The sequence below is a fragment of the Lithobates pipiens genome, unplaced genomic scaffold, assembly GCF_037356315.1.
Source record: "Lithobates pipiens isolate NorthernLeopardFrog02 unplaced genomic scaffold, aLitPip1_a1.2 Scaffold_25, whole genome shotgun sequence".
Classification (NCBI taxonomy): domain Eukaryota; kingdom Metazoa; phylum Chordata; class Amphibia; order Anura; family Ranidae; genus Lithobates; species Lithobates pipiens.
In genome coordinates, this window is record NW_027507787.1 from 28,982,497 (window position 1) to 29,126,675 (window position 144,179).

General features: G+C 43.4%; 1 protein-coding gene across 2 annotated transcripts; it reads right to left on the reverse strand.

Moving 5' to 3' along the window:
- Positions 1–4,917: 4,917 nt before the first annotated feature.
- On the reverse strand, positions 4,918–85,211 carry PANK1 (pantothenate kinase 1). Of its 2 annotated transcripts, none has more exons than XM_077454197.1 (7): positions 84,963–85,211; positions 48,355–48,707; positions 36,554–36,807; positions 29,134–29,310; positions 19,023–19,146; positions 10,583–10,708; positions 4,918–8,050 (listed from the first exon to the last, which is right to left on the reverse strand). In XM_077454197.1, exons 1-7 carry the CDS (start codon positions 85,153–85,155, stop codon positions 7,991–7,993), a joined length of 1,287 nt encoding a protein of 428 aa, XP_077310323.1. In that variant the 5' UTR covers positions 85,156–85,211; the 3' UTR covers positions 4,918–7,990. The 2 variants fall into 2 exon arrangements, with proteins under 2 accessions (XP_077310323.1, XP_077310324.1); XM_077454198.1 differs by lacking the exon at positions 84,963–85,211 and adding an exon at positions 76,313–76,532.
- Between the last annotated feature and the right edge of the window lie 58,968 nt (positions 85,212–144,179).

Below are 144,179 nucleotides of genomic sequence, written 5' to 3' on the forward strand. Positions count from 1 at the left end.
CATTATCTGTGGAGAATGAGCATTATAGCCCATTTTCCCTGCCACCTTACATGTGCAGTTGGCATGCGGCCAACATTTTACACACAGATCCTAGCATAGAAATTCCTGGCGATGGAAGGCACTGGACCAGTGGAAGATTTGGGCAGGCACTTAAGAACTGGTTGGCCACATGTACACTGGTGTATCTGAAAAACACAACTAAACCATATATTTATTGTACAACATAAAAGTTATCTGTACCTGCTAAAATCTGGTTCAAATTTTGTTGCAGCCCATTAGTACATTTATAAACTGTTGCCCACTGCATTAAACACATCAAAAGGATAGCTCTGTTGAAGTAGTGGCCAGACTGACGTAAGTCACAGTCAAGTTGTAAGACCCCAAACCAGGGTTTCATGGAACACTAGGGTTCCTGCAGACGTTGCTAGGGGTTCCATGAGCAATGAACAATTTCTGCCTCCCAGATAAGTTCCCACTGACACCATTGATCTTTTTAGCTATCTGTAGGGGAGTAATTCTTCCCAATGTTCACAATGTTCCCACTGACCATCACGCTAATGTATCATGCGTTGTAGCTATATGAATTTTTAGAAGGGGTTCCTTGAGACTGGAAAGTTATTTCAAGGGTTCCTCTGTGTTGAAAAGGTTCAGAAAGGCTGCCCTAAACCATCATAATATAAATCAATTTTTATTGTTTTTCTCAATTTACTAGAACATATAGAAAATGGAAAATCGGCACAGAACAGGCTTGATGTCTTAGTGTACATTAAGAAGGGAATTTCTGAAAACCACAAGAAAAGCCATACAAAATCCTCATCTTGATACTATGAATATTCGAGACATTGGGGGTTATTTACTAAAGGGAAATCCACTTTGCACTGCAAGTGCACTTGGAAGCTAAGTCACTGTAGATCTGAGGGGGGCATGCAAGGAAAATAAAAAACAGCATTTTTGTTTGTATATGATTGGATGATAGAAATCAGCAGAGCTTCCCCTAATTTCAGATCTCCCCCCCCCCCAGATCTACTTCCAAGTGCGCCTGCAGGGATGATGTGTGTGTCATGCTGGCAAGATCTGTGGGGGGAAAATGAGAATAAAAAGGCAAAAGACATGGTGAAAATGGGAGGGGTAAGAAGAAAAGCAGACCCAGAGGGGAGTAACGCTCCAAAATGGTGCAATAAGACACACACTTTGCAGCATTACAGATATGAAGAAAAATCTGTGGAGGACCCATTAGAACCATGCTAACTGATAAGGTTCAAGGCCTTTTCACCTGCCAAAAGACCATTTTTCAATGGCTTCAATCTCTTTCATTTCACACACCTAATCTGCTGCAATAGGGACGGCTGCAGGTCAAGGGCATGCAAGCTGCTGAAGGAATATAATATAATGTAGATCTTTGATTTAAAAGATCCCAGGATAGATAACATTTAATTGCAAGTGTCATTTTTGATGTTAGTATCCATGATCTTGTTACAGATTACTTTCAGGAAAAAATAAAAAAATAAAAAAACAAACAATCGTAATCAAGTGAAACCCACCCACCTGGGTGGAAAGTGCTGCTAGCCCAAAATATAATTATGTGAAAAATTGCTCCCAAGGGCCTATAGGCAGCTAGAAAAAGTTAGACTGAATAGAATATATTAAAAAAAGGTCTTTATTGCGTACAGTTATATGAAAAATAAAAACAAAAAAAAATACAAAATTAAAATGTACATGAACTCAGTTATGCATGGTATCCAAACATGAGATGGCAATATTACAAATGTAGATAGCAAAAAAAAAAAAAAGGAGTTGAACACTAAATGCTATTGCTCAGAGAAAAGCACCAACGTGTTTCGATCGTATAGTGTTATGATCTTCCTCAGGGGGATGAAGACATCCTCAAAATTGAAATATCGTGCATGACCAAGGTTGATTAAAAACATATAGGAAGGGGTAGTTTCAAGGTGGAAATCTATCCAAGGAGTATGGAACGACCCAAACGATCCCATGGAAAGTCACACAGACTGAATGTGAGACATAAGGGAAAGGGAGCACAGACATACTCATAAGTGGCCTTAGATAGTAAATAACATTCAAAAGCACAACTGACACTGATGGGCACTCTTTCGGCAGTATATATATCTCCCCTACTTGATTGTATAATAAATTCAATGTAGTTTGTCTCTACAGGTCCTCTGTATGCAGGGGCATAGAATAACCAAGTTTAAAGAATCAGGGATTTATGTGAGGAATGCTGAGAATTCCTACATATCCAGGTAGGTGCAAGTATTATTGTCTAGCAGCCATTCACATCCTGCAACCGATCACTTGCTATCAGTGTAGTGTCAGTGTAGAGATCTGCATTTGTAACATTGACATCTCATGTTTGGATACCATGCATACTAGAGTTCACGTAGTAATGAGGGGGATCTTCCCCCAGATATACCGTAAGCGATAATGCCATTTTCTTTAAGACACCACAAACATATATGCTTTAGGACCAAATATATGAAGAAGATCATCCAGGCATTTATATCACCTAGTAATTTTATTATTACGTTCATGAGGTCTTGCAAAATTGACAGTTTGAGCCAGTATTAAGGCTTTATCCCAGTTTGATAGGATTTGGGTAAGCCCAATTTTTTACCTACTTGGCTACAAAAAAAGCACCAGGGAACAATTTTTTTAAAGAGTCATTTATAAATAATAGACAACATGGGAAGGCCTCTGCTCTTTAGGTAAGTATTGTTCAAAGTCAGTAAGGGGCCTGCTAATGAAGGAGAGTGGTTTGAAAGAGTTAATGAAATTTAAAACTATTAATCTGTTCTAACAAAATGGAAATGCCAGACTCCTGTGGTGGGAGAAGCGCCGCCAGGTAGTACGTCAAAGGATCTGAGCTACACTTGCGTCCTTGTGCCATGACAAAAAAAAATTAAGAAAAATGGGAGGACTGGTAGGAAGCTTTTGAGATTGAGAATAGAAGGGACAGACACTCTTTTTTCAATACATACCTCTTGGGTACCTACCAATATAGGTATGTTTACTAGTTTAGGTTGCAAGTGAGGTGGTATTCAGGGAAGGGAGGGAAGTTTCAATAAGAGGATATTTTCCTCTATTGTGTTTGGGATATGTAAAGAATGGTCTTTTATAATCTAGAAGTTTGTCTGACTTTGGGAAAATGGAGATTGGCTAGTATACATGTATGAACTCAGCTCTGAAACACATTGCACATGAAAAGATCAAACATGAAATATCACAATAAAAAGCAATGGGAGATAATGTCTACAGTCACTGGATTTAACATCAATAACGCCTTTGGTCTGTGAACACATTTCAAAATGAATTTAAAAATTACAGTGTGCCTCTCTACAACATCACAAAGCACGTGAAATCAATTTATAAGCAGGCGGCATATTTATAAGTCACACCTTGTAGAAGATGCCAATGGCACATCCTGAACATGACTGTTCTGTATAAACAGTTTATACGGGTTTCATAGAGCTAGCACTTTAGCTGCTTATTATTGCTTTACTGTCCAATTAAACTTTATCCACGGCTAGCAAACATTTGTTAAACTGGCATTCAGAGGATGTCTTTAGGTCTGTGCATATGTCAGCTATAGGAATATCATTTGAAGCCTATAGTTTAAAGATAAAACTCCAGGTGTGGATATTATTGCATAGTTACATTGGTCATGCTTGCACCAATATTTGTATGCATATGCCGTGTCTGTGGTACTGCTTTGGAGGCCAAGATTCATGGTTGTAGTATCCCCTAATACAATGATCACTGCTGTCTGCTGGGTCCTGTGTCAAGCGAATGACTTCCTGTGGTTACTATGCAATAGGGCAGCCACTCACCAACTACCAATGATTCTCCACTTCGAAAGTGGTCCAACAGGTATGGCATAATCTATACTTCCATTGTTCCAAGCTGAACCAATTTAATTATGCAATAAAATCTATACCTGGAGTTCAGCTTTAGGTTTTTACATTGCCCAATGCCCCTTATGCATACTTGCTGCCTATAGCCTCATGACCTAGGATCAACTGCTTGAATCTTAATATAGGGCCTGCTTGAATCCTCATGGCCTAGGACAGTGATGGCGAATCTTGGCACCTCAGATGTTTTGGAACTACATTTCGCATGATGCTCTGGCACTCTGCAGTGTAGTTGAGCATCATGGGAAATGTAGTTCCAAAACATCTGGAGTGCCAAGGTTCGCCATCACTGGCCTAGGATCACCTGCTTGAATCCCAATATAGGGCATGAGCCTATACCAATGAATAATAGCAGTAGTGCCCTAATTAGTTATACTATAGGATAGCAAAAAAATTGTTTATTATGGAGAAGGTGCTCATTCTGCTTACTGGCACAGATCATGCTCCGTGTAATACAGAAATTCATTCTGACCAAAGCTACAGTATCCCAGCATGTGCTATGGTTTCCTGACTGCCTCCAAATGGCCACACAGGTCGTCTCTCACCAGAAGATAATTTACAAAACCAAATGGCATTAACAACACATCAATTTTTATGAATTGGCGGTAAAGCACTAACTATACACAGAACTGCAGTTTCTATCTACATAGACTGTAGTGTAAAAGAGTAAGTAAACCCATTAGAGATTTCTCAATGAGGTCTGCTGCCATCCCACACCAGGTCTTTGCTAATCTCTACAAATACAAGGAAACAATGCTCAACCATGGGGACTTGCTGAGGTTGGAATCACTGGTGCTTAGACGAGTACCTCCACACTTCCAAGTAATCCATTCAACAAGATATGGATGACACAGAGTGGCTGCCCTAGACAACAAATATTCAATTTCTAACATTTACACAAGGTTACATAAACTACAAGTTGTTACACATTTTACTTTAGTGCTGATCATACAAAAATATACACAACATATCAATATGAGCATATAATGTCTTAGTGTTTAATCACGGTTTTATTTTGCTTTAAAAATAAAGATAATATTAACCGGCTGCGATAACAGCCTTTGAATATCCTTTTTAAACAGTGCAGTGAATTTTGAGCTTCAGCATATGAAAACGTTAAAAAATAAAATAAAATTCTAAAACAAGGTCACAGTCATTAAACATCAATTCAAGTGTTTTCACATGAGAGGGCATTAATATTACCAATCAATATCAATAAAATCATACAGAGGACTGAATTTTATTCTACATAGATTTTTTTTTTCCCATTCTTATAACCCTGCAAAATGTATTAAAAAGGAGAACTGAAGCTGTCCTGGTCAAAATCTAACGGTATAGCGGTGACTTGCATTGGTGTCCATGTGTCACGCAAGAATGCCCAGTCTGGGAAGTACACCGGGCCTTGACATCTGCCCACTAATAAAGGCCCTCCACTCTTGACATCAGATCCCATCTCTCTTCTTCAGCTGTCAAATGCCAGAGCTTTACTGGTAGCAAAGGCTCTTGGCGTTTGACAGGTAAATGACAGGAGCAGGGTTTGGTGGTGTGAGGAGGCAGGAAGTGAAGGTCCCATGTACAGCCTAGACCTAGGAACCAAGGGGCTCAGATGGGGCATGGGGGTTGAGTTGAAACTTTTTTTACTATAGATCGTATACGTATTAGGCTGGGTCAGCTTCATTTTAAAAAGACTTTGTAACGGGATTACAAAAATTTTTTTTAAATGCAAGTATAAAGCAGAGGCACCTCGTGCACATACCTGAAGGAGACGTCTAAACTCTGACATGGCAGAATCCTTGGCCGTTTTAACAGGTAAAGGTCTGACTTTTCTAGGTAGTGTCAATTTACTACTAAATTATTATTATCCTTATTATGAGGGGGTAGCCTCACTGGCCAATATGCAGGAGGTAGAAAGACAAGCCAGCTCAAGTACTGTCAGAAAAAGCTGAAGCTTTGCCTTACAGAATGGTCCAGCACGTTGCCATGATTGGAGGGTTTGGAAGGTTGCAGCAGGTATATGCAGGAACCTATAGTTGCCTTTTTGTTTTGAGGCGGCATAACAAGTAAAGCATCATGTAAAGTATCATGTGCTTAAAACTGTAAGGAGCTGCCTTGTGCCAGCTGCACACTGGAGAGCTGGCCTGTTGCTCTTAGATGCAACTAATCTGTCCAGGTCTCATGCAGCTCAACACAGCCCCTACATAGTGCTCCCTCCAACAATGCTGCTCCGGGAGCATGAGTGCTATTGATTCTAGTACTGTGCAAGGGCAGTGTTGGTCTGCTGTAGACTCCGACCCCTACACTAAGAGCAATAATAATAATAATAATAATAATAAATGCCTTTTTACTTGTTATGCTGCTTGACTATATATCAATAATAAAAAGCTAAACTTCTGTTCACAGGGTACATTGGAAGGAAAATCAACTCTCATTTGTCTTGTTAAAATTAATAAAAATTTTACTTTCCCTTTGCTGACAGACAGCATCCACTGAAAAAAATAAAATAAAATAAAAAATAAAAAACCAACAGGACAAGTTCCCCATTTGGGAAAAACTAATAAATGCACATATTTTTGCAGAGAAAAAAAAAATATGCATTTATTATTTTTTCCCACAGGTCCGTAGATCATGAGTTCAGTATCAGGCTCCAGCAGACAAGCCCTACAGCTTTCAGCCTGGACCTCTGTACGGATGCTCCGTTTGATAACTGCAGGCCTCGTGAATGAACTAGGACAGCGCTCATCCATGCCTTCGCAGTTCATTGAGAACCGTGGTGGAAGATGTCATTTCTTCATTCACAGATTCCTGTGAATGAATGACGCGGCTCTGTGGGTGGAACCCCGCACAGCCTAGCTGGTTTGCCTGCTGTCACAAGCGGTACATGTTACACCACAAATATGGGTGTAACATATTCCAAAAGGGTAAACTAAGCCTTTAAAAGTCCTTTCACTTTTTCATAAGTGAAAAAAAAAAAAAATACCCTTGAGACTGCATAACATTCAAACCAATGGCAGAAGTGCCTTTAATGGATTAGGGGAATGTATAGTGTTTTTGTACATATTTTTTATTTATTATGCAGAATTAAATATATAAAAAGCTTCTTTTTTGACAGAAAGAAATATTATCCATAAACATTTCCTATTTACTTATTGCAGCAGGTGGCATGTTAGGAGGAAGAAATGTAGGTTTGCTACCAAGAGTTTTACTTTTATGTTGTGAATAGCCTGGGGAGTTTGATATCCTACTATTCAGGTCTATTCAAAACTCACAAAAATCAGAGGAGTGTAAGAACCCCTTCCAAGTCTGCTTGCTCATACAGATATGTGAATTTTTTACTGTTTTCAGTGAACAAGGGCAACCTAAAATGTTGGAAGCACCTTGTATGACAAATGTATTTAAAAATAAAAAATGGTATACAAGTAAAGATGCCCTATAAACGTGGCATTTAATAAAAATGAAATAAAATTGATACCGTGTCATTCAACAGAGACAGGTAAGGAAAGCTAAACGTTTTTCACTACTCTGCAAATATATTGTTTCCACAAATAACGTACTATAAAATGGGTCCAAATGTGAATGATGGGTTTTTCTATTAACTGGCTCTCATTAGAAGGGTGTGAGTTACCCAACAAGTAGTTCTAGGATTTCATAGGTCCAATCTCCACAAAAATTTGCAAAGCCGCCCTCAGAGCCCCAAACAGTATTATGAAGGTTTAGCATTAAAAGTTCAACTAACAGAGATATTATGACAAAAAAAAAAAAAAACAGAGATCTCTATTTTAAAACAGCAGCAGCCCTGCACAACCAGCAGGGTAAAATACTATTTACATAAAAAAGAAATATAAATATGAATAATTACTGCATAAAAATTAGTTCTAAAATCACTACAGTACATTTGGCCATGTTGCAAAGTTGGTTTATACAATAAAATATACAAATATATACAGGATTTCAGTGTCTATTGAAAGGAATCTGACATGACATACAGGTGGTGAAATGGCTTTGTATGCATCTCTTGGAAGCTTAGGAAGGAAGAAGCCTCTCAGTCAGCTTGAGGTGTGCAATTCCTAGTGTTCGTCATTCATCTTCAGTAGCTCCAGAAGGGCCCCGACAGCTCCGAAATAACCCTAAAAACACATTTTGTTATTCAGAAAGGCCATGGAAATTATTTGTGTGATCAAACATGCATGTTTGTTTAAAGCTGGACTCCAGGAATCCAGCTACTTTGTAATATGTGCAGGCATACTAGGAGTTAAGCCCAACCAGGAGTATGCCACCTTATGGACCTAAGGACCAAGCCTTTTCTGCCACTTTTTGTTCACAAGTAAAAATCTGTATTCCGGTGCTAGAAAATTACTTAGAACCTCTCAATATTATTATAATGTATGTATGTATGTATGTATGTATGTATGTATGTATGTATGTATGTGTATATATATATATATATATATATATATATATATATATATATATATATATATATATATATTAGCAGAGAAGACCCTAGAGCAGTGGTTCTCAACTCAGGACCCACTAACAAGTCAGGTTATTATCTGCCTTGGGGAGATGCAGACTAGAATACTTCAATCACTGAGCAGCAAATGAGATCACCTGTGATGTATTTCAGTTATCTTGCAAACCTGACCTGTTAGTGGGTCCTGAGGACAAGAGAACCACTGATTGACCGATTGCTTCTGTGGCCAGATGTCTTTTATACAGGTAACAAGCTGTGACTAGGAGAACTCCCTTTAATACCCCTTTCACACCGAGGGCATTTTGCAGGCGCTATAGCGTTAGAAATAGCGCCTGCAATCCTCCCTCAAACTGCTGCTCCTTTGTCTCCAGTGTGAAAACCCAGAGGGCTTTCCCACCGGAGAAGTGCGCTGGCAGGACATCAGGAAAAGTTCTGCCAGCAGCTTCTTTGGAGCAGTGAAGGAGCGGCGTGTTTACCGCTCCTCCACTGCTGCTCCCCATTGAAATCAATGGGGTAGCGCTGTATTGCCCCTGGCAAAACACCGCTATTGCGGTGTAATGCAAATCAGGCGTTTTACCGCCGACGCTATAGGCTCTGCGTTGTGAAAGGAGCCTAAGAGAGTGCTCTTAATCTCAGCTAGTTACCTGTACAGGAGACACCCGGGAGCCAGAAATCTTGCTGATAGGGAATCAAATAAATATTTATTTCACTCATTGGTTCCTTCCTGTCCTTCCCCCACTATGTCCTTATTGCGGTCTTGATGTGGTTAATTTACATCTGACAGTTTTATGGAGCTCCAGGAGGATAGCTTTTGCTACATTTCTGGAGCTTCAACACTGAACCTTTTGATCTCATGGTCTCAGCTCCTTAAGCTGCAGAGGTGCAAGCAGCTGCTGTGCCCATCCCTACCCTCCTCCTGCCCAATCACAGACCGCTTTTTATGTGAACTCATTCACAAAATAGAAAGGCTTCAGGGAATGGGTAGCGGGGGGGAAAGGGGGAGTTGCATGTGACAAGTCCGTGTCTCTTCTCTCAAAGCCCTAAGTGTAGCTATAACTAATCACGCAGCGCTCCATAAAACTGTAAGATGTAAATAAAAGAGATATGCATCTCATTTAACTTAACTTCTAGTATGCCAGCATATTTCACAAACTTGCTGTATTCCTCGAGTTCAGCTTTAAGAATATTTCCAGATTATGTAAGAAGAAATGCATACGATTTGCAAGGGAACAGCTATTTGTAAGTGCCAAAAGGCTGAATTATACTTGGGCTCCTAGAGCTACGAGTTCCAATGCTAGTGGTATGTGGTGGCACTATGGTTATCCCTGCTCCACAAACAGATAACAGTGTACCTTAAATTCAGTCACTAACTGGGGATCTCAGTCAATGCAGAACACCAGCAGATTAGCATAGATGCTATGAGTCGTATTCTTCTATCACACTGCCTTCTTAGGCCAACCATATTTTTTCTGTGCTACTAGTATTAATATCAGGAGAATGACCATCATGTCATACTGTCGGCTTTTACACAATTCATTATTTTTTTTTTTTTTAAACAGCTGGTTGAACGAAACACAACTAACAGACATTTTATGTGGACAGAGGAACCACGCCTGCTGAGCCTTTGTATTCTCCTGGCAAGGAGCCTTCCCCATTGGCAGAATAAAAGGATTTGTGTTGCTGTCTATAGCCAGCAACACTGATAGTTTGGGAATAACCCAACAGGCTGATTAGATCAACTTGTGTACAACCAGCTAGCCCATACATTGTTCGAAATTCAGCCTGTCCTAGCTGAACCGGTCGATTTTTCATCCATATATGGCCCACTGGTTGAACAAAAAAAAAATTATGTATGGCTGGCTTAAGGCTGACTATACTTTTTCATTTTTTTTTGTTCAAATGGTGGGTTAAAAAAAAAAAAAAAAAAAAAAAAAGAAGAAAAAATGATCCAAATGATCACTTCCACGGTGCTATTGTATTCTGACAGCGAGGAGACTTCCCTGCCATTAGATTACAATGATCAGTGTTCCCGGCTATGGCACTGACCTTTCAGGAAAACCTGACAGGCTGGTTGTACACAAGTTGATTGAACCGGACATATTTCCATCCATGAATGGCCACCCCAAGTAAACATCAGGACTTCAAAATTATCCATGATTAAATACAGTGTTAAAATGCCTCTTACCTCGTGCTCAAGAAAAAGGGCTTTGAGCTGTCCTTTTGACCAGTAATCCATGGCATAAGATAGCAGCTTCATTGAAACCATGTTAATTCGTAGAAAGTTCCCCACAAATAATACTCTGTCAATGTTCTACAAGTGCAGAGCAACACAGACACTAATTACACACAACTTATTAATTCCAAATAACCTTAAAGAACACTTAACATAGGCATGCTTGTTATCATGGATGACTACAAAACACTCATACGGGAAAAATATATAGACTTTATAATGAGAAAAAACACAGAACAGGGATGATGCAACGATGGATGAGATTAATGTTTTTAAAGACTCCACTCCAATTAAAGTAAAAAAAATCATCCCTGCAGTGGGGCTGCCCATGCACTGCAGGGGCCACCGGCTTGTTTAAGTCTAAGGGACTGGAAAAAGCCCCTTTACTTAACCAATCTTGTGCGCCCGCAAGCTCCCTCCATGCTGACAGACTGGTCCCTACAGTCTTCTACCCAATGCTCTGGTGGTTGCAGGTCCTCCGACATCAAGTACATTAGGCAGGGCCCATCGTCTTGCATTTACCGTGAGGACCCCGAGGTAGGGTTCACCAACAAAGCATACAGGTGTAGAGCAAAGCAACGATTTCCAGGGAAGCAGAGGGTCAAGTAAAATATTGCTTTTCCTGGTCCTATAGGCCTAAATATGCTTGTTGTCCTTGCAGTGTGGGGGCAGCCCCACCACAAGGGAAGATTTTTTCATTTGCCCAAAGATAGACTTTAAATCAATCTTCCAATTTCAGGAGGCAAACAATAGGGTAGTGATAAGATAAAAAAAAACAAAAAAAAAACAAAAAAAAAACAGTTTGTAATAATGCATGAGGGCAAGATGACACTAAAGATCTATGAGCCAGAAAGAACAACTTCTCTTTTTGTCTTTTTCAGATCCTCTCTCAGCCTAGTACTAAAATCTAAACACTGAATACTCTCCAGGAAATTACTCAGGAAAGCTTCTCACAGAAAAAATGACTTCTGGGTAAATGTCCTCATTTCACAGCAGAGCTTCTGTGAATTTCCCCACTTAGTGCAGTATTGTCAACCAACAGTATTTTCCTGGCAGCCAGTAAAAATTGGACGCTTTTCTCCTGCCAGTGACAGCAAAAGGTTACCAGTAAAAAATATGGCTGTGATGCTCAGCTCAGAACTGCTCATGAGCTATTCCAGTCCTGAGCCAGCTAAGACCATCCAAGTGCCGGCTACAGTGTGTTTAGGGGAACTGGCGGGGGGTAGCGCCTCCACCAGACATGTGATGTCATGGTGCAAGGAAGTCGAGCAGAGCAGCCGGAACCTTGTGTGCTGGTCTGGAGGATGGCAGCAAGGCAAGCCGGGAGAGGGACTGTCAGTGCAGTTTGGACTGGAGTGGACTGAAGGGACCACCTGGCATGGAGAGAGACTGTCACTGTGAATCAGGAGGGGACGTGTCGTGTCGGTGGCGCGGCTGCACACGGCTGTCAGCAACACTATGAATGTCCATTTCGTGTGTGTGCCCATTCTATTTTCTTGCTGTCCCTGAGCTACTTACTTACTATATTGAAAATAAAATGAGAAATATGATTTTTGCCTAATATATACCTTAAATGACATTGCTAATTGCATATTGTACCTGTTTGCAGCCTAAATACTGAAATTTACACTTACAACTGTAATTTTGTAATTTTTGGAAATGCCAGTAAATTTCAATCTGGTAGGTTGGCACCAGTGAGTTTTTAAAAGAAGTACGGCTAAATCCTTTTCGGCCCTATTTAATTTCTGTTACACCGGAGTTAACTTACTTTTGCTCTCCTGTGTCCCAGAATCAGTCAACAGCAGATTAAAAGGTAAAAACAAGCGGCTGAGCAGCAGATTTACTGTCCCTTGGCAGCCCACCCAAATTATAACAATAGAGATGGACAGGGTGCATTACTTTGTGGTCGCTGCATTTTTATCTCTGGATGCTTGCTAGTCAAACTCCAACAAGCTAAATACAAAAACTCAAGGGGGTAAAGTATAGGGAATTCAGGCAATGCCTCCTGGAGAAAAAAAAATGTTAAACATAATAAGATTCTGAATTCCTGAAGAGTTGTCTTCGACACAGGAAAATAAATCTTATCTAAAAACTAAAATGAATGGATGTGTAGACCTACAGTAGATCATTTATAATCAAAGTTATGAAGATATATTGTACTGTTCAAAATTATGAAGTAATAAGGGGATCATTTTGTCCTAGAAAACCCTTGTTCAATTTCTATTTCAATGACAACATGCAAAAAATTTAATAAAAATGAAACTCATGGGGTATTTGAGATAAATGATTAACATCCATTACTAAAAGAAACCCAATACATGTCCTGTTCTAAAAAAATTTTTTAGTCCAAACTATTCATCTGGCATATAAGCAGATTGGTGATATTAGAAAGTAGGGAAATGTGCATAGGTGGTCAATAAGTCTCTTGCCTCCACAGGTGTTTGAAGCTGCATCAGCCATATTGGTTATGGTCAGAGTTCATACACTTCCCACTTATGTGGTACAGGTTAAGTCTGTACTAGACTGTCTCCCCTCCAAACAGCAGAATGGCATCCATCTTCGATTGGCCCTCCCCTCTGCCATCTTAGGTTAAGTAGAAAGGATAAGACTAGGAAACTGGTCAACTGGTGCCAACTAGTGTTCCGAGGTGGGGAGGGTTGTCGTAACAAAGAGAGGCAGATAAATCTTCGTTACACCAACTGTTGCTCTGGCGTTTTGTACAGCGGTATGTACGTACAAGCCACAGCATGTTTCTTGGGGGTACTAGGAAGCTACAATCCCAAACTCCCAGCATGTCTTGGAGGAATGAAGAGTTACAAGTTCTAGCTACTAGTCTACATTTGTGGTAAAATTAGTTACACCTTCCCAATGCCTCCTGTGTCAAAATTGGCACACTTCTGCCAGTGTTTCTAACTGAGGTATTCTGAATCAACGGCACAAGTTGGGGAGTGAATAAGAAAAAAAAAAAATGTTGTTGATATTGACAAACCACTTTTCATTTTTTCCCACTTGTATAAAATAAAATATCATTATAGCATTTACTTAAAAAAAAAAAATTAAAACCGGGAAAAAAAAAAAAATAAAAAAAAAAAATAAAAAAAAAAAAAAAAAACACCAAAATCTCCAGTCCAGTGAAAAAGACAGATGCTGAATATTGCCTTTTACTTGAAGTAAAGGCTTCAGTGAAGGGGACTCCAGTATGCCTAAACTGCACTGACAATGAATTATCAGCATTCTACGAAATTAGTCTTCAAGGAATAAAACCGTTACAACAACAACAAAAAAGTAAAATGCCACAACACCAAGCAAAAAGACAGGAGTTCTCTCGCAGGATTCTGCTGCAGCTCTTCATGCTTTGATAGCCCTGTACAATGCTGCTTGAACTCCATGCCACAAGGCAACACTGTAAAGAAGCTGAAAGCAGGAAGAGGACATCATATTGCTGGTGGTTTACACCAAAAATGTTCCTCAGTGGATGAAAATATGTACCTTCTAAACTGAAACAAAAATATCTGTGTACAAAAAGATATTAAATTACACATTTAATTTCACATTAATCTCATAAAAAAGGTCATACATGGTTATTTTGTAAAAACTATCAGTGTGCAATCTATTTTAGGATCCATCAAAGTCCCTGTGTGTGTAGCATAAACTGAATTGTACAATCCCATCACCATGATGTCCGCCATCAATGCCCTTGTGCGAAAAACGGGGCTCCACACTTTACAGTCTTTCCACCACGATGTTCTCCATCAATGTCCTTGTGCATGTACTACAAACTCGGATCCTTAAGCTGGCCATAGATGGGTACAATTTCAAACTAATATTCTTAAGAAACAAAATGTTCTAAGAAATGTTGTTTATTTTTCTAATCATTAATGGGTTGGCATTTGCTTCCAATCACATTCGCAAGAAAATGAAAAAAGGAGCAGGATGGAAAGTCTTTCGGTTGAATACACGCAGTGGTTTTTTTTTTTTTTTTTTTTGCTGCTGCATAGAGCACATAACACACCTTTATATGGGTGGGGAATGGATGATAAATGCCCAAGATGTAGGGACCCAGAAGGAGATCTAGTTCATATGATGTGGAGGTGCCCCAAGCTAAATAGTTACTGGAGTGTAGTTATTGGAAAAATAAATAAGGTATTTGGAATAACTCTTGACCTAGACCCCAAGATATGCCTACTGGGTTGTATGGAAAAAGATAATAATGTGGGGGAGACAAACGGCAATAGTTGGATGCCTTTTCTTTGCATGGAAATTGATAGCCAGGAGTTGGCTGGCGTTAATGCCACCAACCCACATAGAATGGGAGGATGAGGTTAATACAACAATAACAAAGGAAAGATTTGTGTATAACAAAAAGGGAAATGCCAAAATGGTTAAAAAAAAAAAAAAATATGGGAATGCTGGATTAGCAGATAAGGAAGGGGTGCGATGCAGAATTAAGGATAATGGGGTCCTCTCTCTCGCTCTCGTGGATTCCAGAAAAAAAACAAAAACGTTCATCTTCTTTTCTGCCCTTTGGAATTATGTATAGTGAATAGAAAAAAAACTTTATTATTTTTGATAGGGCATTATATAAATAAAAGGTATGTATGCTAAATGTTGAGGTAGCAGGTTAAAAGAGTAAGTGAAGGATGTACAAAAATGTGTATTGGAGTATCTTTTTATACGAATAAAAAATTCAGCGGGTGGGGCCGAGGATCCCCCTCTGACATCATTCAGGAGGGGAGGAGAAGAGAGGCGACCCTGCCCGCTGCATCTGTCATGGGAGAGAAGAGATTGGCGGCATGTCACGTGATCACCGATCTGCGTTCAGTAAACAAAGTATATATAATAAAGTACAGTCACAGGGGGACATTAGATGAAGCAACAAAGAGGATAATGTAACGTTAACCCTAATTTGAGCAGCAGGACAAGAGGAGGCGGTGTGGACACAAATCAGACAGTCTGAGAGGGAAGGGAGGAGGACACAGGAGACAAATATTGTGGTCAAAATACATAGGGATGGGCAGAAACTGGCAGGATCAGCCAGGTATTTCAGGTAATGGGGGGGGGGGTGGGACAAATTCCACAGCACAAGCACTGTGCCTTATAGAATGCTTTAAAGGAACATGATCTTTATTTTTATTTTTTGGGTTAACAAACTAAGGATTTTTGTACACATTTCTGATGAGGCTTTTCTTAAAAACTGTTGTTCAAAATTCTACATATCTATGGCCAGCTTTACTGTACACTCTTTACCCCACTATGTCTTCCATCAAAGTCCCTGTATGTGTACAACAAACTGGCATCCTCCTTGTACAGCCCTTACCCCACTATGTCCTCCATCAAAGTCCCTGTATATATACACAACACATTGGGATCCTCACTCTACAGTCCTTACCCTACTATGTCCTCCACCAAGGTCTCTCTATATGTACAACAAACTGGGATCCTCACTGTACAGTACTACATCCTATGTCCTCCATCAAGGTCCCTGTATGTGTACAACAAACTAGGATCCTCAGTGTACAGTCCTTCCCCCACTATGTCCTCCATCAGTGTTCCTATATGTGTAGGACAAATCTGGATTCTTACTGTATATTTCTTCCCCCATTGTGTCCACCATCAAAGTCTCATGCATGTATCTGTCTAGGGTCTCCAATGTACAGTGTGCCCTCCATCAAAGTCCCTGTATGTGAGCAGCAAACCGGGTTCCTCACAGTACATTTCTTCCCCCATGATATCCTCCAACAAAGACCCCGTATGTTTACAGCAAACTGGGGTCCTTACTGTAGAGTCCTTACCCTGCTAAACCCTCCAAGTGCAGTGAGCAGCTAAGCTACACAGATGCATGTACAAGCATATTTAAAGCTGAACTCCAGCCTTGCCTTCAGTCTTTCTAGTTGTGCAGGCACCCCTTCTGTACTAAAATTGCTTACTCTGATTTCACAACATACTGTGAGCTTCTCAGAGTACATCAGAAGATGCAACAAATCAAACAAAAAATCCCAGCATCATAACACCCCTTCCTCCCCAGCCTTAGGCTCGGTTCACACAGGGGGCGATGCGAGGCGACACGACTTGCCGTGCCGCGACCTGACAAGTCGCCCCCGTTCTGTACTACGGAACCGTTCTAAGAGGAGCGACTCGAGGTTCCTGTACTACTTTTGGGCGACCTCGGGCGACTTGCATTGACTTCTATACAGAAGTCATTTGCAAGTCGCCGCTGAGGTCACGGCAGGTCGCGGCACGGCAAGTCGTGTCGCCTCGCATCGCCCCCTGTGTGAACCGAGCCTTACTGGCTTGCCCCTTTCATTTATTCAGTTTCAGTTCTTCCAATCAGGGAGGCTCAGCATCGCATTTGGGTGCTACTTTGCACAGTCTTCGTGTAAATACAGTCTGCCTAGGAATGCCCAAGTCATCAGACTGGCATACGTCCATTAAGGAATTCTGGTGGCTTGCACTGCTGAGTTAAATGCCAGAAGACCTACTCAGCAAGGCAATGCAAAGGATAGCAGTGACACGTGTACACCATAGCAACCAATCAGTAATCATCAACTTATCTGACTACAAAAAAAATAGCTAATCTGAAATCTGACTGGCCGCTATACAGTCCTGCACATCTTCAATGTACTCTTTACTGCCTTAAAGTAAGGCCCCTTTCACACTGGGGCGGTGGGTGCGTCGGCGGTAAATCTCCGCTATTTTTAGCAGCTCTTTACTGTCAATTTTGCAACGCTGTTCGGCCACTAGCGGCGTGCTTTTACCCCGCTAATGGTCAAGAAAGGGTTAAAACCAGCCGAGAAAGGGTTAAACCACCCGCAAAACGCTGCAGCAGCAGCGTAGCCGTGCTGCCCACTGATTTCAATGGGCAGGAGCAGTGGAGGAGTGGTATATACACATTGCTCGAAAGATGCTGCTAGCAGGACTTTTTTTAGCGTCCTGCCAGCGCACCGCTCCAGTGTGGAAGCCCTCGGGGCTTTCTCATTGGAGAGACAGGAGCGGCTCTTTCAGGGCGCTTTGCAGGCACTATTTTTAGCGCTGTATTGCCTGAAAAGCGCCCCAGTGTGAAAGGGATCCAAGTCAGCTAATGTTTTAATATATGCTGTGCCATTGGCCGGTATGAAAAATATAGGCATTTTGCTTTATATACAGATGTTAAGCATTGAAAAAAACTCCTTCAACAAAAACACACCTTTCCACTAAAAACGAATTTCCCATCTGATTTCAGCATACACAGAGTTGATGCTAGCATGTAAAGGAGAGCTGGCGTTAATGTCATTTTATTTACAATAAAGCAATTTTAGCTTATTTTTGTACATGAATGCAAAGGAAAGTGAAACCGATCAGATACAACCTAGCAATTTTCACATATAGTTTACATAGTATAAACAAATATCTGATTGGTTGCAACGCACAAATTGCATTCTTGAGTCACTATTGTGTTGTCTGGTATGTAATTGTGACAGAGGCAATATACACTCACCGGCCACTTTATTAGGTACACCTGTTCAATTGCTTCGTAACACAAATTGCTAATCAGCCAATCACATGGCAGCAACTCAAAGCACTGAGGCATCTAGACATGGTGAAGACAACTTGCTGAAGTTCAAACCAAGCATTAAAAAGAGGATTTAAGTGACTTTGAACGTGGCATGGTTATTGGTGCCAAACAGGCTGGTCTGAGTATTTTCAAAAACTGCAGATTTTCTGGGATTTTCACATACAACCATCTCTAGGGTTTACAGAGAATGATCCGAAAGAGAGAAAATATCCAGTGAGCGGCAGTTGTGTGGATGAAAATGCCTTGTTGATGTCATGGACAGACTGGTACGAGATGATAGAAAGGCAACAGTAACTCAAATAACCACTCGTTACAACCAAGGTATGCAGAAGACCATCTCTGAACACACAACACATCGAACCTTGAAGCAGATGGGCTACAGCAGAAGACCATACCGTGTGTCACTCCTGTCAGCTAAGAACAGGTAACTGAGGCTGCAATTCACACAAGCTCACCAAAATTGGACAATAGAAGATAGGAAAAACGTTCCCTGGTCTGACGAGTGGTGGAATGGGAGAATCACATCATGGATGTGCAGCCAACAAATCTGCAACAACTGTGTGACGCTGTCATGACAATATGAACCAAAATCTCTGAGGAAGGTTTTAAACACCTTGTTGAATCTAGGCCATGAATAATTAAAGGCAGTTCTGAAGGCAAAAGGGGGTCCAACCCAGAACTAGCAAGGTGTACCTAATAAAGTGGCCGGTGAGTGTATACGCTTGCATAGCAATAGTTGTTACTTGAGCATGGCATAAACTTAAAATTGCTATGTGCAATCAACATTAGTTAACCTTTTAAATGTCACTTAAATTGATCATTGCAAGATCTAATTCTTACCTCATTAAGGGCACACATACGGGCAATTGACCCGATGTTATTTGTAATGGTAACCAGTGTCGCTCTTGCCAAGTCCTCCTTACTGATGGTATCTCTTTTTTCTTTGCTCATCATATGGCCAAAACTTTGAGGAGGAAAATTAGAGACAATAAAAAAAACATGAAACCATCAGAAGCACCATGGTTGTCCACTTATGATTTTATCCACCAAGGCATAGGATGTATACAGTTTATGTGGCTAATAAATGAGGGTTAGGTACTGACTACATATAATTGATGAGAATATAACATGAAAATACAACCTTCATGCTACTCCTTTAAAATAATAATTGCTTATAAAGTAGGGTTGCACTGATACTGAGCACCCATGCAAATGCTCCGATACCTGAAACAGATACCTTTGTGGTGCGAATTTAGGCCCATACAAAAATGAATCCAAAAGAACCGCATGGGATTTGAACAGGAATGAAGTGCGATTCCTGTCCGAATCAAATGTTTTCAGCACCACTCCTGTGTGAACCCAGGCTGGTTATAGTGGCTTCAGCCTGGGAACACACAGGAGCGGTGCAGGAAACCGCACGTGATTCCAAGAGGAATCGCACCTCATTCCTGTTTAAATTACATGTGATCATTTAAAATGTGACGGTTTGAGCCCATTCATTTTCTGCGGACTTGGTATTAGCAAGTACTTGACCGAAAGTATTGGTACTAATACTCGCTAGTAAAGAACCAGTATCATTGCATCTTTACTTATAAGACGGCTTTCTGGTATTAATCCCTTCGCTAAATTCAAGCAACCAAGTGCCTAGACATATGATCATGTGCCCGAGAGTCCAAAGCACCACTCTGTACAGCACTGGTAAGTTTTTCTTTTTTACCATTCATTGTTGGATGGCAGGGAAGTGTTCCAAAGTCCCTTTCATATATTGCTTGATAGTGACACAATGGGGTTGATTTACTGAAGCTGAAGAGTGCAAAATCTGGCGCAGCTCTGCATAGAAACCAGCTTCCAGGATTTTTGTTAAAGCTTAAAGTGGAGCTTCCGCTCATTGGAACCCTCCACCCCTCCGGCACCACAATTGGCACCTTTCAGGGGGGAGGGGGGTGCAGGCATCTGTACAGTACAGGTATCTGCACCCACTTCCTGCATAGATATCTGCAGAAGCTACGCCCCTTTCCGCAGAATCTACGCCCCTTTGCGAAGGTCCCCCTCTGTCTGCTGGGAAACACACAGATCCCAGAGACAGCGGGGACCATCCTTATTGCGCAGCACGACTCGCGCATGCGCAGTAGGGAACCGGGAAATGAAGCCGAAAGGCTCCACTTCCTGATTCCCATACCAAAGATGGCGGCAGCAGCACCCGAGAGACAATCGAGAGATCGGCTTCTGGTGCCGACATCGCGGGCGCGCTGGGCGGGTAAGTGTCATTATTTTAAAAGTCAGCAGCTGCAGTATTTGTAGCTGCTGGCTTTTTAAAAAAATAAAAAATAAAAAACGGCGGACTCCCGCTTTAATTGAACAAACTGAAGTTAGAATCTGATTGGCTACCATACACTTCTGCACCAGATTTAGCACTCTCCAGTTTTAGTAAATCAACCCTAGCGCTTCACCAAAATATCAGACTAAAGGAGTTGAAAATCTTTACTCAAAAGCCTCTTTCACACGGATCTAGAATGCAGCCCATTGTTTACAATGTGCCTGTACACACAGGCGCATAAACAAGTGCTGCGGATTCTTAGATTAAATCTGCATTCCCAGTCATTTTTTTGCATGGAGGCATGCAAATATGTGCATATGAGCTCAGGTATGAGTTTTCCCTAGAAATATATTGTGAGCCCAAACACGCATAAACGCCCCTAAATATGCGCAAATTCCTGCAAAACAAACGCCTTAAATTATGACCAAAAAATCAGAAGCTCAAACATCAGTACCATGTATAAAAGGCCTTAGGCTACTTTCACATTGGGAGTTGCGGGCGCTGGCGGTAAAGCGGTGCTATACCGTCATTTTAGCGGTGCTATTTGGCCACTAGCAGGGCAGTTTTAACCCCCGCTAGTGGGTGAAAAAGGGTTAAGCATCGCTGCCCCATTGTTTTCTATGGGAAAGGGCGCTTTAGGAGCGGTAAATACACCGCTCTTACAGTGCTCCAATGATGTGGCTTGCAGGATTGTTTTTGACCGTCCTGCAAGCGCACCGCTCCAGTGTGAAAGCCTTGGCATGGAGAGACAGCAGCGGCTGTTTCAGGGCGTTTTGCAGGCACTATTTTTAGCGCTGTAAAAGGGGCCTTATTGCGCGGATATTCACTCAATCATGTGAAATGCACATTCGGGTTTACCTACTTCAGCTGCACATAATTGGGTTTACAAAAGTGACAAGGAATTTGCCTACCACATGACTAAACAACTGAATGTGAATATTCACGCAGTTTGTTGAGTGACGAGTCTCAACTCTATTAATGAGGCCTTTACTAATCATTTTTTTAATCAATAAAGAAATTGCGGATTTCTCCCATTCACACAAGCGAGGTGGATAGAGGACTACTCCCCGTAGTATTTTGATAACGGGACTCTCTGCTGTCAGAACACACTGATCGGCGCCTGAAGCCACTGATTGACAAAGGTTTTCCAACATTCCTATTGGACAAAAGCCTATCATCAGATTGAATTCTGTTCAGTAGTGGAAACGGCCATACATGGATCGAAATTCAGCCCGGTGCCTGCGGCGGTCGGTATTCGTTCGGGAGCGATCCCGGACGAGGGGACGGCCATTCATTCATGGCCACCCCCTCGCGATCGCTCCCGACGAATGAAAATGTCCCGTGACATCACTTCCTCTCCTGTAATGTAAACACAGGAGAGGAAGTGATGTATTCTCTCCTCCGTGTCGGTATTTTTCGTTCCGGCACCGAGGAGAGAGCATCGGTGAGTTGCACAAGCACTACACTACACAGTAGAACATGCCAGGCACTCACACCCCCCCTTTACCCCCCGATCACCCCCCAATTACCCCTGCCCCCCCAGTCACAGTGACACCAATTGCTTTTTTTTTTTTTTTTTTTTTTTTGCATTGGTGTCATTTGTGACTGTAATAACTGTTAGGGCAGTTAGGGTTAGCCCCCTTTAGTTCTAATGTGCCCCCCTAACCCCCCCAATAAAGGTTTAACCCCGTGATCACCCCCCGTCGCCAGTGTCACTAAGGCTGGGTTCACATTGCAGCGGTTTATGAGAACGGATGTGATTCGCACCGCACTGCAGTGCAAATCACATCCGATCTCTGTGCGATTCGAGTTCAGCCATACAGATAGTATGGCTGAATTCGTGTCGCACCCTCCGCAAACTCGCATGGGACCCTTTTTTTGGTCCGCAGCAGAATCGGATCGCATGGGTGTTCACACCATGCGATCCGAGTTTGCAGATCGCACTGCGATATGCGAACTGATCTGGGGGTGTCATTAACATTTCACTGACACTCCCAGCAGTTCACATAGGGCAGTGTGAACTGCCGCCGGGAGGCATGTGATGCGGGAACCCGCCGCGGATTCGTGGCGTTCCCACATCGCTCCAGTGTGAACCCAGCCTAATAAGCGATCGTTTTTCTGATCACTGTATTAGTGTCACAGGTGACGCTAGTTAGGCAGGTAGGTATTTAGGTTCGCCGCAGCTTTTTATAGCGCCAGGGACCCCCATATACTACCGCATAAAGCCCCCTGATTGCCCCCTAGTTAACCCTTTCACCAGTGATCACCATATAACTGTTACAGGTGACGCTGGTTGGTTAGTTATTTTTTTTATAGTTTCAGGGCACCCGCCATTTATTACCTAGTCTCACTAGTGTACCCCTAAATTTAGGGGTGTCTACTTTCCAAAATGGGGTCATTTGGGGGGGGTTTGTGCCATCTTGGCATTTTATGGCCTTCAAAACTGTAACGCCCTTAGAAAGCCTGAAGGCGGTTCTTGGTTTTCGGGGCCCCGTACGTGGCTAGGCTCCCAAAAAGTCCCACATATGTGGTATCCCCGTACTCAGGAGAAGCAGCAGAATTTATTTTGGGGTGTCATTTCACATATGCCCATAGCATGTGTGAGCAATATATCATTTAGTGACAACTTTGTGTAAAAAAAAAAAAAAAAAAAAAAATTTTTTTGTCATTATTCAATCGCTTGAGGCAAAAAAATAAAATATTCAATGGGCTCAACATGCCACTTATCAATTTCCTTAGGGTGTCTACTTTCCAAAATGGGGTCATTTGGGGGGGGGTTTGTACTGCCCTGCCATTTTAGCACCTCAAGAAATGAGATAGGCAGTCGTAAACTAAAAGCTGCGTAAATTCCAGAAAACGTACCTTAGTTTGTAGATGTGACAACTTTTGCGCAAACCAATAAATATACAATTATTGACTTTTTTTTTTACCAAAGACATGTGGCTGAATACATTTTGGCCTAAATGTATGACTAAAATTGAGTTTATTGGATTTTTCTAATAACAAAAAGTAGAAAATATCATTTTTTTTCAAAATTTGCGGTCTTTTTACGTTTATATCGCAAAAAATAAAAATCGCAGAGGCAATCAAATACCATCAAAAGAAAGCTCTATTTGTGGGAAGAAAAGGACGCAAATTTTGTTTGGGTACAACATTGCATGACCGCGCAATTACCAGTTAAAGCAGCGCAGTGCCAAATTGTAAAAAGACCTCTGGTCATTTACCAGCAAAATGGTCCGGTCTGAAGGTGGTTAACTTATCCTTTCATTGATTGGTTAAACAGAAATCTTCTAAAGGGTGAGGTTAGATTTCCTTAATAGATCTGCTATAATCATGGAACCTGAATAATTTAGATAAGTCCGTAATAAAAGGGAAGAGTGGGAAATTCTGACGAATAAACACGTTTGTGTGTATTCTTAGGAATAGTGACATTTGTTGTAAACAGTTGATAAGTCAAATACACTTCTTGGGCTGTTATTTATAGGCGAGACGTGACGGGCTGCATTGCAAAAGCATGATGGGGTCAGAAGTTTAGGGACAATGCTTGTTAGCTATTGTGCATGGTTGGATGGTTAGTAATTATTTGGACACCTGGCTGCTTGTTTCATGGATGGGAAGAACTCTGGCTGTCATTTATATATGTGAAGGTCATGTGACCCTGAACATATTGGTTCAGCACTTATTATATTCACTCTGTTTACATTAGGTCGATTTGGTTTCCAAATCGCAGCAAAACAGGCAATGTAAATTTGGGTGCCATTTTTTCTTAACGGCACCTGAAATAAGGTGCAGTTCTGCTGTGGTTGTCGTATGACATAATCATGTGGCAATCATGGCAAAATATGTGTTAAAAAATTGTGCTAAGCTTGTCAGTCAAAAAAGGAGCAGGAGCTTCCTTTGGACAAAAAAAAAAAAAACACACATAGGGAAACCCATTAAGGTCGCTGGACTGCCCTATGCACAACACACAGAAGCGCAAGTAAATTGAGCTTTTAAAATTTGCAAGTGGGAACACTCGTTCCCACAAGCCAATATCTGAGTGGGGCCCAAGACATCTTTCCATTGAAATAGTGCCTACCCCTTTTTGTGTTCTGAAATTTGTCAGTTTAACCACTTGACCACTGGGCACTTAAACACCCTTAATAACCAGACCAATTTTCAGCTTTCGGTGCTCTCACAATTTGAATGACAATTACTCGGTCATGCAACACTGTACCCATCTGAAATTTTCGTCCTTTTTTTCCCACAAATAGAGCTTTCTTTTGGTGGTATTTGATCACCTCTGCGTTTTTTTATTTTTTGTGCTATTAATGAAAAAATACCGAAAATTTTGTAAAAAAAAGCATTTTTCTTCATTTCTATTAAAATTTTTTGCAAATAAGTAATTTTTCTTCATAAATTTGGCCAAAAATGTATACTGCTAAATGTCTTTAGTAAAAATAACCCAAATTAGTGGATATTATTTATTCTGCGTGAAAGTTATAGGGTCTACAAGCTATGGTGCCAATCACTGAAAATGTATCAATTTGATCACAGCTGATGTACTGACAGTCTATCTCATTTCTGGAGACCCTAACAAGCCAGTAATGTACAAAAACCCCCCAAATGACCCCTTTTTGGAAAGTAGACATTCCAAGGTATTTAGTACGTGGCACGGTTCGTTTTTTGAAGTTGTAATTTTTTCCCACAATTCTTTGCAAAATAAAGATTTTTTTTATTTTAATTTTTTTTCACACCAAATTGTCATTTTACCAGGCTATTTCTCTCACACGGCATATACATTCCACAAATGAAACCCCAAAATACATTCTGCTGCTCCTCCTGAGTACGGTGATACCACATGTGTTAGACTTTTACACAGCCTGGCCACATACACAAGTCCAACATTGAAGTAGCAACTTCAGGCGTTCTAGGAGCATAAATTACACATCTAATACCTCAACCACCCATTACACTTATGAAGGCCCTGGAGCACCAGGACAATGGAAACGCCCACAAAGTGACCCCATTTTGGAAAGCTAACACCCCGACGTATAATCTATGAGGCATAATGAGTCTTTGGAATGGTTCATTTTTTTCCCAAAGTTTTTGGAAATTGTGGAAAAAAATGAAAATGCATTTTTTTTTACTAAAAGTTGTCCATTTATAAGATATTTCCAACACATAGCATGTACATAGCAAAAATGACACCCCAAAATATATTCTGCTACTCCTCCTGAGTATGGCGATACCACATGTGTTAGACTTTTACACAGCCTGGCCACATACACAAGTCCAACATTGAAGTAGCAACTTCAGGCGTTCTAGGAGCATAAATTACACATCTAATACCTCAACCACCCATTACACTTATGGCACTGCTCTCGGGGTGGGCGGCACTGCTCTCGGGGTGGGCGGCACTGCTCTCGAGGTGGACGGCTCTGCTCTCGAGGTGGACGGCTCTGCTCTCGAGGTGGACGGCTCTGCTCTCGAGGTGGACGGCTCTGCTCTCGAGGTGGACGGCTCTGCTCTCGAGGTGGACGGCTCTGCTCTCGAGGTGGACGGCTCTGCTCTCGAGGTGGACGGCTCTGCTCTCGAGGTGGACGGCTCTGCTCTCGAGGTGGACGGCTCTGCTCTCGAGGTGGACGGCTCTGCTCTGCCGTCCATGGTAGTAGGCTGCGGCTCCACACCAGAACGCCTTCTTTTCACTGGCACACATTCCTCTTCTGATTCTGTATCAGACCCGCTGCTTGTAACGGGTTCATAGGCCGAATCCGTATCAGACTGAGACTCAGAGAGCTCCCCGCTGCTCTCGCTGGTCATACTTAGAAGCTTGTAGGCTTCCTCACTAGTAAAATATTTTTTTGCCATTCTTGTGGCTGGTGAGGCTGCACTGCAGAGCACTGTCGCGGCACAGGTGGGCACTGATGGACACAGGCGGCACAGGTGGGCACTGATGGACACAGGCGCCACTGATGGACACAGGCGCCACTGATGGACACAGGCGCCACTGATGGACACAGGCGGCACTGATGGACACAGGCGGCACTGATGGACACAGGCGGCACTGATGGACACAGGCGGCACTGATGGGGCACTGCAGTGGCACAGGTGGCACTGATGGGCGCAGGTGGCACTGATGGGCGCAGGTGGCACTGATGGGCACTATAGTGACTTTGGTGGCACTGGTGTGGCTCTGGTGGCACTGATTAGCACACAGATGGCACTGGTGGGCACAGGCGGCACTGGTGGGCACAGGCGGCACTGGTGGGCACAGGCGGCACTGATGTGGCACTGCAGTGGCGCAGATGAGCACTGATGGGCACAGGTGGCACTGATGGGCACAGGTGGCACTGATGGGCACAGGTGGCACTGGGGTGGCTCTGCTGGCACAGAGGTGGCACAGGTGATAGATGGCACTGGTCTGGCACTGTTCTGGCACTGTTGTGGCACTATTTGGGCACTGATGGGCACTCACAGTTATTTTTTAGTTTCACTGGAATGTTCTCCTCTCCTCTCACGCTGCATCGGTGTGAGGAGAGGAGACTGATGACCTTAGCTTGACCCGGCAAGCCGAATTGTTTACATTTGTGATCGCTCCGTCATTGGACGGAGCGATCACGTGGTAAAGGACCGCTGCCATTGGTCCTTTACCGCGATCCGTGTTGCGCCGGGTCCCGTGAACTCGGCGAGCACGGATGTTCCGGCGTGCGCGCCCCAGGGGGCGCGCACGAACGATTCTCCGGGAGGCCGTTAATTAACAGCCTCTCAGAGATAGCAAACCGACCTGTAGCCGTTAATCGGCTATAGGCCGGTTATTAAGTGGTTAAATGCGAAATATTGGAATTGTTTATTTTTATTTTTTTAAGAAATCATACTTACCTAGGTGGATGCAGCATTGGTTCGATGCTGCATTCCCAGCCCCCATCCCACCCCCCCCCCCCCCCAATGGGTTCAAGGCTGAGAACTAAGCGATTAAAGACTGCTGATCGCTCAGTTCTCAGTGTTCCATGAGCAGAGAGTAGTGACTGTCAGTCACCGCTGTCTGCACTGCAATCCCCCCCCCCCCCCCCGATCTTTCAGCCCGACCATATGATCGTGATCTTTCCCCAGCCTGAAACAGCTCTGTGAGATCAGCTGACAGCGGGCTTTAGCCCGCTGTTGGCTGCAAACAGGTCACAGAGTGCAGAAAAAAAAATTTGCCTGTACATCTTTAATTCCTTGTTCCAGCACAATAGGAGAAGACAAATTGCTTTGTTCCTGTTTAGACATAAGCAAATGTAGTCTGGCAGTGGCTAAGTGACTGTTGGACCACACCTACCCTGAGGTCATTGTGACAAACATATGTGTTTGGTTAACCGTGTTTCTTACGAAACCTGCCATTATCATATTACTTAATCTTACGGGGCGTTTGAAGAAACAAACTGAGCAGGTTGTCCCAGGACACCTTTTTCCCAGCTACAGACTCTAGCATCCTCTTGGGTATTTCAAGATCAAAAGACTTTTCTGGATCTGCCCCAGGACCTCCTCCCACTTGTAAGGACCCCATAATTCCAAAATTCCAATTCTTCCTAGCTACCCCTCTGAAAATACATTTGCTGTGGATAGCTTTTCAGAGGCATCTGACAGGCAGTGAGTAAGCGATATGTTGCCTCCTCATCACCTGTTTTACCCTGGAATACCAGCACCACTGTGCCATAACCAAAGGCACTGAATGCTGTTGAGGCATGGCCCTATTCTTTTGAATGGGTTGTGTTCAGTAACAGTACTGCCCAATGAACACAACAGGTTGTATCATTTTTGACAATCCTGCAGCATTTGTACAACACTGTCGAGCTGCCTGTGCAGCTTAAGGAGGGGCAGTAAAACTGTGGCTCAACTGCCTATTGTCTGACTGCAAGGGTAAACAAGCCCTTACAAACATTTTTTTTTTTTTAAAGTTATCAGCTCTTTTAGACCTAGTTTGCCCAGGCATTTGTAAACAGCAAGCTTTTATGAAACTTTTGGCAAGCTTCGAGCAGCCACATGGCACTATAAGTGACACTCATGTTTAGGTCCCTATGCATTCAGGGACATATGCCCAGAACATAGAATATCTTTGTTCCAGGCAAACATCCTTGAACGCATAGGGGCCTTAAGCACGAGCACCACTTAGTACAGTGTCAGCATTTCAGCTGGTCACAGACCTTGAAAGGCTAGATGCTGTACCTGTGCCTCCCTTTTGCACAAAAGCACCGGGATTATAAACACAGTGGCTAAACACCCCACGTATAAGGGGCCTAAAAGTACACTTCAGCTCCTGTTTGGAAATGTTATTCACAGATCTAAATGGGAGTGCTGACTGTCACTTTAAACAAGCTGCTAGCAGGCTTCAACAGGCTTTCAACAAGTCTCAAGTAGTACTAAAGTCTGCTAGATAGCTCGTTTAAAGTGAAAGTACTCCTAGAAATCTGTATTTAACACTTCAAAATGGGAGCTGAATGATACATTTTAAAGCTTCAACAAAACTTTCTGAAAACTCTGCAAATGCTTTGAAAAAGCTTACTGTTCACACCATGGAGAGATTTTCAGAGAGTGAGCAAGTGTCAACTTAGCCTTAAAATGTTTCAACACATTTCTTGCATCAACAACTAAATGTTACTGTATAATTATTACCTAGAGGCAACAGCAGAGCCCTGAAGACTGAAGCGTTCATAGTCCCCACCATAGATGTCTTTCACAAGTTTATCGACATTTGTGCTGTCTCCTTTAGTCGCCATTTCCAAAGCCTCTTCGAATGTTTCACAACCCGTCAGCAAGCAGCATAGGCCAAGGAATGTTCCTCCTCCCAGACTGAAATGATTAGGAAACAAAACTGTGTAAAGGATAACAGAATGCTAGTAAAATAAATAAATAAGAAAAAAAAAAAAAAAATGTGTAGGTCTCAGTTGATTTTGAAGAAATAAATGGACACAGCATTTCAAGGTTATGGGGACCTCAAAATACAAACACACAAAGAGCAGTGCAGGTGCAAACAATGCATTACAACAGGGGTCTCCAAACATTCTAAACAAAGGGCCAGTTTAAGGTCCTTGAGACTTTAAAGGGACCCGACTGTGGACAGTGGGAGTAGATAATTCCTCAGGCCTGAGGGTCAGTGAGAGTAAAAATATCACATGGCACTGCTGTGGTTAGGTGGAGGAGGAACAGTGCCCCGCTGTGGTTAGGTGGAGGAGGAACAGTGCCCCACTGTTGGCGTCGGTGGAGGAGGAACAGTGCCCCACTGTTGGCGTCAGTGGGAAGGAACAGTGCCCAACTGTTGGCGTCAGTGGGAAGGAACAGTGCCCAACTGTTGGCGTCAGTGGGAAGGAACAGTGCCCAACTGTTGGCGTCAGTGGGAAGGAACAGTGCCCAACTGTTGGCGTCAGTGGGAAGGAACAGTGCCCAACTGTTGGCGTCAGTGGGAAGGAACAGTGCCCAACTGTTGGCGTCAGTGGGAAGGAACAGTGCCCAACTGTTGGCGTCAGTGGGAAGGAACAGTGCCCAACTGTTGGCGTCAGTGGGAAGGAACAGTGCCCAACTGTTGGCGTCAGTGGGAAGGAACAGTGCCCAACTGTTGGCGTCAGTGGGAAGGAACAGTGCCCAACTGTTGGCGTCAGTGGGAAGGAACAGTGCCCAACTGTTGGCGTCAGTGGGAAGGAACAGTGCCCAACTGTTGGCGTCAGTGGGAAGGAACAGTGCCCAACTGTTGGCGTCAGTGGGAAGGAACAGTGCCCAACTGTTGGCGTCAGTGGGAAGGATAGTGCCCAACTGTTGGCATCAGTGGGAAGGATAGTGCCCAACTGTTGGCATCAGTGGGAAGGATAGTGCCCAACTGTTGGCATCAGTGGGAAGGATAGTGCCCAACTGTTGGCATCAGTGGGAAGGATAGTGCATTACTGTTTGTGTCAGTGGGAAGAATAGCGCCCCAATCATTGGTATCAATGGGAGGAATAGTGCACCATCATTGGTGTCAGTGAGCGGAACAGGGCCCAATCGGTGTCAGTGGAAGGAATAGTGCCACACTGTTGATGTCAGAAGGGAGGAAGAGAGTCCTTAGGGGTGGATAAAAGAAAAGCAAGGGCATCAGTTTGGAGACCAATGCATTAGGAGAAGAAGCAGGGAAGCAACTATGCATGGCTGGGCCTCATGGCAAAAGCAGGTTTTTAAAGTAAATCACATAGAGGGGATATATTTTCTAACACACACACACACACACACACACTTCATACAACTTTATTATGGTTATAGTTACTTGGAATAAACACCTATATAAATCAGTGCTTGTGCTGGTCATTCAAATAATCACATAAGATCACAGCCAACATCATGGGCTTCTGCCTAGGTGCATTATATTGGGTAATATAAAGACAGCAAAAGAAATCATGACCATGTGAATCTGTGACGGAAAACTATTCTGGCCATAAGCCTCCTAATGTTAAGGCAATTTTGGAATTGTTCGCCTCAGTAGTTCACTAGTGTTAATTTGTACATCAAATTTCGATTTAGTTTTAGTTATAGTCTTTTTGGCTAAAATTGCATTTTAGTTTTATTCCTATTTTAGTCATCTGAATTGTTTTTTAGTGAACTAAAAATACTATGGACTAAAACATAGTATTAAATTTAGTGCACTAAAATATTTTAGTCTACGAAATTAACACTATAGTTCACAGCCACCCCTTCACTGTTTGAAGTGACTTGCTGGCCAACAACTGAGGTGGATATTTATTTACAAATTGCCTTTGACTAGATTACAGCGGTAGTGATCACTTTATTCTGTGTTCTTGATCATCTGAATGCTCAAAGTCTGAAACAATGGGTGGCAGATTGCCATGCACTATTTTATTCAACTTCAACAAAAAGCTAAAGGGAAAATGTGCTACAAACTTCCCACGTGTATAGTCAGCATAAGGCCCCTTTCACACAGGTTACGTTTGTCCGTTTTTCATCCATCCATTGATCGAAAAAAAATGTAAAAAAATGGACATCAATGCATCTCTATGGAAAAACAGGTGATCATCACTTACAACCGCTTCCATAAACATCCGTTTTTTGAAACGGAGCAAAGCCCTATTTCTGTTCTGCTAAAAAAAAATTACGGGGGAAAAATGGATAAAAAGGACAAACGGTCCATTTTTGCATTGGTAGTGGATGTAAAAAAACTGGTGTAAAAACTGATGAAATACTGATGTAAACTTAATCCGTTTTTTCTTAGAAAAAAACACGACTGATGTGATGAAACAAACAATGTCCGTGTGAAAGGAGCCTTATGCCGCGTACATACGACCAGACTTTTCAACATCAAAAGTCTGACGGAATGATTCCGGCAGACTATTCGAACGTGTGTGGGCTGCAGCGGACTTTTGATTTGCAAAAGTCTGACAGACTTTACAAATGGAACATGTTTCAAATTTTTCCGACAGAACTCTGCCGGACCCAGAAATCCGCTCGTGTGTGTGCTAGTCTGACGGACTAAAACCGACGCTAGGGCAGCTATTGGCTACTGGCTATGAACTTCCTTATTCTAGTCCAGTCATATGTCATCACGTTCGAATCCGTCGGACTTTGGTGTGATTGTGTGTGGCCAAGTCCGTTCATTCGGAAAGTCCGTCAGAACTCCGGCGAAAGTCTGCCGGACTTAAGCCCTGTCGTGTGTACGCGGCATTAGAGGGACTGGAACTGAGAGATCTACATTATAATAATAGGGTGGGCCTTAAAGCATTAGGAAATACACCATATTTTTCAGACCATGAGACGCACTTTTTTCCCCCAGAAATATGTGGGAAAACGTCTCTGTGTCTTATGGTGCGAATATATGTCTGCCCCCCCCCCCCCCGACGCCGCTGGCAATGCCCCCGCTATCACTGCCCCAGCGCTGGAAGAGACAGGAGAGCGGGGGACAGACATCCAAACCCCCTGTGGGCACCAGGCGATCTCCCAGCTGGGCAGCCTGACACTGCTCCCGACAGGATTGGATAACATCAGGTAAGTCTGCATTATGGGCAATGGTCAAGCTGCGTTTATGGGCACTACAAAATATTTTAGTACACCATTTGGTTCAGAATATTTTTTATTCGTTTTCCTCCTCTAAAACCTCGGTGCGTCTTATGGAGCAAAAAATAAGGTAGCTATATCTGACCATGTACAGCAAGTCTACCCACAATAATGAATAGAAGTGGGAGCATGTCATGATTGTTTCTATTAGCTTGCATTTTTTCAGTATTTATTCAGGGTGTTACTAACAGCCACGAAAACGGTTTAAAAAAATAAAAAAATATGAGGCACAAGATACAGGTTTTCAATGGGTCAATCAAAATATCACTGGGAATACTAGCTCTGGTTCAGCGCCACTTCACAAAATGGGGACATTCCTTGAAAAACTCAGAGCGGAGAATTTTATATTATATACACAAACACATAAATATTTATATTAGATAGATACACAGTGGGTATAGAAAAGAATCCCCCCCCCCCCCTTTAAAAACTGCCCAAACGGAGGATAGGCAGTTTTTGTTTTATTCAGCTGTATTTACTCAGTGCAACTTATAACATCCAATTGAAAGATATAACACAATGTAAAAAATAAAATTTAATAACAGAATCACTGAGTTGGAAAAAGGATCACACCCCTTGTTTCAGTATTTTGTTTAACCACCTTTTGCTTTAATTACAGCCTTTACATCTGTTTGTTGGGATATGTCTCTACTGACTAAAGGCTGTAATTAAAGCAAAAGGTGATTAACCACTTTCAGACCGGACCATTTTGCTGGTCAAAGACCAGACCACTTTTTGCGATTCGGCACTGCGTTGCTTTAACTGACAATTGCTCAGTCGTGCGACGTGGCTCCCAAACAAAATTGACGTCCTTTTTTTTTCCCCCACAAATAGAGCTTTCTTTTGGTGGTATATGATCACCCCTGTGGTTTTTATTTTTTGCGCTATAAACAAAAAGAGCGTCAATTTTGAAAAAAACGCATTATTTTTTACTTTTTGTTATAATAAATATCCCCCAAAAATATATAAAAAAACATTTTCCCCTCAGTTTAGGCCAATACGTATTCTACATATTTTTGGTAAAAAAAAAAAAAAAAAAAAATCGCAATAAGCGATTATTGATTGGTTTGCGCAAAAGTTATAGCGTTTACAAAATAGGGATAGTTTTATAGCATTTTTATTAATAATTTTTTATTATTTTTTTTACTAGTAATGGCGGCGATCAGCGATTTTTATTGTGACTGCGACATTGTGGGGGACCCATCGGACATTTTTGACACATTTTTGGGACCATTGTCATTTATACAGTAATCACTGCTATATAAATGCAGTGATTCCTGTGTAAATGACACTGGCAGTGAAAGGGTTAACCAGTGGGTGGCAGTGTAGGGGTTAAGTGTCCCTAGGGGTGTGTTACTAACTGTGGGGGGGTTGGGCTTTCATTTAGTGAACACTGATCTCTGCTCCAATCACATGGAGCAGAGATCAGCGTCACTAGTTGCTAGGCAGAATGAAGAAATGCTGTTTACACGGCATTTCCTCCATTCAGCCGTCCCGTGAGACGATCGCGGGTATGCCCGCAGTGATCGAGTCCGCGGCTCCCGCGAGCGAACTCACGGGGGTCCCGACCAGCGCAGGAGTGCGCCGCCGGCGGCGCGCTCCCGATGGCAGGGCGGCATTGAAGATTGGACGTACATGTATGCCAATATGCCTGCCCGTGCCATTCTGTCGACGTACATCGTCGTGCGCTGGTCGGGAAGTGGTTAAGCAAAATACTGAAACAAGGGGGGGGGTGATCCTTTTTCCAACTCAGTGATTGTTTTTTAATTAAAGCAGAAGTAAACCCTGATGGATTTTACTCTCTTTTTTCTCCAGCAAAGTAAAAGCATAATGGGCTAGTATGCATTGCATACTAGCCTATTATGTTGCACTTACCTGCAAACAAAGCCCGCAATGTCCCCACAGGTGGCCGCATCCATCTGCACCCCTCTTCCTTCCGGGGCCATGGACTCTGGCTCTGTTTCTGGCTGGAGGCACAGGTCACGGCGCGGGCCCTTTAGAAATGGTACGATCGTGCCCTTTCTTCAGGGCACATGTGTATATGGTAAATATTTCCTAAACCGGTTTAGGATATGATATTTCCACTACCTACAGGTAAGCCTTATGTAGGTAAAAGTGGTGTAACTAGGTGTACAAGCACTTTAAGAAAAAAATTTTGGCAAGTTGGCGTTATATCTTTCACTTGGATGTTATAAGTTGCGCCAAGTAACCACAGCTGGATAGAAAAAAAACAGTGTCAGTCTTCATTTCAGTGCGATTATTTTAATTTCTATTTTATTTTCGATTCATTTCTATGCCCATTGTATGGTCCAATGAGAATGCTAAACAAATGTCTAAGGGTCCAACATTTTTAATAATAAAATGGTAGCAGAACAAAAAAGGACCCTTGCTGCACTTATTAATGCATAAACTTGCCTATTGAAACTGTTCCAAGCAGAAAACCACAGTACAGTCTATTTGGTATCTGCTTATTTGAGTCTATTTATTTAGGCACAGTCAAAATTCCTCAGCCCTGATAAACTGAGGAGTCTGGTTGGCCCCCAAAACCTGTTGGATTTTTTTTCTTCTTTGAAACAACATTATGATTAAAAATTTTGGACTTTAAGGCTCGGTTCACACCAGCTTCGGATCGCACAGGATCGCTGTGCGTCCCTGTTCCCCATTTCAGGGATGAATCCGGGCCAAATCTATGCCCGAATTCATCCCTGAAACTGAGCCAAAAGACGCACAGCGTTTCTTTGCAGTGCGCTCCGCAGCCACAACGGAGATCTGTGAACCGGCTCCATAGCTGAGAGTCGCACCAAAAACCCTATTAAAGTCATTTGACCAGAATCATTAACTGGTTCCCGACCACTCACGTACTTATACTGTGGCACAATGGCTTTGCTGGGCGAAACCCCGTATGGGTATGTCCTTCCCTTTAAGAGCCGCTAGCGGTGGACCTCATGCACGTGGCCAACGGCCATGAGAGCCAGCACAGGGATTTGGGTGTGTAAACACCCAAATCCCTGTTCTGTCAGGGGAGAGGAGACATATTGTTTGTTCCTACAAAGTAGGAACAACAATATGTCTCCTCCCCCAGTCAGTCCCATCCCCATACAGTTAGAAAACATCTAGGAAATACACATTTAACCACTTGATCGCCCCCTATGGTTAACCCCTTTCCCTACCAGTGACATTTACACAGTAATCAGTGCATATTTATAGCACTGATTGTTGTATAAATGTCAATGGTCTCAAAAATGTGTCAAAGGTGTCCGATGCAATGTTGCAGTACCACTAAAAATCGCAGATCACCGGCATTACTAGTAAAAAAAAATAAAGAAATAATAAAAATGCCATAAATATATTTCCCATAGTTTGTAGACGCTATATATAACGCTTATTGCAATTTGTTTACCAAAAATATGTAGAAGAATAATATATATATATATATATATATATATATATATATATATATATATATATATATATATATATATATATATATATATATATATATATATATATATATATATACATATACACACACACACACACACACACACACACACACCTAAACTGATGAAGAAATTCGTTTTTTTTTTGTTTTGTTTTTTATTTGGGGGTTATTTATTATAGCAAAAAGTAAAAAATAGTTTTTTTTTTTTTTTTAATTGTCGATCTTTTATTTATAGGGCAAAAAACAAAAAACTACAGAAGTGATGAAATACCACCAAAAGAAAGCTCTATTTGTGGGAAAAAGGGACACAAATTTCATTTGGGTACAGCGTTGCATGACCGTGCAATTCTCAGTTAAAGTGACGCAATGCCAAATTGTAAAATGTGCTCTGCTCAGGAAGGGGGTAAAATCTTCCGGGGCTGAAGTGCTTTAAGTCACAAGGCACAACATTCTCCTTGTGATAAAGTAAGTGTTGTGTGCAATGATGTGTGCGGCATTATTTCTACTAATACTTTGATATATTTCTATAAAGTTATAGCTCGGAAAATATTAGATAGATACCTGGTCCCAGTTACTCTTTTATAGTTGTCTTTAGAATACACTGCAAGGATGCTGACTCCTGACCCTATATTAACCAGCAACATAGGATAAGGATTATCAAGGCAATATGGCTTCTTCAGACACTGCTCTGGATCTGTTGGGTTTTCAAAATAATAACACTCTGGCCGTCCATTAAATCCCACTGAATCCATGTAGAGAAGGCCCTGGATCAGGCAGTCCAGTTCATCCAGTTTATGGAGCTGAAGGTCAGCTATCTAGACAGAGAGAGAAACATAAAGTTAATGAATAAGCAGGTGTAAGTAGAGCACAGGAGACAATTTCTCCAAATACAAGGGCAAAGAGCTATCTGACAGCACTTTGATCTCCTCTACATGTTCCATATTGCATAACACATATAAACAGTACATGCCTGCTCTGCACTTTGGGATTTATCACTTATTGGCAAATCCTTCGATGCTAAATATTGATAAATATAAAAGATTCTGTATCACCAAGCAAAATATTGTGCAAAGACTGACTGTAGTGCCAAATAAAGGGTTAGTAGACCTAATAAACGCTCTGGGTAAGCACTATTGTATCTCTCCTTCCCCCAGTCTTTGGACTTCAGGTGAAAGTTCTCTGCACCTCAATATTGTCTCCCCAGCCACATTCATCCTTAGAGGGCCTCATTCTTCTGTTAAATGACAGACAATGCTATACAGCAGTGGTCTCCAAACTGCGGCCCAGGGGCCAAATGTGGCACTTTCCTTACCTTTATCCGGCCCTTGGACACAAAAAAAATATGGGCACCATTTTCTCCACTGACGCCAATGAAGGGGCAATATTCCTTCCCCTTTTATCAACAATTGGCACTATTCCACCTCCTAATACATGGGACTATTCATCAGACTGACACCAACCATGGAGCACCATTCCTTCCACTGACACCAATGATAGAGCACTATTCCTTCCCTTGATACCAACAATTGGCACTATTCCTCCCACTAATACCAATGATGTGGCACTGTATACTCCCATTGACGCCAAAGCGTTTTCTACTCACATTGGCCACATTCTGGCCCCCAGAGAGTCTGATGGACAGTAAACTTGCCCTTTGTTTAGAAAGTTCGGAGATCCTTGCTACACAGGCTCCTTGTGGGTGGTGCAAGGCTTTGAAATTTGACACATCAAGTGTATTCGAGCTTTTGATGCTTATAAAAGAAAAAAGTAAAAATGGTTGGATTTGGTAATAATTTAGGGAATTTGGGATTGGATTAGGGAAGCTGGAGATGTCTTCCCAATAGGTGCCTTTAGTACATTAAAATACATTCACATCGCACCTGATGGGTACCCCCGTGCTACATTCTTTTGCCAAGTGCAGGAGAAACCATGAGAGCGGGATATGTGCCCACTTTCTACTATATTTGACCAGTCAAGCATGAATGAATACTTTGGGACAAGACCTGTTGGATCCACTGGACCCTGGCAGTGAGTGGGGTTTGCCCTATACTTGTACAGTTGGCAGCAGATACAGTGAGGGGAAAAGTATTTGATCCCCTGCTGATTTTGTACGTTTGCCCACTGACAAAAAAAAAGATCAGTCTATAAATTTTAACAGTGAGAGACAGAACAACAACAAAAAATCCAGAAAAACCCATTTCAAAAAAGTTAGAAATTATTTCGCATTTTAATGAGTAAAAGAAGTATTTGACCCCTTCACAAAACATGACTTAGTACTTGGTGGCAAAACCCTTGTTGGCAATCAGAGATCAGACATTTCTTGTAGTTGGGCACCAGGTTTGCACACATCTCAGGAGGGATTTGGTCTCACTCCTCTTTGCAGATCCTCTCTAAGTCATTAAGGTTTCAAGGCTTACATTTGGTAACTTCCTCCACATGTTTTCTATGGGATTAAGGTCTGAAGACTGGCTAGGCCACTCGAGGACCTTAATGTGCTTCTTCTTGAGCCACTCCTTTGGCTGAGGGAAGGGGGGGGCCTCCCTTTAGTCCACCTGCCCTCCATCTATCCATCAGAATGCCTGTGCTTCCATTGCGGAGTCACTCATAAGCTAGCGATAGGACCACGGATACCAGGGTGCCTTGACGGCACTCGATGGCTTACGCATGTATTTGCAAATGTGTACAGACTAAACCCCTTTAAAATGCACACTGTTGGATAGGTTGTTTTCATTGTCAGCGGGCTGGTCGGTGAGTAAGCTTGGATTTTTCATTGGTCTTGTTTATATCACTGTTAAAATAAACCTACCATTAAAATTATAGACTGATCATTTCTTTGTTAGTGGGCAAACGTACAAAATCAGCAGGGGAGCAAATACTTTTACTGTTGGGCAGTCAGCAAAAGCCAATATACACGTTGGGGTCTTTTTATGTTGTCATACAAGTTTCATAAAATTTTCACACAGAATTCACACATTTATCCAACTGAATCCAATTATAAAAATGTGAGAATCTTAGGTGAAAGCTGTGTGAACCTTGTGAACAAAAAGAGTCCCTTAGTGTGAGAAATATCTTTATTACATTTAGGTCTCTATGCAAAGCAAATTAAATACTTAAAGTGTTACTAAACCCAGGACCCTGCATTCACTATATCTGGTCCCCCCACAGTACACAGAACATGGAAATGCAATTATTTTAGTAAATATAAAGTGCTAAATACCTTTTCTCATCAACAGTATATAGCAGTGTTAGGACTTCTATCAGTGTTTGGTTAAGGTGGTTGTAAAGGCAGAAGTTTTTTTTTTATCTTAAAAAACCTTCTCTGTGCAGCAGCCCCCTACTACTTACCTGAGCCCTATCTCTATCAAACTATGTGCACGAGTGCCTCGGTCGTCCAGGACTCTCCCTCCGGATTGGCTGAGACAGAGCAGCAGTGCCATTGGTGCCTGTTGCTGTCATTCAAAGTCAGTTAGCCAATCAGGAGAGAGACTTTGCGGCTCAGCTTGGGTGCCCCTATAGCAAGCTGCTTGCTCTGGGGGCACCCAGCAGGAGGGAGGGTCCAGGAGCATCCAAGAAGGACTTGAGAAGAGTAGGATCCAGGCTGCTCTGTGCAAAACCACTGCACAGGGCAGGTAAGTATAACACATTTGTTATTTTTAAAGAAAAAAGACTTAAAGACTTTAGTATCAATTTAAAACTTGGAGGAGTTCTCATTTCCCCCTGACTGTCCTATGAGGCTGTAGGACCACGAACCTCTGTCTGGACAGTGCTGATTGTCCCTGTGCCGGTCACATGCACCCTCCCAAGAATATCTAGCAACACACACAGAGCTTGTGCAGGTTCCCCCAAGACTCTGTAATATCAGGAAATGGATTGGGGACAGTGGAAGGGGAGGATCAGAGAAGACAGGATCAAACAGCCTTTTTACACAATGCAGGAGATTAATCCCTTAGGTTCCACAGTGAGTATAACAAGCATGCTTTACTGCATATACAGACTGATTTTATTGTTGTAGGTTTAGCAACACTTGATAGCCGTGGTCTCCAATCTGCGGCCCTTTGTGTGCCTTTACTTGGCCCTTGAGGCACTATCCCTCCCACTGACACAAAACACTATTCTGCCATCTGACACCAACAATGGAGCACCATTTCTCCCACTGACACCACACTTTTTCTCCCTATAATATCAATAAACGGGGTACTATTCTTCCCCCAATACCAGACAATGCCAGGAAAATTTCCACTCCCGCTGGCCAAAGTCAGGCTCTAGGAGGGCCGGAAGGACAATAATCCAGCCCTTTGTTTAGAATGTTTGGAGACCCTTGCTTTAAAGTAATGGACAAGATCAAGTTATATTGGGTTTGTACATTTTTCATGCCTTCCTTGCTTCACACCCATTGTGAGATCAGTGGGTGGAGCAAGCAGGCAACTTGGGCTACCTTGCAGATGTCACAGTAGAAAGTTCATATGCTCTGGTCGTGGCCGCACTTGGCCGATTGGTGCTGTTGTGGTCACAGGTTTTAAAGAGAAAAAATAGGATTTTTAATACAGCTTACCTGTAAAATCCTTTTCTTGGAGTACATCACAGGACACAGAGCAGCCATAGTAATTACTATGTGGGCTATAGGTGAATGGACACTGGCACCGCTAAAGACAGGAAGTCCCCTCTATATAACCCCTCCCATACAGGAAGTACCTCAGTTTTGTAGCAAAGCAGTGTATATCCCAGCAAGAGGGGAGGGAACTTTGTGTCCCGTGATGTACTCCAAGAAAATGGTAAGCTGAATTAAAGTGGTTGTAAAGCCTCCAATACAACTTTATCTCCTTGTAATCTAGATAGCACAGGCAGCTGATCGCTGCCTGTGAAAGTGTACTCACTGTGTTCATTTCCATAGAAATCGCCCTGCAAGTTTGAGTGACGTCATGCGCGATTGCACACTAGGTTAAGGGCACACTATGTGTGCCGTTTCTATCTTCCCTGCATGCAGGGACATTAGTATTGACGAGCTTCCTTTCTGAACGGCGAACGAGGGAAGTCTCACATTGCTGCTGTGATCATCTCCTGCTTCTCTCCCTTGTAACGGCACTACAGCGCATGCACGAGATTTCCAAGGGGTAAGGGCAGAAGTGACACCCGGAATAGATTCACTAAACAGTACAAGTAATGGCGCAGCCGATAACCGGAAATGGAGATATAATAAACGACAATAAATAAGGTATTTCCCCGACCTCATTTTATGCCGATTTAAATGTATTAACATTTGTAATTAGCTATAGTATTTATATGTTGGGGAAAAAAAAAAAAAAAAAATAAAAAAAATCGCCTGGGGTTGACTTCCTCTTTAAAACCCTATTTTCTTTATCGTACATCACAGGACACGGAGCAGCCATAGTAATTACTATGTGGGATGTCCCAAAGCAATGCCCTTGAGGGGAGGGAGACACATATCAAAGCAGGCCGCCATCAGACGCTGCTTGCGGTACACCTTAAAGACACTGGCGAAAAAAAACCGAGGTACTTCCTGTATAGGAGGGGTTATATAGAGGGGGGCTTCCTGTCTTTGGGTGTGCCAGTGTCCATTCACCTATAGGTGGCGTATAACCCACATAGTAATTACTGCTCTGTGTCCTGTGATGTACGATAAAGAAATACATTTTTATTTCAGATATTTTATGTAATATATAGTGATCAGTAACTGCTGCTATGTTCACATAAAAAAAATGGCAGGGCGGCTCATGGAGGAGCTGCAGTCAGTCTCCCTCAAGCTGCTGAAGAAAGTCACAATGGGAAGAATAATAATCTGTGGGCAGGGAGAAAAGACGACATGTAACAGCTTTCTCAATGGGGGTAACCTGAGCATGCACACTGATAGTGGCAATGCAGGAGACAGAAGATCCGATGCATCGAAGGAGGAAGACCAGGGAAATGGCAGATAAACTGGTACTTACTAGCTGCTTAAATAAGGGTGGAATGTTTATGTATACAGACAGACATATGCAATGACAACAGAAACATTTCTGGGCTTCCTGACATTTAACAAATCAGCACAAGGAACACTGACCTACTGACATCCCCACCTAGCAGGGTTCACCTTCTTCGGAGCGGCCCGTCAATGAAAGAGAATTGCTAATGAGCTACATTATTAATGAAGGCGATTGGCGTCACTTTGAAGATCAAGCTTTTTCCACCCAATATAAAAAAGGTGTTAAAGTATTTGGTGGATTCCACGTCTCTTGGTCTAGTAGCCACTGTAGGCAATGTGACTGCGTTTTATTTTAGATTCTGATACTTCGCCGTGCTGCCTGTTAGATCTCTTCCAACCCGTTCCTTTGTCATTCTTGAGAAAAATACAAATCAACCAGCTAGGCCGGTTTCGCTCGCCCTTCATGCTCTTTTTGTTGCTATGCAACAAGCTTCTGTGAGAACTGCTGTTCTGTCTGTCTTCAATAAGAAGCAAAAGGATTATTCTAATGAATGTAGACAACACCCCGACATTGTGAATGCGTCATTCTCAATAGAAACGCACAGCGACAATCAACACTATTCTTTCTCCCCTGGTATGGACAGCCAATCATCAGTCGTTCCATGTTTACTAAATATTAGGGGTTCCCTTGTCTTCGGTGACAATGACAACTGTAAACAAGAACCTTAGGCAAGTTAATGAAGGTGGTGAAGGTGAACTTATCCTTTAAGCCCTTGTACACACGGTCGGAGATTCCGACGGAATGTGTCCTATCGGACCGTTTTGTCAGATATTCCGACTGTGTGTGGTCTGCATCGGACTGTTTCCGTCGGAATATCCGACGGACCAAGTTTTCCAACTTGCCGGTAAAATTTTCAAACAAAATGCTCTTATCGGACATACTCCGATCATGTGTAGCCTACTCCGAGGGACAAAGTGCCACGCATGCTCAGATCAAATTCCTAGGCCAAAGCTATTGGCTACTAGCCTGAACGTAGTCCCGTCGTAACGAAATAACGTCATCACGTTATGTACAATCTGATTTTCCGACAACTTAGTCCGACCGTGTGTATGTAACATCACTTCCGGACCTCTTTCGGAATTAATCCATCGGAATTACTCCGACGGATTTGGTTGTCGGAATCTCCGACCGTGTGTACAAGGGATAAGGATTTCCTTTTACAGAAAAATCTGCAAGTTGAACTTAGGCTTGATTCACACCTATGCATTTTTAGTGCATTTCGCAGATTTGCTCTACAGAACGTGTTCCATAGGAAACCATATCAGGTGGTACCTATAAAAGCATTCTAATTGGTCGGCGCTGTCACATGGGCAGGGCCGACCAATTAGAACCCGCGTAGCCAATCCTGTCACCGCAGGCTAAGACGAGAGAAAGGCATGGCGATTTCAAATCCCCGGACTGGTAAAGCGGCTATAAGATCTGTCAGAACATGTGATCACTGGACTCCAGGTTAGCGGGACCGAATGCGATGGGAAGGGGGTTCAGTGTAAGGTCACCTTACAGATTTTCTGTAGGAGCACTTTAAGGCTGCTTTCACACTGATCTGCACCAAAAACATATATGCACTTTTGCCGCGTTTGCGTTTTTTTAACATGCTCCAAAAATGCAGCAAGCAGGAGTTTTTTTCACTGCAACGGGAGCGCACCACCCCGGTGTGAACACATTCATTGAATTTAAAAAGGGAAAAAATTTTCTTGAGCTTCTCAGGCACTTTTTTAAACGCAAAAGTGCTTGAAAAATTCATAAGTTTTAAAGCAGCCCAAGGCTGCATTCACACCTGGGAGTTTTGACTCGTGTGCAGATTTTCTGCAATTCTGCCTGTGATTTCAAAACGCCCAGGTGTGAATGTCAAATCGCACAATGCACATTTCAGATGCCATTAATTTGAATGGCACCTAAAAATTAGGAGAGGGAGAGAGAGGGAGAGCGAGAGAGACCGCAGCTCCATGTCTGAATGGACAGAGCATTGACTCGGCTTGGGTGCCCCATAGCAAGTTGCTTGCTGTGGGGGCACTCAGCAGGAAAGGGGAGCCAGGAGCACTGAAGAGGAACCCGAGAAGAGGAGGCTCTGGGTTGCTCTGTGCAAAACCATTTCACAGAGCAGGCAAGCATGACATTTTTGTTACTTTTAAAGAAAAAAAAAATGAAACTTTAGTATCACTTTAATGCATTTCCTGCACACCCAACTAACCCCCCAAAAAACTCTTACCTGACTCCTCTATCAATCCAGCACTGTGTCCAGCTGCAAGTCTTCTCTCCCCTCTGCTGGACTCAATGTCAATGGCTCCTGCTGCTGTCAGTCAAATCCTGTGAGGAGGACTGTGGTGAGGCCATGTCACGCTGTGTGTGTCTTTAGATGCACACAGCCTGGCTCGGGGGCGCAACCACATGTGTGCCCCAACAGCAGACATCTTATTATGGGGGCAAACAATGAAACAGTTAAGAAATTGACAGCCCTGGCAGGGGACCCCAGACGAGGTAAGGGATTGCTCTATGCAATATCCCTGCATAGAGCAAGTAAAAATCCTGTTTGATTTGCATTTTTTTTTTTTTTTTACATAGCATTGTAAAAGCGAGTTTTCTTTTAGTAGTGGTTGGCAGTATGGAAGACTAGGATAATTTTGGTGATCGTGTGTGCATGCCATTTTTCAGTTGCCACCTTTAAAATTTGAGTTTTCTGGAAAATGTACCAGTGTGCTGGTCAAATACCAGGGGTGAACGTTTTTAATGGGTCATTTCTTTCATTCTTTATTTGTTACGCAGTAAAGCTTTTGGAATTAGGTTAGTTAGCCATCATGGCACAATAAACGAGTTATATACAATTTATTTTTGCAGGGATTTTAATGGAGTGTTTTTCCATCTATATTAGGTTGTAAATCCCATATGAACACCTGATTATTATATTTCATATTTCTGTACATTCATAGTGTTGGCACCTTCACATACTAGGTTTTATGTAAATAAGGGACAGCAATAAACCAAGAAGGCTCCTACATTATGCCTGTGCTGCTATAAGAGAAAGTCGGATACACTACACAGACATGGCAGCCCATCTATTGACAGGCTTGATGTGAGAGTTCCAGTCAGACCAGCCGACAAAGCAATTTTCTAATTTGAAGCCGATTATCCTAACTTTATGTTTTTGGATTGAGGGCGATATGTAGACTGTATGTAGATAGTGTCCCAGTACATACTGATTATAAACGACTATTTTAATCAGTAATGTCTCATTCACAATGAACTGGAAGCATGGGGAGAAAAAAAAAAAAAAAAGATCTTACACTTAAAGGGGTTGTAAAGGTTCCCGTTTTTTCACCTTAATGCATCCTATACGGCGGCCGAGCGAATCAGTGAGTGGCTATAGCCGCCGGCCATATCACGGAAGCGCGCCCGCAAGAACTAACCACCATGCGAGAGAGCTTGCATGAAGGTGGTTAGTTCTTGCGGGGAGGAGCTGAGACAGCTGCCGAGGGACCCAGAAGACCAGGTTTGGGGCCACTCTGTGCAAAACGAGCTGCACAGTGGAGGCAAGTATAACATGTTTGTTATTAAAAAAAAAAAAAAAAAAAAATTCTTTACAACCCCTTTAACCAGTATTAATGAGCCCTGCTCATACCAGAAGTATTGTGCTTCCAAGTGTTAGAAGCCACAAAGGCCATAAACTTATGAAATTATAAAATTTTCTACTTTTAGAACCAAGTTCTCTCTGTCTAAGGACTTCTCCCTTACAACCACTTAAAGTAGTTGTAAGGCCTAAACTTTAAAGCGGTTTGCTATGAGGGCACTCGGGGAAGAGGAGCCTAGAGTGCTGTTGGGGGACCCTAGAAGAGGATGATTGGGGATGCTCTGTGCAACTCCACAGAGCAGGTAAGTAGAACATGCTTGTTATTTAAAAAACAAAAAAAGCATTTACAATCACTTTAAGCCTACACTGATAAGCCATAACATTATGACCTCCCACCTAATATTCAGTAGGGCCCCTTTTTCTGCAAAAAACCGTCCTGACCCGTTGAGGCATAAACTCCACTGACCTCTGAAAGTGTGCCGTGGTATATGGCAACAAGCTGTCAGTAGCAGATCCTTTAAAACCAGGGCTCTTCAAACTACGGCCCTCCAGCTGTTTCGGAACTACGCATCCCATGGAGGCATTGTAAAACCCTGACATTCACAGACATGACTAGGCATGATGAGAACTGTAGTTCCTGAACAACTGGAGAGCCATAGTTTCAGATACCATTGTAATAGCATAATCAATATTATTCACTATATCGGTCAGGGGTTGTAATGTATATGCTGTACCTGTTATTTCTAAACCTACATAAACATATTTCAATACCCATTAATGTTTAAAAGTATTGAGGTCAAACACCTTTGTAATGCTTATCTGCAAGTGTGATATTTTACATGCACTTGTGATTTATAGCTATGTACTTGATAAACAAACTCATTAGTCGTGTGCTAACCTTTCTGCCGCTCTCTTATGTCACCTAGCCATACCCATTACCTATATATCCATTACAAAACAATAACCTCCTTAATATCACACATATGCTCTGCCAATAGGAGACATACTCAGGTTATGGTCTTGTAAAGGGATTATCACTATTAAAAACGGAAACCTGAGTAGTAGAATTAACCGTGTGAATAAGAAAAAGAACAATGGAAACCTCCACGGTGGTGAGCTTTGTTATCCAATCTAGTAACCGGTTTACACAAAACTAGGAAATACTCAATATTAGGAACATACTAAAGTGAGCATCAACTAAAACCTCAGCTAAAGTTCTACCTTTAAAAAGGTGACAAACCTGCTCTGTGGATCGGATTATTCACATCTTGTTTCAGGCCCCATTAGTAGGGTTGATTTACAGCAGGAGTCTCCAAACAATTCACTATGAGGGCCATATCATTATATTTTAAAAATATTCTTGGGCCAAGAAAATAAAATAATATAATTATTATAATAATATAATTTTCAGTTACGTACCCCCCCCAGAGTCTCCCCTTACATCCTCCAGCACCCATCAGAGTCCTTCCTTAAGTCACATGCAGGAATGCCCATCACAGGGTCATGCCTGGCTGGCAGTGGATGCACCAGTTTGGATGCACCAGTGTCCGTATTATGATACACAGAACGGTGCCTCCACTGCCAGCCAGCTGAGGTACTTTCTCAGACAGTGGCTGTGGGCTGGATAACATCTTTAAGCGGGCCATAGCTTGGAGACCCATGATGTACAGCAGTGGTCTCCAAACTGCAGCCCTTTGCCCGCCCTTAGCCAGCCTTTGGGGACACTATTTGTGTCATTGATACAAGGCATGATTCCTTCTACTGCCACAAACAATGAGGTACCACTATGTTCACCGAGACTGACAGTGGTTTCCTTTTGCTTCTACTGAAACCAACAATAGGGTAAACTTCCTTCCATCGATATAAATTTTGGAACACTTTTCCTCCCACTGATACCAACAATGAGGCACCATCCCTTCCACTGAGGGCATTTTTCCTCTCACTGTCACCAAGGTTGAGCACCATTTCTTCCGCTAAAACCAACAATGGGGCACAATTTCTTCCACTGGCATCAATGATGGGGCACCATTTCTTTCACCGACACCAAACATGGGGCACTATCACTCCCACTGACACCAAACTATTCCTTCCACTGACACTAATGATGGGACACGATTCTTCCCACTGACAACAATGGGGAACTATTCCTTCCACTAACACCAATGATAGGGAACTTTTCCTCCTACTAATACCAACAATGGGGAACTACTCCTCCCAGTAACACCAATGATGGGGAACTATTCCTCCCACTAATACCAATGATGGGGAACTATTCCTCCCAGTAACACCAATGATGGGGTACTATTCCTCCCAATAATACCAATGATGGAACACTATTCCTCCCAATAATACCAATGATGGAACACTATTCCTCCTTCTATTGACCACAGGCACTATGTAATTTTTTTTTACCTTTATCTCCATCAAAGAAAAAAAAATTAGAAAAAAAATCAAAGATGGGAGGCATAGACTTTGACCAGGCCCATGGCCACCCAATTAGATGTTGGAATATCTACCCTGTGCTATAAATTCTAAAGATATGAGGAGGTTGGCGGCCATATAAATGCATGATGCAGCCTTAATTTAATGCCGAAATTTTATAACACACCCCTAAAATAAATGATTAAGACAGTCGTTCTATGAAACACTAAAACTAACACTAACAAAAACAAAGACACAGTGAAGGACATGCAATGATAGACACTGCTTGAAAAGAACTATAAAGGATGTGTAAAAACTAACAGCTGTAGCCTATGATGGACAAAGACTGAAAGACACTACGACAAAAAACAAACTGTGCCCTTTCCCCTACATACCGTCCTAAAGTCTTCTTCAAACTTGTACGCCCCACCTCCTGTGGCACATAGTGTAGTGTGTAAGCTGGAGAAGTTCTTCTCGCTTCCCATCTGAATGAACCTATGCATAGCACAGGTGGGAAAGCGGATAAAGTGCAAATTGCCTTTACGGTCACACATGGTCAGGTTTTTCAGTTCCAAATGGACATCTCTGATTCCAGTTTTACCATAGGCTGTATTTGAAGTCAAGTATTTTCTTATGCTTTTCAGGTTTTCAACCTCTTCTTGTTCTTCCTCTGCTGTGATATCTTTAGGCTCAAAGTAGACAAGTTTAACCAGAGTGCCACCAATATCCATACCAAACCACGGGAAGGCTGTAAAAAAAAAAAATAAATAAATAAATAAATAAATAAATAAATATAAATGAAACCCTTGACAAACATACACATTAACATAAACACGTACTTTCAGCCTAAAGATATAGCTTGTGTTCCCCTCTGACATTGATCCAGTCCAGCTATGGATCACTCTCACTTCTTGCTACTTTATTTTTTTTTTTCAACATATTTATGGTTGCGTTTCAGGGGAAAGGTACCAAACCCTGCGGCATCTAAACCGCATGAGTCTGACAGACATTTTCTAAGAGCCCCTACTGACATGTTACTCAGCGAAGCAAGGTGGACCATTCTTTGCAGATGCTAGGAAAGTTGTTCATTGCCAGTATGGAACCCTCATCTTTCAGCATAAGAGATAGTAGCTTAAGGCCAGGGGCTAAGGGTTAATTTTAGAGTATTTTGTAAGGCTGGCCATGAATTAAGAAATTGAAGGAATTGAAGGAAAGAAAATTGCTCGATTCTCTCCCCCCCCCCCATCAACACTGAATGTGTGCGAAGCCCTTCCACTGAGTTATTGTATTCTGACAGCGGGAGCGGTGTGGCTATAGCCATCGGAAGCGATCGCATGAAAAAAAATAAAAAAATCCAAACAGGGTAGTTGTACTAAAGTCAAAATCGACGGATCAACTTTAATACAACCAGCCTGCCCATTCCCATAGACACACACCTAAACCTTGTGGACAGCCTTCCCAGAAGAGTTTAAGCTGCAAAGGGTGGGCCAGCTCGATATTGAACCCTACAGACTGAGACTGGGATGCCATTAAAAGGTCTTGTGTGCATAAAGGCTGGAGTCCCAATACTTTTGGTAATATAGTGTATAGAGTTGGAGCCTCTTCAGTTAGCCATTCATTAGCATGTTGATTTTCCACAAAAATATGTTCACGAAAATATAAGCCCTCTGGCACTGCAAGTGCAGTTATATCCTTCCTTGCACAATGCCACACCAGAGTTTAAAACAACCTGGGAAAACATTCTAACTCAATGTAGTATCGAATTGATGAAGCTACTTATTACACAATATCAGTCTGAACTCAACAGTCTTGATCAAGACATCTGGTTACAATGTTACAATCGACTAACAATGCTATTAAAAATCATACCCATTATGTAAAACGTTGGCAGGAAGTGAAGAATTAAGCAACAAGAACCAAAAGATATTATCTTTAAAAAGCAAAACAAAACAAAAAAAAAAAAAAAAAAAAAAAAAAACTGCCCAAGAGCAGATTGGCTTTCCAAGAAAGCTTTGCCTACCGTTGGCAGAATCCCCCTCCCAACCCAACCCCCGGGCAGAGGCCCTATGAATAATTATAGAACACAACGTACTCATGTAAATTAAATTTTTTTATGACTGATGATATAGAACTGATTCTTCCACTTTTTCTTCAAAGCCACGACCTAGGAATAGAAATAATACACTTTCAAACAGCAACCAGGGTGCACGCAAGCGGAATCATGGTGGTGGGTCTTTCACACCTTAGTCTAAAAAATGTCCTCCTAATTATGATAAGACACCAATGCATCAGAATCAACAACCAGGTATCACTTTTGTTAGTGGTGTTGGGAATCAGTTACAGACCAAACACATGGCTGTTACAGCCATGTAGGCCCTACCACCCAACACTTAATCCTTCACAACCTCCTCTCACCCAAAATACTACACTGGCACTTTACAATCCACCTGTCCCTGCACTTCCCATGCCTTTAGACAACCCTCAAATATCTTCACACAATATACAATCCAATTTATTACCAACTACAGATGTTCAAGAAACAAAAAAAAAAAAAAAAAAAAAAAAAAAAAAAAAAAACTTGATCCCCATATCAGGAACCCCGCATGCAAAATTTTCAGGTACCAGTGATCAATCAACCACAAAACGTAGGATTGGATGTACTTCATCTTACTCCATACCAGTTTACTCAACGGGAGTTGGACGTCCTTAAATTTGGGCTGAGCTTCTGTCCCTCTATGAAAATTGATAAAATGTGAGGCGATTAAATAGGTTTACGAGGAACCTCAATTACAAATTTATGTTTAATCAGGACCACCTTCGAACTAAACAGGAAAGGGAATTATCTGAGAGGATCGAGCATTTTACCATGAAAGACTCTCGTTCAAAAATTGTATTTTATGTTAAAATAAATTACATGTACAGAATATAAGACAAATTATGTGATACCAGAAATAAAAAAGTAGACATATTGAAGTACGGATGATACAAAGCAAAGAAGAATTTCAACATATTCTCGTGGGAATGACAATAAATGGCCTTATATATTTTAGAATTTGAAAACATTCCAAGACCCCTTTCACACTGGGGCGTTTTTCATGCACTTTAGCTTTAAAAAAAGCGCCTGAAAGAAGCTGCAACTGCAATCCCAATGTAAAAGCCTGAGTGCTTTCACACCGAGATCCCTTTCACACTGGGGCGTTTTTCAGGCGCTTTAGCATTAAAAAAAGCGCCTGAAAGAAGCTGCAACTGCAATCCCAATGTAAAAGCCCGAGTGCTTTCACACTGAGGCGCTGCGCTGGCAGAGCGTCAAAAAAAGTCCTGCAAGCAGCTTCTTTGCAGCGCTTTTGGAGCGGTGAATACAACGCTCCTAAAGCGCCCCTTCCCATTGAAATCAATGGGAAGCGCCTGTAAAACGCCTGAAAAACGCTATTGGCAGCAGCGTTTTGTGGGCGCTTTTAACCCTTTATTTGGCCACTAGCAGGGGTTAAAAGCGCCCCAATAACCCTCGAAAAACGCTGGTAAAGCGCTGCTGGTTTAAGCGGCGCTTTACGAGCGTTTTTCGGGCGCTGACATTGTGAAAGGGCTCTTAAAGCACTTGGGCTTTCACATTGGGACTGCAGATGAGGCTTCTTTCAAGCGCTTTTTTTTAACGCTAAAGCGCTTGAAAAACGCCCCAGTGTGAAAGGGGTCTTATAGCTGAGTTTTAAACATTTTGATCCCAAGAAAATATATGATTTTAAAGTTTTGACCATAACTTCTAAAGTATGGTTATAGTAAGTATTATATAGTAAGGGAAGAACATAAAAGGTATATAGGAGGGGAAGGGGAGGGAATAATTCTCCGGAGGAGGTTTTACATATCATCTAATGTTGTACCATGAAAGACTTTTAAGCCCTCCGTGATCTGAAACAGCAATGTAGACAATACTACAAACACCAACACTGAATTATCAACATTAGAAACCTCAACATCGGTACCCATTAATAAATGTAAACTGAAATCCCAAAGATTTCCTGATCTTATGAAAAATATCAGTGTATGGTCTTTCCTATTTAGCACCGTTAGTGAGATTAAGCGTATGACAATTGACAATTGCTCCAAAACATTACAACCCAATACGTCTGCAACAACTGAAGAAGCACTGGGTGCGCAACATGTAGCGCAATCCAGGATACATTATGCCACAATTCATAGAGCACTCTGGAATCAACCCTATTGTACAGAACGTTCTTTTTATGTAGTGTAACGATTGATGTATGAGTGGTGGATACTTTATTATACAGGCAGTATATATTAGTGTTTTATATGATGTATTAAAGATAAGGTGGAAAAAGCCCTTATCGGGGAATGTATGGGACTTTCTGGGTTCTATTCATATATTAATCAACAGTTATTATTCAGGATTTATATAGCGCCAGCAATTTACGCAGCGCTTAATTAGTTGTGATTAAATTTATTTTTACACATTTACATGAAAGAAAGAGGGTATAAAATGATACATTTCTTCCATACAAAAATACCACATGTGTGTACTATATTTTTTGTATGGACGAAATTTATCATTGTAGACCTTCTTTCATGTAAAATAAGAGATATATATTTTTTTATCACAACTGTTGTTGACGAATATATGAAAAGTCCCATACATTCCCGGAAGGGACTTTTTCCTCCTTTTTATTACAAAGGGATGGTTGATTGATTAACTTTTGGAAATGGTCACGCTAAACATTCTATTTCCATGTATTAAAGGTAATTTAATGTTAACATGTGTACTGGTGTGCCTAAAAAGTCACAATTCTATGTTCTTTCATTACATTTCTGGCAGTATAATAGTCATGGTCTGAGCTCCACAGTTTGTAAAGGAGCCAACCGGCACAAGAAATGTTTAAGGATCCCACCCTGCCGCTCAATGCCCAGCTAACTTGGCAACTGCAACAAAACAGCCAAGTGTTTTGATGTGCTCCTAAATATAGCCTGACAGTATAATCACCACATGGAGCCCTTCTCTCTCTAAGCTCATGATGAATTTATGTCCGACAATCAGAGCAATGCACAATAATAAAGGCACTCCGAGCAAATCTAAAAGGTGGCCATACATGTCCCCATATGTGAATTGCCATAAATACATTTATTTAAAATCTAAAACGACAAATGGATAACTCAAATGCTGATATAAAATTCAAGCAACACTGATACACTCCAGCTGGATGCAGTGAAACTTGTCCCAGGACCACACGGTTGAAAAACTGACGTGTTTTGAGGATCTGAGCTTTGAGGAAAGGGGCATGACCCCTGAAATGCATCGGCTTTCCAAACGTTTGGTCCTGGACAAGTTTCACTGCATCCAGATGGAGTGCATCAGTGTTGCTTGAAGTTTTATATCAGCATGTGTGCATCCATTTGTCGTTCTGGTTTTAAATAAAATGCATTTATGGTAATGCATGAGGTGTTTAGACGTATTCCCGGTCTGTGAAGGGCTGCACCCTTGAGTGGCATTGTGAATAGAAGCGATGGAAGAATACCCCTGGTTTTATGGAGCAAAGTTAAAGGAAATCTCTCTACCCAAGCCCCAGAAAGCAATAAAACCTGACAGGGGATCTATCACATCCACCCCCCCCCCCCCCAATAAAACATAAATAAACCTTTGGGTATAGCTCTTCTTTCTTCACAACAGTTTTCCTGCTTTCTTTCCCAACCCCCAGATTTTGTTTTTTAAATGAATTTTACTTTAAAATAACTTTTCCAGGGAACACATCCCCACATTTCCTGGATTCTCACCTAGGAAAGAATGACGTGCCTGTTGTGCGCAGCTTTCTGAGATACCTACATCCTGCGGGAGGCCTCAGGGTAGGTACTCTATGGCACATCATTAGGGGTGCAACTGTCTTTCTGGTATGTACAGCTGGCCTTCTGATGATGCCCCATGGCACAGGGTTGGCTGGAGGAACCTTGAAAGCGGCAGTTAGCCCCCGAAGATGCCCCCAAAGAATACGGACCTGCAGGACCAGGTGTGCAGTGGATCCCTACAGAACACTGCAGGGTGTGGGAGCTTTATGTGTGTGTATAACCCAGTGCAAAAATTAAGGTGGGGGGATAGCAAAGTTCCAATAATGGACATTTGTCGCCAATTTCACAGAAAAAAAAATACAATTTTTTTATTTTTTTTACAGACAGTTAAGTAATTTGTCCTTTTCTACAGAGAAAATCTGAAACTGCATGCAAAATACACATGAAGGCTGGATTCATACCTTCACACCGCACAGCAGGGGCCCGGTGCTTACCGGTTTATCATTTCAGGTGCGATTTCAGTCTGAAATTCGGATCCTTAAGGGACCAGAAGACGCACAGAACCCCTGTGCAATTCGCACCGGAGCCGCTCGGAGAGGTGAGAGCCAGTCACAATCTCCTGACATGCCAATTGGATGCGGAGAAACCTGCATAGCGTGAGCCCAGCCGAAGACCTGTGCTCTTCTAGTCATCGGCACTGTACACACTTCTGCAGCTCAAGTATCACTTCACTATAACAGCCCAGAGCCCAGCATGTGTTTTGCAAGCAGTTTCACGAGATTGTAAAAATAAATAAAAATACAGGTACTTATATAGCGGTGTCAATTTATAAGCCTCAAGGAGCTTACAATCTAAGGTCCCCAACTCACATTCATACATACACATACTAGAGCCAAATTTAGAGAGGAGCCCAACTAAACGGGCTGTGCTATATGTGGCTTATGGGACATGTTGGCGTTTTGTGGGTTGCGTGTTTTTGCTGCATTTGCCATTTGTTTTTTCACATGCCAAAATGCGTGTTTTGCTGTGTTGTTAACAACTAATGGTGCTGAAAGCGCAACTAGTAATTTTAGGTGTATACAGGTGGCCATACACAATACAATCTGATTGTACAATCTCCTTTAGATTCACCAAGTTTACATAATAGGAGGAAACACCTATCTAGCCAATCTCTCTATATCCAATCAGGCAGGCCCTTGCCCTACATAATTGATGGCAGATCTAAAACTGAAGGTTTACATATCCTTTAACTTCTGATGAGGGCAGGGGACCTTCAGCAGGCCTCTATGCACCATGCTACAAACTGGGATTATAAATGGTCTCCCTATATGTAGGAGAGAGCTTCAAATGCCAGTGCTGCTTTTGTGTAATGCCCAACATGCTTGGTATGATCAGTCACAGTCCAGCTGCAATAACATCATCATCATCATCCGCTAGGCTCAATGTACACGGGACATTTTACAGCCTCTCCTAAACTATTTAACTTGACAGATAGTAACTGACATTTAAAAAAAGATTTAAAAGCGTCCGTTTTGCTGCGCTTACAATCGCTTTCTTTTTTTTTTTTAAATAGTCAAAAATTTTAAACGCGTTACAACATTTACAAGCCTTACATTTTGTTGCTTTCCAAATAAGCTTCTAAACGCAACTGCCTAGAAACGACTATAAAACGACCCTGTGTACATGTACTGATAATATAACAGAGGAGAGTTCAGGGGCAGCAGGAAAAAAAAGAAAAAAAAAACAACAACAAAAAAACAAAACAAAAAATAAAAACACGCCCAACTGCTCCTAAACGTCCGTTCACCATGTACAAGAGGCCTTAGAAGGACTGAACAAAAGGTTACACTGAAAATAGTAACGTTTAGAGCCTATTTTATTGGGCTCAGCCCTAAAAAAATAGGTCAACATTCAGCCATTCCACAACAGAAAATTAAATAAAAACAAAACAAAAAAAAAAAAAAAAAAAAAAAAAGGAGAAAAAACAAGCCTCCTTTTCTATCAACCAAACTTTGTTCTACATACCTCACTTCGCTTGCACTCCGCAATCACATGGCCATGTCAGCAGGTGCCATCTGAAAGGGTGAAATTTGATCTCCGCTTTAGCTGATAACTATCTAGGGGAAAGGTCTCAAGTATATCAGACAAGGGCCCAGAGACATAATATCAGGTACAGCCTAATAATTAAACTATTATCAGCAGTGCTACAAGACACATAATCTAAAATGTCAACACAAGAAGTACAGTAAAAAAAAATTATCAAGTGTAAAACTAAAGAAAAAAAAAAAAGAAAAAAAAATACAGCTTACAACCTCTTAAAACTAAACCACAAGCTGCCCTGCCTTAGAATTTATATTTAAAAGCATTTGCTCCCTCCCTCCTTCCTATATTCACGTTTTACATGAAGGGGCCTCTAATGCCCCGTACACAGGACCCGCAAATTGGAAGAAAGATCCTCCGACTTTTTTCACTTACTAGCCGCAAGTAGAAATTGAATAGGTTACTAAAGTCACAAAAGTTTTCATACAACAGGAAAAAAAAAAAAAAATCGGAAGTGATGTCATGTGTTGTAGTGTACTTATACTGTATTTTCAGAAGACAACTGTACTACAATCTGGTATCATATGATTAAAATTTTCATGCTCGTCCGATCTAATAATATGTGAGGCACTACTGTGATTGGCTCTCGAAAACTCTGTACCAATGATCCGATTATCGTACGTTTGCGTCAAAAGCGGTATTTTATCATACGATTTACAGATCGTGTGTATTATAATTTATTATTATTTCAGGTACTTATATAGCGCCGTCAATTTATGCAGCGCTTTACATATACATTATACATTCACATCAGTCCCTACCCTCAAGGAGCTTACAATCTAAGGTCCCGAACTCGCATTCATACATACTAGGGACAAGTGTGTATGGGCCATTAGGCAGGGGAGGGACTTTCTGCAGTGTCTTCCAATGAATTTATTAGACAGTAACCATGCATGCTAATCAACCTTTCACCACACTTATCTCAATTCTGATAATGTCTTTACAATATACTTATTAATAGAAAAGTACTTTTGTATATTTGCAATCCATCTTTTCGAAAGAAAAGAAAAAAAAAAAAAATATATATATATATATATATATATATATATATATATATATATATATATATATATATATATATATATATATATATATATATATATATATATATTATATAGAATTTATTATTATTAATATATTTATTTCCATCAAAAATGTCACCATAAGACACCATATACACCTATGCGTGTTATACAGCATATACCACAACGTCTTTCTTGATGCATCAACGTGCATTGTGGTAAGTTCTCATCCACCAACTATGGGTCCTCAACACCAAAAAGATGCACATTATCCCTCTTTGCATGTCAACGAAAGAGTCTACTGGTGTATACATTACTTAGCGGGTCATCGGCAGAAGCACTGGGGTCCCACTTATTGAATGGGCAAAAAAGCATGCCCGTCACAAGTGAGCCATGCATGCCATTGTGAACTGGACCTAAAACTGTTCACAAAAATTGCAACTAGTATAAACTGCCCATTTGTAGTAAGAGTAAATACAATCTAAAATGGCAACTAGTATATTTACTGATAATCGACAAAATAGTATATCCATAATCTACAAATCCAACACAAAGTAATGAAATCCAAAAAGAACAACCCTGCCCATGACATTCACTGATCACCTGGTGAACAGGTATACTACTTGTCATATGAATAAAGAATACACTGATGACTGCATGGTGTGACCAATAATCTGCTATTGGTGGCCTAGAAAGATGTAATAATCATGTCCAATGCTGATCATCTGTCACGGATCCCTCTGATCTATACAGCAAAACCCACATTCAGCAGATTTTGCGTTAAATTATTCAGCAGTGGTGATTTTGGCAATTAAGCAGACTATACATATACAAATATGGTTACTCGTCCAAACCAATGGATGCTGTCAGATCTTTGTTAGCATTAGTCATCCAACTACTGTATTTATCGGTGTGTAACACACACCCCAAGTTTAGGAGGGAAGTTTAAGGGAAAAAAAAAAACGTACATTTAAATGCTCATCAATACAGCCTTATCAGTGTCCATCTGCAGCCTTATCAGTGTCCATCTGCAGCCCTGCATTGCAGCCTTGTCAGTTATTTGCAGCTTTGCCGTTTAAAAATGGCGCCGCTGAGATACAGAGCGGATGTCCTGTGTATCTTGGCGGCGCTTGGTAGCTCTCGGCGGGGGATCACCGCATAACACGCACCCATGATTTTCCCCTGATTTTAAAAGTGCGTGTTATGCGCCGATAAATATATGGACACATTTCAAAGACTGGACTGCTATTCAGTGCCATTCAGATCATGCCAGATCACTGCACCTGCATAGCATACATACGGTATCTGATTGCTTGAGACAAGTCATGGCATTTCAGCCTAGAGGTAAAGTTCAGCCTGTTTTCAACAGAATGTTTTGTACGGATCGTCTATAGGAGAGACAAACAAGTTAGACAGATAAGTAACAATTGCTGTAGGCTGCTACTAGGAAAGTCTAACAAATCACAAGTTTGGAACATACTGTACAGTACTATCGCTGCATATGGCCATTGTATCAAATATATTTTAAAGCTGGTCATGCAGTAATCTTATTTTTTTTTAGTTCAAGCAGTCGGTTAAATAGAAAAAAAAAAAAATTCCCGATTCTCCCATCCAAACATCTGAAGTATCACTCCCGGCCGCATGGATGTGAAGGCGGCGTCCCTGCGCTCTGCATTACGAGCCGCCACTGGTCAGAACACTGATCATTGTTGCTGACTATAGCCGGCAGCACTTTTATTCAGGAAAAAACAAAGAGACAGGCTGCTTCTACACAAGTCGAAAGGTAGATCAGCTGCTGTACAACCAGCCTGCCCATACCTGGATCGAAAATCAGCTGATCCCTGCTGAACCGGCCGAATTGCAATAGCATCTCCATGCACATGACACAATTAACTTAAAGTGATATTAAAAAGGTCCTTTTTTTCTTTAAATAACAAACATGTATACTTACTCTGTGCAGCTAGTACTGATCCTCCTCTTCTCAGGTTCCCACCTGCACTCCAGGCCCTTCCCTCCTGCCTAGTGTCCCCATAGCCAGAAGTTTGCTATGGGGGCACCTGAGCAGGCTCACTCCCATGCCGCTGCTCTGTGTATCCAGTCACACACAGAGAACTGCTTGGTCCCACCCCTGCTCTCTCCTCATTGGCTCACTGGCGGTGAGTGACAGTAATGGGAGCCAATGGCAACCTCTGCTGTCTCAGCCAATAAGGAGGGAAAGAACTGGGAGAGCTGAGGCTCTTGTGCACATTACTGTATCAAGATGGGGCTCAGGTATTATGGGCCGCAGGGGAGGACGCTGCGCATAGGTGCATGAAGGTTAAAACACAAAAAAACACAACCTTGAGCCTTTACAACTACTTTAAATAAGGTCTTAGTGAAATCCATGTACTTGGGGTGCCCTTACATCTCCCTAAAGATCTGAACTCTTTCAGCCAGTACTCCTGTTCCGACTGGCTGCAGCTGCAAACCACCCCCTTCATCCCCACAATGATCTGTATACAATTATTTTTTTTCCTTCTTTTTGCTACACCAATTTGTGGTGGTTACAGAAACAACTGTACACGTCTAGGAGGTCTGAAAGGAGAACTAAACTCTCAATCAAAATTGACTATGTTTAATCTTTATGATGATAGTATTGGTAAATGGATAGGAAGGTATATTAGATTTACTTTTTTTAACATCTTTCTTCAGTTGCTTTCTGGCCTAGGCCAAAATGTCATCATACATCTTTAGAGTCATCATTGGATTTTTTTTTCATCTGGAGGAGGGGGTTAACCCTCCTACCTGCATGCCTGTGCTAAGGGCAAATGGAATCCAGGAAGTGAATGTTACATGAATCATTTTCTGCCCTTAAAGGGGTTGTAAAGGTTTGTGTTTTTTCACCTTAAAGCAGCCTATGCATTAAAGTAAAAAAAAAACACCTGTCAGCGACCGCCCTCCCTCCCCCTCCCCGTTTTACCCGACCCCTCAAACTTGACCAACGGGGGAGCTCCCTGTCTCTGCCCAGGGTTCTCGGCTCTTGATTGGATAGATTGATAGCAGCACAACCATTGGCTCCCACTGCTGTCAATCAAATCCAATGATGCAAACGCTGGGGGGAAGGGCCGAGTCCTGCATTCAGCCTCTATGGACGCCGATTGCTGGACTTGGGAGCGCACCCGCAAGGTAACCCCCTCAGGGCAATGGGATTATCAGATGTGGCGAGAGCCGTCGAGGGACCCCAGAAGACCAGGTTCAGGGCCACTCTGTGCAAAATGAGCTGCACAGTGGAGGCAAGTATGATAGGTTTGTTTTTTTATTTTTATTTTATCTCTACAAATCACTTTAAACTGGCCATAGGTGGATAGGTCCCTGTTGAACTGGCCTGAATTTCAATCCATGTAGGGCTGCCCTTAATTTTACTTATGTCCCAATAACTTTAGGAAATCATAATGGTTCTTGGGGAGGATATGCATTATCTAGGGAAGGCACCCTGAACTTCCACCTTTCTTTTTTAGGTTGGAATAACCCACTCCTCAGGGCTATGCAGAATATACATGCACATACAGTGTATTATAAGATGGGAAAGACAGCCAGCCTCCTTATGACATCTGAAAAGAAGATGGTGGTGCAGGACTTGGCATGCGGTGGCATTTTGTTGATTCCTGGAGAGCAAAGCTAGACTTTCTGGGCAGTGAAATATGTTATTTGTGCTCAAAACATCAGATCAGGTAAGAGGGGGTTATGTGGGTGGGGTACCTCTTTACCTAAACTCTAGTGAATAGTCTACACATCTGTGATATGCAGTGATTGTGCCTTGATCTGCACACAACCCGCTCACATGTCAGAGCGGCATACAGCCAAGCTTTCCCATCAGACAAATATAAATTTAGATGCCAAACTAGAAGGTGACTCGGGTCACCCAGTTGTGAAGAATGCCAAGTAGGCAAAGGTCAAAATCTAAAATTAATTTGAATTTTTTAAACTTGTTTTAGGCAATATGCTATGCAGCAACTGTAAAAATACCATGTCTGGAAAACGTTGGCAGTATATTCATACATTATATTTGGCAACTTGTGAGGGCTCATTCACACATGTTGATAATGAAGAATGAAGTAATGCCCGTAATGTACTGCACAGGCAAAGAGACGTTCCTGTACATCACTGCCTGCTTCCGGGTTTTAGGGCTTGCACATCCCCACCCCTGTCGGTACCCGCTGTGATTGTATACAGCGGGAACGCATTAGCAAGTCCCAGCCAATGATTCATGGCTGGGACCTGCTGATCAGATGTGTACAATCAACACAGAACTCTGTACAAAAGAGAATGATCTGTTTCTCATCCGTACAAAACAGGGATGAGAAACTTAGAGATCTTAGTAAAAGCAGCACACTTTACACATATTACACATAGTTAGGCACACATTTAACCCCTTGATCGCCCTAGATGGTAACCCCTTCCCAGCCAGTGTCATTAGTACACGGACAGTGAATATTATTAACACTGATCACCGTATTAATGTCACTGGTAATGTCAGTGACCGTTAGTTCCCCCACCCCAGCGCCAGTTATTTCCAGATTGTCCACCGCACTATGGCAGTCCCATTATAAGTCTCTGATCACCGTAGTAGTATAAAAAAAAAAAAAAAAAAATACAAAATTCCAGAGTCTATACCATAGCTTCAGGGCACTATAACTAACATAAGCCAATCAATATACACTTATTGGGATTTTTTCCAAAGACATGTAGCAGAATACATTTTGGCCAAAACTTTTGAAGAAATGCGATAAAAAAAAATTTATTGGATGTTTTTTTTAGCATAAAGTTAAAAATATTGATATATTCAAAATATTTAAAAGTAAGCTGTCTGGATGCACAGGTGCTGGAGAGCTCATCATATTTATAGCTGACTTGGTGGTTGACTACGGGCCTTACTATGTGGCAGCCCTAATGTGACATGAGGGCCGAGATTTCCCCACCATTGAACTCCTACTGGTACACAGTGTAATCTACATCTTGAAATACCAAGATAACTCTTGGCAGTTGATTACTATTGACTACAATACTTACTTCAAGCTCTTGAAGAAGCGCATCAGTGCAAGACATGTAGAGCTCCAAGTTATTCTACACGCCACATCATATTATACCAGGCCTACTGCAATACTGATGACTGCATCTGTATAAATCTTATGCCAAGTTACAGTTTGGCCTATGGTTATGGTAATGTCTAGGTAAGCCTTTCTCAACCGTTTCAACACAGTGGAACCCTTGAAATATCTTTCCAGTCTCAGGAAAACCCTGCTAAAAAGAAGGACTATATCAACTCATGATACATTAGTGTGATGGTCAGTGGGAAGAATGTTCCTTACATTTGTGGTCAATGGGAAGAATTACCTCCTTACAGATAGCGAAAAAAAGATCACCGAGATCAGAGGGAAGTTATCTGAGGGGCAGAAATTGGTCATTGCTCAAGGAGCCCCTGGCAACCTCTGGTTGGGAAACCCTGGTCTATGTGTTAGTTTTACTAACTTTTGATGCTAGGGATTTTTAACTTCACCTTGTTTGTCCTTTTAAACCTTTTTTTATATAAATAAAAAATATATACTTTTAGGTGACCATGTGTGTTGTGGTGCCTATAAAGTCCATTTTGAGTCCACTGGTTAAAAATTGTGTCCAAATTTTTTAAACAGTGGTTAAGAAGCATTGAAAGAACTTCAAAAATGCTTGATAAATGAACAAATGAATGATTGATTGATTTGTATAGCGCTGCAAATGCGAACGGAATCGCCTCAAGGCGCTTGGTGCGTCCTATGTAAGTTCTGACTCAGCCAACCAGAGAAAGCTTTGTATTCACTAATAAAATACACTACTTTCTGTGAATGGCTGAGCGCAGCCGTGTTAGACTCTACTGTGGTCCAGGTACAAGTCTGGAAGTCTCGCCTCGAACCCGCAACACAGTGCAATATGCTGTATGTAGCTGCTTCAGTTCAATAGAGTTTATACAGCACATCCAGCAGCTTCACATAGTTTGCTTGGGCCAAGCTGGCTCAAATGAACTAAATGTAAAAGTACGTGAAAAGATGGGAGTTCAGCTTTAAAGTGATATTAACCACTTCAGCCCCAGAAGAATTCACCTGACCAGGCCATTTTTTGCTCTACGGCACTGCGTCGTTTTAACTGACAATTGAGCTGTCGAACTCAAACTAAATTTACGAACTTTTTTCCCCACAAATAGAGCTTTCTTTTAGTGGTATTTGATCAGCTCTGCAGTTATCTTTTGCGCTATAAAAACAAAAGGAGCGACAATTTAAAAAAAAAAAAAAATAAACACACACACACACACACACACACATTTTTACCTTGGTTTAGGCCAATATGTATTCGCCTACATATTTTTGGAAAAAAATAAATAAAATCTCAATAAGCGTATATCGATTGGTTTGTGCAAAAGTTATAGCATCTACAAAATAGGGGATAGATTTATGACATTTTTATTTTTATTTTTTTTACTAGTAATGGCAGCTATTTTTATCAAGACTTCAATATTGCGGTGGACAAATCGGACACTTAATATATTTTTGGGACCAGTGACATGTATACAGCGATCAGTGCTATAAAAATGCACCGAGTACTGTATAAAGGTCACTGGCAGGGAAGGAGTTAACTATGTTCCCTGGGTGTGTTCTAACTGTGGAGGGGGATGGTGTTCCTACTCCTCTCCCCTGACAGAACCGGGATTTGTGTGGTTACACACAGATCCTGATTCTCGCTCTGTCATGAGAGATCGCACTCGCATCGGCGACACGCTATGGGTGCACACCTCCTACAGCTATGACGGCTCACCCAGGGGAGCCATCCTGCCGCAGTATGACTGCGGCGGCTGGTCGGGAACAGGGTAAAGTCTTGTTGTTGTTTTTTTGTAAACATATTACACTTGCCTGCTCTGTGTAGTGGTTTTTGCACAGAGCAGCCCCAATTCTCCTGTATCTGGGTCCCTCTTTGGCGCTTCTAGCCTCTCCCTCCTGCCCCCACAGCAAGCAGCTTGTTATAGGGGCACCGGAGCCAAACTTTTCCTGTGTGTATTCATTTAGACATGAAGTCGCCACTCAGCCCCACTCCATCTCCTCACTGGCTCACTGACTTTAATTGACAGCAGCGGGAGCCAATGGTGCTTCTCTGCTGTGTCTCAGCCATCAGGAGGGATAGTCCCGGACAGCCGAGCCTTTCGTGCATCATCGCTGGATTTAGATGGGGCTCAGTTAGGTCTTAGGGGGGCTGTACACAGAAGGTTTTTTTTATCTTTATGCATTTCTGCCTTTAGAACCACTTTAAGGCTTCTGGGCACCTAGCATTAACATGCGTTTAAGTGCGTCAACTATTTTTTATGCCAAAACGCTGCTGTTCCTGGGTGTGCTGGCAGCAGTGAGTTTTTTTTTTTTTGCCTCCAAAAGCCCGGGTGCGCATGGACACAGACAAACATGCAGGGCTTTAAAAAGCATGTAAGAAAAAACTCCCGACACCCCTAACAGCAGCGTTAAACATGTCCAGTGTGCATGAGGCCTCAAGCAGAGAATAGCGATTCTTAAAATGCACGCCTGTACTGAAGTAGTCAGCAAATGCTGTAATTAAAGCGGGGTTCCACCCAAATATGGAACTTCCACTTATACACTTCCTCCCCCCTCTGGTGTCACATTTGGCACCTTTGGGGGGGTGAACGGGGGGACCTGTTTTTGGACAGGTCCCCTTCCCCACTTCGGGAGATGGGGCCACAGCCCCGTTTCAGGAATGTTCGACCCCCCTCCCCCTTCCCTCACCGCCAGCCCAATTAGAAAGCGCAGCGCGCATGTGCCGTAGCGAACCAGCTGTGAAGCCAAAAAGGCTTCACTTCCGGGTTTCCTTACCAGGAATGGCTGGGGCAGCACCCGGGAGTCGATCTAAAGATCGTCTGGGGTGCCGACAAAAGTCAGCAGCTACAGTATTTGTAGTTGCTGACTTCATTTTTTTCACCCAGGCTGGACCTCCTCTTTAAGGAGGGTAAGGGAAAAAGACACGGTGCTTAGTTCTTCAAATAATAAAAGGTGTTAATGTATTCTGAAAAGTATCTCCTCTGTGTACTTACTGTTCTCAGTGATGCTATATAAATCACAAGCATCATTTATAGGCACTTTTCCATGACAAAGTTATTTCCATGGGAAAGGTATTTAAAGTTAGTTACTGTTATTGAGTACTAGTAAACATTACTATATGCACGAGCAACGTTCCTTGTACCACTGACTTTAAACAGGAACGTTTAGGCTCACTTATAACTCTGGGTCTTGGTTTACTTAATAGGATCGGTCTATATATTCCCCTAGGTTAATCACATTAGGACACTAAAAGTTACTAAGTAATTTAGTAACAAGTGGTTTCACATATCCTTCTGGCCTCAACATTCAGCACTGTGATGGAGTGGTTGCCAAGGAAGGCGAAGTGCAGCTCCTAAGGGTACATGAGTACATCATATGAAAATGTGTACAGGGAAATCCATCAAAACCTTCTCCCTATCCATAAGATAACCTGGGAAAGGTTCAGACCTTTATTTTTATTTATTTTTTTACAATATCCCTATTATGGAGGATTTTTCAGAGGCAGTGGAAAGAAAGTGAAGGCATAGGTACCTAGGGAGCAATAACCACCAACAGAGATTCTAACCCTTCGTCACGCTATCTAATGCAGGCCACACACATATTAATATCAATGATTTAGTGAGCTCACAAGAGATTTAGGCTGGGTTCACATACGAACCCGCATGCGGGTCACAGCAGGGGTCCGGTGCATCCTGGTTCACCATTTCAGGTCCGATTTCAGCACAAATTTTGGGCTGAATTCAGATCTGAAAAACAAACCAAAAGACACAGTATTTTTGTGAAAAACGCACCAGACCCGCTGCGGAGATATGTGAATCGGCTCCATAGAGAACCGGTCAAAATCTCCTGCCATTGCGAATTGGATGCGGCAAACTCGTATCCAATTCGCAACGGTGTGAACCCAGCCTTAAACTCTAAATTGATCGGTGGTGTTGGAACTCTGTCTGTAGTTTCTGATCATTTGAGCAAAATATCTGTGCAATTCAGATCGAATAAACATATATATTTAATAGCTTGTTTACATTTCTACCTGATTAATCGTGTTTTCAATTGATACTTTCAGCCAAGTGTGGAACAAGATTGTGCATGTTGCAACCTTAAAATGGAAGTAAACCCTTCCAAACAACTTTGACCTACAGGTAAGCCTAGATTAAGGCTTACCTGTAGGTCCAAGTAATATCTCCTAAACCTATATGGTTTAGGAGATATTTGCCCGAAAATGGGCACCGCTGTCTACGGCGCATGCGCCGTAGACAGCGGCGCGCAGGCGCACTAAATGCGGCAAGTCCAAGAATGGATTTGCCAAATTTGTCTACTCCCGTGCGCATGCGCGGGAGTGACGTCATCGCGGCTCCGGCGAATGGCAGCGTCGGAGCTCCGAGACGCGACTCCCGTGCGCATGCGCGGGAGTGACGTCATCGCGGCTTCTCCGCTGTCATTCGTCGGAGCTGCGAGAGACGCCACAACCAAGATGGATGCGGCGGACTACAGGTGACAGCGGCGACTTCGCTGGCTCCTGTGTCAGGTAAGTGACACATAATGAGCTACTATGCGATGCATAGTAGTCCATTATGCTTTACCTTTGCAGGGAAAAAAAGAGGAAGTAAACCCATCAGGGTTTACTTCCTCTTTAAGTATTTTATATCAATGATGAATCGCTTGTTTGCGATTGTACGTACCTAAATAGATCAGAAATGTTATGTGTATGGCCGACTTTAAACGTTTAAAAGTTTGCTTTACGTTACACTTGTCTATCAAGGTCCATTCATAAATGTCCTGGTATTCAAAAGGGACAAAGCAAGTTCACACCTGCATATCAGGATTTACCAGTAGATCGTGGTCTGGGCTTGCTGACCCGCCATTCCAGAGCATCAAACAGAGTGCAATGCAGAGGGACTACTTGGAGCTGTAGTAGGGAGCAAGAGCCGCATAAGCCGATTCCTCCATAGTATCGGCTCATGTGCCACGTGGAGTGGCCCAATTTACTTGAATGGGTTGTGATTGGCAGGCGCTAGCATGCACCAAAAGCAACAGGGGGCTTAATTCCTGTTGCAGCACGTGTATACCTTTGGCTGCTGCCTCAACAGCTAAAGGGGGTAGGGATTGGGAGCGGTAAAACCACAACTCAAACACAAGGTTTTATGTGTGAACGTGCCCCAAGTGTGCTGCTGCCGAAATGCAACTAAGGGCTCATTCACAAGTGCAATGGGCACTGCTGCTCCTCTAAAAAGTGATCTGAGTGTAGTTGACAGATGGTGAGGAGGTGATGCGTTGGCTCCTCACCACTTGATTTAAACCCAAGATTGCTGTGCAATGCACGTGATTGCGACACGGCAGTAAGGCAATTACAGGTTTAAAACTGGTGTGAGGAGGCGGCACTGTGCCCAGTGATTTTTGACTTCCCATGTTGTTCAGTTAGATCTCCAACACTTTAAGGTTGCCTACCCCTGGTGTGGACTATTATCCCACATGAGGCATAGACCCAAAGATCATGAAATTATCTATTTTGATTGGAATCGCATGGCTGATTATTATAAGTCATTGTTAAAAGAGAGAGAGAGAGAGAGAGAAAGACGTTGCGAGTGGTAGCTGGAGTTATGGATAAAATGGTGGCTTTTCAATATTTTATCAGGAGAAAAATACGCAAGAATTTCCAGATGCAATCAATTGATTTGGCTGTCATCAAGCAAAGTGATGGTATCACCAGCCCCTCAGAATTAGGACTTTGGCAGAAGAGACATACTACAGGAAATCCTGCATATGGACGTGCTGAGAATTTGAAGTGATGTAACTAAATGATGCTTCCTCAAACCTAAGGTTGGCTAGACAGTTCACAACTTGGCTGGTTCAGCAGGAACTGGCTGATATTTGAACCATGTATGGGCAGGCTAAATGTACCCAAGTTGATTGATCATAATCAGCCTGCCGGATTTTACATACAATTATCGCTAGCGGTTGGTATAGCTGCTAGCAATAATCGCTCCATGTATAGCCTGCCTAAAATGTCAGCCCACCATTAGATAGGCAGATATCACCTTAGACCCCTTTCACACTGGGGCATTTTTCAGGCGCTTTAGCATTAAAAAAAAAAGCGCCTGTAAAGCGCTTGAAAGAAGCTTCATCTGCAATCCCAATGTAAAAGCCCGAGTGCTTTCACACTGAGGCGCTGCGCTGGCAGGGCGTCAAAAAAGTCCCGCAAGCAGCTTCTTTGCAGCGCTTTTGGAGCGGTGAGTACACCGCTCCTAAAGCGCCCCTTCCCATTGAAATCAAAGGGAAGCCCCTGCAAAACGTCTGAAAATCGATTTTAGCAGCAGCGTTTTGCAGGTGCCTTTAACCCTTTATTTGGCCACTAGCAGGGGTTAAAAGCGCCCACTAGCGCTTGAAAAACGCTGGTAAAGTGCTGCTAGTTTAAGTGGCGCTTTATGAGCGTTTTTCTGGCGCTGACATTGCGAAAGGGCTCTTAAAGCACTCGGGCTTTCACATTGGGATTGCAGATGAGGCTTTCAAGCGCTTCACAAAAACACCCCAGTGTGAAAGGGGTCTTAAAGCGGAGATATCTCATTCAACTCTGCAATGCGCTGGAGTTCCCCACCGGCCACTGACATCTTCAACCCCAGGGCTTTCAGATATTAGTCCACAGCCATTTCCATTGGCTGGGGCGAGATGATGTCACTCCTGCACAGGAGTTCAGTCATCTCAGCATTGCCAAAATCCTACACATTAAAGATACAATTCCACATTAAGATTTATGGGGGTAGTCATCTTAATACAAGTCACTGGAGCCCTGTATCCCATATCATTGCCAAATGATGAAAGATGTGCCATGCTAGGAACATGGTTTCTACTCCACTCAACCGTAAAGGACTTGGCTTTACTCACAAAATTCCAAAATCTTTGTAAGCATACCTTTACTAGAGCTGCATGATTCTGGCTAAAATGTAAATCTTTTTTTAGCTTAAAGATAGATCACGATTTTCTCACGATTCTCGCGGTATAACATCATCTTTCACATAAAAAAAAAAAGTGCTAACTTTACTGTTTTTTTTTTTTCAAATTGCATTTGAAAGACCGCTGGGCAAATACAGTGCTGACATAAAATATTGCAGCACTTGCCATTTTATTCCCTAGGTTCTCTGCTAAAAAAAAAAAAAAAAAAAAAAAATAATATATATATATATATATATATATATATATATATATATATATATATATATATATATATATATATATATATATATATATATATTTGGGGGTTCCAAGTAAATTTCTAGCAAAAAAACATTTTAACTTAAGAAACAAAATGTCAGAAAAAGATTTAGACTTTAAGTGGTTAACTTCCTGCATTTACATGTTAAGAACTTGGAAGACTGCCTGGATTATTATTATTTTTTTTTTTTTAACACACAAAATTGCATCACTTTGATCTAAGAAGGAAGCGTTAGTTACAATGTTTCATGTTAAAAAGACTCCCAGGATGTTGACAGCTGAGTGAGCAGATAAGTCTCTCCACTTGTTATATGAAAGAATCGGCAAACTCTTCAATAGAGATCGCTGGGGGGGGGTTGAACTGAGATGACGATTTTTTTAACGATTAATTGTGCAGCTCTAACCTTTACCTGACAGAATTTCTTCAAAAAAAAAAAAGGCCAGAACATTGCAAATCATAAAAATTATTATTCAGAATTATGTGCCCATATACATAAGTTTACAGGTGATAAAATGTTTTTAGAAACTGTTTTAACCGTTAGTATTCAGATACCCCAACAGTAAAGCTGGCCACTATTAGGGTTTTCTTCCAAAACTGTCATTTGAAGAGAACATTTATTTGATTTTCTAACTTATCGAGGTCAAATTGACATTAGTTTGCAACCGCAGTGATTTAGAACACTGTGACCTTTGGAACGCCCTATACTTGATAACATGCAGAAATCACTGATCAGTACCGATCAAGCCAGATTAAAATTTTTTTTTTTTTTTTTACACAATCAAGGAAAAAAAAAAAGGAAGGAGGAGATTGGGCACCAATGCCTCTGGTGGTACAATGCTCTCCATTTTGTGTTTTATAAGACCCCCATTCCATAGACAGCGGTTGACTTCTGCTTACAGCAGCAGTTTGATGTCCAGAAGTCCCAGTATTGTCCAAGCTTCTGGATTTTTTGGTTTGCTTCCAAGGTTTTCTACAACCATTTAGAAAAAGACTGTGTTGAGGCATGTTTATTTCCTGTATATAATAGGATTATAATTAAAAGAGGAATGAGATTGTTCATGGTATTTGGGTCTTAGCAGTCACATCATGGTTATTAAAGGAACAACATTCAACGAATATCTTACTAGTGACGTGTATTTAACAACACAGCAAGCATCTTGTATATAAATGTAGACTACACCAACAATTAACTCTCCAAAATTGTCCAAGTAGGCATTGCAAGCTCTGTACAGACATTAGATGACTGCTGTGCAATCCCGCTGATTCTGGATAAATTAAAAGGCAGGACAGCTAGGGGTACCCCGCATTTAGAATTCTGTCCGCGAACTTCAAAACGCTCTGCTAAAATGACATATCGCACAATGCAAATTTCAGATGCTATTCAGTTAAGGCCCCGTTCACACCTGGGCGTTTTTGCGATCTCGGGAAGAATCTCAGCGTTTCTGCCCACAATCCCAAAAAGGCTCTACAACACTGACCAATTGCACCATGCCTGCTCAGGTGCCATTAATGTTCAATAGCATCTAAAATGCTGGTGCGATTCTGCCACGAGCGTATATCGATAAATTGTGTTGCAATTGCGGCAACCCACATCACGCAAACCTTGTAGTTCAAAAAGGACAGGAGCTCAGTATCAAACCCGTATTTAGGTGCCACTGAAAATAAATGGCACCTGAACAAGTGTGGTGTGATTTGTGAGTTTTACAAAGCGGTTGGGAATGCAACCGCCCAGATGTGAAAGGAGCCTTAATGACACCTAAAAATGTGGTGCGGTCATTTGTCGCCAGAAAGAAGCTCCTGACCCTTTTTTGGGCGACAAACTTCACATGATGCAGTTTGCCGCGATTTATCATGAGACAACCACCGCAGCACACTTTTAGGTGCCATTAAAATGAATGGCATCTGAAATTCGCAATGTGCATTTTGAAATCGTGGGCAGAATCGCAGTGGGTTGAAAAATAAAAATAAGGGACTCATTTATGGGCTGCCTTAGACTTCCGTAGATACCTTCAGATGCAAAACACTTATTAGCCTGAGGATTATTTCTTACAAACGACTGTTTCCCTGCTCATAGAAGTAAACCCTGTGTTCATCTGTACAAAAAAGAACAAAGAAAAATATGTGACAAAGAATGATATTAAAAGGAAAAGATCACAGAGAAAAAAAAAGTCTATGCAGCTTTTGTACTGGAAAGTTGAATTTTCCACCACTGATTACTCTGCAAGGGCAGCATGACTTTAAAAAGAAATCTCTATTGTGTTTAAATCGGTTGTATGCCCAGAAAAAAAATAAAAAATAAAAAAAAATAAAAATTAAAAAAAGAAGAAAAAAAATAAAAATTAAACACACCTGTAAGGCAAAAAGAATAATGAGCTAGTATGCACCACATACTAGCTCATTATGAAACACTTACCTTATAACGAAGCTCCCACAGGGCCGCCCGGTCCAACATCTCTACACATACGACAATGGCGGTCCAACATCTCTACACATACGACAGTAGACATCCAATATTTCTACACATACAATAGTGATCTAACATCTCTACGCATGAACTCAAAACCCTAGGTGACATTGTGTCTGACGGAAGGCTGCTCAGCTTTGATGACCTTAAAAGACTCTGGTCCTTACCTAACCTTATGTTCTTTAGATATCTGCAGTTATGCCATGCTTTCCAGGCCCAATTCCCAAGAGCTATAAGTCTGGAAGTTCATGCCATCGCGGCCTCGCTGAGGGCCCCGGGAACTGGGGGGGGGGGGGGGTATACTACTCCCTGGAGAGACTTGCCAGGATCTACCCTGACAGGCAGCCAACATGCCATAGATGCGATACTGGGGTTGGATCCTTCTTCCATGTAGTGTGGTCGTGTGCGCAGATCAGGCCTTTCTGGGCAGGCATAGAGGGGGGTGATAAAATCTATTGGCAAACTCAGGGTCCCTTGTGACCCACTGCCACTAGGTGTATGTGATGCGTTGGAAGGCCCACAATCTAAACTCCTTGTATTTTATGAGGCCTTCCACGCCAGGAAAATGATCATACTGCATTGGAACAAGCCCCTTCCTCGCACAGTACAACAATGGAAAACGCTGATAGACTTGGCGCTGCCATTATACAAACGGACATACTTGGGACGCAACTGTCCTAAAAAAAATTGACAAACTGTAGGCAGCATGGGTACGCGAGCAACAGTCGCCACTGGAATAGGAAATGGATGGTAGCAATGGGTTAGATATGAGCAGGAAGAGATACAATGCAGGTACAGTTTTGATAAGGTAGTGGAGGAACCTCCTGGTATCCTACGGACCCTCCCTTTGCCCCCCCCTCTTTTTTTCCTCTTTTTCTCCCTGCCCCCCCTCTATCCGCCCCTGCTCAGATGTCTAGAACTCCTTCTCCCCCTACCTCCTGTGCCCCCGGCTTCACCATGATATGCCCCGCGGATGGATTCCTCTCTCTTGCTCTGCTACCACTAATCTGCTCTAATGTTATAGACTTTATTGTATTATATCCAAGTGCTTAATGTATGGTCTATGGAATTGTATCACTGCTTAACTTTGTTTATCTTGAAATCTAAAACTTTTTCTGTTAAAAAAAAACCAAAAAATAAAAATAAACACACATCTCTACGCATATGACAATAGTGAGCAAAGATCTCTATAAATACAATAGTCGTCCAAGATTTCTATGCATGTGACAACAGTAATCTAATATCTCTACATTTATGACAATGGCTATTGTCTTATACCTAGAGATAATTGATAGCTATCTAACATCTCTGTGTACATGTCAACAGTAACACACCTTTCCATGATCACTCATCGTTTAGCCTTTAGCGACACCGGTACAATGTGATCACCACTATTTAGATCCAAACAGCCAAATGTAACAGAACCAACTGTCCCTTCAATCTTCACATTCTACCTGCAGACAAACTGTACTTTAAGCCTTTGGGGCATCTGAAAAGTCAAATCACCACCAGTTCAACAAACAGACCTTATTTTTCTACAACCTCCCCAACGCAGGTCAAGGCCTACAGTGACAAGTACCCAACTAAACCAGAAAAACACAATTTGCACTAAATGGTCACTTAGCACAAAGGATTGGCTCATCCCTGTAAGGTCCGGTTCACACTGAGGCAGCACGACTTACAGCGCGACTACCTCAGGCGACCACTGCGGCGACTTGCAAAACGACTTCTGTATAGAAGTCAATGCAAGTCGCCTCAAAAGTCGTACAGGAACCTTTTTCTAAGTCGGAGCGACTTGAGTCGCTCCAATTAGAACGGTTCCATTGCACAGAGCGGGACGCGACTTGTCAGGTGGCTAAGTCGCCTGACAAGTTGCCCCTGTGTGAACCGGCTCTAAGTGTATTTCAGTTATCAACTAAAAACATAAAATATAAAACCTCCTCTGAGTTTGTTTATTAAGTTTTATCAACCAATCACATTTTCCCCTTCTAAGCCCATATACCTTTTAGGGCACTTTCACGCTGCTCCACTGAGAAAACCCCGTACAAACGCCTGCGTTTTTTTATGCATTTTCTGGTAATAAACTCAAATCATGCACCTGTGAAACATGGACAAGTGACTCGAAAAAGCGCAACCGTTTTTCATTAATTTCAAAGAAAGGGTGCATTTTTTGGTGCGCATTTTAATAATGCGTCAAAAATGCAGAACTTTTCAAAAACGCACCCGCAGCACATTGGTGTAAAGAGTTCCATAGGATTTAAAGGGATACATTTTTCATGCATTTTTGTTATGCTTTTTAAAGCGGACCTTCAGCCTGCTTAAAAACAATCCCACCTCTCCACCCCTCCTCCTCTGCAGGAATAGGGCTTTTTTTTTTTTTATAAATATAAAGTCTGCCCGCCTCCCCATGCATGTCACACGCCTTAGGCGAATGACACGCACACTGCCCGCTGTGCCTCCCAGAATATGTATGTCACATAGCCCAGAAGACAGGCTTTCATTGGAGAAAGGAGGAAGGGGCGGGCCTGTCTGTGCATCTTCAGGAAGCGCGCTGGCTGAACCTGTAACAGCTGACAGCCTAGAGATGATGTCATGGGGAAGCATGGTGATGCGGGATCGAGCGCTGCCAGAAGAGAAGAGTCTTTTAGCTGGAAAACGCTAGATCTGCTGGGTTGGTGGGTATTAAAATTTAGCAGAACTCACCACCAGGTAGGTAAGACTTAGAAGAAAAAATAAAATAAAATTGGGAGGTGGGGGGAAGAGGGTAAAGTTCTGTTTACACCAAACCCACATCAAAAACTGATCAGCGTGAAAGGGCCCTTGTTTGTGGTCATGTAACCAAATATAAGAGTGAATATTCCGCTCACATTGCTGTCCTAATTCAGGTGCATTGGAAATCCACTTCATACATCACAGAGGCTACAACGCTCTAATCTAAGGCTAGGATCACACTTGCCTGTGCAGTACAATGCTGCATTTTACCACGCAGGCTACAGTGCTGACACCAGTTAAGAGCGGTGTGATGTGCATCTCTGCGCACTGCTTGTTTTTTTTTTTTCCAACTTTATTTGAACAGTCCTGTAGTGACAGTTCACATGTCACTGGACTGCAGAATGTTGTGTTGCTGTTTGGTGACATGTGGCGCTGAAAAGTGTAGACATGCTGCATTTTTCCTGCAGTGCAATACAAATCACACCAGCGCTGTGGTGTGAACAGGGCACATAGAAAACAATTATTTCCTATGCCCCCTAGTGGTGACCCAACCAGTGTGGGAAAATGTAGGTCACTGCGTATCGTGTGACAGAGCCCTTACCTCTGGTGCCAGGAGAACAGAAAGCAGAGAGTACTCTGTCACATCTGCCCATTCTCTCTCCAGGTGATATGGCTAATGCTATGCTTTCTATCACAATGCCAAGGTAGAAGACAGACATGACCAATGCTATAGCTTTGCATGGCAGGGTTTTCATCAGTGACAATGCTGGGATCCCCCCTCTACTTGTGTGGGGGAGACAACGCTGGGATCTCCCCCCTCCTCTACCTGTGTGGGGGGTGACCACGCTGGGATCTTTGCCCTCCTCTACTTGTGAGTGAGTAAGTGACAACGCTGGGATCTTTGCCCTCCTCTACTTGTGTGGGGGTGACAACGCTGGGATCTCCCACCTCCTCTACTTGTGTGGGGGTGACAACGCTGGGATCTCCCCCCTCCTCTACTTGTGTGGGGGTGACAACGCTGGGATCTCCCCCCTCCTCTACTTGTGTGGGGGTGACAACGCTGGGATCTCCCCCCTCCTCTACTTGTGTGGGGGTGACAACGCTGGGATCTCCCCCCTCCTCTACTTGTGTGGGGGAGACAACGCTGGGATCCCCCCTCTTCTACTTGTGTGGGGGTGACAACGCTGGGATCTCCCCCCTCCTCTACTTGTGTGGGGGTGACAACGCTGGGATCTCCCCCCTCCTCTACTTGTGTGGGGGTGACAACGCTGGGATCCCCCCCCTCCTCTACTTGTGTGGGGGAGACAACGCTGGGATCCCCCCTCTTCTACTTGTGTGGAGGTGACAACACTGGGATCCCCCCCTCCTCTACTTGTGAGGAGGTGACAGCACTAGACAGGGTGACCATGCTGCGTTGATTTCACTGCAGGGGAATCTGTTGTCACCCAAGCATTTGGTATTTTTACAGAGATAAAGGCAAATGTCAGGAATGCAGTATGTCTTGTGTCATTTTTTTTTTTAATAAAAAGGACTATAAAATTCTAGTAAGAAACAATACCATCTGCCAAAATGTACAATCTGAGTGACTGCTTATTACAGCGGATATATATAGTCCTGGGTGCAAATGTGTGAGCGGATTATTATTACAGTAATAATTATATAAAAACAAAGTGTAATGAGGAATAAAAGGAAGACTATGGTACACATAAGATGGATCAGTGCATGTATAGACAGACATATGTACACACACACACACACACACACACACACACACACGTTACAAGTGTCAGCTGACCATAAAAATCCCCGGTGTTGTCATGCACATTCTAATGCCACCGCCTTGGCTTGTTCTTTTCCCATACATCATTACAGACACACATACATAGGCAGCGGCTTGCAAATCCCACATCTCATCACCAATGGGCAATCCTCGCCTGCATTCACATCTCTACTTACAATGTTTCTTGCCATCAATGAGCTTCATTGTTGTATGTATGATGTAGCAGCTTTTCTGTTCCAACCCTTCAGTGACAGAATGACAATCCGGAGAGATGTGACCAGCACCTTCGCATTTCAAGACTGTCTGCTGTGAAATCACTAGGAACAAGGTCACACTTTGTGTTTTTTTTTTTCCTGCATAGAAATTGTGAAACGCCCGGTGAACTGTGCCTTCTCTACATGGTATTTACAATGCAGCCACAAAAGCCATGCTTCCTGCCTGCTCATTGGCTGATTAGCAGCCCGGCCTCCCATGGTGTCAGTAGGTGTGTTCGGCTTTCTGCTCGCCTCATTGGCTGATCCAGTCTGGCATTTAACAGCACATTGATTTTAAGCAGTCTACTGACTGTGTTCTCACCAATCCACCCCCGACTTGTATGGCTGCTGATGGGAAGGAAGGCTGGAAAGCCCTATACACAGGGAAAGGGGGGAGCGCTACCAGCCTAGATGATGTGCTCCTATCCCAGCCCCCTGTACACAGCTAGCACACTGGATACATATCATGTCATCTGCATTGCACTGCTAGTATTCTATATTCTACTACATCACTCTGCTTTTTAATAAATATGACATTTTTGGCTAAAAACAAAGGGCACATTTACACCAGATGCAGAATGAACATATATGCATAAATAAAAAATAAAATAAAAAAAAAGTAGTTTGCACATAATAAAAGTACATGAACACACTGCAAACCAAAGTAACTCAGTAAAAAAAAAAAAATAAATAAAAATAAAAATTATAATATTATATTTTTTGTCACCAAGCCAAGATCACAATTTTCTTAGCAATAAATCGCTGTGACCCATGTGTCATCGGCCTATAGCCAGTCACTGGAAAGCAGAGATTTACTGACATTTTATTGTCGCACCCAGAACCATCTTTCACCTGATCGCCCCCTCCGTTTAAGGAACAAGCTTTCAGTTGAATGGTAAAACTGTCATCCATATCATACAGTCTAATCAAAACTTCCCTTACCAACATGACCCCCTTGAGAACCATGCGCAGTACAGACTATGGGGCTCATTCACATGGCCGATTAGTTCCATACGCCACCCAGATCAGCGTATTTCTGTGGTGGATGCAATCATTTGTGGCGAATCACCCTGAACAGATTAATGATAGACATCATCCACATGTAATTGCCCAAGGAGCAATTACAGGCAGTTAAGGAAACAGAGGCGTACGCAAACTGTTTTGGGTGGATTTGCTAAAACTGGAGCACACAGAATCTGGCGAGGCTGTCCATAGTAACCAATCAACTTCTAGCGTCAGCTTATTCAATTAAGCTTGGACAATAAAACCTGGAAGCTAATTGGTTACTATGCAGAGCTGCACCAGATTCTGAGATCAGCAGTTTTAAGCTACTTTCACACTGAGGCGCTTTAAGGCGTTTTAGAGAGAAAAAATAGTGCCTGTAAAGTTCCTCTCATGCCTCCCAACTGTGAAAGCTCGGGTGCTTTCACACTGGAGCGGTGCGCTTGCAGGACGGGAAAAAAAAAAGTCCTGCGAGTAGCATCTTTGGGGCGGTACGGGAGCAGGGGTTAAAAGTGCCCCGCTAGCGGCCAAAAAGCGCCGCTAGAACAGTGGTTAAAGCACCTCTAAAACTAGTGGCGCTTTACTGCTAACGCTGGGCGCTAGGCAGTGCGAAAGTATCCTTAGAAAATCTCCCCCTTTGTGTCCAGGGACGCTACCCACCAGGTAATGCTCCATGTGCCCATACACAGGACAGCCAAGGAGCCTCTCAGCCTGTCATTGACCTGCCCAGGTGGAGCAACTTCAGCTAATCAGAAATACCTGGCCATACCATCCGCAGAGGGCCGATTGTACAGTCGCATCATATAGTGTGTATAGCCAACTTTTGTCTCCTATGAAACCGACACCAGCACAGTGTAAGGCCCCATTCACACCACTGAGCTGTGTCAACTTGTGTTAAAACGCTTGTTGTGCTGTGTTAAGTGGTTGTACACCCTAACTAACATATACCCAGGGAAGTGACTGGCCTCAGGTTAAACACAGAGATGAAATAAACCCTCATACATAAATTGTACCATCTTATCTGCAGTCTTCTCTTTTCTACATCCGTTCAAAGTCCAGAATTTATACAGCTTGTTCGTTTTCAGAAAGTAGGGGGCGGGAGCTGGCACTGCACTCTGCAGAGCTCAGTGAGAGCCGATTGGAGGAAAGGGACACCCCCCTCCCACAATACCCAGGAACAGAGCCGAGGCTGTCAATCAGCTGGAGATCCCGCCCCTGCCACCATTTTGTTGTTGGTGTCAGGAAAACTTATCAGAATTGATTCATGCTGATAGAGGAATGCAAAAACTTAGTTGCTTCTGCCACCTATAAAAGTTATCAAATTAAAGTGGAAGTAAATTCCCCTATCGTTTTCAGCCAAGGAAGCTGCCATCTTTGCCTGCGTTTAATCTTCAACTGCTATGGTGCTACACATGTGATTCGTTATGACACCAGCCATTGGATGGTTTGATAGTTTAAATCCATGGGTTTACTTCCACTTTAAAGAGCTGATAACATGTAACACAGTGGGTGTCATGTATATGTTAGAATGCGAGTGTGGCCTACAGTACCAGACCCTTACGTGTGAGGATTTGAGAACACATGAACAATATTAAAAAAGGTCTTAAAATGCATGTTTCCAAACATTTTTGTTTGTTTCACAATTGTAGCCCTGCAGGGTTGAAATTTTGGAGAGTAGAGAAAGTGACCAATCACTGGAGGGGATGCAATTTTATTTGGCAATTGAGTTGCCGCAAATCATTTTGGGTATATGAAACGAAGGTAGGGGTCCCCACAGGGTTGAACATGGAGTTCGATCTGAACTGTTTTATCTCTGATCGGTAAGGGATAAGGATAGAGTTCTGTGGTTATATATAAGGATTGTAGGATTTTCGAAATGTAATTTTAAATGTGTTGTTGTTTTAAATAAATGTTTATTAATATGCATATATTTTGTATTCAGGAAAAGGTGGTGGTTGACGTTTTTAATTAAATTTTATAAAATGATGTATGTTTGCTTCCAGGAATATGGAAGTGGTGATTATTCATCAGATTATGGTTATGATTTTAAAAGTGTTTTGTTCCATTCATTGACGTGGTTGAAGAGGGGTCATATGTACTCTGTTACGTGCTGTCTATCTCTGGTGTCCAGAACCGGGGCGAGCATATGGATCATGTTCTGTAGCCACATGACCTATTGGGCTTCTGTTTAACTATGGGAACATACACTATTGAGAGGAGAAGTCCGAAGGTCAATTGTGCCTCCCATGTGTCTTTGCTTCTGTGGCAATGTACGGGGAAGAAGGAAGATCTACGGACATCCATTACGCCCCTTAGCGGGGTTGGTTCCAGATACCTACCACGACTTTTGAATGTTGCTGAGGCAATGTGCGCCAGGGAGGGCGGGCTTCCAGATGCTAAACACATCCTATGGGTGTTCGTGATGGTTCGGCAATGTATTGTGTAGGGGCGGGCTCTGGATACCAACCACGCCCCTTGAATTTTGCTGTGGCAGTGTACATGGAGGAGGGCGGGTTTCTGGAAGACAACCACGCCCCACAATCCTCCATGACGTTTTGGTAGTGCACACTGTAGGGGCAGGTTTTCACATACCAGTTAAGCAAGGTGGAATATATATAAAGAGAAGCCGACTCACGAGCCCCCGTAATTTGCTGAAGAAGTCCCACCCACGGGGACGATACGCGTGTGGGAGGGTCTGTGACTATCTTCTATGCTTTTCAGCCTAGCACTGTGGTTTCAGTTCTATGTTTGTAAGTAGCATTTCTATTTTAATAAAAAGGCAGTTTTAATTAAAACGGAGAGCACTATATATGTCTCATTAATTTTACATGAACCATGAGAGAGTACTATACTGTTGCTGCACTACTGAGGCTGGATTTCATTCACTGGATGAGCTAAGAGGCATTTAGTCATCCTACGATTGCCCCGGTGGGGACTGCTTGAATGACCTTTCAGTTAATTCAGAGGTCCAGAGATTAAGGTGAGTGGCCTTATCTCCGGTGGTGGAAGCACATCAATTATACAAATCTTGAGCAACCTGATCACTATCGAGGAGTGTACTCTTATCTGCTGGTGCCTTCGTTTGTGTCATCCTTGGTTTTCAAACTTCACAACTTGGGTCTCTCTATGTGTTTTATAGCGGCTAGTTATTATCTCTATGTATTTTTAGTATATTTTAGCGCTGCACTATTTTGTGTTTGATAGAGGAACAAGGCAGCAGACAGAAATGACATTTATAGTGCTCTGGGTTGAGAGAAGTACACTATAGAGGGATTTTTTTTGTTCATATTTCATGTCTGGAACACAGCATACTGCAATGCAATGTATCGTGTTAACAAGTTGTGGTGCATTTTTTGGCCAGGTGAAGAACACCACAATGTACCATCAGATCACACCAATGTGTGTTACATGCATTCCATTGCATTGTGCAGCACTGGAATAAATGGGCCCTTTCACATCTGGCTGGTATGCTGTGCACTCATTTGCATTGTCTTAAGGCGGCCCATTTATTTTAGAGAGGCAGCCAAAGAACAAGAGTATTCATCAAAAACACCTTCAGTGTTAATAACATGATTGTTGTGAAATTCAAAAATATCCATAGTGATTAGATTAATAGGGAAGCAGAAATCGTATCTAGACCATATAAAACCTAAAAAGAAGAAAAAAAAAAACCCTCTTATTTGATTTTTTGATTAGTGCTGCACTTTGCTTTTGGAGAAAGCACAAGAGTAGGCAGATAAATGTAGCGCCACCTTCTCCCCTGACACAGCGCGCCCCGATGCACACACCCTGATTACTATGTGCGGTCACCCAGGACCCGTCACACCTTCTAGTTACAGAAGCATGCACACCAAGGGCCCATTCACAGCTTGTTTGTTGTTTTCTGACATGCGTCACCCTTCCATGTGCTCCTTGCTGCAAAGGCCAGTTATAGGATGTGGTGGTTGCCATTTGTTTGTACTGTTGGTGATTTAGTTAGGGTGCGCACTGGATATCTTCGCTGTCATTGTGCTATTGCTGGGTGTCCATTGCTGCCGTATACCTTTAGGGAGGGATAGGCTCCCTCCAGGCATAGCTGCCCTCAATCTATCCATTATTATATATGTGCTCCTATTATGGAGGCTCTCAAAATGAGAGTTAAGACTGCAGTACACTGGGGTGCTGTGATGTGGCTGCTCTAGCTTAAGCCCCATATACACAATCAGTTTTTCTGCCGAGTTTTTACTTCAGATTTACCAAATCCATGTAGTGCAAGGGCCTGCCTGATTGCATACACATTCAAACTCCTAAGGTTTGACCTCATATTATATGGTTTTGGTAAATCTGAAGGAAAAACTCATAGTGTGTATGGGGCTTTACATATGTATTTGCAAATGTGTGCAAACTTAACCCCTGGTTTTAAAGTGAACTGTCAGACAGGAGAATTCAGTTTGTTGCAGGCTGACTGGTAAATGAGCTGGGAATCTTTGTTTGCTATTTTTTTGACATGCGTTGTCCTATGTGCTCCTTGCTGTTAAGGTCAGTTATAGGTTTGGGTTGTTGCCATTTTTTTTCCCCATTCACGCCTAGGTCTCTGCCATTTTTCTGCATTTTTATTTGTATTTTTTGATGTAAAGTAGCACACAGATAAAAATCTGACAGCTCGTATTTTCCTAAACAGTGCAGTGATGTGCCCACCGTCTATGTATAACAACAGAACTACGTGCATGCAAGGTTAAGCGCGTTACAGGGTGAACGGACTCTATATGCATCAGTGCAATGCAGTGCCATTCATCCTGAACAGCGCCCAGTGACCCAGCCAATGGACATGCTTTGCAGGACAATGACAAGAGGGGTGAGGTGCCAGAAAGGGTTACACACAGAACCATCTTTTGGCTGCACATATTCATGGGCGGGTAGATGGGGGTTGTGGTCGAGAATGAATGGCAGCACATCACTCCACCACAATGAACACAATGGCATGATGAGAATGAATGACACAACAATGCATTGAGCCAAGTGTGGCCTTTAGATGCCCCTATGACGACATGAGAATAAATGATACCACAATGTACCTTAGATGGTCCTATGATGAACCGAGAATGAATGACACCACAATGCACTGAGGTGAGTGCGGCCATCAGATGCTCCTATGATGACATGATAATAAATGATACCACAATGCATAATCAGATGGCCCTAGGTTGACACGAGGATGAATGACACCACAATGCACCATCAGATGATGACAGGGGAATGAATGACACCACAATGAACCATCAGATGACGACATGGGAATGAATGAAACCACAGTGAACCATCAGATGATGACATGGGAATGAATGAAACCACAATGAACCATCAGCTGATGACATGGGAATGAATGACACCACAATGAACCATCAGATTATGACATGGGAATGAATGACACCACAATGAACCATCAGCTGATGACATGGGAATGAATGACACCACAATGAACCATCAGATGATGACATGGGAATGAACGACACCTCAATGCAGCATCAGATGATGACATGGGAATGAACGACACCTCAATGCAGCATCAGATGATGACATGGGAATGAACGACACCTCAATGCAGCATCAGATGATGACATGGGAATGAACGACACCTCAATGCAGCATCAGATGATGACATGGGAATGAACGACACCTCAATGCACCATCAGATGATGACATGGGAATGAACGACACCTCAATGCACCATCAGATGATGACATGGGAATGAACGACACCTCAATGCACCATCAGATGATGACATGGGAATGAACGACACCTCAATGCAGCATCAGATGATGACATGGGAATGAACGACACCTCAATGCAGCATCAGATGATGACATGGGAATGAACGACACCTCAATGCAGCATCAGATGATGACATGGGAATGAACGACACCTCAATGCAGCATCAGATGATGACATGGGAATGACACCACAATGCAGCATCAGATGATGACATGGGAATGAATGACACCACAATGCAGCATCAGATTATGACATGGGAATGAATGACACCACAATGCACCATCAGATGACATGGGAATGAACGACACCTCAATGCACCATCAGATGACATGGGAATGAACGACACCTCAATGCAGCATCATATGATGACATGGGAATGAACGACACCTCAATGCACCATCAGATGATGACATGGGAATGACACCACAATGCAGCATCAGATGATGACATGGGAATGAATGACACCTCAATGCACCATCAGATGATGACATGGGAATGAATGACACCTCAATGCACCATCAGATGATGACATGGGAATGAATGACACCTCAATGCAGCATCAGATGATGACATGGGAATGAACGACACCTCAATGCACCATCAGATGATGACATGGGAATGACACCACAATGCAGCATCAGATGATGACATGGGAATGAATGACACCTCAATGCACCATCAGATGATGACATGGGAATGAATGACACCTCAATGCACCATCAGATGATGACATGGGAATGAATGACACCTCAATGCACCATCAGATGATGACATGGGAATGACACCACAATGCAGCATCAGATGATGACATGGGAATGAATGATACCACAATGCACCATCAGATGATGACACGGGAATGAATGATACCACAATGCACCATCAGATGATGACACGGAAATTAATTCAGGAAATTTTGTCCGCTGAAGCATATAAGCCGAAAATTGCCTTTTCAGCAATTTGCCGAAAGAGAAAAACGGCCGATAATGGAGCCGAAAAGGGGGCGGGGGCTCCGCCCACGACCCTGGTGCCGCCCGTCATCAGGGTGTCCTATAACGCAGCAGAGCCGCTGCCTGATTAAAGCGCCGTTAACATCACAGCTTTCATTTCAATAGCTGTGTGTTCCTAGCCGCGTGCCGTCACATACAGCCCCTCCCCCTTGACCGGGGAACTTTGATAGACAGATCACCGTCCCAGGATTGGATGGGTGATCTGTCTATCAAAGTGCCTGCACATAGAGGAGGGGCTGTATGTGACGGCACGCGGTGGGAAACACACAGCTATTGAAATTAAAGCTGTGATGTTCCCGGCACTCTAATCAACAAGGCGGCAGTAGCAGTGGCTCTCCTCTCTCTTCACTGGCTGTCTGCATCTGATGTTCACTGGTGAGGCTGAATTGATCAGAGGAATGAATGACACCACAATGCACCATCAGATGATGACAGGGGAATGAATGACACCACAATGCACCATCAGATAATGACAGGGGAATGAATGACACCACAATGCACTATAATGCACCATCAGATGATGACAGGGGAATGAATGACAGCACAATGCACTATAATGCACCATCAGATGATGACATGGGAATGAATGACAGCACAATGCACCATCAAATGATGACATGGGAATGAATGACACCACAATGCAGCATCAGATGATGACATGGGAATGAATGACACCACAATGCAGCATCAGATGATGACATGGGAATGAATGACACCACAATGCAGCATCAGATGATGACATGGGAATGAATGACACCACAATGACCAATCAGATGATAGCAGGGAACAATCCCCCCAGCTGTCCCACTCACGGGGTCTGCTCCTCCTCCTCATTCTGCTCTTCTTGGCCGGGGATCCCTGGTGGTGCGCACTGTCTTGGTGTGCTCGGAGCGGCCCATGCTCTCCCGGGACCCGGCTGCTCTCCCCGTTCACCAGCACCGGGGGATGAAAACCATTCTGCAGGCGGGGAGAGGAGGCCGCCTCGGGCTCCGCAGGATCCCCCATCACTACAACGTGCGGGAGGGGGCGTCACTGCGAGCAATGGAGCCCGGGGAGGGTGACGTCAGTGGGGGCTTGGCTAAGGCCGGTGTTCTTGTCATGGGACCAGCCTGTCAGATCGCTGCTCGGGAGTGTATACCGCGCAGGCGCGTAAGCTGCGGGGCGGGGCGCCCGCGCACGCGAACAAAGTGACAAGGTGAAGCGTACAGTGTAACCTCTAACGGTGATGTGTGTCCTATAGCCAGCTGTGTGACGCATCACGTGATTTGTATTTTGTACCAAACCCCCTCAGTCAGAGACACAGTGTGTGTCCAGTCTATGGAGGATGAGAGCTCTGTGTGCCCTTCCCTGTCTCCTCCTAAGTGCTGATCACTACAATATCTGTACTACAGGCAGGGCAACCATAGTAGGGCCCCTTATACAGCTTTAGGTCTGGGCACCTCCGAGCCTGACCACCAACATTCCCAGGGTCCCGCCCACTGGCCGTAACACCAAATCTGCCCACTAGCCATCCCACCAAGTCCTTCAGTGCCTCAGCCCACCTCACACCTGTACGCTCTCAGCCCCCCTCACACCTGTACGCTCTCAGCCCCCCTCACACCTGTACGCTCACAGGCCCCTCACACCTGTATGCTCACAGGCCCCTCACACCTGTACGCTCACAGGCCCCTCACACCTGTACGCTCACAGGCCCTTCAGCTGTACACTCTCAGCCCCCCTCACACCTGTACGCTCTCAGCCCCCCTCACACCTGTACGTTCTCAGCCCCCCTCACACCTGTACGCTCTCAGCCCCCCTCACACCTGTACGCTCTCAGCCCCCCTCACACCTGTACGCTCTCAGCCCCCCTCACACCTGTATGCTCACAGGCCCCTCACACCTGTATGCTCACAGGCCCCTCACACCTGTACGCTCACAGGCCCCTCACACCTGTACGCTCACAGGCCCCTCACACCTGTACGCTCACAGGCCCTTCAGCTGTACACTCTCAGCCCCCCTCACACCTGTACGCTCTGGAGCCCGGGGAGGGTGACCTCAGTGGGGGCTTGGCTGAGGCCGGTGTTCTTGTCATGAGGACCAGCCTGTCAGCTCGCTGCTCGGGAGTGTATACCGCGCAGGCGCATAAGCTGCGGGGCACCCGCGCACGCGAACAAAGTGACAAGGTGAAACGTACAGTGTAACCTCTAACGGTGACGTGTGTCCTATAGCCAGCTGTGTGACTCATCACGTGATTTGTATTTTGTACCAAACCCCCTCAGTCAGTGACACAGTGTGTGCCCAGTCTATGGAGGGTGAGAGCTCTGTGTGCCCTTCCCTGTCTCCTCCTAGGTGCTGATCACTACAATATCTGTACTACAGGCAGGGCAGCCATCAGAAATAGCCACCTGTATGCTGTCAGCCCCCCTCACACCTGTACGTTCTCAGCCCCCCTCACACCTGTAGGCTCTCAGCCCCCCTCACACCTGTACGCTCTCAGCCCCCCTCACACCTGTACGCTCTCAGCCCCCTCACACCTGTACGCTCTCAGCCCCCTCACACCTGTAGGCTTTCAGCCCCCTCACACCTGTATGTTCTCAGCCCCCTCACACCTGTATGTTCTCAGCCCCCTCACACCTGTATGTTCTCAGCCCCCTCACACCTGTACGCTTTCAGCCCCCTCACACCTGTAGGCTTTCAGCCCCCTCACACCTGTATGTTCTCAGCCCCCTCACACCTGTATGTTCTCAGCCCCCTCACACCTGTATGTTCTCAGCCCCCTCACACCTATACGCTTTCAGCCCCCTCACACCTGTACGCTTTCAGCCCCCTCACACCTGTACGCTTTCAGCCCCCTCACACCTGTACGCTTTCAGCCCCCTCACACCTGTACGCTTTCAGCCCCCTCACACCTGTATGCTTTCAGCCCCTTCACACCTGTACGCTTTCAGCCCCCTCACACCTGTACGCTTTCAGCCCCCTCACACCTGTACGCTTTCAGCCCCTTCACACCTGTACACTTTCAGCCCCTTCACACCTGTACGCTTTCAGCCCCTCTCACACCTGTACGCTTTCAGCCCCCCTCACACCTGTACGCTCCCAGCTCCCCTCACACCAGTACGCTCTCAGCCCCCTCACACCTGTACACACAGGCATGTACACACACAGAGACATACACACTTATTTATTCATTTATGTATTTATTGATTTATTTTAACTCATTTATTCAGGGAAGCCTATCCCACACCCACCTAACTGTCCCCGAGTCGCCCCCATCAAATCATTTTCTGCAGCTATTACCTTTTGTACCACCACCCCCTCCCTTTAGAATGTAAGCTCTACGAGCAGGACCCTCCTGTACCTTTTGTATTGTACTGTAATTGTGTTGCCCCCCCTATACATTGTAAAGCGCTGCGTAAACTGTTGGCACTATATAAATCGTTAATAATAATAATAATAATAATAATGCACACACACACAGGCATGTACACACAAGACACATACATACAGAGACATGTACACAAAGGCATGTACACTAGACATGTGCAAAAGGAAAAAATTTGTTTAGTTTTGTTTTGTTTTAATTCGTTAATTAATTTCGTTTAGTTATATTCGTTAAATTCATTTTAGGATTTTGTTTCGTTTTCTACAGAATTCAAAAAATCTGCCGCATTTGAAAATATTTCAACCAAATTCGAAAATATTTCTACCGAATTCAAAATGATTTCAACATGATTCGAAATTATTTCAACCGCATTCGAAACTATTTTAACCGGATTCGAAAATATTTTGTGACCCGATTTTAGGGCCATGTATCTCGGAGTCACTTGGTGCTAGAAACCCCAAATTCGAGATGTTGTAGTGCTAGTTCTATTGTGTTTGCATACCAAATTTGGTGTTTCTAGCTATAAGTGACCCCGAGATATGTGGCTCCAAAGTCGGGTCGCAAAATGTAATTCTCTGCTGCAGAAAGTACTTGGCATATTGCCCATATCTGGGGTCACTTGGTGGCAGGTAACGTGACAAGTGGACAATCCACAACTTGGTCACATGGCACTCGTGGCCGGTCACATGCCACTTGTGTCAGGTCACGTGGCACTCGTGGCAGGTCACGTGGCACTCGTGGCAAGTGGACAATACACAACTTGTGGCAGGTGATGTGGCAAGTGGACAATACACAACTTGTGGTAGGTGACGTGGCAAGTGGACAATACACAACTTGTGGCATGTGACGTGGCAAGTGGACAAATACAATACACAACTTGTTGCAAGTGGACAATGACATACAGCATATGCACTTGCCTTGCGATTGACATTCGTGACTTCTTCAATCAGGCATGCTGACAACTTCATTGATGTGATAAATATAAATGAAATAAGATTTCTAGTCTATTCTCTATTTCCATTCTAATCTTTTCTATTCAAATTAATTCTATACGAAAGCCACGTGACCTGCCACGAGTGCCACATGGCCAGCCACGAGTGCCATGTGACCAAGTTGTGGATTGTCCACTTGCCACGTCGCCTGCCACCAAGTGACCCCAGATATGGGCAATATGACAAGTACTTTTCTGCAGCAGAGAATGACATTTTGCGACCCGATTTTGGGGCCACATATCTTGGGGTTACTTATAGCTAGAAACCCCAAATTTGGTATGCAAACACAATAGAACTAGGACTACAACATCTCCATCTCTTGGAGTTTCTATCACCAAGGGACCCCAAGATACGGGGCCCCAAATTCGGGTCGCAAAATGTCAAGCACTTTTCTGCAGCAGAGAATGACATTTTGCGACCCGACTTTGGGGCCACGTATCTCAGGGTCACTTAGTGCTAGAAACCCCAAATTTATAGATGTTGTAGTGCTAGTTCTACTGTGTTTGCATACCAAATTTGTTTCTAGCAACAAGTGGCCCCTAGATACGATACAAATGTCTGAATAATGAAAATTCATCCGAATTTCGATTCGTAACGAAACTAAATGCACATGTCTAATGTACACACACAGAGAAATGTACACACACAGGCATGTACGCAGTCACACACACAGCCCCCACCTTCTCACATCCCTGACAGTCGGCCGGGCCCATCCAGATGCTGGGGCCCCTTACAAGTGTATGGGCTGTACCCCCCTGACTACAGGACATTCTGTATAGGACAGGCATGTCCAAAGTCCGGCCCGCGGTCTGGTTTTCGATGGCCCGCCTGGTTGTTTAAACATATATATCTTTTGTGGCCCCTGGCGATCTCCCAGCGCTGGGGCCACAAAGGATATATAGTCCGGCTGCGTCGGAGGGAGGAGGCAGGACGAGGGCCGTGCACACAGGAGGGGAATTTCCTGTTTACACGGCAGCCTCTGTAATAGGAAGTCCCGTCTCTGCCATTGGACGACTGTGCTGTCCATCAAAGGAGGCGGCACTTTCTCTTAAAGAAGCCGTTGTGTAAACAGAAGATTCTCCTGTAAGATGTCTTTGGCACTCGTCCTGCCCTCCATGGCTGCACTGATGGTAATGGTGGCTGCATTCCTGGCAATTGCAATTGTGGAGTTGCGTTCCTGGCAATGGTGAGTGAATTCCTAGCAATGGTGGCTGCATTCCTGGCAATGGTGGCTGCATTCCTGGCAATGGTGCCTGCATTCCTGGCAACGGTGGGTGAAATTCCCGGCAATGGTGGGTGAAATTCCCAGCAATGGTGGGTGAAATTCCCGGCAATGGTGGCTGCATTCCTGGCAATGGTGGGTGAAATTCCTGGCAATGGTGGCTGCATTCCTGGCAATGGTGGGTGAAATTCCCGGCAATGGTGAGTGAATTCCTGGCAATGGTGGGTGCATTGCTGACAATGGTGGGTGCATTCCTGGCAATGGTGGCAGCATTCCTGGCAATGATGAGTGATTTCCTTGCAATGGCGGGTGAATTCCTGGCCATAGGGGGTGAATCCCTGGCAATGGTGGCTGCATTCCTGGCAATGGTGGCTGCATTTTTCCTGAAGCTTCCCTCTTAAAGTGAAGGTGCGTGTTATACACCAATAAATACGGTGTATCCAAATAATACACTTGAGTTCATCTATTCACCACACACAGCCACAAAGGCAAGAGAATTCTTGTTGGGCCATGTATTAGTGCTCAGACGAACACACTTAGACCGAATTTTAATGGTTCAAAGAATGTCAGGCAAAATGGTCGGCCCTCGCGCATGTTCACTTCATCAAATCTGGCCCTCTTTGAAAAACGTTTGGACATCCCTGGTATAGGGGGTGTATGGACAATGTCAATGCATGTGTAGGCCTCTTTTGGGGAGTTCTAAGAAATGGACTCCCCTATTGCACTAAACCTCTATGTAAACAAGACAAGCAGAACCTTCACTAAGTGGAAGAGTGGGAAGGATAATACAGTTGGTCGTGCTTCCATCCAGGACAGGTCCTCTGTGAGCAGAGAGGGTTGCCACCTGTCCGGTATTTACTCGGACAGTCCAGGTTTTAAATCGTGTGTCTGGGTTTCATTCCACTTGAAACCCGGACACATTATTCAGACAGGAATGTGGCTCGGAACAGGACTTGACAGGAGGGTGAGGGGGCACTATGTGGGCTGCTGGGCAGTATTCCAACATGATAACCACCCCAAACACACCTCCAAGATGACCACTGCCTTTCTAAAGAAGCTGATGGTAAAGATGATGGACTGGCCAAGTATGTCTCCAGACCTAAACCCTATTGAGCATCTGTGGGGCATTTTGCTGTTTGCAACCTATGTCTGAAGCGGATCAAGCATAGCCAGAACAGCAGCCACTTGGGCACCACATGCTTGACCAGACATTTGACGACCTGCCATGCAGTCCGTTAGCAACAGCACTTGAAAGAACCACATCATAGAAAAAGGCGGACTTCTCCTTGCTCCTGATCTGGAATATCCAATCCTACTATACCTTCAGTCCTCTCAAAAACCTGTACTGAGAGGAATTAATTAATCTGCTAGCAGTACACCACCAATTGATTTTAGCAGGAAAATTTCCCTACCCCAGTTGCTAAACCGTGAAAAGAAATTTGGTCCTAGACATCCACATGCTGGGCTTCTAAATGCTAGCTTGGCCAAATTGCTATATTTTTGATATTTGTGATATAATATTTCACAACAAGGCCCGTTCCTGCACGCAACAAGAGTAACTATGAAGGGTTACAGTGTTCTGGCACCACCAAAACAAAAGGCCCAATTTTTCGGCCCCTGTTTAACAGGGCCATGTAATTATAATCTTTTAAATAATATTTCACAGCAGGTCCCATTCCTGTGCCCAAAAAGAGTAACTGTGAGAGGGGTTACAGTGTTCTGGCACCACCAACACCCAAGGCCCAATTTGTCTGCAGAGTATATAGTATATATACTTCTGTTCAGAGTATATAAGGCCTGGGGGACCCCCACACCATTTCTTTTAAAACGTTGGTGTGGGGTTCCACTCAATATCCATACCAGACCTGAAGGGCCTGGTAAAGGACTTGTGGAGGGGGGGGGGGGGGGGGGTGACCAATGCAGATTTTTGTGTTGGCACAAATCTTTTACCTGTTCACATGTTCTGATGCGAACTGAACTGGGGGGGGGGGGGGGTGTTCAGCTCATCTCTAATGCTAATGAACATCTAAATTATTCAGAGAAGGATTAGGAGAAAGTGCTGTGGTCAGATGAGATCAAAATTGAGCTCTTTGGCATTAACTCGACTTGCCGTGTTTGGGATGTCAGCAAGCCAGTCTTGAAACAAACAGCAGGAGATGGTTCCTAGTGATGTGACCAACGCGAAGGCAAAGGAGAGAGTGAGCTGGAAAGCTTTAAATAGGCAGGTCAGACGAGCATCATCGGGAACAGCTGGTAACTGTGGAAAGAGAAGAGAGCTGGAAATTAGCCGACAGCTGAGCGGCCAGCCCAGAGGAGGAAGGGCTAAGCCTGCCCTGACAGTACCCCCCCTCAATGACCCCTTTCCCTCGAAGGGCCACCGGGCTTGAGGGAAAACCGTCTATGGAACTTGCGGAGGAGGACAGGGGCATGTACGTCAGAGGATGAAACCCAGGAGCGTTCCTCCGGACCGTACCCCTTCCAATGCACCAGGTACTGTATGCGCCCACGGAACCTACGGGAGTCAACAATGGATTGTACCTCATACTCCTCATGGTTCTCAACCTGAATAGGGTGAGGACGTGGCACTGAGGCGGTAAATCGGTTACAGACCAACGGTTTCAATAAGGAGACATGAAACACATTTGAGATATGCATACTAGGAGGAAGGTCCAACGCGTAAGCTACTGGGTTAATCCTGCAAAGGATACGGAAAGGCCCAATAAACCGAGGTGCAAACTTCAGTGAGGGAACACGAAAGCGGAGGTTGCGAGATGACAGCCAGACCCTGTCCCCAACCTGGTAGGAAGGCGCAGGCAGACGTCTGCGGTCAGCATGGAGTCTGTACCTATCATTAGCATGACGCAAAGCCTCCTGGACTTGTACCCAAGTGGAACGAAGACCACGGAGATGCTCCACTAACGCAGGAATACTCTGCGGAACAAACGAGTCAGGTAACCTAGAAGGTTGGAAACCATAATTCGCCATAAATGGAGACAATCGGGAGGCAGAATTCAAGGCACTGTTGTGAGTAGGGATGAGCTGCGTGTTCGAGTCGAACATACGTTCGAGTCGAACATCGGCTGTTCGCCCGTTCGTCGAATTCCGAACGTTATGGGCCGTTTGCGCCAAATTCGTGTGGCGCTCACGGCCCACAATGCACTGCGATGGCGCAGTGCATTGCTGGCTCATGATTGGCCAAGCATGCACTGTGACCCCGCATGCTTGGCCAATCACAGCGCCGGCAGCGAGGAGAGCCATGATTGGCCACAGGCAGGATGCCTGTGGCCAATCATAGCTCAGGCTGTGTAGTACACGCCCCACACTATATAAGGCCGCCAGCGTGGCGGCCTTGTGTAGTGTGTTGGCGTCTGAAGCAGTTAGTGGGTGTTCTGTGTACGTTCAACACAGTATACACCGATCGTTATCGGCCGATTTTTCGATCTTGCTCTTCTGTAGTGGTTGTTGTCTGCGTGCCCTGACCGCAGTATACACCGCTATATTCACCTCACCTATATAGCTAGCGATATATCTATCTTTTATAATAGAGCTTGCAGTCAGTGTTAGGAGCTTGTGCGTGCTGTCTGCGTGCTCTGTACCCAATACACACCGCTATATCCACCTACATAGCTCTTCTCTATTTGAGCCATCTGCCATCTGCAGGAGTTATTGGAAGTTGTGTGTGCCTCCAGCACAGCACAGTATACATCTTTATTTACCCTTTATTGCTGATGTTCTATAATAAAGGCATCTGCAGGAGTTATTGAGTGTTGTGTGCCTCCAGCACAATATACACCTGTATCTACCCTTTATTGCTGTTCTCTAATAGAGCCATCTGCAGGGCTTAGTGGGTGTTGTGTGCCTCCAGTACAGTATACCCCTTTATCTACCCTTTATTGCTGGTGTTCTATAATAAAGGCATCTGCAGGAGTTAGTGGGTGTTGTGTGCCTCCAGCACAATATACACCTGTATCTACCCTTTATTCCTGTTCTCTAATAGAGCCATCTGCAGGGCTTAGTGAGTGTTGTGTGCCTCCAGTACAGTATACCCCTTTATCTACCCTTTATTGCTGGCGTTCTATAATAAAGGTATCTGCAGGAGTTAGTGGGTGTTGTGTGCCTCCAGCACAATATACACTACCCAATTGCTGTTTTACCCAACTCCCTTCAGGCCATTACCATGTCTGGAAGGCCAGCAAGGAGAGGCAGACAGGCGCGAGCCGATAAGAGGGCAAGCAGGCTCTTTGTCTAGAGACAACAGTGCTGGTCGTGGACGCGGTGCATCGTCATCAGCACGTGGCCATGGGACACGCTTGTCCTTCTTTTCAGCAGCTGGACATGTTGAGCCGCAACATGCCAACGACTTGGTAAAGTGGATGACCAAGCCCTCTCATCCTCCTCATCCTCTCTCACCCAGTCTCAGGGTACTAGCAAAGCAGCTGCCAACGCATCGTCTTCCCTCGTCTCAATGTCATCATCAGTGACTCCTTCCCTAGACCCACCACGTCCTCCTGAGGATTCTCCTGAACTCTTTGAGCACAGTGTTGGGTACATGCTCCAGGAGGATGCCCAGTGTTTTGTAGGCTCTGATGATGACACTCAGCTAGAGGAAGGCAGTAGCGTGAATGCAGAGAGAGGGGATGCTCAAGAAGGACAGCAATCTGGCAGTCATGTTCCACAAGCTGCAGCATACTGCCAGGTTTGCTACAGCGATGAAGAGGGAGGGGATGATGAGGGCACTGACTCCACATGGGTGCCTGGTAGGAGAGAGGAGGAGGAGGCACATGTCCAACGAGGCAGGATGCCCTCCGGGGGCGAACTTAGGGGCAGCACACCGACTGAATCACACCGCAGAGCTCCGCCTGTGCAGGGCGCTGCCTCTGCGCGTTATTCTGAAAGTTCTTTGGTGTGGGCCTTTTTTGAGACGAGTGCATCAGATTGCACCGCTGCTATTTGCAACATATGTCTCAAGCGTATATCTCGCGTGGCCAAAACATCAGCCGCTTGGGCACCACATGCTTGACCAGACATATGTTGACCTGCCATGCAGCTCGTTGGCAAGCGTACCTCAAAGACCCACACCAAAGAACAAAGCGGACCTCTCCTTGCTCCTCATCAGCTGGCATCTCCAACCCCACTAGACCTTCAGTCCTCTCTGAAACCTGCTCTGAGAGGAATGAAGGTGTAGAATTAGGTGTGTCACAGCCAAGTGCTTCCGGGCACTCTGCTAGCAGTACATCCACGTCCAATTATAGCAGGCAAATGTCCCTGCCCCAGCTGCTGGACCGGCGAAAGAAGTTCACTCCCGGCCATCCACATGCCCAGCGGTTGAATGCTAGCTTGGCTAAATTGCTAGCACTTCAACTGCTGCCTTTTCAGTTGGTAGACTCGGCCCCCTTCCGTGAGTTTGTACAATGTGCGGTTCCTCAGTGGCAGGTCCCCAAACGCCACTTTTTCTCACGGAAGGCGATTCCGGCTCTCTACCGGCATGTGGAAGGCAATGTCCTTGCCTCGCTGGACAGGGCGGTCAGTGGTAAGGTGCATATTACCGCTGACTAATGGTCCAGCAGGCATAGACAGGGACGTTACCTGTCTTTCACGGCCCATTGGGTCACTCTTCTAGCAGCTGGGAAGGATGCAGGACAAGGTGCAGTAGTGTTGGAGGTTGTTCCACCACCACGCCTCCAAAATGCTACTATTGGTTGTGACACACCTCTCTCCTCCACCCCCTCCTCTTCTTCTTCCTCCATGGCCTCTTCCAGTGCTCTGTCCTCAGAACCAGCGGTGCTCCATAGGCGTTCCAGGGGCTACACAAGTACGCAGGCAAAACGATGCCATGCCATGCTTGCGCTGGTTTGTTTGGGGGACAGGAGCCACACTGGGGCGGATGTTTTGTCAGCTCTGCAGGGGCAGGCCGAGAGGTGGTTGGAGCCACACCAGCTTAAGCCAGGAATGGTGGTTTGCGACAATGGCACCAACCTCCTCTCCGCCCTCCGACAGGGACAACTGACCCATGTGCCCTGTGTAGCTCACGTCCTTAACCTGGTGGTGCAGCGGTTCTTGGGCAGGTACCTGGGCTTACAGGATGTCCTGAAGCAGGCCAGGAAAGTCTGTGTGCATTTCCGCCGATCATTTAATGCCTGTGCTCAGCTGGCTGAGCTCCAAAAGGAGTTGAACCTGCCCAAGAACCACCTTATATGTGACATGCCCACCAGGTGGAACTCAACGTTGGCCATGCTGCAGCGGCTGCACACGCAGCAGAGGGCCATCAATGAGTACCTGTGCGACTACGGTACCAGGACAGGGTCAGGGGAGCTTGGTTTTTTCTCACCACGCCAGTGGGGCATGATCAGGGATGCATGCACTGTCCTGTCACCGTTTGAGGAGGCCACAAGGATGGTGAGCAGTGACAATGCATGCATCAGTGACACTGTACCTCTTGTCCACCTCTTGGAGCATACGCTGCGTGGAATAATGGACAGGGCACTTGAGGCAGAACAGAGGCAGGAAGAGCAGGACTTCCTTGCCTCTCAAGGCCCCCTTTATCCAGACAGTGTTCCTGCTGTGCCACCCATCACACAGGAAGAGGATGAAGAGGAGGAGGAGGATGATTGTGTCAGCATGGAGGTGGAGGCTGGCACTCAGCAACAGCAGCAGTCTTGTAGGGATGATTTACAGTCCCAAGAAACCCGTGGACTTCTACGTGGCTGGGAGGAGGTAGCTGTGGATCATGTTGTCCTTGGTGACCCAGAGGACTCCGGACCGAATGCCTCAGCTAACCTACGCTGCATGGCCTCCCTGATCCTGCAAAGCCTGTGGAAGGATCCTCGTATTCTTCGGATCAAGGAGAGGGACCATTACTGGCTGGCCACTCTCCTTGATCCACGGTACAAGGGTAAGGTTGCCGACCTTATCTTGCCATCGCAGAGGGAGCAGACGCGTTCCCAGAGACTGGGAGGTTACAAACTCCTGGTCCTGGACAACGTGTTGCTGAGGCATCGGTCAGAAGGAGCGGTGGGGAAGGTGGCCGTCTGACTGATGCTTTCAGACAATTTTTTAGTCCGCAGCCCCAAGGTATGATCGGTTCCAGCAACCATCGCCAGCGTCTGATTTACATGGTGCAGGAATACCTAGGGGCAAGGTCAGACTTGGACACCTTTCCCACCGAAAATCCTCTGGCTTACTGGGTCTTGAGGATGGATCACTGGCCAGAGCTTGCACAGTATGCAATTGAGCTACTGGCCTGTCCTGCATCCAGCGTTCTTTCGGAACGAACCTTCAGTGCTGCTGGTGGCTTTGTTACCGATCACAGGGTGCGCCTGTCCACCGAATCAGTTGATCGACTGACCTTCATCAAGATGAATCAGTCTTGGATAACCCATAGCTACCAAGCACCTGAAGCTGATGTAACCGAATAATTTTTTTGCAAATATCACATTCCTTCAAGACTGCCTATGCTCATGCTGAGTGACTGTCCTGTTATGTTGATTGTCTATCCTCTTCCTCCTCCACTGATATGTTGGAAGAACATTTCTGGTTCTGGGTGATGCCATCAGCCCAATTTTTCTGCCCCTGTTTAACAGGGGAGTTTAATTACAATTTTTGATGCAATGCTTTGCAGCAGGGCTAATTCCTGCAATAAAACTAGAGTATATGGGAGAGGTTGCAGTGTGGTGGCACCAGCACCAGTGCCTAAGGCCCAATTTTTCTGCCCCTGTTTAACAGGGGCGTTTAATTACAATTTTTGATGCAATGCTTTGCAGCAGGGCTAATTACTGCAATAAAACTAGAGTATATGGGAGAGGTTACAGTGTGGTGGCACCAGTGCCTAAGGCCCAATTTTTCTGCCCCTGTTTAACAGGGGCATTTAATTACAATTTTTTATATAATATTTCACAGGAGGGCCCGTTCCTGTGCTCACCCAGAGTAACTGTGAGGACTTATAGTGTTGTGGCACCAGCACCACAACCACCAAAGGTAAATTTTTCTACCACTGTTCAACAATGGCATGTAATTACAATTCTTGATATAATCGTTCACAGCATGGCGCTCCAGCGCCCACCAAGAGTCACTTTGAGGGCTTACAATGTTGTGGCAAAACCAACACCTTGTTCCGCCATTTCTGCAGAGCATATAGGGCAGGCCCCTACTTTCAAACATCCAACTTACAAACATCTCCTACTTGCAAACAGAAGGAGACAACAGCAAGTGAGATGAAAAAAGACGGACGACAAAACAAATTATACAGGGGTGATAACCCTTCTCTATGTTTTCAAAAAAGCTTAAAAATATTTTTTTTGACTAGAGCTACACTTTAAAAATGTACCAGTTGAAAATTACAAACAGATAAAACTTAACACAACAAACCTACACAGTCCCTGTCTTGTTTGCACCGCCTGTATACTGCTGTTCTGAGTATATAGGGCCTGGGGGCCACACCCATTTCCTTTTTTTAATATGGGTACGGGGTTCCCCTTAATATGTGTACAAGACCCAAAGGGGCTGGTAATGGCAGGGAGGGCTACCCATGCCATTTTTCTCAATGATTTTCAACCATATTGCAGGAACCAGATATAACATTAAAACCGCAAGCAGTTTTAAATGATGTTATTTCCGTTTAATGTCATTTTGTGCAGGGACTGTTCTAAACACGGGAAACACGTGGCACTTCACAGGCATACTACAGACACCCGCCCAGGCACAATATTTAAAGGAATATTTCACTTTTTTTTTTCACTTTAATCGTCATTAAAATCAGTGCTCCCGCCAAAACGCCCGTTTTTAAAACTTTTTTTTGCATTGACCCATGTCCCCTCAGTGCTCCCGCCAAAACGGCCATTTTTAAAAACATTTTAGGCATTTACCCATGTCCCCTGGGGCAGGAGCCAGGTCCCCAAACCCTTTATAGGACAGTATCTTGCATATTAGCCGTTAAAATTAGCACTTTTAATTTCGAACGTTCGAGTCCCATAGACTTTAATGGGGTTCTAAAGTTCGTACGAATTTGAGGTCCGTTTGAAAGTTCTGGTGCGAACCGAACCGGGGGGTGTTCGGCTCATCCCTAATTGTGAGCAAACTCTGCCCAAGGTAATAGGTCAGACCAGTTGTTATGATGGTCAGAAATATAGCAACGTAGGAATTGCTCCAAGGACTGATTGGCTCGTTCTGCGGCCCCATTAGACTGCGGATGATACGCAGAAAAGAACGCAAGCTGCATTCCCAACTGTGCACAAAAGGCTCGCCAGAACCGGGAGACAAACTGCCCCTATCCGAGACAATCACCTTGGGTAGCCCATGTAAGCAAAAGATCTCCCGAGAAAAAATGGAAGCCAGTTCATTAGAGGTTGGCAACTTCTTAAGTGGAATACAATGACACATCTTTGAGAACCGGTCAACCACCATAAGGATAACAGCGTTGCCTTGGGAGTTGGGCAATTCCACAATGAAATCCATAGACAGGTGAGTCCAGGGCCTCTCTCCATTGGGTATGGGTTGTAGGAGGCCCACTGCAAGGTGTCACGGAGTCTTACTCTGAGCACACACGGGACAGGCAGCTACAAAGGCAGTAACATCAGCCCGTAGATTAGGCCACCAAAATTGTTGGGAGATGGCCCAAATGAGTTGATTCTTCCCAGAATGGCCAGCTGCCTTGAGAGAATGGTAAGTCTGGAGCACTGCAGTACGGAGACTCTCTGGGACAAAGCAGCGGTCACAAGGTTTATCAGGAGGAGCATGGACCTGAGCAGCAAGAATTTTGTCACCCAAAGGAGAAGTAAGACTGGTGCGAACCATAGCCAAGATACGATCAGGAGGAATCATAGGTACCGGAACCGACTCCGACTTGGAAGTGGAGGAAAATTGTTGTGACAAGGCATCAGCCCTTACATTCTTAGTACCGGGTATGAATGAGACAATGTAATTAAAGCTCGACAAGAAAAGAGCCCATTGCGCCCTTCTGGGAGAGAGTCGCTTAGCCTCAGACAAGAATGTAAGATTCTTATGGTCAGTAAGAATAAGAACGGGCACAGTGGTACCTTCAAGGAGATGTCTCCATTCTTTCAGGGCTAAAATGATCGCCAACAGCTCTTTGTCACCAATCTCATAATTGCATTCAGCAGGTGACAATTTCTTGGAAAAGTAACCACACGGATGCATAGCACTCTCAGAGTTAGGACGTTGAGACAGAAGGGCGCCAACCCCAGTCTCAGAAGCATCAACTTCTAGGATAAAAGGCAACGTAGGATCAGGATGTGCCAACACAGGAGCAGAAACAAAGGCAGCCTTGAGAGTCTCAAAGGCCTTAATGGACTCCGGAGACCAACTCTGTGGGTTACCGTTCTTTCTGGTCATATCAGTCAGAGGCTTGATCAGAGACGAGAAGTTACGAATAAACTTCGATAGTAGTTGGCAAAGCCCAGGAAACGCTGCAGAGGACGTAAACCCACGGGTCGAGGCCACTGTAGGACTACCGACAGTTTCTCTGGGTCCATTGAAAAACCAGCAGTGGAAATGACATAGCCCAGGACTGTAACCTGTTCACAATGGAACTCGCACTTCTCCAGTTTACAATAGAGATTGTTCTCCCTTAGTTTCTGAAGTACACAACAGACATCTGTGTGGTGGCTCTCCAGGGACTTGGAAAATATGAGGATATCATTGAGATAAACCACCACACACAATTGCAACGAATCTCGGAGGACATCGTTAATAAATTCCTGGAAAACTGCTGGGGTGTTACAAAGGCCAAAAGGCATTACCAGGTATTCATAATGGCCTGTTCTGGTATTAAACGCAGTTTTCCACTCGTCGCCCTCCTTAATGTGCACGACATTGTATGCCCCTCTCAGGTTAAGCTTTGTGAAAACCGTTGCTCCCTTGAGGCGGTCAAATAATTCTGTAATCAATAGAATCGGGTAGGCATTCTTAATCGTGACACGATTGACACCCTTATAATCTATACAAGGTCTCAGTTCACCGCTCTTGTTTTTCACAAAGAAGAAACCAGCACCAGCAGGAGACGAGGACTTGCGGATGAAACCTTTATCAAAGACATCGCCAAAATCACGGTACTCCTCCGGCAGGGAGGGGAGTGAAGCGGTGCACAGGACCTTGGATACCTTCAGGAAGCATGTCTCACTGCATTGTGGTGACCAGGAGAGAACCTCAGCACGGAGCCAATCAAAACAGGGGTTGTGCCTCTGTAACCAAGGATAACCAGCGGAAATCTTGGTGAGGAAATAACTTTGAATTGGATTATCTCATGGTGAAGAGCCCCTACGGCCATGGACAATGGAACCATCTCATGAGTCACATGGGCAGGCTGTAAAGGTCTCCCGTCAAGAGCCTCAATGGCAAGTGGAGTGTCACGCAGCTGCAGCAGAATCGAGTGCTGCGAAATAAAAGCAGCATCAATGAACAGGCCTGCAGCCCCAGAGTCGATTAGCGCCTGTATCTCAATGAACGACTCAGCCCAAGAACGGGTGTTCAAAACCAGGGGCTCATCCTTCTAGATAACTGGGGACGAAACAATGCCACCTAAGGTCTGTTCATCTCTCACATCCCCGCCCCTTAGTGCGTAGCATACCCTACGCCCAATACTTAATAAGACGGAACTGTACCACACACCAGGATTTCTTAACCCAAGCTGGAGCCTTACGTGAACGCTTACTGAGTCGAGGTTGCACACGGTCTAACCTAAGAAAAGCCTTCAACAAGGCTTGTAACCATACACGAGAATCTTTACTATATGGCCCCCCTAGACCTGACCATCCCTCCAGAGTTAAAATTATCACAAAATATTCACTGCATCACAATATACTAAGAAAGATATCATTGGCACCTTTTATCGGACCACCACACCTTAGGTAAATACGTTAAACCGACCCTGGAACTGGTTTTTAGAAGGGCCACAACTCTAGGGGACAAATTGACTAGAAGCCACTATAGAGCAACCACACAAAAATGGGAAGGCCCACGTGGAACTTTCCAATGTGGGGACTGTCCCAAATGTCCCTGGATTTTGGAAGGAACTACCTTTAATCTACCCAATGGAGAATGTTTTACCTCACCCTTCCGTGCCAATTGTGGCACTAAAGGCATAGTGTACCCGATGGTCTGTGCCTGCAAGGGCTTCTATGTGGGAAAGACCATCAGGGAACTACGCCAGAGGATGGGCGATCACCTTTACTATTCCTCCGGTGGTAAACTAACTGCGGTGGGCCGTCATATTGGCATCCACCACCGCTACCAACCTGAGGTGGTAAAGTTTTTCGTCCTTGAAGTGGTCCCTGAAGATAAACGCAGAGGTGATTGGGATAGAGAAATCCTAAGACTTGAAACTTACTGGATAGAACGCCTAGACGCCCTAGTACCCCCCGGATTGAATGAAACAAAGACTTATAAATATTTTCTTAAATGATGAAATCTTTTCAAATCTTGCCCTTTTCCCTCCCCTTTTTCCCAATCCCCCCTTCCCTTTTCTTTCCCTTCCCCTTTTTTCCCTCCCCAACCCCCACCCCCCCCTTTTTTTTTTTTGTTATCTTTATTTTCGTTTATTTTCATTTTTTTCCCTCTTATCCCTTTTTGGGGTTTTCTTTCTTTTTCCCTTCCTTATTCCCCCTTCCTTGTCCCTTTCACTAGACTCCTCTTGGCCTTACTCTTCCATTTTTCTTGCTGCTACTGTAGGTTTTGTATTTACCCAATGGAGCCCTGTTATTTGTATATGTTAATTTTTTTCGTTTTCTACTATATCTTATACTTGTAGAAAAATTTTTTTTTCAAGACTTCATACAGATATTTGGTGAGACCAAATGAAAATATTGTCAATATGTTCATTTATTTATTTTGTCTTTTTCTTTACCCACCTCTATTGCGGAGCAGTGCGGCAGGCGGCTGTAGATCTCCTTGTTTGGACCGTGAGCATAAGGAGGATTCTCCTGGGGGCGGGCATGCGCCTCTCCAGCAGAATCGGGCCCCTCCCCCGTATAGGGGAGGGCCCAGTCTGTCGCTCCCGATCGCGTGGAGGTTTCCATGGTGATTGGGAGCCAGTGCGCGCGTCACGTTGTGGCGCATGCACACTTGGAGCGGCGGACCCCCGGGTCGGGGATTTAAAAGGGAGCCACCATTGCAGTGGCTCCGTGACAGAGCAGGCTATCCGCCGGAACCTACGAGGCAATAGATGAGGCAATAGATGGCAACAGACACTTCGGGGTATATACAGACGCTACAGATATAGGTACCTTAGCTTTGGACATGGCGTTTAATTATATCTGGCATCCTGTAGGGCATTCCCCTTGGGTTAACCATAATTCCTATTGACCAATATAACCCGTAAACGGAGGCCAGACCTGACTGAGCCGGTGTACATCCTTGATACTGAGGACCTTGATCAGGGGACTTATACACCACTACGTTGCAAATAAACCCCTTCACTAAACTACCTGTGGCTAACGTAGATACCAGCTTGATCACGTGGGTATACCAACTGCCTATCTATAGCACTCTAACTAATTTACATAACTAAAATGAAGGCATTACCATCATTATTACCATTATTATTTTTTATTTTTTTTATTTTAGTTGGCTTTGTCTATCTAATCCCCCGTGTCCGCCCGAGGGTGGTAAACCCCAGATGGTGGGAACCACCCGTGCTCTGTTTTTAGTCCACTTTCTGGAGCTCCCGGAGGCAGGCCGCATGCTCTGCAATATAAAACTTGATCTTGTAATGTTAATTGTATTGTATTAAGAATGTTGACATTATATATTTTATTATAGACCCTGTACCAAGATTTTTTCCTGAAGAAGCGACAATAAGTCACAAAACTGTTTGAAATATACAATCAACTTGGATAACAGTTACTGTACCCTGCATTTCCTTACCGTAGAAGGCTGGGCACTATCTAATTGTGTAACTATGTAATATGCTGTTTGTCAACAATTGTGTCTTTTTTAAACTTTAAATTCAATTTCTTTTTTTCAATAAAAACTATCTTTTATTATATATGCTGTATATTTCTGGGTATCAAGATAGTCCTTAATTCCATTAGGGGATGTATGTCTGTTTCATGGTTAAGCCGCGTACACACGGGCGGATTGTCTGGCCTACTTAGTCCGCCGAAACACATTTCAGCGGACAGTCCGCTCGTGTGTGGGCTTCAGCTGACTTTTTCAGCGTGCAGTCTGGCGGACTAAGTATTTCGGAATGTTGGAAATACTGTCTGCTGGACTCGCATTTCGGCGGACAATCCGCCCGTGTGTATGCCAGTCCGCCGTACTTTTGAAATGAGCGGACTTTTCCCGCCCGGAGAAAAGTCCGCTCATTTCGAGCGGGTATCCAGGTAGGCGGGGCCGCGATGGAGACGTCGCTGGCCCCGCCGCCTGGTATGGACTTAAAGGGGAACCCCAATGCCGAAAAAAATCGGCGCGGGGGTCCCCCCCAAGTCCACAACAGACCCTTGTCCGAGCACGCTACCTGGCCGGCCAGGAAAGGGGGGCGAGCGAGTGCCCCCCCCTCCTGAGCCGTACCAGGCCGAGTGCCCTCAACATGGGGGGTGCCTTGGGGAAGGGGGGGCCGCGCGGCCCCCCCACCCCAAAGCACCTTGTCCCCATGTTGATGAGGACAAGGGCCTCTTCCCGACAACCCTGGCAGTTGGTTGTCGGGGTCTGCGGGCGGGGGGCTTATCGGAATCCGGGAGCCCCCTTTAATAAGGGGGCCCCCGGATATTGGCCCCCCACCCTATGTGAATGAGTATGGGGTACAATGTACCCCTACCCATTCACCTGTAAAATAAAAGTACCAAAAAAAACACAACACAGGGTTAAAATATTTTATTGCACAGCTCCGGGGGTCTTCCGTCTTCGGGGGTCTTCTCGCCGGACTCCTCCTCTATCTTCTTGTAGCTCTTTTGCTAGCGGAGGAGTCCGGCTTTCTTCTTCGCCGCCGGCCTCTTCTCCCGACTTCGGGGGTCTTGTCCCCCTCTTCGGTTCTTCTGCCGGGCCACCGCGCCTTCTTATAGCTCTTTTACAGGCGGTGGCCCGGTCTTCTGTCGCCGCCGTCGCCGCCACCTTCCGTTCTTCTTCTTCTTCTTCTTCTTCTTCTTCTTCTTCTCCTGGAGATGTTGCCTCGACGCTCTCTCCGGCCGGAATGCCAGGGACGCGCTCCGCTGCCACTTATATAGGGACAATGGGGCGGTGTCACATGGCTTTATGTCACATGGGTTGGTCACATGGGTTGATGTCACATGGGGACTATGACATCGTAAGGGGCGGGGTCACCATGTGACCAACCCATGTGACATAAAGCCATGTGACACTGCCCCCATTGTCCCTATATAAGTGGCAGCGGAGCGCGTCCCTGGCATTCCGGCCGGAGAGAGCGTCGAGGCAACATCTCCAGGAGAAGAAGAAGAAGAAGAACGGAAGGCGGCGGCGACAGAAGACCGGGCCACCGCCTGTAAAAGAGCTATAAGAAGGCGCGGTGGCCCGGCAGAAGAACTGAAGAGGGGGACAAGACCCCCGAAGTCGGGAGAAGAGGCTGGTGGCGAGGAAGAAAGCCGGACTCCTCCGCTAGCAAAAGAGCTACAAGAAGATAGCGGAGGAGTCCGGCGAGAAGACCCCCGAAGACGGAAGACCCCCGGAGCTGTGCAATAAAATATTTTAACCCTGTGTTGTGTTTTTTTTGGTACTTTTATTTTACAGGTGAATGGGTAGGGGTACATTGTACCCCATACTCATTCACATAGGGTGGGGGGCCGGTATCCGGGGGCCCCCTTATTAAAGGGGGCTCCCGGATTCCGATAAGCCCCCCGCCCACAGACCCCGACAACCAACGGCCAGGGTTGTCGGGAAGAGGCCCTTGTCCTCATCAACATGGGGACAAGGTGCTTTGGGGTGGGGGGGCCGCGCTGCCCCCCCTTCCCCAAGGCACCCCCCCATGTTGAGGGCACGTGGCCTGGTACGGCTCAGGAGGGGGGCGCTCGCTCGCCCCCCTTTCCTGGCCGGCCGGGTAGCGTGCTCGGACAAGGGTCTGTTGTGGACTTGGGGGGGGACCCCCACGCCGATTTTTTTCGGCGTTGGGGTTCCCCTTTAAGTCCATACCAGGCGGCGGGGTCAGCGACGTCTCCTTCGCGGGCCCCGCCTACCTGGAGACGCGCTCAAAATGAGCGGACTTTCCTCCGCGTGTGTGGGCGAGTCCGTTCATTTCAAAAGTAGGGCGGATAGTATGGCGGACTTAGTCCGCCGCATTAGTCCGCTCAAAAAGTGCCGTGTGTGGGCAAGTCCGTTCATTCGAAAGTATGACGGACTGTCCGTCGGATTGTCTGACGGACTAAGTTGGCCAGACAGTCCGCCACGTGTGTACGCGGCTTTAGAGTAATCCATGTATACGCCCCTTCCCTATGCTTTGTTTCTTCTATATGATTTGTGAGGATGAGGATACCAACCATACAATTACTATTAATACTATATCTAGGCTCGATAAATAATTATTCATTGTAGGGTGGATAACACACCCAGGACCATAACAGGTCTGATTTTCTCCTATTTTCTATAGTGCCGTTTTAATAACCTAATATAACTTAACCTGTAACACTATTGCTAAAGTCTCACCTAGTTGTTAATCTATAATTGATAACATAACTATAACAGGCTCTAATTTGAGGATTAGGTGCTTACCCTGCAGAACCAGTGGAATTATGGACGTACTTGGCTCAGATTGGTCCGAATTTATGTCATCAATTAAAACAGGTTGTCTAACTAATTATAAAATTGAGGATGAAACTAAGTTGTTTTTGGAGAGGATGTTCAACTTGCTTAAAAAGAAGTTGCATCTGCACTGGCACACGCAATTTTTCGAACAGTACATTAAGAAAGAAATTTGCCCATTGGGCCTTCGGATCCAAGTTTTTCCCACTATTAAGGATCCCTCCCCTGTTTTTAAAAAAATTTGGGAAAACACCCTAACTAAATGTAGTGTGGAATTAATGTTTCAGTTAACGACACAATACCATGCAGATATGTCTTCTTTAGACGGTGAGATTGAACGCCTCAATGAACAATTTCCTAAAATTATGGAATCTGCTGTCTTTAAGGAAAAATGGAAAGAGGCTAGGGAACGGCTAGAGAATTTAAATAAGGAAATCATTGTGAAAAAAACAGGCAAATTTATTCAGCATAAGCTTGCATTTTCTGAAGGCTATGCTTACAGATGGGGCAACAAATTAACTAGGAGAAGATTTTCACGCACACAAGCACCTAAAGGAACCACTATTGTCACTGAATTCACTGAATCTGATTCTTCGATCTCATCTCTTTCTTTGCAGGCTGCTTTACAACCTATGAACTCACGCGCACCGGGTCCTCCCCGTAAGAGACCACTCACTGGTGGAGATCACCCAACGAAGGATTCAAAAAAGGCAAAAAAATGGGTAAAACAGCTAAAATTCACAATAAATCCACATGGACCCGCAGGGCCCTAGTACAAGCACACAAACGTCCACGCTACATAATATTATCCCCAAAGTATTGCACACTAACACACAGGCTTTATTCCCTAATCTTGGTTTTTTACCACCGGCCACACCAGAGCCACATCGGTGGGGGAGTTTGGACGCATATGTGCTAAAAAAAAACACGCCGAATTAAAACTCAATTACTCACAAATAAAGCCCCCTGCACATGCGGATAAACTAAACATTATAAACCTAACCCCCTATACCTTGACTGGGGATGAGGAATCAGTTCTCCAACTGGGACTTGGTTTCAGCCCCTCAGAACCAATCAACATCTATGAAACCATAAAAGATTTATACCTATTTGCCCGCAATCTGACTTACAAAATTATCTACGATAAAGACAGACGAAACCTGAACCTTGAAAAAGAACTGGCCGAAAAAACAAAACATTATTCGATGCAAGAATTCAGGGCACTATGGGACTTAATGTTATTATATGATGAGGGGTAGGTGGAGGATGGATCTACTTTGGAGGTCGCATCGGCCACTCCTACCACCCCCAAACTCCCATTAAGAAAAATACATTCAAATTGAATTCTCTGACTTTCCCTGACCTCATGACCTGCCCCACGATATGGGCATTCCTATTGGCAGCAATAAAATCACTGAAAAAACAAGAATGGCCAGATCTATATTCTAATCTGAATCCTAAACAGAAAAGAGCACTACACAAATTGCAGAAAAGAACTGATATTGTCATTAAGAAATCAGACAAAGGGGGTAACTTGGTATTAATAACACATCAGCAATACCAATCGACGTGCCTAAAAGTGCTGCTCAACCAGGTTTGGTACACCCCTATAGACCAATCAATGGTAGCAGCATTTACATCTGAATTTCAAAGTCTAGTTATAGGAGCATATAGGCAGGGATTAATAGACGATGATACCTTTAGATTTATCAATACTGCTAAGCCTCGGACCCCTACTTTCTACGCACTTCCGAAAACACACAAGGACCTAGACAACCCTCCTGGACGTCCTATAGTATCAGGAATGGGGTCACTTACCGAGAATGCAAGCAGACTGGTTGACTCGTGTCTGATGCCTCATGTATTCAGTTTACCCTCATACAGTGCCTTGCGAAAGTATTCGGCCCCCTTGAACTTTTCAACCTTTTGCCACATTTCAGGCTTCAAACATAAAGATATAAAATTTAAATTTTTTGTGAAGAATCACCAACAAGTGGGACACAATTGTGAAGTGGAACGAAATCTATTGGATAATTTAAACTTTTTTAGCAAATAAAAAACCGAAAAGTGGTGCGTGCAAAATTATTCGGCCCCTTTACTTTCAGTGCAGCAAACTCACTCCAGAAGTTCAGCGAGGATCTCTGAATGATCCAATGTTGTCCTAAATGACTGATGGTGATAAATAGAATCCACCTGTGTGTAATCAAGTCTCTGTATAAATGCACCTGCTCTGTGATAGTCTCAGGGTTCTGTTGAAAGCGCAGAGAGCATCATGAAGACCAAGGAACACACCAGGCAGGTCCGTAATACTGTTGTGGAGAAGTTTAAAGCCAGGTTTGGATACAAAAAGATTTCCCAACCTTTAAACATCCCAAGGAGCACTGTGCAAGCGATCATTTTGAAATGGAAGGAGTATCAGACCACTGCAAATCTACCAAGACCTGGCCGTCCCTCTAAACTTTCAGCTCAGACAAGGAGAAGACTGATCAGTGATGCAGCCAAGAGGCCCATGATCACTCTGGATGAACTGCAGAGAACTACAGCTGAGGTGGGAGAGTCTGTCCACAGGACAACAATCAGTCGTACACTGCACAAATCTGGCCTTTATGGAAGAGTGGCAAGAAGAAAGCCATTTCTCAAAGATATCCATAAAAAGTCTCGTCTAAAGTTTGCCACAAGCCACCTGGGAGACACACCAAACATGTGGAAGAAGTTGCTCTGGTCAGATGAAACCAAAATCGAACTTTTTGCCCACAATGCAAAACTATATGTTTGGCGTAAAAGCAACACAGCTCATCACCCTCAACACACCATCCCCACTGTCAAACATGGTGGTGGCAGCATCATGGTTTGGGCCTGCTTTTCTTCAGCAGGGACAGGGAAGATGGTTAAAATTGAGGGGAAGATGGATGCAGCCAAATACAGGACCATTCTGGATGAAAACCTGTTGGAGTCTGCAAAAGACCTGAAACTGGGACGGAGATTTATCTTCCAAAAAGACAATGATCCCAAACATACAACAAAATCTACAAAGGAATGGTTCACAAATAAACGTATCCAGGTGTTAGAATGGCCAAGTCAAAGTCCAGACCTGAATCCAATCGAGAATCTATGGAAAGAGCTGAAAACTGCTGGTCACAAACGCTCTCCATCCAACCTCACTGAGCTCGAGCTGTTTTGCAAGGAAGAATGGGCAAGAATTTCAGTCTCTCAATGTGCAAAACTGATAGAGACATACCCCAAGCGACTTGCAGCTGTAATCGCAGAAAAAGGTGGCTCTACAAAGTATTAACGCAAGGGGGCCTAATAATTTTGCACGCCCCACTTTTAATTTTTTTATTAGTTAAAAAAAGTTTCAAAAATCCAATAGATTTTGTTCCACTTCACAATTGTGTCCCACTTGTTGGTGGTTCTTCACAAAAAATAAAAATTTTATATCTTTATGTTTGAAGCCTGAAATGTGGCAAAAGGTTGAAAAGTTCAAGGGGGCCGAATAGTTTCGCAAGGCACTGCATATCAAAGATGCCACGGATTTACTGCGACACATGGAGGGAGTGCAGATTCCTCCAGACGCCCTCCTCGTGGCATTGGATGTAGAGGCTCTATACTCAAGCATCCCCCACGGGCAGGGCGTCTGAACGATCAGCACCTTCCTTATGGAACAGGATCAAACCACCTGGCCATTCAATAACTTTATACTACAGCTTTTAGATTTCATCCTCAATAAAAATGTCTTTATTTTTATGGATCAGATCTACTTACAAACCCAGGGTGTAGCAATGGGGACGTCTTGCGCACCGTCTTACGCAAACTTGTATTTGGGGGGCTGGGAGTGACCAATCTTTGGCAACGAATCTTTACAACCTTACATCGATTGTATACTTTGTTGGCACAGATTTATAGACGATCTTTTTATTATCTGGACGGGTACTGTTCAGGACCTCGAGAATTTTGTCAAGATCCTTAACATAAACTCATTTAACTTAACCTTTACCTATACTTACCATCCAAAAAATATAGCCTTTCTGGACCTGAACATTATCAAAGATGATTCCGGTGGATTGACTACCAATCTCTACCGGAAATCAACGGCAGGAAATACATTGCTACATGCCACAAGCTCACATCCCCGCCCCTTAGTGCGTAGCATACCCTACGCCCAATACTTAAGAATAAGATGCAACTGTACCACACACCAGGATTTCTTAACCCAAGCTGGAGCCTTAAGCGAACTTTTACTGAGTCGAGGTTACACACGGTCTAACCTAAGAAAAGCCTTCAACAAGGCTTGTAACCGTACACGAGAATCTTTACTATATGGCCCCCCTAGACCTGACCATCCCTCCACAGTTAAAATTATCACAAAATATTCAATGCATCACAATATACTCAGAAAGATATTGTCAGATCATTGGCACCTTTTATCAGACCACCACACCTTAGGGAAATACGTTAAACCGACCCCGGAACTGGTTTTTAGAAGGGTCACAACTCTAGGGGACAAATTGACTAGAAGCCACTATAGAGCAACCACACAAAAATGGGAAGGCCCACGTGGAACTTTCCAATGTGGGGACTGTCCCAAATGTCCCTGGATTTTGGAAGGAACTACCTTTAATCTCCCCAATGGAGAATGTTTTACCTCACCCTTCCATGCCAATTGTGGCACTAAAGGCGTAGTGTACCCGATGGTCTGTGCCTGCAAGGCCTTCTATGTGGGAAAGACCATCAGGGAACTATGCCAGAGGATGGGCGATCACCTTTACTATTCTTCCGGTGGTAAACTAACTGCGGTGGGCCGTCATATTGGCATCCACCACCGCTACCAACCTGAGGTGGTAAAGTTTTTCGTCCTTGAAGTGGTCCCTGAAGATAAACGCGGAGGTGATTGGGATAGAGGAATCCTAAGATGTGAAACTTACTGGATAGAACGCCTAGACGCCCTAGTACCCCCCGGATTGAATGAAACAAAGACTTATAAATATTTTCTTAAATGATGAAATATTTTCAAATCTTGCCCTTTTCCCTCCCCTTTTTCCCAACCCCCCCCCTTCCCTTTTCTTTTCCTTCCCCTCCCCCCCCCCCTTTTTTTTGTTTTTTTGTTTCCCTTTATTTTCGTTTATTTTCATTTTTTTCCCTCTTATCCCTTTTTGGGGTTTTCTTTCTTTTTCCCTTCCTTATTCCCCCTTCCTTGTGCCTTTCACTAGACTCCTCTTGGCCTTACTCTTCCATTTTTCTTGCTGCTACTGTAGGTTTTGTATTTACCCAATGGAGCCCTGTTATTTGTATATGTTAATTTTTTTAGTTTTCTACTATATCTTATACTTGCAGAAAAACATTTTTTTCAAGACTTCATACAGATATTTGGTGAGACCAGATGAAAATATTGTCAATATGTTCATTTATTTATTTTGTCTTTTTCTTTTTCTTTACCCACCTCTATTGCGGAGCAGTGCGGCAGGCGGCCGTAGATCTCCTTGTTTGGACTGTGAGCATAAGGAGGATTCTCCTGGGGGTGGGCATGCGCCTCTCCAGCAGAATCAGGCCCCTCCCCTGTATAGAGAAGGGCCTGGTCTGTCGCTCCCGATCGCGTGGAGGTTTCCATGGTGATTGGGAGCCAGTGCGTGCGTCACGTTGTGGCGGATGCGCACTTGGAGCGGCGGACCCAGTGACGTCATCGCTCGGCACCTGAACTTTAAATTCAATTTATTTTTTTCAATAAAAACTATCTTTTATTATATACGCTGTATATTTCTGGGTATCAAGATAGTCCTTAATTCCATTAGGGGATGTATGGCTGTTTCATGGTTAGAGTAATCCATGTATATGCCCCTTCCCTATGCTTTGTTTCTTCTATATGATTTGTGAGGATGAGGATACCAACCATACAATTACTATTAATACTATATCTAGGCACGATAAATAATTATTAAGGTCTGTCCATGACAGGACCTCAAGGTTCAGGCGTTCCCTGGACGGGTAGAACAAGACTTCAAATAGTGACCTGCCTGGCCACAATAAAGGCACAATCTCTCCCTCCTCCTAAAGGCTCTCTCATCCGCAGAGAGGCTCGTGAAGCCCAGGTGCATGGGTTCATCTTCACTGACCAATTCGGTACCAGGAGGCATGGGAGGTGAGGGAGGCATGGGTGGGACTACAAAACTCGGAGGCAAAGGTACAGGAGGCTTCCGCAAGTGCTCCTTAAGAGAAAGTCTTTCTCTGAGTCTGGAGTCAAAGAGAATGGCAAAGGAGATCAAGCTCTCCAACTCAGTGGGTATATCTTGGGCTGCTATCTCATCCTTGATGGAATCCACGAGACTATGAGAAAAAGCAGCCATGAGGGCCTCATTGTTCCAAGCAGCCTCTGCTGCCAGAGTACAGAATTCAATGGCGTAGTCGGCAACAGTTCTCGTACTCTAATGGACATGAGGCACTTGGCAGCAGAAGCTGAGCATGCGGGAACGTCAAAAACCCTTTTAAAGGAGGCCACAAACTGAGGGTAACTCAAGACAACAGGTTTTTACGTCTCCCATAGAGGGTTAGCCCAGGCCAAGGCTCTCTCAAAAAGCAAAGATATCATGAAACCTACTTTGCTTCTGTCCGTGGGAAACGCCTGGGCAGCTTTTCGAAGTATATCTCAACCTGATTGAGAAACCCTCTGCATTGAACTGTATCGCCCCCAAATTGCTGGGGAAGCGGAGCAGAACCAGACATACCTCTTATAGAGGTAATACTCGAGGCAGGTGCCTGCACAGAGACTGGCGCAGCAGCAGAGACGGCCTGCGACTCAGGTTGTACCGGAGCAGCCACCTTGGGGGATTCCAGGTGAGCCATGCGATTCAGGAGCGTTTGTAACGCCAATGCAAACTGATCCATGCGGTGATCTTGTTCATCCAATCTGGAAAAAATATTACCAACAAGTGGATTGACTGTATCTTCTGAATTCATGGCCTTCGCGTACTGTCAGGAACCATGAAACAGACAGAGACAGAAGTAAAATCAAATCACACTTGTTTATTAATAAAAATAAAAGGTAAATAGGAAAAAGCGTAGTCAAGCATAGCCAGAGTCCAGTAGCCAGATCGGGTAGTCAGCCAGTCCAAAGTTCATAAACCAGATCGGGTAATCAGCCAGTCCAGACTTCAGGGAACCAAGGAGAGCAGCTGCAAGCAGGATAGAAGCCAGGAGTGATGTCAGCAAGCCAGTCTTGAAACAAACAGCAGGAGATGGTTCCTAGTGATGTGACCAACGTGAAGGCAAAGGAAAGAGTGAGCTGGAAGGCTTTAAATAGGCAGGTCAGACGAGCATCATCGGGAACAGCTGGTAACTGTGGAAAGAGAAGAGAGCTGGCAATTAGCCGACAGCTGAGCGGCCAGCTCAGAGGAGGAAGGGCTAAGCCAGCCCTGACAGAAACATGATGCTTTAGGGCTGTTTCTCTGCTAAAGGTACAGGCTGACTTTTTCCGCATTGAGGGGCCAATAGACAGGTCGATGTATTGTAAAATCTTGGATGAGAGCCTTCTTCCCTCAGCCAGACCACTGAAGATGGATCGTGGAGGGGTCTTCCAGCATGACAATGACCCAAAACATACTGCCAAGACAACAAAGGAGTGGCTCAAGAAGAAGCACATTAAGGTCAGGGAGTGGCCTTGTCAGTCTCCAGACCTTAATCCTATAGAAAATTTATGGAGGGAGTTGAAACTTTGAGTTGCCAAGAGACAACCAATAAACCTTAAGGATTTAGAGAAGATCTGTAAAGAAGAGTGGACCAAAATCCCTCCTGAGATGTGTGTAAACCTGGTCACCAACTACAAGAAATGTCTTACCTCTGTGTTTGCCAACAAGGGTTTCTCTACCAAGTACTAATGCCGCGGAATTCTCGTCAGAAGAAGCTCTGATGGTTTTTCCGATGGAATTCCACTCAAGCTGTCTTGCCTACACACAGTCACACCAATTGTTTAGAACGCGGTGGCATACAACACGTATGACGGGACTAGAAAAAGGATGTTCTATAGCCAATAGCTTTTTTCTCGTAGTGGAATCTGAGCATGCGTGATTTTTGCGTGTCGGAATTGCATACACACGATCGGAATTTCCATCTGGAAAATTGAGAACATGCTATCAATTTTTGGCTGGCAGAAATTCGGACAGCTAAATTCCAATGGAGCATACACACAGTCACATTTTCCCATGAAAAGCTCTCATCTGTCTTTTTCTGGCTGGAATTCCGATCGTGTGTACGCGGCATTAGTCATGTTTTCCTTGGGGAATACTTATTTTACTGAACTGCAACTCAATTTATAACATTTTGTTTTATGTGTTTTTTCTGGATTTTTGGTTGATATTCTGTCTCTATCATTTAAGATACACCTATGATAAACATTATAGACCTTTAATTTCTTTGGAAGTGCTCTAACTTACAAATCTGCAGGGGATCAAATAATTATTTTCCCCACTCTACAGGCAGAACACAAAACTCCCGTAGAAGCAGTGATTTGTAAGCCAGTATGCATGAAGCCTTAAAAAAACGACTGATGATTTTCTAAGATAGTTACTGAAACCAATGTCTACTTTTACTTCTCCTTATGTTTATTGTACACAAGCATCTGAGTGTCGCAACCCATAACCACAAAGGATCAGTTTAAAATTGGAAGACTTTAAGTCACAAACATATATCCAAATGGTGAGGAAAGTCCAGTGGAAAATCCAAAAGTCATATAAAATTATGACTATTCGTCACAAACACCTGATTATAATCACCAGTATCTGATCATTTTTCACAAACATCTGACCAATGACCAAAGAGTGCATGGCTGCAGAAGCACATGTCTGCAGTAGCGACATCATCATACACCAGCAATTCAAGACAACCGAAGGCCTGGGTATATAGACAAAATCCTCATACTATGGAAAGGCAATGAAGAGTCCCTTGGGATGTGCATGAGAGTTGAATTTAAACAATTGGTATTTTCCTCTCATATGAGGTGCGTTTAGAGGAGATTTCTTTTTCTATATCTTAACCACTCAAGGACCAGCCTCGTTTTGAGATTTTGGTGTTTACATGTTTAAAACTGTTTTTTTTGCTAAATTACTTAGAACCCCCAAACATTATATATAATTTTTTTTCTAACACCCTAGAGAATAAAATGGCAGTTGTTGCAATACTTTTTTTTCACACCCTATTTGCTCCGTATTTACAAGCACACTTTTTTTTGAAAAAAATCACTTTTTTTGAATAAAAAAATAAGACAGCAGTAAAGTGAAAGATAATTTTACGCTAAGTAAATTGATACCCAACATGTAATGCTTCAAAATTGCGTCCGCTCGTGGAGTGTCGACAAACTTTTACCCTTAAAAATCTCCATAGGCGATGTATAAAAAATCCTACAGGTTGCATGTTTTGCGTTACAGAGGAGGTCTAGGGCAAGAATTATTGCTCTCGCTCTATGGATCGCGGCGATACCTCACATGTGTGGTTTGAACACCGTTTTCATATGTGGGCGTTACTCACGTATGCGTTTGCTTCTGCGCACGAGCTCGGCGGGACGGATTTGGTTGTCGGAATCTCAGACCATGTGTACAAGGGCTTAGATGGAGAGATGAAGAGAACTGGGTCAGGCAAGGATCTAACCGCGCACCTCATCCCAATTGTAACAAATATGGAGAAAAAGAGAGAGAGGTAAATGGGACTGTTACGGTGCTAACAGTAGTGAGAAGAATAATATATTTGTAAAAAAGAATATTTTATTAAATATACTAAAAACGGCCACAAGGGTACAGTAAGTTCAAAATTTTGAAACTACAAATATTAATATCCATACAGACAGTGTTCACAATCCATCAGTTAGTTTGAATAATGAAATTCTTGGCTATTCAGATGAGAAATCCCGACATGTTTCGCCTACTCAGAGGCTTCTTCAGGGGAGCCAGTAATTGATGGAAGAATTTTTTTTTTTTAATAAAAACAACAGGTGAGAAAAATTCACTGTAAATAAAATACAACAGAATTAGTGGATCCGGTCATAATGAGAAAACACAGCCTAAACCCTTAACGATGCCCACTTATCTCCGAGGGTTTAATAGGTTTAAAAGAAAGCCAATAATGTATGTCATTATGGTGATAAATACATAATAATACCTACCAATCTCAAAGAAAAAGCCTCGCCTATACACTAGAGTGAAGACACCACTCAAAATTGGAGAGCAAGCCGGTCCCCGAAACCCCCAAAAAAAGGAAGGTGACTGCAGGAGACAAATGGAACAAACAAAAGGTCCAAATTCATAAAAAGTCATCATGGGGCCTGAAAAGGCTCCCATAAATATATTTATTAGATAAAGAATGAAAAATTCATTTCAGTGAGATGTAGATTTTAAAATTAAGGGAAACCTACCTAAACAATTTAATGTGAAGTATGTCACGTAAGGGGAACTGAAGTTTACAATTAGAAAGGTCCTTAGGATTTTTTGAAGCCAATATGATAACCTAGGTCAGTGATGGCAAACCTTGGCACCCCAGATGTTTTGGAACTACATTTCCCATGATGCTCACCTACGCTGCAGAGTGTATGAGCATCATGGGAAATGTAGTTCCAAAACATCTGGGGTGCCAAGGTTCGCCATCACTGACCTAAGTTGTAATGGGGCAATTAGAGAATTTCTCAGAATGAAGCAGATAGGTAATATCAGAATGAATGAGAAAGGCATAGAGATGAGCGAAGAAAGAAAGATTCACTTAATATAGAGTAGCAGTATGCTCAAGAAAGTTTACTTTGGTCATTGATAGATGCTTACCATAAGCATAAAGAAAAAGCAGAATCAATTGTTGCTATGCTTAACAAAAAGCGGCATAAGGTCACTATATGGCAAAAGACTGCAGAGATGAACCAGTCGAACAACAGGAACAGCAGCTAGAGGGATTGATCTAAAATATAGAAAACAAACCAGGACAGATCCTGAAAAATCATAAGGATAAAAGTAAATGTAACTAAAGGTTGGAGAAGCAACATGAGCTGTGTGGACAGATCATGTGCTTCTCTAAGGACTGACCTTCACGGCGGGATCAACACAGTCAAGCTCTGCAAGGCCGACACACCTGCACTGTGAGTGTGCTTTTTATCTCCCTCAACATCCGGCGTCGCATCAGTGACGCCGGGTGTGAGCGGACAATAGATGCGGGACTGCGCATGCGTCCCGAGCAAGTGAGCCTACAACCCCCACAGTGCATTGCGGCGGCGTCTCCGTAACCACGGAGACTGAAACGCCGTCTCAGGCAGTAGCGGGGATCGTGAGAAGGACAGTAGGAGGGTTCAGAAGAGCCCTACACAATACTGTCGATCAAAGGACACAGCGGGATGCATATGCTGGTACTACAGCCCGCATATTTATAGGTCTAGCTTCCACATAGCTTGACCCATGCGTCCATACAGGCACCAATACGGAGATAAAGGGAACAGGCGCGCTCTTCCAAAAGGGGTCTCCACTGAAGGGGCGGACTCAAAAGCAGCAAGAAAAGAGGAACAATGATAATGTGACAGAACCATTTGGAGCTGATCTACACATTAACAACTCACAATTCAGATGGTTATTCGCTAAAATTTTGTTATATTAATTAATTTTTGAGACAAGTGGGCAAAATGGAAAGAGAAGGGCTGTGCTTATCGGCCGATTCCACGGAAGTACACAAACTAATCAAGAAAACAAAATGATGAGAAATACATTACTGATTAGAGACATGCATAAATATCTTAAACAATGATACAAAAAACAGCTACATTATTTCAGTTAAGATGACACTCAACAGTAAATTAGAATAATGTGTATAGACATAAATGGCTTAATCTAATTAGTTAATACTTTCAACAATAAAAGTTCCGGCAGTTACATCATGTATAGTAATTTAAAGTTGATCACACTCTAGTTCAAAATATGAGAGAATTATGTGATGAAGTGTAGCCAAGGTAGACACACACCAACATAAATGTTTTCATTCAAACAGACAAAAGACAACATTCATATGGCACATTCAAATGAGCAGACAAACAGACAAACCAACAGACAGATAACCAAATAAACCAACAGACTAATTCACATATTAACAAACAAGACACAGATATAACAAACAGACAGAAAAAAAGGGGAGGGGGAAGAGGGGGGGGGGGGGGAGAGGGGGGGGGGAGGAGAAATTTTTTTTTTTAAGGGGGGAAGGGGAAGGGGAAGAAAACCAAGGGGGAAGAAGAGGGCCTAGTAAAGAATCTGGCAGTTTGCGAAAGGTTCATATCTAGATTTCTACAATTTTAACTCTCTGTGGGAATTTCTATAGGATCAAAACTTGAACACATTATTCGTTTACTCATGTGTAGAATGATAATTACAGAAAATGCTTGTATGTAATGTATTCATTTAAGCCTTAGAGCCATTAGAAGCCACCAACTATCCAGGCTTAAATGAATACATTACATACAAGCATTTTCTTTAATTATCATTCTACACATGAGTAAACGAATAATGTGTTCAAGTTTTGATCCTTTCGCAAACTGCCAGATTCTTTACTAGGCCCTCTTCTTCCCCCTTGGTTTTCTTCCCCTTCCCCTTCCCCCCTTAAAAAAAAAAAATAAATAAATAAAAAAAAAAAAATTCTCCTCCCCCCCCCCCCCTCTTCCCCCTCCCCTTTTTTTCTGTCTGTTTGTTATATCTGTGTCTTGTTTGTTAATATGTGAATTAGTCTGTTGGTTTATTTGTTTATCTGTCTGTTGGTTTGTCTGTTTGTCTGCTCATTTGAATGTGCCATATGAATGTTGTCTTTTGTCTGTTTGAATGAAAACATTTATGTTGGTGTGTGTCTACCTTGGCTACACTTCATCACATAATTCTCTCATATTTTGAACTAGAGTGTGATCAACTTTAAATTACTATACATGATGTAACTGCCGGAACTTTTATTGTTGAAAGTATTAACTAATTAGATTAAGCCATTTATGTCTATACACATTATTCTAATTTACTGTTGAGTGTCATCTTAACTGAAATAATGTAGCTGTTTTTTGTATCATTGTTTAAGATATTTATGCATGTCTCTAATCAGTAATGTATTTCTCATCATTTTGTTTTCTTGATTAGTTTGTGTACTTCCGTGGAATCGGCCGATAAGCACAGCCCTTCTCTTTCCATTTTGCCCACTTGTCTCAAAAATTAATTAATATAACAAAATTTTAGCGAATAACCATCTGAATTGTGAGTTGTTAATGTGTAGATCAGCTCCAAATGGTTCTGTCACATTATCATTGTTCCTCTTTTCTTGCTGCTTTTGAGTCCGCCCCTTCAGTGGAGACCCCTTTTGGAAGAGCGCTCCTGTTCCCTTTATCTCCGTATTGGTGCCTGTACGGACGCATGGGTCAAGCTATGTGGAAGCTAGACCTATAAATATGCGGGCTGTAGTACCAGCATATGCATCCCGCTGTGTCCTTTGATCGACAGTATTGTGTAGGGCTCTTCTGAACCCTCCTACTGTCCTTCTCACGATCCCCGCTACTGCCTGAGACGGCGTTTCAGTCTCCGTGGTTACGGAGACGCCGCCGCAATGCACTGTGGGGGTTGTAGGCTCACTTGCTCGGGACGCATGCGCAGTCCCGCATCTATTGTCCGCTCACACCCGGCGTCACTGATGCGACGCCGGATGTTGAGGGAGATAAAAGGCACACTCACAGTGCAGGTGTGTCGGCCTTGCAGAGCTTGACTGTGATGATCCCGCCGTGAAGGTCAGTCCTTAGAGAAGCACATGATCTGTCCACACAGCTCATGTTGCTTCTCCAACCTTTAGTTACATTTACTTTTATCCTTATGATTTTTCAGGATCTGTCCTGGTTTGTTTTCTATATTTTAGATCAATCCCTCTAGCTGCTGTTCCTGTTGTTCGACTGGTTCATCTCTGCAGTCTTTTGCCATATAGTGACCCTATGCCGCTTTTTGTTAAGCATAGCAACAATTGATTCTGCTTTTTCTTTATGCTTATGGTAAGCATCTATCAATGACCAAAGTAAACTTTCTTGAGCATACTGCTACTCTATATTAAGTGAATCTTTCTTTCTTCGCTCATCTCTATGCCTTTCTCATTCATTCTGATATTACCTATCTGCTTCATTCTGAGAAATTCTCTAATTGCCCCATTACAACCTAGGTTATCATATTGGCTTCAAAAAATCCTAAGGACCTTTCTAATTGTAAACTTCAGTTCCCCTTACGTGACATACTTCACATTAAATTGTTTAGGTAGGTTTCCCTTAATTTTAAAATCTACATCTCACTGAAATGAATTTTTCATTCTTTATCTAATAAATATATTTATGGGAGCCTTTTCAGGCCCCATGATGACTTTTTATGAATTTGGACCTTTGTTTGTTCCATTTGTCTCCTGCAGTCACCTTCCTTTTTTTGGGGGTTTCGGGGACCGGCTTGCTCTCCAATTTTGAGTGGTGTCTTCACTCTAGTGTATAGGCGAGGCTTTTTCTTTGAGATTGGTAGGTATTATTATGTATTTATCACCATAATGACATACATTATTGGCTTTCTTTTAAACCTATTAAACCCTCGGAGATAAGTGGGCATCGTTAAGGGTTTAGGCTGTGTTTTCTCATTATGACCGGATCCACTAATTCTGTTGTATTTTATTTACAGTGAATTTTTCTCACCTGTTGTTTTTATAAAAAAAAAAAATTTCTTCCATCAATTACTGGCTCCCCTGAAGAAGCCTCTGAGTAGGCGAAACATGTCGGGATTTCTCATCTGAATAGCCAAGAATTTCGTTATTCAAACTAACTGATGGATTGTGAACACTGTCTGTATGGATATTAATATTTGTAGTTTCAAAATTTTGAACTTACTGTACCCTTGTGGCCGTTTTTAGTATATTTAATAAAATATTCTTTTTTACAAATATATTATTCTTCTCACAAGGGCTTAGATGTAATTGCTCTAGGGTGGAGGGTTTTGATGTCCAAGCCAATATCCTAAAGGAGCGACTTTTGGGAATGGAATATAAGGAGGAGCATTTGGAGTTGGATATTTCCCAGATTAGCTTTATAAATAGGGAGGCCCTTTTGGTTGATAGGAAAAATAAGAGAAAAAAAATTGTCACAGTCTGGGGTCAGGCTCGGAGACCAGTAACTATAGCAGTAGGAGGACTCCCACCGAACAGTAGGATTGATGTACAAGCAGGTCACCCTGGCAAATAACGCAGGCTTAAATGAGATGCGAAGTCTAATTACTAACTGGTTTTCACCAGAGCTTCTGATGGTGGATATGGGTTTAGCTACTTGTTAGAGCCAGGTTATGGTCCTCAGGATTGCCCCACTATGACATAAGCAAGCTGAGGTCCAGTAGCAGATATAGCAGTGGGAGGAATATTGCCTCATCATTGGTGTCAGTAGGAGGAATCGTGCCCCATCATTGGTCTCAGTGGGAGGAATAGTGCCTCATCATTGGTATCAGTGGGAGGAATAGTTGTCTATCATTGGTGTCAGTGGAACATATCCAGGTATGTGGGGAGTTTCCTCACTCCAAGGTAGGACTGCCCCTAATATAATGAACCTGTCATCCAGCCCGTCTTTTTTGTGATCTGAAGGATTTTTTCACTTGTAAGAAATGCTCAGTTTGTTAGATTAATCTCATGAGACGTAAGAAGGTCTGTAACTTTCTAAAACTTATTCCACCAAAATCTTCACCACATGTGCCTCCACTAACATAGTCTATCTTTTGCAATGTCCTTACGGCTTGCAGTACATGGGGAGAACCTCAAATGCTCAATATTGCAAGAAGATATAAGGGGCATATCATTCATAAGCACTATGCAGTCTGCCATAATAAAGCCTCCCTTTTCTTGGGAATAGACAAATACACCCACCATTGGGGGTAGTGCTATGAGAAGGGGAATACCCCATTTGGAAACCCAGTGGATTCAGGAGCTGCAGGCCTTTACTTCCCACTGTATGAATGTGGCGTGGGATGTCAATGCATTTATTAATAATGAATGATTCTTCACTCCATGTTTTTCCTGTGATTAGTTTAATGTGTCTGTTTTTTTTTGGGGGGGGGTTTGGTTTGAGGTTTTTGTGTAATTGTTTGGGCCATCTATGCTTCTCACAATATATCATAATAATTTTCCTTGTATATCCTTGGTCTCCCATGTATAATTATATATTGTAATTACCTTTTATGTATTATTTTTTTCTTTAGTAAATTTTTAATTTATTGATTGTGCATACTTTCCATGTTTGATTTGTAACAGTGAACATACATTGGGAAAACTGTATAATATTTTTCAGCCTTTTTTGGATAATTTCCATATTTTAAATTAAAGTGGAGTTCCACCCAAAAATGGAACTTCCACTTTTTGGAATCCCCCCCCCCTCCGGCACATTTGGCACCTTTCAGGGGGGTGGAGGGAGCAGATACCTGTCTAATACAGGTATTTGCTCCCACTTCCTGGCATAGATCACCGCGGCATTCACAGTGACCTACGCCACTTCCAGCGCCTACTCTGTCCTCCCCCGCTGTATTCTGGGAGACACACAGGTGCCAGAACACAGCAGGGACCAGTGAGGACGCGCAGTGTGACTCGTGCATGCGCAGTAGGGAACCAGGAATTTAAGCTGCATGACTTCACTTCCTGATTCCCTTACCGAAGATGGCAGCGGCAGCAGCCGAGAGCCGATGGACAGATCGGCTTTGGCTGCTGACATCGCGGGCTCCCAGGACAGGTAAGTGTCCATATATTAAAAGTCAGCCGGTGCAGTATTTGTAGCTGCTGGCTTTTAATATTTTTTTTTCGGCGGACCTCCGCTTTAAGCTTGTTTTTATCTTTTTATTAAGATGGGGAGGATATTCTGCTATTATACCACAAGATGGCAGACTCTTGTGCAATAGTAAGGCTTAGTTATGTAACTGTCATAAACTAGAAGTGACCAGAACTGTGTGACTGCGACAGAGTGAACCAGACATAAATAGGTGAAAGTAAGTTTATTAAAGTAAATGCATATAAATGTGAATACACCACCATTACAAACTGAGTGAACAAACCAAACAACCCAACAGTGAAGATAAACAAACAAACCAGCATATATAGCAAAAGGGAGTACCAGAATCGTAGTCAAGCCAGGCCAGGGTCATAAACAGGAGGTCAGCAGATGGGGGGACAAGGAGAAAGGGATCAGGTTGCAGGATAAGGTTCCAGGGATGCAGGAATAGATAGGATCAGGTACAACAGGTTCAGGATCGGTATCAGGTATCAGGGCACAAGGACAATACCAAGTCAAGGTGTGCGTGCAGGCACATTAAGCTGGGCAGCCAGCATGGGCACATCAAGCGGGGCAGCTGGCACATCAAGCGGAGCAGCAGGCAAATCAAGCTGGGCAGCAGGCAAGGGCACATCAAGCTGGGAAGTAGGCACGGGCACATCAAGCTGGGAAGCGGGCATGGGCACATCAGGCTGGGAAACAGGCACTTCAAGCTGGGCAGCGGACAGAAGCACATCGGACCGGGAAGCTGGCACATCGGAAGAAGAAGCTGGCACATCGGACTGGAAGGCAGGCAGTGGCACGTCAGGCTGGAAGGCAGGCAGCAGCAGGTCAGGCTGGAAGGCAGGCAGCAGCACGTCAGGCTGGAAGGCAGGCACCGGCACGTCAGGCTGGAAGGCAGGCACCGGGACGTGAGGCTGGACGGCAGGCACTGGGACGTCAGGCACATCAGACTGGAAGGCCAGGACATCAGACTGGAAGGCCGGGACATCAGACTGGAAGGCATCGTACTGGAAGGCCGGGACATCAGACTGGAAGGCATCGGACTGGAAGGCCGGGACATCAGACTGGAAGGCATCGGACTGGAAGGCCGGGACATCAGAATGGAAGGCCGGGACATCAGACTGGAAGGCATCAGACTGGACAGCCGGGACATCAGACTGGAAGGTCGGCAGCGGGACATCAGACTGGAAGGCCGGGACGTCAGACTGGAAGGTCGGCACATCAGACTGGAAGGCCGGAACATCAGACTGGAAGGTCGGCAGCGGGACATCAGACTGGAAGGTCGGCAGCGGAACATCAGACTGGAAGGTCGGCAGCGGGACATCAGACTGGAAGGCCGGCAGCGGGACATCAGACTGGAAGGCCGGCAGAGGCACATCGGGCTGGGAAGCTGGCACTCCGGGCTGGAACTCTGGCTCTGGCACTCCAGGCTGGAACTCTGGCTCTGGCACTCCGGGCTGGAACTCTGGCTCTGGCTCTCCGGGTTGGAACTCTGGCTCTGGCTCTCCGGACTGGAACTTTGGCTCTCCGGGCTGGAACTCTGGCTCTGGCTCTCCGGGCTGGAACTCTGGCTCTGGAACTCCAGCTGGGACAGATTGGTGGGTGTGGAGGCAGGTTGGGTTAATGGTAGGATAATTTTTGTTGGGAAAAACTTTCTTTTTTTCTTTGGCTTAGCCACTGAAGCTCTGTAGATGACTGCAGTAGGTAAGGGGTGCAGCAGACTGGAAAGGAGGATTGTGATATGACAGAGAAGAGGTAACAGTAGCTGGGGGAAGATCTTGTGGGTTTGTAGGCAGCGGAGAGGAGGCAGGTGGGTTGAATGCAGGATAAGTACAGGGAGCAGAGACTGGATATGAGTATTTGGTTGGGAGCAGCGTGTACTGGGCTGCAACTGAGGTTGGCATGGCTGATGGGGAAACATACATTTGGGTAGGCTGATATCTGATGGCAGAGGTGGATTGTTTGGCTGGGGCTGATTGCACCATGTCAGACCATGCTGAAAGTATAGGTTGAATAAACTGTAGTTTTAAGTCTCCCTGTCCAACAAAAGACTGAGCAGACACAATGCACTCAGCAATCACCTGTGGGGAACAGGCTGAGTAGTGTTCGCAAAAATCAGCAGGATCATCTTCAAAAAGCCATACTAAAGATACAATCTGATTCATATTAAAAGGAGGAGTGAAATCATCATGGCCATCTGGGATACAGGGCAGGGCCAGCTCAGTACAGATCTTGATCAAAGGCTGCACCTCCCCAAACAATATATAACCCTGATCGACCAGGGAGTGAGCCAAATGGATAGCCGCAAACAACTGGTCACTAGGCCATCCTTTCAAAGCCTGGCAGCAATAATCACTACTTTCAGATGCCAGCAGAGAAAAATAAATAACCTCATCAGCATTCATGTTTGCAACCAAACTGAAGCAAAATGGTTCCCCTGTGCAGCCACTTCTGGTCAGGAATGGCCTTGGTATTCTGTCATAAACTAGAAGTGACCAGAACTGTGTGACTGCGACAGAGTGAACCAGACATAAATAGGTGAAAGTAAGTTTATTAAAGTAAATGCATATAAATGTGAATACACCACCAATACAAACTGAGTGAACAAACCAAACAACCCAACAGTGAAGATAAACAAACAAACCAGCATATATAGCAAAAGGGAGTACCAGAATCGTAGTCAAGCCAGGCCAGGGTCATAAACAGGAGGTCAGCAGATGGGGGGACAAGGAGAAAGGGATCAGGTTGCAGGATAAGGTTCCAGGGATGCAGGAATAGATAGGATCAGGTACAACAGGTTCGGTATCAGGTATCAGGGCACAAGGACAATACCAAGGCAAGGTGTGCGTGCACTTGCCGGGTATTTATGCAATGGCTGCTATCAGTCATGTGACACCTGACTGCAGAAGGTAATACCTGCTCCACACTGCCAGGATCCCTCCGCTGGTGGACGCAAGTACTGCGGACCAAAGATTACATAATTCCAGCAGGGAAAAGCTCTTCTGACAGCTCCAAACTGCCAGGAGACACCTGCTGGTGGATCTCAGTACTGCACGCCAAATGATCGATATTACCAGCGGAGGGAACCTTTCCTGACAGTAACTAAGATTTCTCATTTCCTAGTTCTGGATTTTCAATGCTCGTTCTGGATATGTTAAGCGTTGTGGACGAGCGTGGTATCTGTGCCTCGTAAGATGTAATTTATGATGAAATGCGTAGAGTGGAGCTGACGTTGTCACCACACACCTCAAATAAAGAAGTGGTCTGTGCTACCCCAGGACAGGCTTATACTGATGTATTTTATTTGTATGTGAGTAGTTTTATTGATTTTATTGAAGCCTTATTGAGTAGTTTTACGTATGTGGTACATTTGGTCTTCTGTCTTCCCATATATGCTTCTGCGAACCAGAGGTGACATCCATATCTGCGTTATGGGACTTCTCTGGTTTAGAGGGCCAAATTTGTGCGGTAAGCCTTTCGGTGTGGCACCTGGTGGAGGAACACATTTGTGGTGTTTTTCACATCTTCAGGAGGTTTACCATATTTACACACCTGTGCGCAAATGGGCTATTGAAAGGATGCCTGCTTGTTAATTGTGGACATTAATTTACAGTTGTGTGGACACCATTTTTTCTCCAGTCCTTTATTAAACAGCCTGTAGCTGGCAGAAATCAGCCCACACCATGTTATTGCCAAAAAAAAAATTGATTTCAAATATATATTTGTATGACAATTTAAAACAGTTTATTGATCCTAATTATTTATTTTTACTCTGTATTCCAAAGGCACTACAATGAAATTAACAGCATAGGTGACTACAGATAGGATTAAGCTGCAGGAGACAGGTATACTCCTGCAGTGAACTTGGAAAAGAATCTATAGCAAGCACATATACAAGAGGACTTAAAGGGCAACCTGCCTCAACCCAATCTCAACTCTAAAATTGCCACCTTGCCATTCCAATATAAAGTCCTTGTCAACATCAAATGGTCAACTCTGTTGAATGCTTTAACTTGGTCTGAACTCACAACTAGGGATGAGCTTCAATTTCGAGTCATACTCATGTTCAACTCTACCATTGCCTGTTCGCCTGTTCAACGAACAGCGAACAATTTGGGGTGTTTGCGGAAAATTCGAAAAGCCGTGGAACACCCTGTACAAGTCTATGGGAGAAATTGAAAGTGCTAATTTTAAAGGCTAATATGCAAGTTATTGTCATAAAAAGTGTTTGGGGACCTGGGTCCTGCCCCAGGGGACATGTATCAATGCAAAAAAAAGTTTTAAAAACTGAAGTTTTTTCGGGAGCAGTGATTTTAACAATGCTTAAAGTGAAAGAATAAAAGTGTAATATTACTTTAAATTTCGTACCTGGGGTGTGTGTATAGTATGCCTGTGAAGGGGCATATGTTTCCCGTGCTTAGAACTGTCCCTGCACAAAGTGTCATTTCTGCAGAAAAAAAAGTCATTTAAAATCACTCGTGGCTATAATGAATTGTCGGCTCCCCGTAATACAGAGAACATTCATTGAAAGTCATTGATAAAAAAAAAAAAGCATGGGGTTCCCCCAAATTCAATTACCAGGCCCTTCAGGTCTGGTATGGATATTAAGGGGAACCCCGCGTCAAATTATAAAAAAAAAGACCAAATATCCATACCAGACCTGAAGGGCCTGATAATTGAATTTGGGGGGACCCCACGCTTTTTTTTTTTTATCAATGACTTTCAACGACTGTTCTCTGTATTACGGGGAGCCGACAATTCATTATAGCCGTGAGTGATTTTGAATGACTTTTTTTCCTGCAGAAATGACACTTTGTGCAGGGACAGTTCTAAGCACGGGAAACATGCGCCCCTTCACAGGCATACTATACACACCCCCCAGGTACGAAATTTAAAGGAATATTACACTTTTATTGTTTCACTTTAAGCATTATTAAAATTGCTGCTCCCGAAAAAGTCATTTTTTAAATCTTTTTTTGCATTGATACATGTCCCTCTGTTGCAGGACCCAGGTCCCCAAACACTTTTTATGACAATAAATTGCATATTAGCCTTTAAAATTAGCACTTTTGATTTTGAACATTCGAGCCCCATAGACTTTAATAGGGTTCTAAAGTTCACACGAAGATTAGGTCTGTTCACAGGTTCTGATGCGAACCAAACCAGGGGGTGTTCGGCTTATTCTTACTCACAACATACTTCCCTTGCTGTCATGTACCTGGTGGTAGAGATTGATTTGCAGAGGACGGCCTGTCTTACACCTCTGACTTGGGGCCCCTGGTAGAGCAGACAGGAGGTGTAGGAATGCAGAGTCACATGAGTGTCTGGCAGGGTGGGTGACAGTGGAGCTGGGCTGGAACTCCAAGCGGGGTTTGTGGTGGTACACCGACACAGCGGAAGACCAGGAACAACAGGTAGGCAGGAACCTGGAACAGATTGATGCTGTAACACCATAGGCTGAGAAGCAGGTGCAGCTGCAGGTGGGATGGATGCTCCTAGAGGAATGGAAAGAAGGCAGGTACAGGCAGACTGGGTCATACACAGGCAAGCAAGTCAGGAACAGATGCAGAGACTGGAGCGGAGCCAGGGTGCAGGCCGGATCGGTAACAGGATGGCTGCGAGGTAGCAGAGGGGGCAGGCAGGTGCAGAGTCAGAGCCAAGCCAGGGTCAGATGCAGGCAGACAGCAGGAACATCAGAAACAAGCTGGAACAGGTATCAGGCAACAGTTAGCAGAGACACACGGAAATGCTGTAGAGCAGACAGCATTGATTCTGGGTGCTGACCCAGTTTAAATAGCCCGTTTGGCGCCATGAACTGTCACAGGGTGCGTGCATGCACATCGCCACGTGCAGGCGCACCTGCGGCATCCCTCTTACAGGAATTGGAAACCCAGGGCATCTTCTGTGGCCACCATTTTGGCTGCTGGCCTGCCCTTCCTGACATTGCCCCCCCTCCAATGGGCAGCCTCCAGATGCCCAACTGGACCAATTTTGCAGTATGGGAATTCTAGAAACCCTGAATAAGCCTTTTGGCATGAATATTACCTTTCCGGTTCCCATGAGCTGTCCTCACGCCCATAACCTTTCCATTTTATTAGGTACTGAATATGATTCCTCCTCTTCCTGCAATCTAATATTGCTCTGACCTCAAATTCTTCTTCCATGTCAACAACTACGGGTTCAGGTGGACCAACATTTTGTCCCAGAAATGAATCAGGGATAGCGGGCTTCAGCAAGGTTATATAACACACGGGATGGATCCTGAAAGAGTCTGATAGTTCTAGCTCGTAAGCTACATTATTGATCTGTTTTTTCACTGGAAATGGCCCAAAAACTTATGGCCCAGTTTCTTCAATGGGCCGGCTAATTTCAGGTTTGCTGTGGATAACCAAACATGATCACCAGGATTCAGGATCAATTCTCCTTTTCTCTTTTTATTAAAGATCTCCTTGTTGTATGCCTGCATCTTGGCCATTGTTTCCTGTCACAATTTGTTGTTAGTGCTGAAGAAATCCATTGTCTCAAGGACATCTGGTACAGGGCACTGTGGTGTTATATTAGACAGGAAAGAAGGATGAAAGCCATAATTGGCAAAGAATGGTGACTGTTTTGTGGCTGAGTGAACAGTTATTATAAGAAAATTCTGCTATTGGAAGTAGTGAAACCCAGTCATTTGGGGAAAACGAGGAGAAGCAGCGTAGATATTGTTCGAGACTTTGGTTGGTCCTTTCTGTCTGCCCATGTGTTTGCAGGTGATAAGCTGATGAAAATGATAAGGCCCTCCAGAACCTGGAGGTGAAAATGCACCCCTCGATCAGATATTTGCTGGGACTCCATGAAGTCATATAATCTCTTTGACAAAGATTTGTACAGTCTCTTGAGCTGATGGTGTGACTTTCATCACAAAGAAATGTCCCATCTTTCATAAACGATCTACCACCACAAAGATGGTATTGTAAACCTCAGATGGGGGAGCTCCAAAACAAAGTCTATTGAAATCATTCTCCAAGGTCTATTTGGGGCAGGTAACGGTTTCAACAGACCCCAAGCCTTGGACTTGCTGTTCTTGTTGCGGATGCAAGTGGTGCAGGATTCCACATATCTCTTACAATCCTTTTCCAACTTAGGCCACCAGAATTTCCATTGCACCAGTTCAGAAGTTTTACTATTGCCAAAATGCCAGCTAGCACATGATCATGACACTGCCTTGGGGTGGAAACTCTGAGATCCTTTGGTACAAAGATCTTGTTCTTGTACCAAATCAGTCCATCTTTTGCCTGTAGGGCAATTCCGGAGGGTGGGGGGCTTCCCACTGAAGTTTGTGTAATTTGGGACATCAAATCTCCTTGTAATAGGAGGAAGTTCCCTGAAGACAGGATAGTATCTGGAGGTGAAGCTTCCTCTGGCTCACTAAACATGCATGATAATGCATTGGGTTTTGTGTTCTTCGACTTCAACCCAGGCCTGTATGTTATGTGAAAAGCGAATTGGGAAAATAATAGCACCAACCTGGCTTGCCGGGGTTTCAACCTTTTTGCTGTCCTTAAATATTCCAGATTCTTGTGATCTGTATAAATCAAGTGGAAAAAAAATACTGTGCTCCCTAGTGACTATATGTGAACAAAAATTTATACATAAATAGCTGCAGCTCAAAATTGTGAGATATACACAAATACCATAGATAACAATAGCCAATGAGCAATATGGTCACAGCTCAACTTTGCAGTGATGAACCAAGAGCAAACAGGATGACTCGATCTGATAACCATATGGGGCAGTCAAACATTGGGACCCAAAAAAATGAAGACAAGGCTCTCCATAGTGTGAAACAGTATGGCCAAATTTAATAAAATAAAGAATTGCACTTACCTCAGTGGTAGATAAAAAGCATCACAGATAAAAACAATAGCCGACCGGCTTATGAATGCCCGTTCAAACTCAGGAGTACTCAGTGATGACATCAACGCGTCAACCACCCGACGTATGTTTCGTCTCAAACGGACGTTGTCAAGGGAACAAACGCGCAGACTGACTCTTTGCTTAAATAGACACACAGGACCAAGCCTCGTTGTGAACCTGAACGGCAGGACCTGATCTTACCATCATAAACAGGAAGTAGTCAAAAAATACTAAGGAAATATTGACCTAAAAAACAATACTTAGCAGAGGACAGATATGATATAAAACTTATATGGAACATGACCCAACATAAAAAGAAAAAATAGTAAACATTCCACAACCCAACCAGCCACAGTAGGGTAGACAATAAATAGTAAACCCACCATGCCATCTAGTGGACAAAGCGGAAAATACCACTCAAAAATGTGTATGTATAAAACCCAATAGATAACACAACCAGAGGAAATCAAGTGTCAACTTATACGCCTAAAACATAATTGCTCTGATCATAAGGAGTTCTTACTTCATGCTGATATTTTGATTAAACGTTTCTTGGAGTTATGTAGAGGCCCTCTCAAAAACACCTTGGAGGAGGTATCGCTTCTGGATAGAAGTGACCTGCTTAAGGTTAAAACATCTAACTGCAACAGGGTACCTTCTATCCCTTTTATTACTACCTATTCTATTCAACATAGAAATGTTGCAAAACTTATCAAGAAACATTGGCACATCCTCACAAATGACCAGACTCTGGGCAATGTTCTCCCTGCAAAACCCCAGGTGATTTACAAGGGAGCTTCCTCTGTTAGAGGTAGAGTGGCTGCTCATGTGCGTGACCCTTCTCCTATTAAGAAAGGGTTTTTTGAAAATTTGACAGGGTTCTATCAATGTAGGAGGTGTAGTGGTTGTACACACTAGCACTCTGGTAGACTTTGAGATCAAACCATTTATCACATGCTCGACGGAGGGGGTGGTTTACCTACTTCAATGCCCGTGTGGGCTATAGTATGTAGGTAGGACTAAGCGCCCCCTCTCTGTTAGATTGAACAAGCATGTGACTAATATTAAAACTGAGATAATTAGAAGCAAAGTTTGGGACTTTATATGAATCATGCAACCAGGGAGATGACACGACATAATGATGTCTGGCAAGTAATACATGTTTGTGACCATTGCTAATGCATAGTAACAAGGTACATACAAAATAAGGTAAAAGATGTAAAAACTTTAATTTCCGAAACATATATTTTATGTATAATAACACATTGGTTTAGCAGCGCAATGGTAACACAATAGTAACATCATAAAATGACCAGACTCATTGATACGTGTCCCCGCAACGATAAAAAAATATAATATATTCAAATTGGTAGGATCCAAAGAGGAGCATAGACTGGATAGTATATGGTGGTAGTACAAAGAGCATCAAACAGCTCGATGTGCTTTGTGGCTACATTACCACACAGGAGCAGATGCAATATAAGTGTCTACAAGAGTATTGAGAATAAGTATTAGATAGAATAATGATTAAAAAGAAAAATCATATAAAAATAATAATAAATCACTCACTCATACTTACAGACTAATCATGAGCATGAGTAAGGACAATGGAGGGCAAGAACCGTCATTTTTGTGTTACCATTACTTTGTTATGCCAATTTGCTACTGTGTATTACGTTTTAGAATCTATGTTTATACTCTATTATGTCTTAATATAACACATATGTTCACAAATATGGTTTATCCACCAGACATCATTACGCTCTGCTACCTTCCTGGCTACATGATTCATATTAAGTCTCAAACTATGCTTATAAATTACTTAACTATCAAGGAGTGTCCTCAGTTTTTGCCCTTTTTTTATTTCACTAATATTAAAACTGCTTTTCTCAAACATCCAGTCTCTAGACACTACCTTGAAGTCCATAATCGAAATCCTGCTAAGACCATCTTCCTAGGGATTAGGGATGAGCTCGGTGTTCGACTCGAAAATTGGCCGTTCGTCTGTTCGGCGAATTCAGAACTTTGTGGACCGTTCGCACCAAATTCGTGTGGCGCGAACGGCCCACAATGCACTACGCCATTGCAGTGCATTGCTGGCTCATGATTGGCCAAGCATGCACTGTGACCCCGCATGCTTGGCCAATCACAGCACCAGCAGCGAGGATGCCTGTGGCCAATTATAGCTCAGGGGGTTTAGTACACGCCCCACACTATATAAGGCTGCCAGCGCGGCAGGGAAAGAGCTAGATAGGCAGGGACAGTGTGTTCTTTTCTCAGGCATCTTAAAGATAAAGTGATGTTGTGTGCCTCCAGCACAGTATACACCTGTATCTACCCTTTATTGCTGGTGTTCTCTAATACAGGCATCTGCAGGAGTTAGTGGGTGTTGTGTGCCTCCAGCACAGTATACACCTGTATCTACCCTTTATTGCTGGTGTTCTCTAATACAGGCATCTGCAGGAGTTAAAGTGGGTGTTGTGTGCCTCCAGCACAGTATACACCTGAAGATACCCTTATTGCTGGTATTGTCTGTTGCATATCTTGCATATTAGCCTTTAAAATTAGCACTTTTGATTTTGAACGTTCGAGTCCCATAGACTTTAATAGGGTTCTAAAGTTTGTACGAATTTTAGGTCCGTTCGAAGGTTCTGGTGCGAACCGAACCGGGGGGTGTTCGGCTCATCCCAATTAGGGATTGACAGACATACCTCTCATTGGAGGGGCGAATCCCTAGTGCACGGTTGGAGATGGCATGGGTGCATAAATTAAGACGCTACACCCCTTATGGGTTAAATGTGGAGGTAGACGTAAATGCATTTATTGATAACTCATAAGTGATGTCTGCCTACTATTGTACACTCGATGTGAACCCTTAGTGGCTATACCTGTATACCAGCTTTTGAGATTGATTACATACTAATTTAATATTTGTTTAATTTTTATTGTAATTTTTATTAACACCATTTCTACATTTTATTCTATCGATAAACATCAACTGGCATTTGTGGATTGGTTGTGTTATCTATTGGGTTTTATACGCATATATATATATATATATATATATATATATATATATATATATATATATATACACACACACACACATTTTTGAGTAGCATTTTCCCCTTTGTCCACTAGATGGCATGGTGGGTTTGCTATTTATTGTCTACTCTACTGTGGCTGGTTGGGTTGTGGAATGTTTACTATTTTTCTTTTTTATGTTGGGTCATGTTCCATATAAGTTTTATATCATCTCTGTCCTCTGCTAAGTATTGTTTTTTAGATTGATATTTCCTTAGTATTTTTTGACTACTTCCTGTTTCTGATGGTAAGATCAGGTCCTGCCATTCGGGTTCACAACGAGGCTTTGTCCTGTCTGTCTATTTAAGCGATGAGTCAGTGCGTCACCCATTGCCTTGAAAATGTCCCTTTGAGACAAAACGTACGTCGAGTGGTTGGCGAGCTGACATCGTTGCTGAGTACTCCAAGTTTTAACGGGTGTTCGTAAGCTGGACAGCTATTGTTTTTATCTGTGATGCTGTGATGCTTTTTATCTACTACTGATGTTAGTGCAATTCTTTATTCTATTACATTTGGCCATACCAACCATACACTATGGAGAGCCTTGTCTTCATTTTTTTGGTCCCAATGTTTGGCTGCCCCACATGGTTATTGGATCGAGTCATCCTGCTTGCTCTTGGTTCATCACTGCAAGGTTGAGCTGTGACAATATTGCTGATTGGATATCATTATATACAAGCTTATATAAGCTTGCCTCTGGCAAGCGTGTATTTTATGCGGGGGTGGATCACATTATAGGGTGTTATCTGAGTTCTATTCACCCTCACTGGAAAATCATCTTGTTAAATTCACGGATGTATATATATATATGGAATCAATCTAATCAATCAATCTAGTCAGTGTATCCTATAAAAGGATTGTCAAACAAGGCAATATATATAGTCCATAAGTCCATATATCCTAAAAAAAAGGAGTATTATCACAGAAACCACATATATGAAGAAAGCTCTGTTTCTTTATAGAGGAAGATGTAGTGAGACGATAACACCAATAGATATCTCCTCCACGCGTGCAGAAGAAAAGAACAGGGGGGTATGTGAAAGCGCTCCCCCTCTGGTAATGCTTTTACCGGGATCTCCCAGTCAAACAGGCATATCGGTAGTCCAACTAGGGTGTGAGTCCTCACTGCTTCCTCCACCTCTATACTTGTATCGCCTCAATATCTCAGTGAAAATATATAAATAAAAACGGACATAGTGTAATTCCATAAAACACAAATTTCTTTAATAATGTTCTTAAAAACCATCAGATTATGCACTCGAAAAAGAAAAGAAAAAGTTCACATATCATCGATTCACTTGTTACTGTAACAGTGCCAGGTATACGCAGACTCTCCTACCGCTCACTGCAGCTTGTCAGGACTGACTGTAGCCAATGGAGGACCCATCCGCCTATCTGGGAACACTGCCCTTGTTCAGCTCGTCATGTGGCTCCACCCTGGCGCGTTTCGTCATTCCGACATCATCTGAGAGTGGGGCCACACGGCGCTCACTCTCTTTTAAGTCTCCGGAGTCAACAATTAACATATTAACCCCTTATTAGCATACGGCTCATACATCGGCCACTACACCGACAACGTCTAGCCATAGCAATCTGCGGATTCAGCAGCTTACACAAGTATGGCGCAACACAGCACTCCCATACATTTAGCAATATTAATCGGCCGTGAATCGTTTACAGATAAAATTGACAAGCAATATATAAAAAAAATTACATAAATACACGCATTACTAAGATCACTCTCCTACTTATAATGCGTACCTCTTGATCCATATATATAATCTAATATAGCCTTGATTAATCAATTAATTCATTAATTTATACTCAGTCAATCTCCTAAGACCAACTATATATGATACGGGGGCAGAGGAACACTCTCTGACATTCCCTCACTCATTAATAGTTTGCTACGGACTGAGCATTTACTATTCCACTGGCATAATATAAATCAGAATCATATAAAGAAACATATACATTTAATTAAAAGGTCAAACACCCATTACTATTCAAAATGAAATACCTATATACCCTTCATCACAATTCATAAAAAAATCAAAATACGTAACTCCTATAAATTCTCTATTTATGGATCGGATCACTGTATACTATAACATTATTAATTAAATTATTATCATTAAATTATTATAAATCTGTATAAAAAAAAAAAATATTTGTTAGTGCCCTCATAATATTTTAACCACTTTCAGACCGGACCAATTTGCTGGTCAAAGACCAGACCACTTTTTGCGATTCGGCACTGCGTCGCTTTAACTGACAATTGCGCGGTCGTGCGACGTGGCTCCCAAACAAAATTAACGTCCTTTTTTTCCCACAAATAGAGCTTTCTTTTGGTGGTATTTGATCACCCCTGCGGTTTTTATTTTTTGCGCTATAAACAAAAATAGAGCGATAATTTTGAAAAAAACGCATTATTTTTTACTTTTTGTAATAATAAATATCCCCCAAAAATATATAAAAAAACATTTTTTTCCCTCAGTTTAGGCCGATACGTATTCTTCTACATATTTTTGGTAAAAAAAAATCGCAATAAGCGATTATTGATTGGTTTGCGCAAAAGTTAAAGCGTTTACAAAATAGGGATAGTTTTATAGCATTTTTATTAATAATTTTTTATTATTTTTTTTTTACTAGTAATGGCGGCGATCTGCGATTTTTATTGTGACTGCGACATTGTGGGGGACCCATCGGACATTTTTGACACATTTTTGGGACCATTGTCATTTATACAGTAATCACTGCTATATAAATGCAGTGATTCCTGTGTAAATGACACTGGCAGTGAAAGGGTTAACCAGTGGGTGGCAGTGTAGGGGTTAAGTGTTCCTAGGGGTGTGTTACTAACTGTGGGGGGGTTGGGCTGTCATTTAGTGTACACTGATCTCTGCTCCAATCACATGGAGCAGAGATCAGCGTCACTAGTTGCTAGGCAGAATGGGAAAATGTTGTTTATACAGCATTTCCTCCATTCGGCCGCTCCGTGAGACGATCGCGGGGATGCCTGCGGCGATCGAGTCCGCGGGTCCCGCGACCGGACTCACGGGGGTCCCGATCAGCGCGGGAGCGCGCCGCCGGCGGCGCACTCCCGATGGCACGGCGGCACCGAATATTGGACGTACATGTACGCCAATATGCCTGCCCGTGCCATTCTGTCGACGTACATCGTCGTGCGCTGGTCGGGAAGTGGTTAAGGTGCTCGCATTAATTCTACAGCTCCACTCATTTGCCCAATTGTCTAATTGGGACAATATATACCACCCAATTCCATTTACTGGATATAACAGCTATCGGGTCAATAAGGAACCCTTATAACATACAAGGTACATTGTTTTTCAATGTACACCGTAGGATATTAACATAATAATATTACATACTCAACCCAATACCTATAGATACAGATATTAAGAGAACCTACAGCCAATTAAAGACCCCCTCATTATTACGTGAAATTAGGATAAAATTAAAATGAAATTAAAATTAAACTACGGACGGCCAGCACTATATACATACCCTGCTAAATATGGTGTTCAGCTACTCATACTCCTCCCAAAATTAAATCATCATACTGATGTATACACCAAAATATTATTACTTTTATACCCTCACAAAATAATTGTAGTATAACCCAAAGTGTCCTTTAACCACTTCAGCTCCGGACCAATAAACACCTTAAGGACCAGAGGTCTTTTTGCAATTTCGCACTGCGCTGCTTTAACTGGTAATTGCGCGGTCATGCAATATTGCACCCAAACGAAATTTGCGTCCTTTTCTTCCCACAAATAGAGCTTTCTTTTGATGGTATTTGATTGCCTCTGCGATTTTTTTTTTTTTGCGATATAAATGGAAAAAGAGCGAAAATTTTGAAAAAAAAAGATATTTTCTTCTTTTTGTTATAAGAAAAATCGAATAAACTAAATTTTAGTCATACATTGAGGGCAAAATTTATTCAGCCACATGTCTTTAGTAAAAAAAATGTCAATAAGCATATATTTTTTGGTTTGCGCAAAAGTTATAGCGTCTACAAACTAGAGTACATTTTCTGGAATTTACACAGCTTTTAATTTATGACTGCCGATCTCATTTCTTGAGGTGCTAAAATGGCAGGGCAGTACAAATCCCCCCCAAATGACCCCATTTTGGAAAGTAGACACCCCAAGGAAATTGCTGATGGGTATGTTGAGCCCATTGAATATTTATTTTTTTTGTCCTAAGGGATTGAATAATGACAAAAAAAAAAAAAAAAAATTTTTTTACAAAAAGTTGTCACTAAATGATATATTGCTCACACATGCCATGGTTATATGTGAAATGACACCCCAAAATACATTCTGCTGCTTCTCCCGAGTACGGGGATACCACATGTGTGGGACTTTTTGGGAGTCTAGTCGCGCACGGCACCCCGAAAACCAATCACCACCTTCAGGATTTCTAAGGGTGCAAATTTTTGATTTAACTCCTCACTACCTATCACAGTTTCGAAGGCCATAAAATGCCAAAATAGCACAAAACCCCCCCAAATGACCCCATTTTGGAAAGTAGACACCCCAAGCTATTTACTGAGAGGCATGTTGAGTCCATGGAATATTTTATATTTTGCCAAAAGTTGCGGGAATATTACAAACTTTTTTTTTTTTGCACAAAGTTGTCACTAAATGATATATTGCTCACACATGCTATGGGCAGAAGTCAAATTACACCCCAAAATAAATTCTGCTGCTTCTCCCGAGTACGGGGATACCACATGTGGGGGACTTTTTGGGAGCCTAGTTAACTAGCTACCTAGCGACACTAGCGACACTGATGCAGCGTTCAGAAAAATTATCGCTTAGTGACACTGGCAAAAGGGGGTGAAAGGGTTAACTAGCGGAAATCAGGGGGTTAAAACCATTATTGGGTAGTATATCGGGGTACCTAGCGCTATAAAAACCTGGCGGTGAACCTAAAAAAATAACTAGCTACCTAGCGACTGTAGCGACACTAATGCAGCGATCAGAAAAACGATCGCTTAGTGACACTGGCAAAAGGGGGTGAAAGGGTTAACTAGCGGCAATCAGGGGGTTAAAAACATTATTGGGTAGTATATCGGGGTACCTAGCGATATAAAAACCTGGCGGTGAACCTAAAAAAATAACTAGCTACCTAGCGACACATGCAGCGATCAGAAAAATGATCGCTTAGTGACACTGGCAAAAGGGGGTGAAAGGGTTAACTAGCGGCAATCAGGGGGTTAAAAACATTATTGGGTAGTATATCGGGGTACCTAGCGCTATAAAAACCTGGCGGTGAACCTAAAAAAATAACTAGCTACCTAGCGACTGTAGCGACACTAATGCAGCGATCAGAAAAACGATCGCTTAGTGACACTGGCAAAAGGGGGTGAAAGGGTTAACTAGCGGCAATCAGGGGGTTAAAAACATTATTGGGTAGTATATCGGGGTACCTAGCGATATAAAAACCTGGCGGTGAACCTAAAAAAATAACTAGCTACCTAGCGACACTAGCGACACATGCAGCGATCAGAAAAATGATCGCTTAGTGACACTGGCAAAAGGGGGTGAAAGGGTTAACTCTAGGGGCAATCAGGGGGTTAAATCTTTATTGGGGGGTGATAGGGGGCTACCCTGGACCTAACACTAACTGTCCTGACAGTTTTTACTGTCACAACTGACACTGAATGCATTGATCAGTAAAGAAATGATCAATGCAATCAGTGACACTGTGACTGGGGGGGGAGGGGGGGCGGGGGGGGGATCGGGGGGCGATCGGGGGGGGGATCGGGGGGGGTTTGTGTGCCTGTGTGTACCTACATGTCAGTGTAGTGTTCGTGCAGACTTACTTTTACTCTTCTCCTCGTAGTCCGGTCAAAAAGACCGCCCCGAGGAGAATGACATCACTTCCTCCTTCCTGTGTAAACAATACACAGGGGAGGAAGCTTCTCATTGGCCAGGAGCGATCCAGAGGGGGTGGCCGAAAACGAACGGCCATCCCCTCATCACGGAGCGCTCCTGGACCGAATCGGACCGCCGTAACCAGCGGGAGGGGGTCCGATGGGACCCCCCACCCGCTGGAAGGCAATCACGTAGATGTACGTGATTATGCCTGCCTGTGCCATTGTGCTGACGTACAATGGCAATACGGCGGTCCTCAAGTGGTTAATAATCACTAATAAAGCAGTTTGCGTCCAATTCAACGTTTAACCCACTTGGAGTAAGAGTATTCATTAAATTTATCCAACGAGATTCTCTTTTTGATATCTCGCGCACCATATTTGAACCACGCCAATTTGGGTGTATCCTATCGACACCATAAAATTTAAGCAAGGACAGGTCTTGGTCGTGATATTTCTTAAAATGCAATGAAACCCCATGGTCCTTAAAACCGACTTCTATAATATGGATATGTTCCAAGATACTTTTTTTTAAAGTTCTTTTGGTTCATCCCATGTACATCAGATTACATGGACATTGTAAAACATACACTACATGCGTGGAATTACAGGTAATAAATTCTTTAATTTCAAATCTATTATTATTACCAGTTGAGACAAATTCGGTTAGGCCTCTAATGGGTTAGTTCACTTTTGCACAGGTTTGACACCTTCAACATGCAAAAAAAAAACCCTGTTCCCAGAAAGTCATTGGTTTCTTTGGTGGATCTAAACCTTTTTTACCATCATATCACCAAAACTAGGGGCCTTTCTGTATATAAATGATGGATTGTTTGGAAGTGATTGACTAAAACACTTATCCATCCGTAATATATGCCAATGTTGTCTAAAAATGTTCTCTACTTCCTTATACTGAACATGGAAGCTGGAGATAAATCCCCATTCATGATTAGAATTGGCTTCCCTTGGTTTGTCCTTTATGACCTCAGATTGAGTTTTGAAGTCACTGTCTAATGTACAATTTCTACTAATGCCCATAACTTGACCTTTCGGAATATTGCTCAACCAATGTGGGTGATGTCCACTAGTCAGGGGGAGGTAGCTGTTTCTATCAGTGGGCTTGAAATGATGATATCCACATGAAGAAAATTAATCTGATCCTTATTATATTCATAATCTAAGACAATATTATTTTTATTAGAATTTGGTTGTGCCATGAACTCATGCAAAGAGTCCTCAGTGCCCTCCCAAATAAACAGGAAGTCATCAGTATACCTCCTGTAAAACAATAAAGGCTTCCTCTGTTGTACAACGACTGATTTGTCCTCCCACTCAGCTATAAACAAATTGGCTAAACTGGGGGAAAATTTAGCCCCCGTAGCAACACCCCGTTTTTGTGAATAAAATTGGTGATCATACCAAAAGTAGTTGTGAGACAGGAAAAAGTCCAAAGCCTGCCTCAGAAACACTTTCTGCTCATAGAGTATGTCATCTCTTTGACACAATGTCCAGTTAAGTGCTATACTGTACAATGATGACACATCGGCCGTTACCAGATGGACTTCTGTTTTATCTGTTAGATCTATCTGGCTAATAATCTGTAACAGATTTTTTGTATCTTTTAAATATGCCTTTGTTCTTAAAACACTGGCCTACAAGAAAGTCTCTAAATATTGCCCCAATCTTGCGGTAACTGAACCAATGAACCAAGTGGGCGTGCTGGAGGAATTGCTGGATTTTTGTGTACCTTTGGTAACGTATAAATTGTTGGTATTCTATAATAACTAGGTAACAAAAATCTAGCCTCCTTCTTATTCAGCACTCTACTTGCTGTTCCTAAAGATACCAATATTTCAAGATCACGTTGATAAGCTGATGTGGGGTCCTTAGTTAACTTCACGTATGTGTCTTTATCAGACAACATAACGTTTAGTTGGGTTTCATAAAAGTCTTTATCTAAAATTACCCCACCACCCCCCTTATCTGCTGGTCTAATTATAATGTCCTTTTTATCTTCTAACAATCTAATACCATCCTGTATATAGTGGGGATTTATGTTCTTCCTGGGTACTACTGATTCTAAATCTCTCAAAACTAAGTTTTTAAATACTTCCACATGTTGATTAGCAGTATTTAGAGGATTAAATAGGGAACGTTTCTTTAAACCACTATCCAAACCTATTGTATTCCCATTTAGATGCGTCCGATTCTCCACCCTTGGGTTAGTGTTTAAAAGTATTTTTTCATATTAATTTTACGGATATATTTATGGATATCCATATACACGTCAAACTTATTCAATGGTTTCTTAGGAGCACATTTAAGGCCTAACTGCAAAATATTCTTTGTGTGTTAATTCAATACTGCTCAAATTGTATATTCCGAATGGTCCTGACCCCTCCTTCCTTTTTTGGATTCTCCTGTCTCCTCCTAACTTGGGGTCTGTGGAGTGTTGCTGCAATCCTTTATCCTGAGATGGTTTCTACCATCCCTGCTGCTGGGCAGGGGGAAAGTTTGGAGGGAAAGGTGGGCGAATTTGCCCTTGAGGGGGCCTCCACCATCCCTGCTGTTGGGAAGGGGAAAAGGGCGGGCGACAGGTCCTTGAGGATGACTCCTTTAAGGTCGGTTCCCTTGTGTTCCTCGAGGTCTCCAGCCTCCTCTCCCTAAAAAAGGATGGGGGGAATTATCATTTTTCCATATTCCTTCTTTCAAAGGGTCAAACCTATTAGACTCCGGAATACCTCCATATTGTTCGCAATATCCAGGTGGTTGATTAGGCCCATTTACATTTACATTAGCACCCCTAGTATTACCTCCCCTGGTACCTCTGGTACCTCTTCCCCTCCCTCTTTTCTCTCTAGGCTGCTGTGTTACATAAGTCCAGCCTTGAGGGTGTTGGTAGGGAGTAGATTAATGGTCTGGGAATAGATCTTTATTAACAAGCCTATCCAGAGGGGTGAGTGGGGGATTGTTTATCTCTCCCATATTCAATGGATGAATATTACTAATGTTTTTACTCTGCCATGTATAAATACTTTAATTCTTAAAATCATTAAGGTCCCTGTGGAATTTTTTCACTTTCTTTTTCTGGGTGTCTATCTATTTTATCGAACTTCTTATTTATAGTATTATTAAAATCCAACCATTGTTGTGTACCTTTAATACTCTCCAATTCGCTAGACAGCTCTTCAATCCATTTATCTAAATTTTTAATTTTCCTTTGTCTCCTCTTTAAAACTAATTGCTGTAACTTAAAACCCACCCCATTAAAAAAGTCCAACCATTCCCTCATTGATTCCTGCTCATCTACTCTGTCTTGTGGAGTTACTTCCCATCTCAAACTGCGTACAATATTTTTTTCTTTCATATATTGCTCCATTGTACAAAAGCCCCACCAGGTTCTCACTTGTTTCTCTAGTGCGTTCCCTAGAGCCAATAAGGTACCTTTATGATCATCTTTAATTTCCGCTTCTATATTAGAGGAAAAGAGTGAACTTATATCTATCCGTTTATTTGTTAAAAATTTCACAGCATCCATAGCAGCCTGTTTAAATATTTACAAATACCTCTCAAACAATTTATAAGACAACTATCGCCCTGTTTCCTATAAATATAACCGCTAAAGAGATGAAACTTAAAAATACAAAGAAAATTCCTTACGGCATAAAACAATAGCAGCTGCCGCTTACAAACACATTAAAAAAAGAATAATGTTACACTTATAGTACACATAAATCTCTATAAATAGATATTTAGCAGCGCTGATCAATTGTCTGTGCATCTAATTCTTTAAAGAGTGATTTAAAGAATCATTCACTATTTAATCCTCTAAATACTGCTAATCAACATGTGGAAGTATTTGAGAGATTTAGAATTAGTAGTACCCAGAAAGAACACAAATCCTCACTATATACAGGATGGTGTTAGATTGTTAGAAGATAGAAAGGACATTATAATAAGAACAGCAGATAAGGAGGGTGGGGTGGTCATTTTAGATAAAGTCTTTTATGAAATCCAACTAAACGATATGTTGTCTGATAAAGACACATACGTGAAGTTAACTAAGGACCCCACATCAG

Bases quoted from the DNA above. Each gene is read 5' to 3' on its own strand.
- PANK1 (XM_077454197.1), bottom strand. From the start codon at position 85,155: ATGGGGGATCCTGCGGAGCCCGAGGCGGCCTCCTCTCCCCGCCTGCAG. The intron at 48,708-84,962 runs GTGAGTGGGACA...TTTTTTTTACAG, and splicing joins GAGGAGGAGGAGCAGACCCC to CCTTCCCGTGGTTTGGTATG. The intron at 8,051-10,582 runs GTAAGAGGCATT...ATGTGTTTTTAG, and splicing joins CCCTTTTTCTTGAGCACGAG to GGTTATTTCGGAGCTGTCGG.